Genomic DNA, 101,031 nt, shown 5'->3' on the forward strand with positions numbered 1-101,031 from the left:
TGGTTCTGCAACTGCATGGTTTATTTTTCACCTCAGATTTATTCAGCCTGACTTGGGTGGATAGTTCAGGACAAATTTGATCTCCAGAACAGCCACTGTGTTTTTCCAGTTTGAAAAATCGGAAACTGAAATCGAAAGCAATCGTTTGGTGCTAAATAACACAGCTCAGTGTCTTCAAGTGGTATTTCACAGATTTTACTCAAGGATCAGTTTACTTGTCATGAAGAATACAACGCAGTCACTGAAAAAAGTTGTTTTATGTCTTCTATAGCTTTGAAGGGAGCTGATATTGATATAATGAAATGAAACTGTCTCAATTTATTACTGATGCCTCTATAATGGCAGAATCACCCCTGCTTTTGTCCACAGGGGCTTCAAGATGAACAAAACATTAATCCTCCTTGTAGTGACTTTAAACAGAAATGTTCCTACACTGTTTTTTCCATCCTAATACAAATTCCAATACCTGAACTTTGCATGTCGGTTGATACAGAGTACTGAACCATGTATTAAAAAACATAAAATATAAATTATTATTTTTCAACAGCTGTGTACCACTAACCCTGTATGGATGTGATATGATCGCTATCATTGTTGTATGGCCCGGCTCAGTTAAAAAATGAGAAGTAGAAGTGTCCCGTTTCAGGGACAGTAAATTACATGACATCTGCATAGACTCACGTACTCCAGCATTTTAGGTTTTTGAAGACATTTCTGATACTGGTATCTGGGCAACCCTAATTTTAAATTCACAGTTGAGACAAATTGTGAGCATAAATGCTTTTCCAAGTAATTAACACTTAAATATTACACAAATTTTCTGTTTGCTTTTGACACTGAAGCTGTGACACCACTGTCCTTTGGCATTAACTTATAAGGTCTGTGAGCAGCTTCTACATTTGCTGTGTAATTGCCATATTCAACAATCAAACAGCTTTAGTATGCATCTGGTATTAATTTGTATGTGTGTGTACAACACCCTAAATGTAGTTCAAATAGTGTAATTACTGTAGAGTAACTGAAACACCTTTTATCCTTATATCCAACAACCCATTAATTAGCAAGCTCTCAGATCCTAACGAGCTTTTTAATCAGTGCTTGATTAAAGGCAGGTGCATTTGCAGAGTGGAAGATCCTCATCTATACATGTTTAAATACAGATTTCACACAGCATGGGTTTGTGCTACAGGTGTCTAATTACAATGAACAAGCAAATACTGTAAATCCAGTAAATCCAGATTATTTCCACTAAAATAAAAGTCACACACAATTAAATTCAGTTGCCTTACTTTTAATTGCTAATTTTATTTACAATGCTGCTTGAGATTAAACCAAAAGTGCTAAAATCTAGGGTGTTCGACATCTTTAAAAGGCAATGTGTAATATATTCTTCATGAAGGTGAAATAGAGCTCAAATCATAAATGATCTCATCCATGTTCTGCCTCAAGAGTTCCCAAAAATACTTACCTCGCAGTATAAAATCTGGTTAGGGCCAGCTGGTCAGTCAGTAGTCATACAGTACATTCAACAAGTCCTGTTGAAACTGATACTTCTGGCCACAGTTCTGATAGCAATAATAACTAATCAATACACAGTATTCAGGGAGAGAGGAACCAGAGGTTGAACCCTACTATTGTTACCGTAGGGCATCATGGGAGTTGAACAGCTACTGTGCATGGATTTGTACGTTGTCACCAGCCGGTGGGCTACAGTTTGCCTGGACTGTTGTCACAGAGAGAATCCACTGAGCATGAAGGCTGCGTGAAAAGGCTGATGCAATGTTAGTTGGACCAGAGGAGTCAGAGGAGATCCACAGAGGCAAGCACACCATGGGTTAGCCAAGAAGCAGGGGAGCACGCAAGATGTGAGCCGGGAGAGAAAACAAGGATGCAGTCGTTGTTTATCACAGCGAGGGATCGCGGCTAGCCACTGGGTCCCAGCTGCAGCCTCTCCTGCTTATGCTTATCCAGCCACTGTAAGATCTGCTGCTTGAGTTCCTCGTTTGGCCTGATCTGGTCCATGGTTAGAGGACTGCGGTTAAAAGGGTCTGTCTGGTCACTGCAAGGAGGACACACCAGAGACAAGAAAAGTCAGAAGGATCTCATGCGGGCTGGGTAGAATCTCTCTTTTTATATGATGGTATTTGTTTTAAAAGCCCTCTGCAATGGAAGTAGTGTCCCCTCAAGAGTTGCTGTAATGCAGGAGCTACTGGCAAAGTTAAGTTGGTGACATAAGCTGTTGCTGCATTATGTCCGATTTATTATTTTGTTATTAAATCTGCCCAGTTAGATGAACCCAAGATGTTTCTGTGAGCTGCTGTGTGCACTTCTTTCAATTATATAAAACATTTTGATATTTTTTATACTTATTTTCTTAGCCTAACTTCCTCAGCGAAGCTTTCCAGTACTACAAGTTTAGAGAACTTTTTTGTGCATGATAACAAGAATTCTGCTGTATTTTGTGCATACAAATAGTGTAGCAACAGTCCACAGACAGCATTGTGGGTACAACTGATTTACTGAGACACAACCGCTAATAAACAGGTTTCATGACCACTGATTGTGGAGCAGCCATATTTGATTTTGAGGTCAGGGTTGGTGAGGTTCCACTTTCTGAGATGAAATCCGACTCCAGGGGGTATTTCTAGATGAAATTTCCAACTGCGAACTCGGAAATTCTGACTTCCCAGTTTCAGAAGCTTGCCCAGCAGCGATGTGAGAATTCATCTGCCTCCACTCTACACTGGTGATGTGAACCTGACTTTTCTCAGCTGACTGAGACTGCCGTCAGAGGGACAGTGGAAAGTGGTGGTTAGCTACAGTGGTAAGCCAGTGAAGACATTGTCACATACCAATTCGGACCTCTGGTGGCTCGTGCTGTGCACTACAATGCATCACTTTTATACACCATGTCCATATCAGTTTAATAGAAAGAGGAGAGTCTTTTTTTGGGCAGTATAGAAAATCATATCTTCGTGATTTCTAAGTACCCTGGTGTGGCCATAATATGTTGATACTGCTCAAGCCTAATCTCAAGAGAATTTCAGTGCTTCATAGGAAGTAACCAACCTGAGGAGATGTCTTGCTATAGTCGAGCGGTCAACTGTGACATTGGAGGAGGGGAGAAGAACAGGATCCAGCATCAGCGTGGACATGATGGGATCCAAGAACTCATCTGGCGCATCTGAATACGTCTCCTCTTCCTGCTGCTGTCTGTCTGCATGAGACTAAAACACAGACACAATAACATCAAACATTTAGAATATTTCTACCTTTATTCACCAAAGTAAACAATGCAGTGATTCATAATACAAACATGTATTACAATGTTCTCTCTGGCAAACAGTTTTAAAGTCAAATCATACCTTTATTTTGTCAGCAAGGAGTCCAAAAGCCACAATCATGTCCCCAGGTTTGTTTATCTTCTTTAGTACCCTAACTGTTTGGGAGAAAAGGGTAGGAGAGTACGATCGTCCATCCTTTGGGACTGTAGCACAGAAATTCTCCTCATCACTGCCAAAGACAAAGACAAACTTTTTAAAAACTGGAAACCACAAAAGTAATCACACTCAGCATCCTCTCCAGAGGATATAGCACCAATAAAAGACTGCAAGTAAAATTATACAAGTGAAAAAATGTATATTTAAAAAAACAACTGTTAAATCTATTTTTTAACATTTATCTTCTCAACTGTTAAGAATTCCATTGAGAGGAGTGTTCAAACATACCCCAGATTCAGGTAGATGGTACAGATGTCAGAGACAAGCTGCTGGGGCTTGAAGTCAAACTCACTGAAGTCTTTGACTTTGAGGGCACCCATCTTAGGACCCACCAGATGCTGCAGGAAGTAGTTCAACATGGAGATGATCCTCTCGGCCAGGAAGGGGTGCACAAAGATCCCCTTAATCTCTGGAAATGAGGAAAATGAAAAAATAAAAACCATGTATCAATCAATATGATCATGGATTAATCAATATGAAGAGTGAAATCTTTTCTGGCTGACCTGAGGTGAGGAAGGCCAGTGTGCCGATGGTCTCATTGGACATGATATTGTGGAAGCGTCCCAGCTGTCCAAACAGCTGCAGGCTCGACTCCTTCTCTCTTCGGGCATCGGGGGCCAGGCCTTCCCACTCCCCTCGATCCCGCTCCAGCTGCAGAACCTTAATTTTACTCAAGTACTACAACACAAGAAGAGAGGGTATCCATCTTATTCTTTTGTTAAGTTAATGATATAACAGTCTCACCAGAATAAAAACAGCTAAAATAACAAAAGGAATACAGGTTTTAGTTATGAGTATTTAAATTAATTAAAGTGGTCGTATTATACTAGAAAAGGGTTACATACTTTCAAGTTCAAAAAACATTATTTTTCTCATACTGGCCATAGCACATCTATTCACCCTCTGTCTGAAACAATCAGTTTTAGCTCCTGCCTCTTTACGGCCAGAGATGTACTTGCTTTTTACCACACGTTCACACTTGTTTAGTGTTAATTTCTGAGGATGTACACAACCATTGCTCCAAATTGACAGAGAGAAAGCAAGACTGCTTATGTGAATGCATAGTTAAAAGCAAGTATATCTCTGGGCTACGGTTCCATGCCCACTTTATATTCCATCCCAAACTAGCTGTGCATAATGCACATGTTACATGGTGATATTACCAAGTAACAGAACAAAGGCTAGATTACAAATGAGGTGTTTCATACAATTCAGGGGCAGTGTTTTCTGTAGGAATGAGTAACTCCCTTTGACGTGGACCTTGGTCTTTGTGACTTTGCAGACCTTTTACATGCACATAAAGCTTTATAACATGTTGAAGTAGAGGGGAAACCCCAAATGCATAATATAGTTCCTTTAACATTTTTGGCAAAATGAACACCAGGCAAACAGATGTGAAAACATGAGGGTAATTATCTATCTACATCTATCTAATGTATACTACAAACACTACTTGCAAAAATTTGTGTTGAAGTTTTGTCTTGTATTGATGATAACTCAGTCTTACCTGAATAGCCTCATCCAGTAAATAGATGGCATCGTTCATCAGTAAGTTGAGGAACCTGAGGAAGAGAGGGGGGTTCATGGCCTCCAGGTTCTCAGATGCATAGTGTGCCAAATGCTGAAACAAGAGATGTCAAATTAAATTAAGAGCACATTGAGATCAATCTGATTAATTAACTATGGTTTACCAATAAACACTCATGTGGTGGTACATGCATGCCCGTTTTTGTTTACATTCATTCCTTCTTTGCCTTTACACTATGACTATTATGGGTCACAATGGGTCAAAGTCTATTGTAGCATGCAACAATTTACTAGTCCATTGTAGGGCTATAATAGCCCACCTCAGGGTGTTTTCTTTCCCCATCTTTTTCTCCATCTTCCTCACTACTACTCCTTTCACACTAGAAAAAGGAGTTTATTTGCTGCTTGTCACCAAAAATCAATGTCTGCCATTAATGAATTTGCCCAATCATAAACTCCATAATACACCTCATAGCCGATTTGAAGAAGATTTTTATGTACACCCACCACAAAATATTAACACCACATTTATATTTTTCCTGTGCCAACATTCTTGCAATGTTAATACGACACTATCATTATTATACTGCAGTCAACAGTATGTGGTCAGGACACATTTTTATGGACTTATTATGCTTTCAATGGTGAGGGAATCTTTAGTTGAGAATGTTCTTCAAGAAATAGATTTTAAGTATTTGTTTGGGCTAGATTTTTGGAGGTGATCAAAAGCACCTAAAAGGTCTCACAACGGCCACAAGAACAAACTAAAGCCACACCAAAAATGATTAAAACTGTGAGCTTCTTTTTAATAGGCAAAACCATCAGGCTGTTATCTTGGTTTTGAAAAGGCAGTTTCCTTGGATGAGTAATCTCAAAGATACACATTTCTTATTACCTTGATACTCTCTCTATAGTTCTCTTTGCCCCACATATACTTGAGGATGGGATACATGGGTCTTCTGTAGTTGAACTTCTGTTCAAATTGATGAGGATCACCTGAAAAAAATCAAACATGCTTCATCATTGCTACCTTCTATTTCTAACTTATCTTCTATCTTGATCTGCAGAACACATACAGTTGTACACGCACAATCAAACCTCTTAACAGCTTCACCTGACTATAAAAAAAACCCAAATCATTCCTTATTGTGATACATGACGTTTTCACTCAAAAATGCATTGCAATCAGGTTCTTTTCAAATAAACATACTGGCGACAGCACCTTTTAAGCAGTCTATGGATGTAAATAAGAGTTTCTTCAGTACAGTTCATCAGTTCAATACTGTTTCTATCTACTACTAGCACTACAAAGTCAAAACATGTAGGAATATAGCTACTTCACCTGTGAATTCAATGTCTACGAACACAGTGATGAGGGCCTCGGCCAGCTGAGGTGCATGTCTATAGGAACAGAAGACTCTTTCTCGCTGGAACACGATTGGCTGGACAGCACCAGGAGCCACCGGCTCCATGTGGGGCATCACCGCCTCTAAGACCTCTGCAAGCTTTGCTCTTAAATGAGGGTTCTTCATCCTGTTGTGCAAACAGGATAGGAGGGACTGAATCAATATGATACTGAGCCACTATGTTAACAATTCCAAGATGGCATGCACCTTTAAAGCCCAAGAGTTAATTCACCACTCAGAAGGGATTGATGACACCCACTCTGCTGACTGGCTTTTGCTTTATGTTCCATGAATTAAGTCTGATCTTGGGAAAACTGCTTTTAATTGCAGTGTATCTGACTGCTGGAACAAAACACAGCACCTTCTTAAAATCAATACACTTATACCTGTTTATTTTAGAAATTTGTTTTTAAACTGTACAACCTCTACTTGTACTTGTTTTACCATATTTCATTTTAGACTTGAATTACTTAGCAAACCACCTACCTTAATTGAAAACTTTTTTTTTTTAACATAACTTTATTTTAATTTATACTTTATTTGTGTCAGATGAGACTATTTTCCCTAATTGGAAAGTTTTAATTGTCCTCTTATTACCTAACTGTGGTATTGCCTTTTCTCTGTTAATGTGTATCATTGCTGTTTTTTCTTTTCTGTTCTTTTAATAGACTTGCACTTCAATGATCTATCGAATATAAATTAAGGTTGAATGAATGAATAAATGAATGAATGAATGAATATACCTCTCTACGTTACCCATGAAGACAGTGATGAAATTAAGAATCTGCTCCAGACTCTCTGCAGAAGTCTCCAAAACATCGTCTGCAAATCGACGCAGGAAGATGAAAAAGTCTCCCAAGTTCTCTGCAAAAAACTCTGCCAAACAGAAGACACACTTAAGCAATGACTATCATATGAAGGAATGTTGAGCATGAATGAATAATTGTACTATGCGTGACTAACCACTTACATGCACAGCTTAACTGCATTAATTTTCAAAACTTTTTGTAGTCATCTGTGTATAGTTAGAGTTAAATATCAGGTTCAAATGTATTTAGACTGACATTTTTATTAACCTGAATGCTGCAGTACTTTATAAACTCAAACATTATTTAAAAAGTAAATTTTTACAATCAAATGGTCTAAAATATTATTAAATACTTGCTGGCAAGGCATTGTATCCTCAGCATTTGTTAATATGAAACACTGACTGTTTCACCTACTCCAATGTAGAAAGTAAAAAAGAGACAATCACAGCTAGTTGCGCTACTGTCTGGGTTTAAACAAAATCCAACAATTATGTAACCATTTTAAATTCTTTGCATTAACTTCCCATTAATTTTAGAATTCATTTTAAAGTTTTGGTGATCACTTATAGAACACTACATAGCCAGGCTCCACAGTATATTACAGACCTTCTGCATGCCCACACCAGCCAAGCTAATAGGTCCTCCACCCTGGGTACCCTCAAGCCCACTTTTACACTGGATAAAAAACCCCACTAACATCTGGCTTTTGTCTTAAATGGGAAAGGGTATAATCGGCATTCATTCATGGGTCAAATGACTCTGCAATAGTCAGAAGCATTTATCAGCTCCAGCTTGGATCAGCAATGATGGAAAGACAACACTCAGCTGCATTAACTTAAACAAGCGAACATAAAACAGTAAAATAAAACAGATACCTGAAAGTACAAACAGCAAGGCAGGAAAGAAACTAAACTTCAAACTAGGGCTGCACGATGTTGGAAAAAACTGACATTGCGATATTTTTTAACCCTGCGATATATATTGCGATATGAAAAAATACAGGAATTTTCACCAGATGACTTGAATAGCACTTTATGTTATGCTGCACTGCTGCCATCTTGTGGACAATTAACCTGCACTGATCTTGCAACTCCCTCCATATGCGGGGGTGTGGTCTGCTTTGGCAAACTGATTAAGAACGATTGCGATTAGTGGATCGCTGCGCGCAGTGTGTGTCAGGTACCCTTGAAATTAGATGAGAACACGTTTAGTTCATTTGCCTCCTACATCGCAGGACCTGCAATGTGACTATTGCGCACACATACATTGCGATGACGATGCTCAAACGATATATTGTGCAGCTCTACTTCAAACCACAGATATTCCATTAGAAGCTACAAAAAATACTGAACACGCAGAGACTTTAATTTATCTGGGACGCGTTTCAAGACTCGGGGAAGACAGCTTTCCAATTGGCAGCCCATAAGCTTGCGTTCGGACTCAGGTATTTAGGTAGCATGTGGTATTTTATGTCTTAGTCTTGTCTTCCCTGTGTATATTTTGTTTGGTGTTTTATTTTTGTTTTCTTTATTTGATATTATTTCTCTGACTGTGACGCACATCGTGACTGGTGTCTGTGAAAAGTGCTATATAAATAAAATTTGCTTGCTTGCTTTCTGTTCCACTGTATTTGTAGTGTGAAGGGGACTTGAACCTACCTGGTACATAACACAGCATAGTATTCTGTAGGGAGGGCAGAGGGAAACTGAGTGCTACATGTTCAGGCCCCTGGTTCCCCATACCAAGCTGCACCAGCAGAGCACCAGTGGAGGCTTGGAGGTTAAGGCAACATTGCAGCATGGCGGGCTGCGTGGTGGCAGCTTTGGTTGACAGATAAACAATCATCAGACGCTCAAACTGCTCCAGGAGCTGTTCCGACATTGGGTTGCCTGTTCGCTGGGCCTCCTGCCACGTCACCTGGAGCCGGTGGAGAGACTGGTTCATCTTCACCATCTGCTCATGGAGTCTGCACATGCAGCACATTATGCATGCACACAGGTGTGTGGACACAAACAGAACAAGACAACACAGGTTAACATATGCTGCTAACATGAGGAACTTACAGTACACTGCATTCTCTCTTTCATTTCTTTATGGAAGTTATTTTGGTGTTTGTTTGAAGGTATGTACCTGTGGAAGCCTAGATGCAGGGTGAGTTGTGTGAGGATGAGGTTTTCAGTTAGCAGGCTGTAAGACTGTGCAGACTCCACCGGCTGTTGAGGGGGCACAGGGATCAGACAGGTTTCCTTGTCAAGTCCTGGTAGAGGAGATGGGGGATCATTTAGTCATGAAATGTAATGTATACGCTGGGAAAATCCTACCGCTATTAAAAAACGGCTGTCAAACCGCTATAAACCCTCTTTCCACCACAGCTGCTGCACTAATACTGATAGACAGATATTATGAAATAGTGTATTAAAAGGGATAGCTTGGACTGTTAGATAGGTGTTGTAGGAGGTACTTATCAATAGTCAGTGTATTAACAACAGTAGATGGTACTTGACACAATACCAGTTAGGAGAAGCAGCGAGAGTACCAGCACAGAAGCTCAGGAATTAACTGTTGTGGATGGGAAAAGTGACAAAAGGTATTATAGCCATCCAAAAACAGTCCGCTTAGAAGAAAAATGAGTTTAAGTGTATTTTATTTTTAGAATATTTTCATTGTTTTACTTCAGACAGACAGCCTTTTCTGACAGTGTTGTTATAATAAGATAAGAACACACACACACACACACACACACACACACACACACACACACACACACACACACACGCACACACACGCACACACATGCACACACACACACACACACATAACATTAATTGGTCCTATTTTAAGTAGTTGATATACCATTTGTTGCTGACTCCATATACAGCTGTACATTGCTTAGCTTCCTTGCCAGTTGTATTGACCACCATCTACTGTAGTTAATACAGCGACTATCAATAAGTACCTCATACAGTCCCACTTTAAATAATCTTAACTATCCTTTCAAAATGGTAAAAGGGAAGGGTTACTGACACTTGTTTTCACATGTATTAACCTGTTGCATGCACATTGCGATTGCGCCTCTCTTCTTCGCTCAGCTCCTTGAGGGCGCAGTAGGTAGGGTTAAAGGTGAGCAGTTTAGGTGAACGTGGCCTGCAGAAAGGCTGGCACAGCTTCAGCAGTGCTGCACCCAAGTTTAAGAAGAATGCATCTGAGGCATACATCTGGAAGAAAATCTCTGGCATCTGATTGGCCCAAATCTTGGCCCGACCGGCATTAGCCTGCAGACAGCTGCCCAACCAAGAGAGCAGCAAGTGGCGTGTCTCACCAGATCGCTGGAGCAGGTTTTTCAAGATCTGGTGCAGCTTGTCATGAAACTGACCCATAAACTGCAACACAAGGCAAGTAAAGATCATTAGCACTGATACAAGTGTAGTTTGACAATCAGTGTATGGCATTATCTTTAAAGTAAGTCTGAGCCAATCTCCACCCATTGCATGATTTTGAAAAATGCTGAAAGAAATGGGCAAGGGGCTGAGGAGGAGGTTGAGGTAGGACAACGCCCATAAGGGGGTTGACCTTGTGGCTACTTAGTGTGTGATGCGGAAGGTAAGGAAATATCGATAGTCAAAGACTGAGCACTGCTCAGTAACAGGTAGTAGTCAAAGCAAACCAACCATGGGCAGCTGCTTACAGACTCTCCATGTCTGTGGAGAAACACTGAAAATACAAAGAAATGCTGGGGACACAAGAGAGTTTGCTGGGGCTTTGATAGTCACTAGAAATACATTTTGTGGCCCTGTTTGAAAAAGTTTGTGTTCGAGCTACCCAACCTAATGCTAGCAGTTCAGAGAGGCTGTCTAAAGGGCACTGTCAGTACATAGCCATAGCCCTGTTTTTTTAATGGGATCCTAGTCAAGGGAAAGAATGCAGTCCAGTAGTGCTTCTACAGTCATCAAAAGCACCAAAATTAATAAAATACCAAGTGGTGCATTGGCAAAAAATAATGTAAACTCCTGAGGATGCTGTTTTTTGACCAGCATATATTTGAAAATGAGCACCGCTCAACAGACATCCACTCAGGGGCTGGGGGAGATGGGCAGCATGAGCCCAAAGATCACCTCTGTCAGCATTGGGCTTGCAAAGTTCAGGGTGATTTAAAACACTTGGTTGAGCCATTTTAAACCCATGTCCAATGGATGAAATACAGATTTTTATAAAATTATAAAGAAATGTCAATATTAAGAACCTTGATGCATTTCATCCCAGTACATTAATATAAATTTGTTTAAAGCTGAAAAAAAATTTAAAATGTGCACTACGTCAATCAAACAGAAACATCAAACTAAAAAGAATCTGTTTACCTCATGAATGCTGGCCTCCTCAACTTTTGTCTCCTGGCCACTGGAGCGAGAGGGGTTCAGGAAATAGCCATGTCCCTCCACCACACCTGGGGTTTTTAACAAGCAGGAAATACTCAAAACTGTTCCCAGTAAGCTCTTCTGGTACTGTAAACCATTAGCTGGGTCTTTGGGCTGAATGTGTTCCACCAATACCTAGCAAAACCAGAAGAAAAAGCACCATCTGATTATGATTCTGTAATAACTTGATTATTAGTGAGCACTGAAATGTTGTAAGAAGGCAGTTTTATGATAACGTTTGCAAACATCCCTGTGTGTCTCCTGACCTTGGCAATATCTTTATGGTGGCTGAAATAGAGCAGAACATCTAGGTAGGAGTAGAGGAGAGGCTGGCACAGGTCCAAGTCTTTGATGCGTCCCTGGAAGATATCAAACACTGGTACTATCACCTCCTCAAAAGTGCGCACCTCCTGGTCAGAGAGTATACCAGCAATGACCTCCTCCACAAACTCAACCACCTCCTCTGGCTCTGAAACACAGAGACTTTGTAAGAAACTGAAAAATGAAACTTGAAACAAAGCTTTACCACAGACATCAAGAGAGATAACAAGATCAAAAAGTGAGAGGCAGGGGAAGTACAAATACACAAGCACAGAAGGCCTAAATAAGCCCAATCCTGAACCTACGTGCTCCACGGAAACCTTCCAACAGCAGGTCCAGAAGCTGTTCATAGACATTCTGGCTGATGTAGATCTCTGGGGTGAGCAGGACTGTCCGTGCGTTAGAAACTGTGAGGTTCTTGCAGCGAACAGCAAATGACAGTAACTTCTCTGGTACCTTTGTCACCTGGTGCACAGATAATCAAGTCACCGAATTATGGAGGAGCATAGGTTATTTTTATGTTCCAATTACCAGATATCATCTTTTAACAGCCAGAACCCTCTGGAAATAGCTGTATTAAAGTACTACAATTACAGTCCTGTAGGAAAAAGTCGCACCTCTTCTTTGGCCCTCTGGTAACAAGCAAAAAGGTAAGGGATGGCACTTTTCTCTCCAGCATCACGGTCAGCAGACAAGTTAACAGCACTGCATGACGTCATGTAAATGAGGTGGTTTCCTGGCTCTAGCAGCAGCAGACGATTAAACAGAGCCTGGAGGACAGAGTGGAAGATCACAGACACAAATCAATCCATGTGAAATATCTGCTTACTCATCCATACACCTTTAAGCACAGAGAATAATATATACACACACACACACACACACACACACACACATACACCTATATATATTACTTACATTTCTCTTTCTTTCTTTTTTTTAACATAATCCAACTTTATCTATTCTACATGTCTCATTGTCTTGCATTAGACCGAGGTTGCCATTTCTTTACCAACTGTGCCAAACATTTTGTGATTTATTGTGAAGAGAGAAACACCAGATGGGGAGAATAGATTGATGACTGCAAAACATGTTGCTGACAACTGACCTGTTCTATGTTGTCCATGTCTAGCCAGTCCTGTCCATCCAGATCTGCAGCCATCTCCTCCAAGTAAACACAGCGAGGAGGGATCCCATTACCTCCTCTAAGACTGGGGTCACCTGGGGGTGAGAATAAAACCAGATTCCATCAAATCAAGTCTGCTCAAATCATAAACCGCACAGCTTAAACCACTCAAAGTAAGAATACTGGATTAATTATAGTTGGGAAATAAATCAACAGCATTAACATCAACATCAGACAGATAAATAAGACACAGGAGGATTAAATGCACGGCATGTATTTACTCTGGTTTATTTCAGACTGAGGTAGCAGAGGAATTCATTAAAGACGCTCTATGTGAAAACAGGGGGCTTTTAGTCTGCATTTCCTGAGCACTATGACTCACCCTGAGGCAGTCTCAGTGACGAAGAGACCCAGCCGTCTCACAGCCAGACTTCACAGTGTGCGAGGTCTTTGTATTGTCTTACAGGCTGGTGAGTCATTTGTTGCAGGACTTACTGGAAACTTAAAATTTCACTTTTAAGATAGCTAGCAGTATCTGACATTACCATGAACAATAACAGAGGAGACTATGCTACTATTATGGTACAACACAGTTACATGACCTGTCTGTCTGTCTAGTGCACTGACTATAGATGTACAACACAGTTCCACTTCCTCCCACTACATAAAAATTAAATCAAAATATCCCAGATATGAGCACTGCCATTATGCATGACATCTTTTGGAGCCAGAGTCTGCAAAGTAGTGATGCGTGATTGTGAGGTCCCTCTCACCTGGGCTCAACTGTCAATCATCAAATAACTAATTAAAACTAAACTGATAAAAAAAAAAGAGTACTTCAACATACATCAGCATCATAACAGCTGGCAGAAACCATCTTTGGGGGAAAAAAAATTTATGTGTAATTTGACTTTTTTGAACTGGCCCATGTCCCCTCTGCTAACATAGACAGGCAGAATTTGTGACAGATAGTGGAGCTAGCCACCAGTGGGTGATGAATGTCCTTTCAAGATTTAGGAAAGGGAAAATGGTTTTGTGGTCATGTAAAGGGTCAACATGGATTATCTGATCTGACTCAGCAACCCTGTCTAACACCCAAGGTTTTACACTTGCCTGAAGACAGGTTACTACAGAAAATACTAGGGCTGTTTAACTGGCTTAACCATTTGTTTTAGCCAACTACATTTTCATGTTTTCATTTACCCCTTAGTTGGAGAAGAAAAAAAACATCTCAAATTCCATTTGGGAGCTGCTCCTTGTTGTTATAATCCCAGGGATTGCTGCAACAGAGACCCTTTTCTCTCACCAGTTCTCTGCTGCTAACTGTGCTGTAGCTGCCATTAATAAGTAAGGATGCAGCCTCTAAGACCATGGGAGGCCGCTTTGGCAACAGGGAATAGAGCACCTGAGGGGTGTTAACTTTGCAACAACTTTGACAGGACTGTGAATCCAGGGGTGATGAAGACACAGCAGAATCAGGCAGTGACAGAAGGTGTGAAGTGGTTAAGGAGTGAGTTTGTAACCTAACAACTTAATTTGTGAGTACAAGTTGTCCATAGTGTTGATATGTCTGCAAATATTTGTTTTTTGTTTTTGCCACTACCCTGTTTGCTGTTAGTATTTTAAGGGCAGCTCATTTTATGCACCAAAAATGTATCTTTAAATAATTAACTTAATATCATAAATGTGCAATGACTGCATAGATTAAAGCAAAAAAAATTTTTTTTTGACTGAAATATTTTCATGAGGTCACGTCATATTCCACACTGACAATTTGTAAAATAATTTACAGAGGACACCCCCAAATTTAGCCCTTAACTCCTGCTAAATAAATAGCATGACATGTAAAATTCTGAGATTTAGCACCATCCCACATATAATGATTGCTGCTGTTCTCTTATGCAGCCATCAAATTGTGAAAAGGTCTACACTATATTTAAATATTCAAGACCAACAGGGTTGAAGGGAACAAGATGCCTCTGAACAGCTTTTCTGTTACTAGTCTGTTTTAACATAATTTCAAAGTATGTAATTTCAGTATTGCGTGAAACCTCTATTAAACGAAAAGCTGTTAACATAATGTGCTATTGTGTCTTTAATTGGCAATAGGTTTATTCTTCACATCAATTAAATATTCACAATACCCACATTTTTGTACGAGCCTGAGTCTCACTAGTAAAAGACCTATTAATCTAGTGAGACATTAAATCAAAATTATCTCTCCCTCATTCAAATATAGATAGAATACACATCACACTGATATGTACTATAGACATAAAGAGTAATGGCTGATATGTGTGTAGATGTGAGGAGGCTGGGGATCATGAGAAAGTTTCACAGAGAGACAGAGCATCCACGTAACTATAGTGACTGAAACACTGCTGACCTGAGCAGCACTTCTGCATCACAGAGCTTCCCACTTTGCATTTGGCACACATATTAACCATGGATGTGCAGTTTAGAAACAACTCATAACATCCACACAGCTCACCTGAGCAGCACTGCTCTGGTGCGAGCGACTTCCTCTACAGATCAGCATCTCGCCGATTTTTTGGGGCAAGACGCACATAGGTCTCAGCAAAAATAGATAGTAAAAATGATCTGTTGGCAGTCATATCAGCATTATGTCAGCAACACGACACCTTTCACTTCAGTTTCTATGTTTCGATCTGTAGAATCTGTTCCAGACTCAAAAAATCAAGTGAAGGTCAGTAGCCAGGTCCTAAACAGCATCTGGACAAAGACACACCTCAAACAGGATAATGTGATTTATGTAATTCACTGTATCTCTCTGGTTTATTTAATAAGTGTTTGGAACTTCCAGCGCACACTGGAATCTCTGCAAACAGTGACAGCCAAACTTTAAGCTTTGATGGCTGTTTGTCTCATTTTAACAGATGAACACATATTCAATAGACCTGAGTCCTACAATAATGTGATGTATGACAGGGATAAGTTCCAAATCAATGTCCTGTTATTTTTGTCATGTTACTTACTGTTGTCCAGAGTGATGAGAAATATTCGCTGGATCATGTGATTGACATTGAGCTGTTCACACAGCTCCTGCCGGGACCTGAAGGAGCGGCTGATCTCTGCCACGGAGTCGTCATTGTCATCAACGCTGTCTGACACAGAGTTTTCTGACTCTGACTGGCTCTCTCCTGAGTCCTCCACTGTGATACAAGATACACTATGACCTATACATACGAGAAAAAACACTGATGCTTCTCTAATACTGACATTATGTTATATACGCATTTATGTACATGCATTTTCTTTTCAAACACACATTCACTTTAAGATGTCTACACTGATCCACAAAAGCACTAACTTCTTATTGGAGGACTGTCTGCAGTAGTTCTGATAACTTTACTCACATGGTGGTTCAGCAGACAGTTGTTGTGGTTTCTGGCCTGATGCAAACTGCTTGGCATCAGCCAGTGAGCTGAAGAGGGCAGCGAAGGGGTTGCAGGAGATGTTCTGGTTGTTGTTGCCCTGGTCAGTCATCTCACTGGGGCTCAACACTCACTCCATTCAAGATCCCAGCCTTAAGGAGCAAGGAGGCAACAACTAAGTAACAACAGAACAAGACCATGAGCCTGTGCAGTATATTTCCACATACACATAGAACCCTAGGGGTCACTTGTTACAGGTTTATCAATAATGCCAATGTCAAGACAAAAAAAAGTCATATAATATTGTTATTCCATGCACATTAGAATGGTATAAACATGATTATCTTAGCCAATAGCATGTTAATTAGGTGGATTTTTTTTTAAATCAACTAAAGAATAATAATAATAACAACAAGAACAACAACACACTGCTGTCTATGCTGTAGATCTCAGAATGCGACTGGTATTTAAGGGAGAACAGCGTACAGCATGTACAAAGTGACATCAACTACATTATTCTATACATTTCAACATAATACAGAGGTTCCCAAACTTTATCATGTCAAGGATGCACAATAGATCATGCACTCCCAATATGAGAGGGTTTTGTCTTAAGGATTGTTAGGTTTGAAGATAATGAAGTCTTTATAGTCAATCAATGATCACATTAAGATCACTGTAAACTAGGGTTGGACAATGTCTACAAAACTGGCATATGACAATGTCCACAGTGAAACACTGCGACGGATGGTGATATTGTTGCCGAGTCCAAAAGGGTCTTTGTCTTTACCACGTCAGTAAATTAGTTGTGTTAAAAAGAAAATAATAAACACAACATGAAGACATAGTGCAATTAACAGCAGCAACAAATTCTTTTTATTTCGTCTCTCACATGTTGAAATCAGAATTTAGGCAACATCTCTATGCAAACTCTGAGGGGACACACTACCTCAAATAACAATTTTATGATGGTAGAGAGCTCAATAGTTGATGACTGTCAGCCGTCACAATGGACAAAGGCATCATCTTTGCCACAACCCTACTATAAATTCCAATCAATCAAAACAGACAACCTTATTTCTTCCCTTGTTGTTATGAAGTCATCATCATTTTCCATTAGAGCTCAGCTGACCAATATCTGCAAATTGGGTTTTTTTCATGCTTTATAGACAGCATTTATGCATATTTGATCTGAAAACACTGATGACAGTTTACTGTTTCAGTGCATTGTAAAATATCCTGCCTCAATTACATACTTTTGACACAACTGTTTGATAACCACATTTGAGGGATCACTGCAAAAAATGTATGTATATATGTACGTATATATTCCACAGTCTGTATTTAATATTCTTTATAAATAACATTGGCTTGAAGTCAACATTATATGGACACTTAAGGGTCAGTACATCATCTTTCTTTTCAGGCATCCAGCATCTCTGTTGTTGCATCACTGCCTTCAGGATTTAAAGCCCTTCCTTGCTCAGTTAATACGGTCATTCTACAGTTATTGTTACTTTAATGTCTTAGCATTTATTAAACCATTCTACTGTATATAACTTTTGTAGTTAACATTTTTTGTGAGTGGCAAAAAGGGAACTACAATTTAGAGCTGCACAATATGAAATAAAGATGATTTACCATTAGAGGGAATTATTGTTTTTGCATCTGGAGAACAAGATTTAGGGCACCTCTGCAGCACTATAGTACCTCCATATACCATATACCTTACTATAATGCTGTTTTGGTTCTGTGATTTGGATACAGACCTAGGACAACTTAAGGTCATTATACAACACTATCCAAATAATAAATAAATCTACCATGTTCTTAGTCAGTCCATTTGTCCTAAAAATGTCTAAATATGTGTCTTCTGCCCTCTCCACTACCTCCACAGTTTAACCTGGTGCACTCTTTACATCAGTCTCCAATCATCTCTTCTGAACAATTCCACAAACATTTCTTGTCTCTGTCGCTCATATTTTCTGCAAGTTATAAGAACATGCTCTACTATTATCTTACTTATTTACTTAATTAACTACTCTTACTGTTACTTTATCTCTTGACATTGATCACAATAAACTTTCGGATGTTTTCAAGTCCTCTTTACAGTTTCTTTCCATTTACTATATGAACTATACCACATGTAAATAACCTTATATTCTTGCCTGATCATACGTTTTTCACTCTTGATTGATTTTATCCACACTGTGCTTTTTCCCTCTGACGACGTAAGAAATTTCTGGCATGACATTCAAGAAAATATAAATCGATAACACACTTACTCCTGCTGACAGTTTGTCGGGGAGCAGCGAACATATGGACTGGCTGTCATTAACGGCCACCAGGACTGTTTGCTTGTTCAGTGCTCAGTCGCTATAATGTGTTGTTGTCACGGTTACCCTTCAGTTTAGTTCAGCACATAACTGTCATAACTTGTATTACTTTATGGAGCTAGCTTCTCATATATGCATTTTTACACGATTTCAAAACTGTCATGTCACCTATTAAGCAATTTAGTACCAGCTTTAGCTACTTGACGCTAGTTAGCTGACTAGCTATTCGGGTTAGCTAGTAGCAGTGACCGTCCTGCCTGCATCAGGGCTAGTTAGCTAACGCTAGTTAGCTAGCTTGTGGAATAGCAAGCTAAGCTGTCATGGGGTCAACACGACTCTATTTCAGCATTGATTTTTATAAACGATAACATGATTTTCCTACATCATCAGTCTAAATAATGTATATAGACGATGAAGAGCGCTGTCGTACCTGTTTGACGGGAGGAAGTGTGTGTTTTTGATATAAAAAATTGCTTCTACGAAACCAGTGGCAGTTCCTCAGTAAACTGAAATTGTAAACGTCATCAAAATGAGACAGAGGGTCTGCTTCTTTGCTGAGTAACTTTTTACGAAACATGAAAACATCTGGCAGGTTAATAAAACAACCCCTCTGCGTAACAGTATAATAGTTATTTAATTTATGCGACTTGAAATAAGGCTAATAAAGATTATTCTAATATTTCCAACGTTCAAACTAGATTCACGATGAATATTTGTGGGAATAATTCTTGACAGTAATGTAAAAATGAGGAAAAGCTACAGTAATTAGTTAAAGATAATATTTCCATGTTAAATGGAACGCATGAGAAAAGTGCATGTCATTTCTGAAGAATATTTGAATAATATTTTGGAAAATACAGACTTGACTTAGTTTGTTTTAAAAATGCATCATGCTATGGAAACCCAATTTAGTCAATATTAAATAAATAAATAAATAAATACATAAGGCTATGAAGTAAATAGATGAATAAATAAACACTTTAATTTATTTTAGGGACTTTCATTTTATAATACCACATTTACTTACTTCCCTGCTCTTTTTATTTCTAATTCTTGTATGCAAATGAAGGGGTATGGTACGCCACAGATTCAGACCAAAGCAACAGCAACCAGAACTATTTCATTACACTTGAGATGATGCACCTTGTCTGGTGGGTAGAGTAGACCAGGTGGCAGCAGGATGTGTAAACAAAAAGCTGTACTTAAGTCGGACAGTTTCTCTCAGGTTTATGAGAATATACAGGAAATGACACTAACATCCTGTTAGATCACCTGTAGGCTACCTGTAGTTCTTCTGTTCTTGATTGCTGATTGAAGTTGAAATAGAAGAGCTCGCCCTACTGTCATATACATTTCTGTTTTTTTGTCTGCCTTGTTAAGCACTTTGTAACTTTTTGTTTGACAAGTTATATCTAATCGTTATTATTATTATTATCAGCCACAAAATATATGCTTGTGAAAGATTAAAAATAAGTTGCACAACATAAGACTAATAAGTCTAGTTTTAAATATTACAACCACACAGGAAAATTAGGATTCTATACACCATATGGTGGTTGTTGTAAAATCAAGAGCCAGTTGGAGCCTGTCAGCTCATCAGTCAGGTGACAGCCAGGAGTTTGAATTCCGTGGAGAGCAACTGCAGCATTTACCATCTAAACCAGTGTTCCCCAAAGGATCAGGGTTGGGGAACACTGATCTAAGCTATGGATAATCTAAATGTTCTGGTTACTGTTTCTTTGGTCTGAACCTATTAGATAACCACGCCCCTTCATTTGCATATAAGAATTTATATAAATGTGAAATTTTGAAATAAACCCCCCTGACAGAAATTAAAGAAATAAATTTATTTATTTATTCATGATCATCTGTAATTTCTGTGCAAATCTTTTTTTTATTCTATTAAATTTAGTGGAAATTATTTTAAGAAAAATAATAACACTTTGACTTTCCAGGCCAGCGCTTGTATTCACAGCTTAACAAGTATTATTGGTTTAAATGTTATTTTCTTTGTTTGTTTGTTTATTTCTTTCTTTATTTCTGACTGTCTTTTTTCTTTCTTTCATATCTCTAATTTGTGAACTGGCTGTGTGAAGACTGAGGTTTTTCTCAGATGTTTGCTGACTGTCAGCAGAGGGCAGCAGCAGACTGCATCATCGACTGGGTCTGTTATGCAGATAGTTTGGGTTTGATTGTCTGCATTTGGACAGAGGCTTAACTGAAATTAAATAAATGACTGGAGACATGGACTATCTGAAAAAAGAAACAAATATATATATCACACCAAGTAAACAAATGGTTGAATTCAATTTGTAATAATGTTCTAGTAACTATAAAACTTAAATACACACTAAAAGACCTACTAACTAATCTGTGATCTTAGTTGGCTTACATTTCCTACTAGAACTGTCTTCTGTAATAGAAAAGACTTTTAACGCACAGTATGCTCCTTTTAATCATTTTGTCTGATTCTTATATCAAATCATGTGATGTTGTGAGTGTCTCCGATGCATTTATTTTGAAATATGGAGTACACTATCCTTGAAAATATGCTTTTTCTTTGCTGGCTTGTGCACTAAACACATACTGACACATTAAAAAAACTGCTACCTTTTCCACATTGCTACCAAACTCACTTTCCACATCTCCTTTACAGTAGTTAGGTGAGTATTCAGGACTCACAGAGTACCTGCACCTGCACTACCACAAATTTTTAAGTCACATTTTCATAAGAAATGAATTAGGGAGTTATAGTTATTAAAGGAGAAATCTAACAGAGACCCCTGTGAAAATGTCATATTTGAGCATTTGCAAGCAGGTAAAGCACAGGAGAGATGTGTCTGGCCTGTGTGGGAAGCATCAATTCATTTGTGTCAAAGGAACATTCATTTAAGGCCTTTTTAAAATCTTAAAGCAGAGCATGTGAATATTGCTCAGCAGAAATGTCAGAAATCAATCATCAGTCAGTCAGCTGGAGATATGTTATACCCGTTTCATACAGTTAAAATTTAACTCCAACTCTGTAAATGAGATTTCTGCAGTTACTTTCAACAATTTAATCAATACCTCTAAAAACATATTTTAGCTTTGTGATTAATGAATGTGTAAATCAACTGTGTACATTGAGAACAATGGAAACAACACCACAAAATGTCTGAAATTTCTACAAGGTTGAACATTTCCTATAGGCTCTGTACATCGAGTATATTTCCAGAATTTGTACAAATAACTTTGGACAATTGTTTTCAATTTGCGTAATTTTTAAACACAAACAGCAAATGGGCTGCAGGCAGGAGTCAAACCGGCAGCCTCTGTAGAGGACTGACAGCCTCAGCACATGGGGTGCACGTTCTACCAACTGACCCTGAGCTACATTTTGATAAAGGAGGAGATTAGTTGTAACTCTCTGAAGACACTTTCACTTCTCTTTTCTACAGTGTTTCCCTGTTTGAATTCTCTTCATAATACAAAGTAGGACAAAAAGAAGAAAAGTAAAGACTGATACAGCAGCACTTTTCGAGAGATTGGCCATGTTGAATAAATTAACACAGACAGAGGTTTTATGAACTTATCCAGCAATCATTCCAGATGTGGTCAAAGAGACACAGTTTGTACTAAGCAGCTTTAATAATGAACACTGAGTCAGAGAACATACACATACATGACTGAAACAAAGAATACCAAGTCATCATTCAGAGAACAGATTTGTTTTTGTTTTTTCACAAAAAACAAACAAAAACAAAATTATAAAAAAATATCAGTTTTCTCAGCATACATGACAACTTACAGTGTTTCTAAAATCTGCATCTTTACATGTCTAGCCCTGACATGAGCAAAACTGACAGCAAAAATGTAATTTCTCACATCCAACTTGGTACACAAAGACAAAATTCAGTCCGATTAGAAATGAACTGTTTGATCATTTATTTCCTGACCATACGTCTCGTTCTCTTTGATCTGTGACGTTAAATAATCTGAACAAATACTCTCCACTGATCTACGTCTATCATTTACACCATATAAAGTCTCAGACATTCACAATATTATGAATATTACAAAATAAGGCACAATATTTACAGTCTCAAGCAAACCTTCTAATGTAATTCTGTGAAAATGTTATTAGTGTTCCAGGTCATCACAGTTTAGATTTGAGGAAAGCTCAGCTTCTCAGTGAAATGTGTTCAGGTAAGTGTCTTTGTTTCAAGTGGCTCTGTTGTTCATCACTGAATGAAAAGTGTCTTTATGGCTTCTTTTCACCATACATAATGTTTGGGAGGCTGCACTCCGACTTGTCCTCCTGGAAGGTGCAGCTCCTGTCCATTATTTGCCGTACTGTGCCCCTTTCCCCCGTCTTAACCAGTCCCTCCAAGGCGATTGGCTCTTGTCCTGATTAGCGTCCAAATTCCAGGTGGAGGTGGTGGAGGAGGAGGAGTTCTGACGTGTCCAGGTGGAGGCCGTCCTGCTTGGCCTGCGGAAGAAGGACATGCCGTTGGAGGTGGACTTCTTCTGAGGAATCTCCGACTGCTGCTGGGTCCTGAGCTGCTGGTTAATGATGATCTGGATGTCGTCCTGAGGAAAGGTGGGGAGGAAGAGGAAATGAGTCTGGGCAGGAAGTCTGAGGAGCACAGACTCTGTCTGGTGTTTCATGTTGGACAAGATACAGCACGCCAACACTACCCTCGCATCATTATAACTCACTATATGATGATCAGATTTAAACACTACTTGATTGTTAGCAATGTGTGGTTAGTGTTGCAGTGGCTTTTTTTATCATTGCTCATTGGTGTTGCATGCATTTCTTTTTACATTATCAAGTCTAAATCAATGTTTTTTAAATGTTTTCAAAGGATAAATCTGCTAATAATCTGTAATTTCTTTTCTTATTATCCACAAATCCCATAAAAAGACCAGAAACAACAATGAATTGGTCCTTCCAAGTACCGCAGTGTAGGGAGTGTGCGGGGTGTTTATTTGTGCTTAAAACATAACCACTGTGAAACAATCAGGAAATAGCATTTTATTTCTCTGATTCACCAGCTTTCTCACTACCAGCACTCCCTCACCTCATTCTGTCTATATCTTGCATGACCACATCTGAGAGCTCTCTCGCTCTTTCTACTTCTCTCTCTCAAACAAATGGACAGAAACCACAGGAAGCTTCTTGATGTCACTATTTTGCAGCATAAATTGCAGCCAGACCCAGATGTTGAAGCTGGGTACACACAATAAACCAAGCTAGGACACAATGGGGAGAGTATCACCGGTTCATCCATGACCTCCACCTGGATCACACCAAGTTTTAGAGAAAATACAGGCTGACCGTGGAGCAGACTGATCACCAGCTTGTAACTGGCCACCGCAGCATGACATCAGATTGTGTTTCTCCAAAAGTCGACACTGTATTGTCTCAGTATTATGAAGTATTGTGTAGTTACTTTGCCCAAAGACCATTAAGAACAGATCAGTGGGAGACATCAGTAGATCGCCAAATGTGCAAAAATCATTCATTAAAGACAATCCCCTACAAAGAGACTATTAACTCCTGTTTGAGTAACATTTGCTTAAAACTACAGAGCCTAGCTATTTTAGGAAATGACTGAGAATGCTTTAGAAATTAAACTATATATTTGTGTTTTTAAAGATTGAATTCTTCAGTAGGAACCACTGGGGACAGCTGAGATCCACAGACAGGCTGTAAGAGTCCTTAAGAAGATAAACACATTGTTGGCTTGTTTTTTCATGAGACTTGTTAACAATACGAAAAATGTAGAATATCAACACTTTTATCCTTTAGGAGCTCAGGAGGCTGTTTTCAACTCTGTGTTTATCTCTTAGAGTGTCTCTTAAAGTGAACTGTATTTTTATAGGACCTTCAAAAAACAGATGTACAATATAAATGTGGTGCAGCTTCAGCTTTGATACTGGAGGCTGTTGGAGCTAAGACAATGTAACAGCCTGATTGCACTGCATACATGAGTTACTCTGAACTGTTTCTCTGTTCCTGTGAATTATGCTGCTCAGTGTGTCTGATTTGCACATGGCTTGTAAACGACAGATCACTGCATGTATTCTTCTTCCATCAGTAAATTAAGAATTACATTTCTAGACTGCCTTTGATACCAGTCTCTATGTTTGTATTTGAAAAACAGAGTCATTTATGATTTACACTTTGTATTAGAAATCCAAAGGAACATTGTAACAGATTTTTTAAAATAATTATTGAGGAAAATGGATTGTTCTAATGAATATTTCAAAGTTTTTAGTGAATGATTTTAGTCATACTAACAAACATGATTTTTCCAGAACATTCAGCAGCCTTTTGGTTCAAATATTATCTTCACTATATTCATCAAAACAGGAGAGATCAGACCCGCCGGCAGATGGCTTGGCTTGGCATCGTGAGTCAGCAGCAGAAGGACTCGTAGATGGAAACACCTGCCATTCATATCCCTCCAAACTGACAAGGCTAAGAGAGAAATAGCTGCGTCTGTCCGTGACCTCCCACTGAGGACACCAAACTGAGATACATCCACCTCCTGCCTCGTCAAATTATCACTAAAACTGGAGACAGTATGTCTCGAAAAGGGATTTTGCATCAGTTATAAGGCAGATCTTAAAGGTATAAACCAAATGTATTGATTAAGGATTTGAGATAGAGAAGGATATAGGATACATTAGACTAGATGATATGGACAAAAAGCTCTACAGAGAAAAAAAAGGACCCCACCTGCCAGGCCTCCAGCTCCTGTGACAGCTCCAGTTTACGTTGGATGGCTTCTAATAACTGGTTGTTCAGGGACATCATGTCGTTTTTACTTCTCACCAACTCAGCCTCCATCAGGTTTTTCCTACCAAGAAATGATGGAACCTTTTCAGTCACATCACGGTCATATTACATCTCCATTTCTAACTCATTACTGTGGCTGCAAGAGGAGCTTTCTATGAGAAAACAATGGATTACGCCTCTCACATAGATGTGTGATTCATTGAGCTTTTCTGAATTTTCACCCCAAAATCTGCTGAATTGTTCTAGACAAAAGTAAAGAACAGCTATTCTTGTAAAATAAACCTGTAAATGAAAAATGCTATCAAAGTACAGAAGAGTAATGGGGCCAGGTTTAAGGGGGGAAAAAAGGAGAGGAGGGAGATTTTTTAAAATTTGGGATTTTGAGAATGAAGCTGAAATGTTGAAAATATAATTACAATGTTGAGAATAAAGTCGAATGGTTAGTATTAGTCTAGGAATTTTATTTTTGGGATTTTGTAAATAAAGTCAAGATGGTATTTCAACTGTATTCTCAACAGTGACTCTACTCTTGAAATGTAAAAGTCTCATGTTTCTCCTCTTAATGTGGCCCCATTACTCCATCATAGACAAACCCATCTGAGCATATGGGATATTCTAATTTACACTGAGAATATTGAGGAAAAAAAAAACAGTTTCATACTTGGCTATGGCTTCATCTCGGTCTCTGATGGCCTGTTGAGTGACCTCCGCCTGCTCCTGTATGCTTTGCAGCTGGAGCCTCAACTCAGCGTTTTCCTGCTGCAGCTGGACGTTCTGGAGGAGGAAATGAACTGTGTTTAGACCTCTGTGGAAAACATACTGTATAAATCTATCTGTTTATCTCTTTAACACAATGAAGATGCTTTTGCACTAAAATGGTTTCTGGCTTCCAACGTTTCACAATAATTATAAATGTTCCCTTTAAAATGTCTGTTAAAATGTTTGTTGCTTCTAATCTTTAGATTGGTCTGTACCATTACAAAAAGACAGTTTGGGTTTGAAATGTTGAAATAAATAAAAACGAAGAGAGCTTTAAACATTGTTGTCAGTACTTAAGAGTTTAATTTAATACAAAACAAAAAAAAAAGTCAAATGATCAAATAAAAACTAAACATACTTTGATGTAATTTGTCAAAAGCTCATTCATATTATTTAATGTATGCCAACTAAAGCTGTTACAAAAAGTCATTTGAGGCAAAAAATAATCAAACTCGCAAAGGTCACTGACTCTGTCTGTGCCACTGAGATGGATTACAGTGACAGCAGTACTGACACAGCTTCAAGTCTAATATAACGGGTCTCTCTGGGTGCTGCTCCTCCCTGACAGACGTGTCCGTTCATCGCTGGGTTACCTGATCCTGCAGCTCCTGTGCTGTGCTCGGATTCCCACACTGATCACCCGTCCTGACAACAAAAGCTTGATTCTGCTCCTGGGACAGAGACGTTAACACAGAGATCAGGTGTCATGTCGTGCGTTTCACAGAGAAATACACCAAAAAAGAGCTTCTGTGGCTTTGGCCTATTTGCATGGCGCTCCGAGGAGAGGAAGGGGCTGGGCGGGAATATTTAGTTACAGTGATAAATGCCCATTACTGGTCTGAATGGGATAAAAAACGCCACGAGACACAACTGGACAATTGTACAATCTCGCTTGTGGCAAATAGAGGCTTAACAAAGCATGTAAGATATTAACCACAACAATTCACTGACATCCAGTGCAGAAATAAGGACACAGTTCTTCAGCGTGGTTCAGTGTGTCAACAGTAAAGTGCCTCTAACAGCCACTAGGGGGTAGATGAGCTAACTGTGAATAGATTAATAAATGTTATTAAAAAGTTATCATAGCTAATAACTAAAGCTAAACACTAAAACTAAAAACTACAACAAAAAAGAAAGAAAAACTGAAATGATAGTGTGTCCTTTAAAGACTAAAACTGAAATAAAATAAAACATATAGAGGAAATGTATTTGGTTTTAGTCTTTTTCAATTTTGTCAAATCTGTCACACAATAAGCATGAAGAGGCAATGGTGCATATATTTATTGAGGGTGTGATGTTTACTTGATTGTAGGTGAATTACCTTCACAAAATGTTGTGTTTGTATTATGAAGTCTACTCTGAACAACTTAAATCTGCCCCTGACAACATTTTACATTTTTAAATGATAAAAACTAAACTGAAACGAGCAAACCCACTCTAACTGAAACTAAACTGAATTTAAAGCAAAAACTAAAAATGAAATGAAAGTAAAAACTAATTAAATATATAAAACTATAATAACTCTGGAATGTGGTATGTGAGTAGGCTACTTCCTGAATACATGAATACAGGATTTGACTTGTAATGACACAAAAAACAAATTGGGGAAGTTATTCCAGTTTCAGTACAGCTGAAAAAAAAAGAAAAGAAAAGCGACCACTTTTTAAAGAGCGTACAGCTAAATGTTTCCTTTATGTTTCTGGCAGACTCATTATTAAGAGATACAGACTTTAGAGGTTTGTGTGTTTATCAGGTATATGATATATGATTAAAAACCACAATCCTTGATCCTGCCTCTTCCTTTGATTTCAAACGAGGTCAGCCGTTTGTTGCACACTTCCTCTCCTGCCCCACTTGCTTGTTTTGCTCACCTGAGGGCTGGACGCCTGTGCCAGGGTTTGGGCCACGCCCTTCAGCTGGAGCAGCATTGCCTGCAGGTCCTCCTGCTGATCCACGACCTCCGACCTCCCCGAGCTGTCCAGCTCGTGAGTCAGCGGGAGCAGTAAGTGGAGGATGGAGCCCATTTCTTGCTTTATCTAAGTAGAACAGGAGGGAAGACATTTTGTGTATTATTTGTTGTATTATTATTCAGCTTAACCATGAAGTGTTAAGTTACTCTCATAACACAATTGGTATAGCTCGGGGGCTGACACCGTATATCTGGCCTACATTAAAAGAGCTAATGTTTCTGATGTTTTAATGAAAAGTAACCCATCATCGACCAACAAACTAGGTCAAAAATAAGGTATTTATTTTCATCTTTTCCTTTCAGCATAAAACATGTTCTCTTTAAGTGACATCAAGTATTTATTTACACACTGAGAGGCACAAGCATGACCTCATCTCCTTATTTAACTTCCTTGAGTCAAATATGTCACATGACAAAAATGATATCATGATAACTCAACAAAGATATCTTAAGGTTAATTTTCATATGGTGGGTGTGTTAATCATATCTTGTGATAAGTTCAGGTGTTAACGTACTGAAAGCTGTAAAACAAGGAAACTCTCCTACAATGTGGCTATGACAAACAGGAAATGTAGTGAATGACTCATGAGTGCAGTTTTACATCACATTTTCCTGCTGGAACAAAACAATAACACCCAGCGAGTGAGAATTAGAAGAATTGTCTTCACTGTCAGTCAGTTTTCCTCTTCCCTCCCAGACATAATTCAAACATGTGCACCAAGCCTTATCTAATATTTCTTTGTGGTGTCCTCGCTTTGAAAATCAGAACCTTCGCACCTTCTCCTCGCAGAGTGTCACACGGTCATGGAGAACTTGCACAAAATGTTCTGTCAGCATGGTCCTCTCACAATGATAACATTTATATACGTTTTCTAAAATTAAACTTAAAAGATAATGTTTCTGTTGTGCCGTTACTGTGTTATCTCACTGTACATGTCTTTGAAGAAAGACTTCTTGTTTCCTGTCATCAGAGGAAAACAATTTCCCCTCAAAACACGCGTGAATCATTGTGGGCAGGACTACAACAGGACAAACAGAACAAACCCAGCAACGAACACTTGCCAACCACAGTATGGAGATAAAGTCAGTGCAGCTTGTCCCAAACAGAACTGTTCTGCTGTTTCTGTCACACTACTGATTTAAATTTACAGCCTCTCTGCCTCATAGTCAAGACTGCTCACGTTTGTTGTATTGTTCAGTGTTTCCTACTTCTGTGTGGAGACATAGTTTCAGTTTGCATATTACTGTGCAGCATTCATGGTAACTGCATTATAAGACGTATTTTAAACTCTTTTCAGTTACTGCTCAATGTTTTACACGGATAACATCCTCTATCACTGCATATATTATATGATATTGATATATATTATAATATATGAAGTACATTTTCTCAAAAAAAAAAAAAAAATTAAGAAAAAGTGTATGGAGATCATAACAAGACAGGAATATGTTTTATTTTTCATATCTTCTGTTGCATATTGTCATATCACCTACACATAACTACTGCTATAATAATAAAGATGGTTCTTAATTAAATTCCTTTAATGTTGATGGACTAACGATAGACAGTTTAAAAAAAAAAAAAATCTGAATTGTTGCAGACACCCAATCCAGCATTTTTGGTTCATATCAGAACAACGCTGGTCAAAACCTGGACCCTACAGTATCCACCGTGAGGTGAGGAGCGGGCTGCAGGGTTTTGGTACGCTCACTTCTTCTGACGCCACACCCAAGATCCGTTTCAATTTCAAACTTGTACTCTTCAGACCCAAGCGACACTGACTCAAGTGACATCACTCGAGACAGTTTATCAGAGGCAGGCTGAGTCTGAACATGTTTTGCATTGTTTTGTTATGGTTTCAGGGTTGATCGGCATGTTTCCCCGAAACAGTGCGCAACAAGCTTTGAGATACCTTTTTCTCTCATTTGGTGGGTGTGACTCAGTCAGCCGTAACTTGTACGTAAACACAGACGCATGGCAGTTCAGTGTGTTTGTGTGCACAACAGGGTGTTAAATAATCCACTGTTTGTATTCAAATAAATGTTTTGCTACATTTTGCCAGCCTGGATTTCCCACAGCATTTTGGAGCCACAAAATGCTTTAAACTTTTTTTTTTTAACATATGCAGTAAAACACCTGTAAACAGACTTGTGTAAAATCAGTGGTGTTTACTGTTCTTTGTCTTAATTCCCTTTGCTTGATTGAATGAACTATTATTCTTTTCCTCCTGTCTTAACTCAGATCACAATCCTATCACAAATAACTTTCTGATAAAGGACTGGGCTCAATACTTACTGAGCTTATTCATGACTTATTGCCATGAAGACACGTCACCCAATACATCAATATGGCTCTGATGTGTTTTTAAAGAGAGATCTGCTCGAGTCCTGCTGCTGTCATACCTCTTCTTTGCTGACTCCCAGCTCTGCCGTTTCCAGGCTGCTCTCCAGCTCGGACAATAAGGAGGTGTCTCCGTGGCTCCTGGCTTCTTGCAGGGACACCTCCTCCTGAAGGTCCTCCACCTGGGCCTGCAGCTGCTGTGAGCGACCCCGCGCCAGCTCCACCTCCTGCCACGCCTCGGAGAGCTGAAAACACACGAAGGTGCACAAACATGCATGAAGCTGAAGACATAACCCGCAGGCAACAAACGTATGATAGAGATTAAGATAGAGAAACATTATAAAGCTTCAGATTATAACGATGATGAATAAGAGGTGAATATGATAGCTTAAAAGTGATTCAACTCAAGGCCATGGGTGCTTTTTAAAAAAATGTCATGTAAATATTTCCACTAAGGTTCAGGGAGAAAGAAATCCTGACGTGCCAGATTCCAGCCTCCAGCTCAACACGAAACTGAACGAACACGAGTGGAATCCAGAATTGCGGGTGAACGTTACAATGACGGGGATGAGGTGATTGTTTTGCAGTGCTTTCCACAATCCTGCCGAAACCCAGGCCGCCAGGCAGGGAGCAGAAAACCCCTTTGTTATTGAGGCGCTTTCATTCATACATCAGACCACACTGGACTGTGCTGTGTGCGTGTGTGTTTGTCATGTACTTGTTTGTGTACCTGCTGGCTGTGTTGCTGGTTGAGTTGGTCATGCAGAGCCAGGCGTGTGTGTAAAGAGGCCAAACTCGCCCTCAGCTCAGTGTTTTCTTGACATACACTCTCCAGTCGCTCCTCCAACACCTGCTCCTTCTGGGTGAGACGCAGCACCTGAAAAACACACAAACACACATCTTAAGCGAGACAAAAAAAAAGTCACGTTTCTCTCAGACTTTTTCTCTTTTTCTTCTACATAAACCAGACAACAAATCCCTGTTTATACTTCTTTTACTTCTTGTGTATTTTGATGTAAAGGTCTGCTCTGCAGTTTACATGTGCATATCACAGATATCCACCCTTCTCCCTCTGGAGAAACTGACTTATAATCTCAATAATAAATCAGACAAATTTTGGCAACTTTGGAAACCTCTGCATTCTTTCCTACAGAAACCCTGACTTGCTTATTCCTGTTTGTGCTATTTATTTAAGAACTGTCATATTCCTGTACAATTTATGTCTATATATAATTTATTATACTGCAGTGCTTGTTATCCGTTACGTTACCTGTTCCAATGTCTTCCTTTACAATTTTGTCTTGTGTTGCATTATGTCCTTTATGAATTGAAAAAGTTAGTCAGAAAAATCTGAATCACAAAAAAACCCACAGTTTCCTCTGCAAATAAAATGGAGCAGTGAATGCAACACAGTGAGGCGAGATAAAGTGGTCGCTGGCAACACTTCTGACAGGTATGACACATACAGACACTCTGATGCAGTGTGTTCTGGTCATTCTGTCCACTACATTTAGGATTAGCTTTGGTTTCAGCATTTGGAGATATGCACGTGTGTGTGTGTGTGTGTGTGTGTGTGTGTGTGTGTGTGTGTGTGTGTGTGTGTGTGTGTGTGTGTGTGTGTTTGTGCATGGCAGTACCTGCTCCCTCATGGCACTGATCAGCTCCTCATCCTGTGGCCTGTTGTGGCTTCCTTTCTGTTGGAGCTCCTGTTTCAGAGCCTGCAGCTCACTGGACATGGCTCTCTCCACCTCCATTGCCTACACACAAAAATACACAGCAGAGAGAAAACACACACATGAGATTCACAAACATAGTACAAAAACAAAACAAAAAAAGCCCTGTTTGTGCTTTTTGATAATCTTAGACATGAAGAGGGGTTTACAGATTGATTTAAGCACAAAAGTTCACTCACAACGCCTGAGGCCTGAGCTTTAAGAGAACTGAGACCACAATCTTGAATCTAAAAATAATAACCGAATATGTAGCAGGAGGTTTCTCTAAGATAAAATCCTGTAATCTTGACCCAGAGGAGAAGAAGCATAATACCTGCCTGAAAGGTGGGGATTAGGTGACTAAAATTAAACATGTGTTCAGTATGCTGCAGGCCATACAGCACAAGGAAAATGAGAGATGGTTTTCTGTACTGCCTTCAGCAGAACTGCTAATAATTACAACATGTTCCCAAGCTCCAGTGGGGTCTAAAGATCAAGGGGTCACAACATGATTAAAAGGGTATGAAAAACAAAGCTATTTTTTTTTAGAACTTTTCTCTAATTTTTGATTTAAATATAGATATTTTCATCTCTCCTGGCCTCTAAAAATCCTCCAAATAAACTATTTGAGAACATCAAATAATGTCCACACATAACCTTTGATGAGGAGTCAAATTTTAAAAGGTGCTATATGGAGTTTTTGATGACAAGGAGCACTATAGAGCCATGTTTTCGCAAGTGGGTCCTTCTTTTCTTTGTAGTACATGCACATGCAAGAGTTGTTGTCATGTTATGTAGGTTGATGTACAATGTTTGTACTGCACGGTACAACGTGGCACAATTTCAGGGCATTTAAGTACCATTTGATCATTGAAGAACGATTAACGGCTTCAAATGACACTTAATACACGCAGCATTTTTTCAGACGAGGTGTACCATTACCAGTTGATAAATTGTGCTCAGTTTTACTTGCTTTCTGAGTGTTTTGTTACTGTTAGACTAGTCGACTTGTCTAAATTAAAATCTGCATTTAATCAACAGAGAAATTCGTCATTAGGAACATCCCTAGTTTCAGTACCCAACCCTATAGCTGGGTAGGGGTCTAAATGCACCCTATTGACCAATATTTCTGCTTAACTATTTTATAATCTTCAAGGTGTCTAGTGAAAAAAATATTCATGTTCCCACCTCCAAGTATGGTCTCAAAGGTCCGTTTGCCCACCGTCTTTGCGGCCATCTTAGATTTCCAGCGAAAATGAAAAATCAACATCACTTTTGAACTAGACATCATACAGAGACAAACAGCCCAATTTTGGCAGGAGGAATTGAGGGCTATTGTCATTATTACCCTTTTGTTGATGGCATTAACAGGCCAAGATACATGGCAATGTGCCACCTAGCAAGCTAGCAAACATGGATGTAAACAGTGTAAGATTTTTACAAACTGGTTTTGCAGATGTTTCATGAGGAAGGAAATGCATTGAATATGTTTGTCAAGCCTCAAGGAGAAACACAATGTCTTTTGGTGAGAAACACTGGATGTAAACATTACTTTGTTTACAAGAAAATTCCACAGGTCACCTTTAACAGAATAAAAAGGGCTGGAAATCACCTCCATAACTGAACAAGAAGCAATAAGTCTCCTATGATCACTCCCCCATCAAACACACAGAAACAATTAGCAAATAACTGACAGACCAGTGTTAAAATAATGATTTTTAATTTATATTTTCATTGCTCTACTTTCTCTAAAATTCAGCTACTTTCTCAAAGCTTATCTCTTTATCACAGGATTTGTAAACTTTTAAAAACTAAAACTCAGGGATCTTTGGAGTGCTGCTGTGCCAGTTTGAAACCAACCCATCGCTCTCCCAATCCCTCCACCTCCCTGGCCTGGTCTGGGTCCCTCAGTTCCCCTTACTCAGCAGTTCGGTGGGCCCCTGTCAGGTCCCATCAGGACCACATAATACAAGATGAAAGGCCGGCCTCTGCAGCAGATGGAGCAGAGGGCATCTTGGTCATGTCTGTGACATCACCATGCCACATTAGACATCAGTGTGGTGGAGGGTAAACTTGGACATCATGAGGGTGAAGCGGAGGGGACAGCTTATGTGTATGTGTTTGCAGGAGTGTGCAGGGGAAGTGAGGCAGGAGTGAGGAGGGCTAAAATTAGTGAGAAGTGTGCGTGACAAGAGTAAAGCAGGCACTGATGGACAAAAACAAAACATAGCATGCAGACACACTATGATGAGGAGAAGGTGGGGCATTAAAGATGATCATTTGCCTCAGCGAGTCGTCATTACAGCTGAATCGTCCCGTCAACATGGGCCCCCTCCACAATAGAGGCAGCGACCCACTGAGAATCACCAACACAGGAGTGGAAGGAGGAGGACGCTCCATTTGGTAGGGACACAAAGATGATATCCCCTCACATGGCCTCACCACGCCTCAGGCCTTCACCAGCCCAAACACTGAGGCATCCAACAGCTGACGACCCAAGCTACAGCCGAGCCCCTCAGGGAGCGCGCAGAAAAGACGGCTTTCCCCTGGGATGATGGGATGTTGGGGTATAAGGGGCAGCATCAAAGGAGCAAATGAAAGATTTATATCTCTACTCGATGTATATTGTCTTTGCCTTTTTGTCTGAGAGCGGCATGATGCTAGTAGAGGGAGCAGAGGTCATGGGGGCTCACCGCAATTCACACATCTCCTCTTACAATAACAGAAATCTACAGTGAGGGATTTGTCACAGTCGTCTCATAACACACTGTGATCCACGGAAAGGGAGGGAGATCAGGTGACACTGGGTGGACAGCAGGAGGTGAAGAGGTGACAGAAGACAAGACTAAGCCACCAAATATTTCAGTTATACCCAGTCAACTCTTACTGATAAAAATGGGGTTGACCAAATCCATTTAGGCTATGAAATAAAAATATAGCAAAGCAATAATAATTAGTCAATTAACCAATTAGCTGATTGACAGAAAATTGGTCAGCAAAAAATTGGTCAGCTAATATTTGATGTTTTTTGGCTGATTTTGGACGATAAACTCATCATCTTTGGGATTTTTTCAAAATACTTGAAGACATCACTGTGGTATACTGATAAATAAAGAAGGACTTTCACAACTTTCTGACATTTTATTGACAAAACGATTAAAGGGCAACTCCATCCATGTTCTTTTTCAGGTTTTTCAAATGGAAACTCACACATACGTCAAACATACGTACTTCAATGTGAATTTTATTGTTCTGATTTTAATACACTAGGAATGCTGCAGGGAAGCTACAGAATGACATAATGATGGACCTGCCCGTTAATCAAGAAACTAGTTGCTTGGTCTGTAAAATATCTGAAAATTGTGACAAATTTTGATCATTGTTTCCCAAAGTCCACAACATCTTCCAAAGTCTTGTTTTACCCACAAAATATTCACATTTAAGAAGCTGAAATCAGAGAATTGTATATCTTTTCCTTAAAAAATTACTCAAAACTGAGCAATCGGTTATTGAAGTAGTTGGTGATTAATTTAACAGTAGACAACTAATCAATTAATAGATTAATCATGTGTCTGTTGACCAGCAAATCAATTACCAGAGCGCTATAAAGTATGAAAAACACCATCAGTAACAACACGATACAATACAACACTACACACCATAGCTTTGAAAATTACCATTAAGTTAAATCAACACTTCTCTAAAACAGTTTCAACAAACACTGAATATTATAACTGTTATGAATGTCTGCTTTATTTTGATCTTTCAGCTAGGCGTACCTCATAAACTGGCAGTTGAGTGTTTGTTATTTTGACTCTCATATCACACATTTTTCATTTTGGCAAGTCTAGCTATATAGTCTTTTATTAAACAACTGTGATAAGATTCAGTATTGACTGTGGCATATTAAATCAGATACATAAATTATGATAACCGAAAGAGGGAATGACCAATGGTTAAACTTAATTTAACTTGACGCAGGTCCAAACCACTGTTCTGAACTTACCTTTCGGGAAATGTTAGTGCTTTCTTCCCAAGAAAGTAACTGGATATTATCAACATTTCCAGCAATAATGATACTCCCTTTCCAGTCTGGCATTTCTTATCCAGTAGATGTGTTTACATGCCAGCGATGTGGAAAGTTTTCTTACACAAGAGTCAAACTAAAGTAGCAAAATGTCCTCATCTCATTTTCCTTTCTTTCGGTGTAAAAAAGCTGCTGAGTCAGATTTGATATATTTTTTCGTTGAACATTCACTGAGTCGAGTAATAAATTAACAAGGAGATGCATCAGACACAAGACAAAGTCATTAAAGTGTTCTCGTGTTGTGTTTCAGTCGCAGGAATCACAACATTTGTAATGTAATCAGAGTAAAAACACACTGACATCACACTTCAATACTCCCTGATATGTTAACACCTTTCCTGCAACTGTTTAAACAGTCAGTGTGGAAAACCATGTGACCATCTGGCACACGTCAACATTGTTTTTATGCAGACGCTTCCTCATATGCACCAGGACTGATAGTCACACAGCAAATCTTTCCTCTGCCACTGGAGCTTTGCTTGCCATAGCTGGTAAACATGATAGTTTCTCTCTCTCAGGTTTCTGTGGTGCGATGCAGACGCCCTCCTCCAGATTCCTGACATGCTCTGGTTACACTCTCACAATCAGGATATAGAGTTACAAGCACACTGAAACCTGCTAGAGCTTCATATGTAGACTATCAATCCAGAAGAGACAGAAATGACCCAAAGTTAACTTTGTGTGATGATGTATTTCTGCTTGCTTGCATTTAAGAAGCAGGAGCTGTATTAACAGAAACTTGCTATCATAAGTCTTATGTAACGATGGAGGGGTCTAAGATAGGATTCCCAATTTGTTATTACAGAGGAAAATCTTATCTAACGTTAGGAATCCTATCTTATCTCAGGTTAGAAAATCCTATATACTCAATCCAACATCGCTTATCAACTGTTACCTGGCAACCAACATTACTTTTTTCATCTCGGTAAGTTTAACAAGTTTGTAACCATGTTTTTTTTTAATCATACTGAAACATACAAAACAACGCAACCAAACAACGTGCACATGACTTGATTAGAAAATGACTTAGAGGTTTTGGCATCAGTAGAGAAATCCAAAGATTTTAGAAATTGTATAAATAACAACACTATCTCAGGAGATAAAACACTACCGTTAGCTAGTGTTAGCTAACACTAATGTCATCTACTGCTAGCTATCACTCTTAGCTGCTGTTAACAAACATTACCATCAGCTGCTGTTAGCTAACACTATTGTTAGCTAGTTAGCATGGAAAATGTCACAGTTAGGGCAGCTTAAACCAATGTTATGAAAATTTATTTTTGGTAAATTCAGATGCTAATGTAACACAGATTTCCTATCTTAAGTTAAGATAGGAACATTAACTTAGGAACTGTTCACCTGTATTGGCTTTTTTTTTTTCCTAAATCAGATCCTAATCCTAATTACCATGGTTACCAAACCATTAAGGTAGGATCTGCAAATTAGGAAGTTTCTGCAATACGGCAACCAAGAACCAGCAAATATTTGACATTTTTTTCTGAAAAAAATGACTAAAACAATTTATCAGTTATCAAAATAGTCAGCAATTGATTTTCTGTTGATTAATTAATCGATAATTGCTCCAAAAACTCTACTGAAGAGCTGAAACAATTAATCGAATGATCAATTAACATTTTGTTTATCAATTGTTTGAGTAAAGCAATAATGTTAAATATCTACTGGATCTAATATTGTCCTGTGGTCCCAAATGTGAATATTTGCCGATTTTCTTAGTTTTTAATGATGGTAAACTGAAAATCTTTGATTTTGTTTGTAAGTCTGACAAATCAAGAAATTTGAAACGTCATCTTGGGCTCGAGGTATTTTTCCGCTGTTGGCCTATTGAAGCCTGATCAAGACACACACAATAAAATCCTGTTCTAGTCATAATTGCGGGAGCGCCTGTACAAACACAAAATCACAGACAATGAGACACAACTCACCAGAGCAGGCAAAGGTACAACAGAAGCGACAGCACACTTCACCACGTCAGACACGGAGTTTCTTCACACTCTTTCTTTCTTTCTCCAACACATTTACTCTCTGCTCCGGCTTTTACAACCTCACAGAGTCCAGAGTTACCCATGTGCCCATGTCTGATACCAGGCAGCAGCCAAATAAAACATTTTTCTCCACTTCCTCCTCCTTGAACAGCCCAAACACAGATAGCACCTTTTATCTAAATTGACGTTTTCCTGAACTTCTAGGGAGTCTTTTTCCTCAGCGAGTCCTTCAGTCTGGCCACAGTTATTATTCTGTGGACCTTGACTCATGGGAGGGTACATGGCTTCATTTTTAACTTTGCCAGCTCAGTTTTGCTTTTTTATTTTTAAAGAACACAAAGGAGCTGAACTGAGAAATCAGTCGTGTGTAACGACTGTCATGTTTAGTAAAAAATTTCCTACTGTCTCAGACTGGAAAAATACTCAAGTTTCTCGGTCTGTGTGATCCAGTCACCTCCCCCATGTTAACTGATAAAAGGCTGTAAATTATGTCACCAGTTTGATTTTCCTCCCAGTGTACACTGGACTCTAAGGATTGAACAATGACAATCATAAATATGTGACTTGAACAGTCAATGATTTGAGTCAGCTGTTTGTTGTCAGTTATGTTTCCCATTATGTCATACAAGTGTGTAAGCACTTTGTTAAAAGTTAAACTGGATGTGGTTAAAGAGGTTAAAATGATCTCATATCTCATTAGAGCAGCAATGATTTAACAATTAATCATTTAGTTGTAAACTATTGAATCAATTGGCAACTATTTTGATAATAAATTAATCGTTTGAGCCATTTTTTTTTTTTTATAAAAAAATCTAAATTCTCTGTTTTCAGCTTCTCAAATGTGAATATTTTCTGGTTTCGTTATTTATGACAGTAAACTGAATGTTTTTGAGTTGTGCACAAAACAAGACATTCGAGGACGTCACCTAGGGCTTTGAAAAACACTGATCAAGATTTTTAAGCGTTTTCTGACATTCTACGCACCAAACAAATAGGGGTGTGAGAAAACATCAGCATGCATGAATATTTTGATATTATGCTTTGTGATACTGTATTGTTTCTCAAAAACACTCTATGGAAATATTGTCATTTATCAAAGATTCATGGCAGTGGTTAAGTTTGTGATGTATTAAACCCCCAACTGCTAGATAGCAGCATTGTTTTTTATCTTCTGATAGCACTATATGTTGCAATATATTGAATCATAACCCCTGTTTCATGAAAGGTATCATATCACCAGATTCTTGTCAATACACAGCCCTACTAACAACTGATTGATTAATCAAAAAAATGTGGCAGCCAATCTCATATTTCATTAATTGGCCCATTTTGTTTTCCTCAATTAACAGATTAATGGTTATAAAATGTCAGAAAAAAGTAAATAACGCTGGTTACAATTTACTAAAGCCCAAAGTGAAGGATTCGGATATCTTGTTTTGTTCAACCAACAGCCCAAAGCTCAAAGATATTGAGGTCACAGTGATGCAAAACAGTGGAATCCTCACATTCGAGGAGCTGGAATCAGATAATATTATGCCTTTTTATCCAAAAACCAACTTAAACGAACCTAAATGACTATTAAAAAATAGCTACAGATTAATTTCATTGTTTCAGCTCGATTTTCATGAGTTAAATTCTCTTTCATCAAATCAAAAAGCAAGTCCGTCTGCATTCTCTTCCATAATGGAGTGACGTAGGTTAGAGTGCTGATGCCCTCCCCTCTCTCAGCCTATGAGGTTTGTATGTCACAGCGACATCATGCTGAAACATATGTCAGGTAACAGCTTGGGAAAACAGCGTTTTCAGGCAGTAGTCTGAGGTGACAGAGCGCAACATGCAAGACTCTGACAGGAGGGGAGAGGAGGCGGAGTCTGTGTTTTTACATCGATGATGTTTTCTGCTGAAACAGTTAAAGTTCATAGATAAAGTTTCCCAGATTTAGAAAAAGAAACTAAAATACTGGACCCACCCTTTAATAAACATCCTCCAGCATTTCTCTACACTTCCCTCCCTCTGTCCGGGATCTTAAATCAAATCATGGCACTAACTTTCACTCCCTCTCTTGTTTACATATCATTTCCATTCTGCTCCACACTGGCACGGATCATTTGCCTGAAGCCAACAACTCAGACTTCGTTTCATAGTTACTGACTGACAGAGAAACTCCAGCTATCTGCATCTCCTGCTCAGATGAAAAACTCTCTTTTTAAATCAAAACTTGTGTAAGCATTTTGTCATGGCCTTGAGTCTATAAACAGCTTGAGAGTTCAGACACAGACACCTGAGTGCTTTGCTAAGAACATGGAGTTTCGGCGTGTGGATTGGGTGACAGACCGTCTCAAACATTTTGATTCCACAGCTCAGGTGTTTGTTTCACAGGGGCTCAGTTACCTGTCACAGCCGAGGGGATTTCTTAGCCCCCGGCTCCGTAGTTCCCCTTCAGTTCATGTGATGCGGACATTAAAATTCACACACTCATCTTACTCACCGTGTTGAGCTGTTCCCTGAGCCGCTGTGTGTGCTCGCTGTGCTCCAGCTGGGCTCGACTCTTGTCTCGCTCGGCCTCAGCCAGGGCCTGGGTGAGCCGCTCCACCTGGGCGCTCAGCTCCCTCACATCCCTCTCCAGGTCCCCCACCTGGCTCTCCCACTGGGACTGGCAGCCCTCCAGCTTCAACCGCAGCTCATGCCTGCCCTGCTCCAGCTCCTGGAAAAATTCAAATCAGTCCATAATCAATTTAATTTGACATTTGACACTAAAATTATAATGCTTGTAAATGATCATTATCAGCAAGGTGTTACAATGACATCATTTTATTTTGAAAATGAATTTGAGTGAAAAAAAAGGGCAGCAAGCCTCAGGTTAAGCTGCAAAGGATCGTGGGAAATGTAGGACAGCTGGAATCTGAAAGAAAGTGGAGGTTGCACTAATAATTTAGAGTATTTATGTCCTAATATACTAAAATATGCCCCAAATCTGTTTTCATATATTCCATTAGAGCTGAAATCATTGATGAACACAACAGTTATAATTCCCCAGTGTCATCCTCACAATTGTAAGGATTTTCTTTTTCATTCGTCTTATTTGATAATAGTAGTTATCCCCCAAAAAATGCAATTTTAAGATGTCACCTTGAGCTTTAGAAAATTGGGGCATTTATTGCCATTTTCTGACATTTTAGACTAATGATTATTAATTTAAATATCTGTTAGTCGCAGCCTTATATTCCATTTGTCAATGAATGAATCAGGTTTAGTCAGGCAGGTTTTTGGCCACATCTTTATTACATTCTGTGAAGTGAAACCCCATGTCTTTGGTTTGCTCTGACTCTGTGATTTGAGCCGTCGTCGCAGCTGATCAGATTAAAGATTGAACATCTGAAGGAGATCAGCATCCACCCTGAGAAAAGCCACTATTTAGTCTGTCTAAACTGTTCAGGTGTGCAGGAGGCCACAACTTCACAACAAAGACAAACACATGAAAGCCTGCGGACAGCCTCATTTCACCTGCTGTTTCTTGCTTCATCGCTATAAGGTTTGGTTTATTGGTTGTTTTGTAGACATTTAACAAATTTAGAGGATCATCTCTAAGTCACACACAGATACCGACAATGCAGTGCTCTGCTGATGTCTCATAAAGAGTTAGAGAACAAGTTCGATTTACAGCAGCAGGTTGCCAGGTTCTTGTGTGAGAAACATTTCATTATAGGCTAGAAGTACTTTTGTATTTACTGGACCAAGACAAAAGAAAGAAAGAGACCAGAGTGCAATGAGAGCACAGAGGCAGGAACCTGATCACACTGAGGAAAGTTTAGTTTGACACCACAATATCCTTCACAAGTAATGAAAGCTGATTTAGTGTATCCTCTATACATTTACAGAAGATTTCCTATAATGACTGTTATTAAATATATTAAATTATGTACAGTCTGATACTCTTTATACAGTATGTTTACTGTTGTTCTCATTGCTTCTCCAGTTTGATTTTTATCAAACTGCAAGTCATATATACTACTTTCTATTTAAAAAAATCATTTGGACATTTAAAAATAAACTACCAACTAACAATTAACATTTGTGAAATACTATTTTTATGTATTCAAGTTAATTAAACTTGAATTTTCTGGTATTTATTTTCAGAACACTTCAGAACTTATAAACTGGAGTTCTTCTAACGACTTGAAACGGTGGAGGTGAATGCAGAGTACAGAGTTCAATCAACTCATTAAATTAAGTTTCTAAAGAAACAGATCAGCATATTAACATGAACTTTTATAGAGTTAAAACTCTCCTGGGAAACTTTTTTATAGTTCCTGATGATAACTTGCTGTGTGTCTCTAATACACTTTAAGTTACGTCATGGTGTTTGTTTTCACAATAATGAAAACTGCGAATAATGAAGGATACTGAAGAATTTGTTTGTCAATGTGATCGAAGACTTGTTCAAATAAATATCTTAAGCTTATCGAACCTGTTTTCTCAAGCACATCTGAATTAGTATCAATTATATTTTAGACTAGCAAAGCTTGTTTGTTTTGAATTATTACGAAATTACGTCTTTTCAATTTTAATTCAGCTTAGACAAATTAGAACAAACAGTTTACATTTACAGTGTTATTTCCTTAAGAAAAATGGTGTGCAAGATATTTTCTATACTGGATTCATTTTGTTCCAATAGTTGTTCTACAGTCTCGTGTTAATTTATATTTTAACGTGTTATTATTGAGCTTACATGCCTGTGGTTGAATAAAAGGAAACTTCATGTCATTTTCATCCGCCCGCTTCAAACATTAGCAGAAACCTCGTCCTTAAACTTTTCCGAACCACATATTTCCCCTAAAAGCGTCATTATACACCTTATATTTGCTCTCGGTAGTAAAATGTTACTGAAGTCTTTCTTACCTCCAGCTTGTCTGCGTATTGTTCATGAAGTTTGTCGCTCTGATCTTTCAGCTGACGGTTTTCCAGGAGCAATGCGTTTCCCAGCTGGGCTGCCAAAATAACCTCTTCCTCCTTTTGTTTCAAAGCAGCCAAAAGTTCATTGGGGTCTTGATAATCTGTTATTTCCTCCGCTCCGTAGTCGAAGTAGAAATCCTCCTCCAGGTCCATGTTCTTGGACTTGAAGCTCCATTCATCCAGTCGATCCATGATAACAGAGTCACTCAAACCTCCTCCTCACTAATAAATAAATAGAGTTTTACAATAAAGACACAAAGACACGCGTGTGAATAATAAGTTGTCCGCCCATAACTGAGAGCTGCTGCTCTGTCAGGTTTGAGCTGCACGGTGAAAGTAAACTGCTGCTCCGTCTGTCAGCAGCAGATGACTGTCTCTGTGTGTGTGTGTGTGTGTGTGTGTGTGTGTGTGTGTGTGTGTCTGTGTCTCCAGGGGGAGTTTCCTTCAGTCACCTGAGCAACTGTTGCCATCCCACTATCAATAACCACACCGACACCTGTCCTCTTTCAAGGATCAGTCACAGTATGACTGTTTGATAACGGACCACAAAGCACAGAAACACCGCTATGATGTGATTAAAGCTATTAAAAGCCTTACCCAATTATCAGGCAATCAATCAATCAATCAATCACTCAGTCAGGCAGTCAGGCAGTCAGGCAGACTTAGTCCCTGCTGTTTATCCCCCACACCCATTAAAAAGAAAAAAAATCAATAAAAACAGGAACTATTTGTAATCAAAGGGTTAGAAATAGATAAAAAACACAAAATAGCAAAATAAAGTAAATAAATAAATTAAAATAAAATAAATTAAAACACCAAATAATAGATAAAAGGTAAAATAAGATAAAATACAGTAAAATAAAAGGCAAATAGTACCAGATGAAATGATAAAATACGTTGTTTATTGTGTTTACCAAATTCTACACAACTACTGCCAAATGACCAAGTAAGTAAAAAGTAGGCTATATATTAATATATAAAAGGGTTCCCAGTAGAAACTCTAGATGAAACCCTTGGAATATAAAAAGGTTCTCTGTAGAACCCCCTGGGCAGGTTCTTGTTTGCACCCTTAGAAGATGGAAAGGTACAACCCCCAGAGAGGGTTCTGGGTGGAACCATTACACCATAGAAGGGGTCTTTGTAGACCTTCTCCGACAGGGTTCCAAGTTAAGGTCAGAGTGCAACTGAAATCTCAAATTAAAAAGATTTTTGCACAGATAATTATTTTTAAGACTCCAAATATATATTTGCTTAAATATTATTTTTTCCATAATACATTTTGAACCCTGCACTGTTTGCATGATCTGAACTGCACAAATAACTAACAAATGTTTTTCATCTCCAACATACTGTATATATTTTGAAGTATGGCAGTAAATATGACTGTGGCCACTGTTTCAGTCATCTGTCCACTCAACAAGTGCTCAACAAGTCCACCGTGCAGGATCAAGACCACTGAGCAGAGGGGAGTGTCTGCCTGCTTTGTCTGGCCGCTTGCCACAGGTCAAAGTTCAGCCCCCCACAGGGTTTCATGGAGCAGGGGGCAGTGTCAGGGGAATAAAAGATGAAGCATCGTGACGCATGGCGAGGCTTTTGTTGCCACAGCTTCTGTACATATGGCAGCAGGGACCGACCAAACGCAGAAGTCTTGATGTCCACTGCCACTGTCCTCATTGTCCCTGCTTAGTTTACAGGCTGCTGGTGGAGGAGCCTGTGCTGTGAGTGTGACGAACGTACCGCCTGTTGTGAAGTAACAAGAACACATGTGCACGCACAGTCAGCCACAACAACATATTGAGACAAAGCTAATGAAGCAGATGTGTTTGTCTGCCTGAGCGTGTGCACTGCGTACAGTCGTATGTCAGAGGAAGGGACAGTCCTGCTTGAAGAAGAAAAGAAGAAATATGTGAACATACAATTAATTAACCAACAAAAAACATAAAACATTATAGTTGGTCAAATAATTCCTCCATATTTGGCACTGTGGCAATCCAAAAGTTAATACGTTAATATTTGATACTTAACTAGTTTACTGACCACATATTAATTAAAGTGACCCTCTCAACTCTGGTCTTATTAGACTTAAGCAAGATTCAAGACAAATATCAGCTGCTCTCACTATTTATTACAATAAAACTGATGCCTGCTGCTCGTGAGTCAGACCACAGGACACTTTCCCACTGTGTTCTCAGACTGGTGGCACCACTTAAGTTCAAGATCTTCTGCTGTTAAAGCCTCTGCAGGACGTGTGAAGAAACTGACTCAAAGCTACACCCGAGCCAACTGGCAACCACAAAAGCCTTGTTGATGTTTGAAATCAAAGAATCAAGTGCTGACAACGATAATATACTGTATATATAACACTCTGTGTGCACCAGCAGCTCCGCTGAAGTAAACTTTAGCTGCATCAGCAGGACCTGTGATGGTGTTGAGAGTGCTGACTGTGTCGAATTATGCTCAGAGTATAAAGGACCCATAAATATTAAAGATACTGATCATAATGAAGATGAGGTGAATATTATAGCAGAGCCAATACATGCTGAGTGACACCATATATCATGATTTTCTTAGTCAGGAAAAATCACCTTCAGTAAGTTACATCCACCCCTGAGCAGAGGATGTGAGCTGCTGTATATGCATCCTCAGAGAGTTTGTGTTTGGCTACAACTACTAAATTCAGTTTGAGAGCTGTTTTATGGATGCATTCAAAGTGAGCAGTGATACAATTTTATTTAAATAAAATTAACAGTAAAATATATTTACATGTTTCCTAACTAAAAGACTCCAATATGTAGAGTTGCTCCTGAAAATTATAAATGACATTCTTTTGTAGTATTATTATCATCTTCATCTTATTTTACCTATTTTTATCAGTCTTACTTTATATTACTTATGGAGTTATATCACAGTTTTTATGTTCATCCTGTATCTTTCTTAGGTGAACCACTTGGTGCATGTAATTTCCTCACTGTAAAGCACTTTGAGCTGGATTCTTGTATGACAGATGCTATACAAAAAGTTTGTTGTCACATTATTATTCTTGAGGTGGCACTTATTTTAACAAATTTTTTTTACAGACCTTCATATCTAATGAGTCGGTCATTTTATGTGTGTAAAACCTTCAAAGTAACAAGTAACTAAAGCTCTCAGATAAATGTAGTTTTCCCTTTTGAAATGCAGTGACTCAGCAGTATTAAGCATAAAGTGGAAATTGGCAAGTGGTACAAGCATCTGAAATCAAACTGCACTTAAATATATTTGGTTTTACTTTTTGCATAGTAACAAATATCAACAGTCCATCCCAGACCTCTAGTGGCTCCTAGTGGAGAAAAATGTAAAACACATCACTTCATTTCTGTCAGGAATAATTTGTTCCTCTTAAGGAGAGATGTGACAGTAAAGTAAAGTAAAATAAAGTTTAAAAAATGATTATTATTACTACTATGACAGCTACTACTTCTACTACTACTTTGGTGACAATCAAACCTAAAAAACTGAAATGGCTTTAGATTGTGTAAACAGGTGCTAAATTATATTACATAATTATTTAAATTTTTATAATTGCTATATATACATTTTCCTATTTAGGTTATTTATGTAAAGTCTTTTATAATTATACTTCATGTTTTGTTTAAATTATTTCTTTAACTTTTTTAAACAGGTGGAAATGTAGAGTATATTGTATAAACCACATTTTCTTTTCATTTAGATATTTCTGAAATTTTAAAAAACTTTTTGTCTCGTATTTATTTTATAGCTCAGTGTTATTTGAATTATTTCCTGTTACTATCACAAACTACACACTAAATTCAGCTTCTGAAAGCATGTGAAACTTTTCTCTATATTATATCATTGTTAGGTGCTTTATTTCATATTTATCTATGCATGATTTTAGTTGTTTGATTTTATTTGCATAACTGCAGTCCTGAAATATCTTAATCCCGGTTCAACCATGTAAAGCACTTTAACTTTGTTTTGAAACTGCTGTTTAAATGAATTAAATACACTTACAACATATTTTTACATTATTATTATTATTTTCTTTTTTGTATTTAATTAATGGCTCACTGTTATTTGAAACATTTTTGTGTAGTACCAAGGAAACTAAAAAAAACTTGTTTTCCTCTTCCTCTTTTTTGTTCGTGGTTATAAAGAAGTAATGTCTGTACACACTCCGGCCAGCAGGTGGCGGTGTGTCACCGACCATTACACACCGTGAGAAGAGGAAGCACCCTCTGAACACACGGTTGAACTTCATCAGTTGAGTGGAGCTGACTTACTGTAACACATATAGTTTTATATAGTTGTAGTTTAGCAGTGTAGTGACAATGGAGAGGAGTGCAGGGACAGTTTCAGCGATTAAAGCTTTAGGGTAAGTAACATTTGACTGACGTAACGTTGTTGTTTACTGCGTTTAGTCACCTACTTTTATTTGTTGTTATAAGCTAATGTTAGTCATAAAATGCTAGTTTGGATTCATAAGCTCTTCAGTGACTCAGCATATAGCTAAATATGTCATGTTTTCATGTCAGTATTCTGGTTTGTCCTGTATGTCAGGACAGTTGCTGCATTATATGCTTGTGGTTGCTAAGCTGTTGCAGGTGTGATTTCACCTGTCCTGTTCACTTCCTGCTCAGGTACCCTGCAGGTGGCTCCTGTCTGTCAGGGTGTAAATGTGATGAACTGCCCTGTCCACTGCTCACCTGGCTGACTGCACAGCTCAGGACTGTCTGTCCAGACCTACAAGGTGTCTGTTATGAACATCTGTCTGTCTGTTATAAAGTGTTTCTCTGTAGTGTTTGATGCAGTAAACTAGAGTCCAGTCTGCTCGTACATACAGTAGAATAATATGCAGATCTGTTCATTACTGTGTTTTTAGTAGTGTACAGTATAATTTATATCTATGATGTGTTTTTGTTGTTCTCCTCTTTGGGAGCATAGTGGCTGTGTATTGTTTTTGTTTGTTTGTTTTTCTTAAATTGTTGACAAATTAAGATAGAAATGTATTAATTACTAAGGAGATATTTATGCCAAAGATACAGTATACAGAATACAGTATATAAATAGTGAAATTAGAGCTGGGTGATATGGATGAAATCAAATATTTACAATATTTTTGCTCAAATACCTTGATATTATATTGCAACAATATTGTAGGGATGATATTTGTACTTTCATTAAATATTAATACAATGAGATTTTTGATAAATAAGCATCATATCTATGTCAAAATATCGAAACATCAATATAAACAATATAATATAATATAATATATATCAATATATACAGTAAGGTTGGCCAATATCTACTGAATTGGCATATGCCGATGTCCATAAGGAAAACATTGTGATCGACAATGATATTGTTTTTATATACTTTCTTTTATGCCTTTGAAAAAATCAAAAATCTTAAGCCCAACAATTTAAGGATTTTTAAGGTCAGTGACTCTTATAGTCTGTTTTTTGTTGTTGACTTTAACCTTGGCTTTATTGTCCCCAAGGAGAAATTCCTTTCCACAACACTGTACACATGAGATAACAAACAACACACAGTAACAGAATATAATGGATAACAGAACACCTTCAGACAGGTTCAGGCCTGTTATTGAAGACTGCTGTGGCTGCAGAGATCAGGCTTCTCCCAAAGAGAGTCCTTTTGCACATCTGTGCTCTATACCTGCACCCAGAGGACAGAGGGGTGAGATGATGAATGAGTGTCCCATGCTGTTATTATTGTTTGACAGATAAGGATCCCCAAACTGTGCCCTCAATATATACAAATGCAGTATATACAGTATATATAGAGCTGACAAATGCACTTGCGTTCATTTGGACAAAGTATGTCATGGTGATGCTGTTTTGAAATGTGTATTTCATTTCTGTACCACAGTTTCTTATTACTCATTGGGCAACATGTCCTGCACATGGATACCAATATATCTGCTAATATCAGCTGACACATCAATCTACCTGTAACAGAAAATAGAAAAAAATATATGCATGTCCTGCTAAAGGAGATTCCAATTATAAATGGGGCTATTACACTGTACGAATGAAAGTGCAAGTTGTCCTGTGCTATATTATAAAATAAGATAAACTTTCTTGATCCCTTACTTGGGAAATTCACTCGTTTCAACAGCTCAAGGATCAAAAGTACAGGTGGAAAAAGAGTGAGCAATAAATAGAAATACAAATAAAATGAAAATAGAATAAAATATATATATAAAAAATCAAACTATAATATATAAACCTGTCATTTATACAGATATATGATATATAATGATAAAGGATGACTGCACACGTTGTAAATTACACCGTTTTTGGCATTATACTAAGATTATTTTTTTTAATTAAGTAATATATTATTGCCCTATAAAATGGATAATTGGACAGAGATTTGGTTGCACGCATTATAAGAAATGTTAAAAAACTTTGCAGAGTTGTTGTATTTTCTTTATGGTATTTTTTTACTGTACTTGTTACTGCATGAATTTTAATATAAATCACATTAGGAAATATTCTCTAGATAAAATTGTCCTCTCTTTCTCTTGTTTTTTTTCAGACTCAAACAGGACAGGTGACGTGTTGCTGGTGGGAGAGCTGAGAGATTTACTGTCAGACATGTTCTGCCCCCTCACTGTGCTGACCTCAGAGGTGATGGGACCGTCCATCCTCAACAAAGTTACTGGTGAGAAAAAGTCCACTGGGTTCTGTTGTAGAGTTGTGTTTAAGGTAATGGAACCCATGGCTTTCTACATTTACTGGCAGTTTTTTGAACAATGGTTATATATAAAAGTCTTGTTCGATCCTTTAGAGTTCCTCGTATCAGAATTACAAGCAGCTCGGATAACCAAGCATAAAGAACTGCATCCTGAGGAAAAGACAACAGAGGAGAAGTCTGAAAAAGAAAAAGAGCAGCGAGTTGAAGATCACAGCCATGAACTCACTGTGGAAGATGAAGATGGTGATGTTTCTGAGCAAAGGGAGGCGGAGATGCAGGCAGAATGGATATTACTGCTGCGTGCTCTGGACATGGACGCCTCCTCTCAGTTTACAGATGTGTTGAGTGAGGTGAGTCTATTATTTGAGAGACTGAACTGCGTATAAATCTTGACTCCAAACTGATTGGAATTTTAAAATGTAATTTTAATGCAGGTGGAGTCGAGGCTCGCTCGCCTACCCTGTGGAGACATGACAAACCCACTTCTTAATGCCAGCCTCAGCACAGAGCAGTGGGTATGTTGTCAGGCCTGTTACCAGTCCATTATACATCATACGCAACTCTGTAAGATGAACATTTCAACCTTTTGTCATTTCTGTTTGTCAGACACAAGTTAAGAAGATCAATCAGGTTCTGTCAGAGGATTATCAGTGTCGAAGACAGATGATGATCAAACGCTTCCAGGTTACACTAGAATCATTTGCATGGGGAGAAAAACAAAAGGTAGGCATCTATTTGAGCTCACTCACTTTAACAACATTGAAAGACAAGTTGATCATCTAGTTGTTAGGTTTTATTCAGGGTCTTCTGCCCTCACTGTGTGTGTAAGGGCACAGTGTGGCTAAAAGTTTCATAAAGCATTCATCAATAATTGCTGCTGGCTACTTTTTTGTCAAGTGACTCCTTCGGTACTCGTTTCATTGTCTTAGGTCCTGTCAAAATATTCGTCTTGCTGCTGCAGGTGATCTGGGGACACAGCAGAGACATCACTGTGCATCATGCTAAAAACAAACATCTCGGTTCAATCCGTCTTTTATTTCCAGGAACGCAGTGAAGCGCTAGCCTCAGTGCCTCCTCTGTCATCCCTCACTGGCTCCTCCCGAGTTTCCCCGTCTCTTCTGATTGCAGCCAGAGAGGATCAGTCCTTCATCGAGCCAGTCAAGGCTGGAACAAGCACCCCCGTCTACAAGGTACAACTGATACAACAGTTATGGTATGGTTGTGGTTCTGAACGAAGATATCTGGTGGTTTCTAAATTTTCTTTGGTCTCACTAGACGCTGATGGGCAGTGTACCAGACAGAGGAGGACGACCAGGGGAAATCGAGCCACCTATGCCAGCGTGGGAAGACCGAAGATCGAAAGGACACAGATCAGGACGAGGAGGTGGACACCATCATCGACACAGATTTTCAGATAAAAAGAAAAAAGGGAAAAGAGAGTAACATGTCTTTCTCTTTGGCTTTACTGCTTAATTTGAAAAAAGAAAAGAAAAAAAAGCAATTAATTTTCTTTATTTAAATCCTTATAAATCTTTTGAAAATATGGCTACATATGATATAATTTTATGCTCATAAGTGTGTGTATATAATTCTTGGTTGTGCAGTCAGGTATGTTTATGCACTACTGTACATTTATAAAAAAGCTTGTCAGTGCTATAATATACTGGTAAATGACTGGATATTTTTGTTTGAAACAGAAGAGGAAAATAATTTTTGGCTTTGCACATTTATATATAGGTTTGTTTACTCAAGATTAAACCTATTAAACTCAGAAATGAATTGTTACTTTGTGTCATTTAATGTGCAGTGTTAGTCATGCTTTCATGCTTAACACAGCCTAGCAATGCCTGTTTGCTTGTTACCAAGCAGCCTCAAATATATGTTAAATAATAATCATATCATCAATATAAATAAAACAAAAAAGAGAGTTTCATGAAACTCACAAAAACATTTGGCATACTTATTCTGTATTGTTTAAATTTAATTTTTAAAAGAAACATTATGTACATTAACAGTATGTACACAAAAAACTGCCTATACCAGGAGTACATATTAAGTTACATGTATCTTCTGTCTATAAGAAATGTGTCTAACACCTGATTAGTTTTAATTGCCATCTTATTCTTAAGAGCCCTTGACATGAGTCCACATTGATGCAAAAGATGGGTATGGTTTAAAGACTGTCCATCTCTTCTTTTGATAACAGGACTTGCCCAGTAATTAAATTGACTGTACAAAAAGCACAATATGTTTATCCTTCTCCTTACCTTCAACACATAAAAATGTATTGATCTTGCAGATAAAATGCACAGTTTTCTTTCTTATATAATGCTGAAAATCCACCCAAAAATATTCTGTTATATACGGTATATATATAATGTAATGTCATATGACAGTTTTTCTTCAACTTCACTGAGGTAAACGTCATTCCGTCATACCGGAAGTTAGCCGGGAGACAAATGATGTAACACAGAGAAAGTTCCGGATTAGCCAAAGGTCGACACATAACTGAGCGAGTGTAACGTTACTCAGTATCGTCTCTGTCTTTTATCAGCCGTCAGACTCGCTTATATACTAATATTTTAAAGATGCCCCGAGGAAGCAGAAGCAGGACATCCAGGATGCCCCCGCCAGCCAGGTAACGTTTATATTTAATATTAAATGTTTTAGGTTAGTTTAAAGTTGTGAGGATGGTGTGGAGGCTAATGCCGCAGCTAGCAAAGCGTTACAGTTACGTAGCATGTGTTAGCCAGTGTTTGTCAGAGATATTATCTATAAGTGGACGCTATAATTAACTTATGATGAATTTATTTGTTTACCTGAATATCTTTCCTTTGTAGAAAACTGCGTTTGCTTGAATGTCATTGATTTTAATAAGTGAAGGTCATATTGTGTTATCTGTGTCATGGTCTTCATGGTTTAAGGCATCATATCGTCAAAAGTAAACCTTTTAAAACTGTGAGGTTACATCAAACCACAGGCAGCTCGGATCTGTTTCCCTTGAACTTGCAGATAAATTGAGTAGAACATTTTTGAAATAGTCTGTGTTCTGTCTTATTACATGGACAGTTAATACTTCTAACTGATTTGTCAACATATCTCCATTATTAAATAAGGACTTTTCTGATATGGGACCACGTTAGCAACATCTAATTTAGGTATTATTATTACACGAATGCTGCGGACTTTACTGGATACTAATAGTGCAACATATTGTAATATGTATCACTGGCTCTGATGCCAGACTGTCCAGAGGAAACCTCATATCCATGACCTGAAGTGGCCCCGTCTGTAAGGGCCACGTTCAGTTTTCACACTGAGCTGCTGGAGCACACTTATTTGCTACTGTTTTATCACCATTTCACATTTTATTAGCTTTTATTTGAAATTCAGAGGTTTTCTAACAGTGCTTGTCCCGATTAAGGTCTAAAGACAGAAAGTTTGATTATTGATTACTTGCATATGCCCTCTTTTCTCAAGACTTGATCATTGTGTTTTTTTGAAGCTTTGCATTGGCAGTTAACTGTCATACTTTAATATTGTGTAAGGAAGTTAGAATATAAGCTTTTTTTGAAAAAAAAAAATAAAAATTATACCAAAGCATGTTCACACTGCAGGCAAAAGTGTCCCAAATGTGACTCAGATCAGATTTTTTTTTCATGATGGTGTAAACATCACAAATGACATGGAATCTGATCTTTTCAAATCTGATTTTCTGTCGTCTGAAATCAGATGCAGGTCTGATTTTTTTGTTTGTTTGTTTTTTTCCCAGTGTGACCTCAGTGTCAACAATCATGTCAGAATTCATGTGGATTTTTTTGTTTTTGTTTTCCTTAAGCGTCTCTTCGTAAGATTCTTGTGGAGACGGGCTAACAGATGCAGCTGGATGAAATCTTCATCTGAAGCTATTTGCTGACTTCTACTGTGCATCAAATTTTAAATGAAACAGAAAAGTCTGACTTCAATGTCCTCCATATTTACATTCATGCAACAGTGTGCTGTATATGAAATATTTATTATTGTTCTTTTGCACATGCATGTCAGCTCAAGGCCATGACCAGTTAAAAAAAACTGATCTGAGCAATAAATCATAATCGAACACTGAGGCTTGAGTGCAGCCATAGTGTTCAGGGCTAGACAACAGACAAAAACAAATATCACTGTATTTTTATCAATACTCTATTAATATTACAGCAATATTGCAGAGATGACTAGAGTAGTGCTTTCACAAGATATTAAAACAATGAAATGTTTAATAAATAATCATCAGAAATGTGGATATAATGAATGAGTGGGTAAATGCAAATAATACAATAGCTAGAACAGTCTGATAAGTTCAGAAAATTTACTTTACTGTAATGCAGCCTTTAAAACCAAAAAAATACAACTTGTACCACATCACGGTACGATGATATCCAAAATCTAATATCATAACTAGTGTAATATCACAATATCGATATATCTGTATGTTGTCAGTCCTAAAAATGTCAGTTGTTGATTTTACTGAGATTGCACTTATAAAATGACTGTCTCTTTACAGCCGGGCACCACCCTCACCACCACCTATGGCCAGGGCTGCACCACCCCCCTCTTATGCCCCGGCTCCAATGCAGGCTCCTCCATCAGCCGTGGGCACTCCAGCTGCACCCCCCAGGCAGCCTGGTATGTTTGCCCAGATGGCGTCTACAGCTGCTGGAGTGGCAGTAGGCTCTGCAGTAGGACACACCATCGGCCACGCCATGACTGGAGGCTTTAGTGGAGGACACTCAGAGCCTGCCAGGCCTGACGTCACCTATCAGGTAAATAAATAAACTGAGGTTTAGCTGGTCATAGGACTGGAAGAGCATGAGGACAGATTAGTGTGTCTGACCTACAGTCGGTAGGACAGCAGTAACCAAAAAACAGGCCTGTGTGTTTACTGATGAAACATACATTACATTTGCTGTAATCCACAGACAAGTGGGTGTGATTATATGTATATAGTAAACAATAACCAGTTTAAGGCAATACCATAATTATTTTCAACTATAAATGTAAACACCTTGACTAGAATGTCTTCCTTTAACCAGATTCATTGATTGATCAGAGATTGCTTTTGCTCTGGGTTTGTTGGTGTTTTTATCATGTCAGTGTATTCATGCTCAGAAGCACACGAAAGCGACTGGTTGAAAGTAGGCATGTTTATAATAACAGAGACATGGCAAGACATGGAGGAAGAATAGATTTTCTTAAGATGGTGAAACAGGGTTTCTGTCATAACTAAACTAAAATGGCAAGCAGTTAACTTAGTGCAATGGAGTTATTTAATTTATTGACCTAAGAAGTACCAGTGAAGTTCCTCTCATAAAATATTAGCTCATAGGCAAACAACTAAATTTGGGTTGTGGGTAGAGCTTGACTGACATTTTTAATCAGGGCTGAGAACAATTATTAGTAGGCTAATCAAGGAAACCGATATTTGAAGCCAATATATATTTGCTGTAAATTGAAAATCTTGCCAACATTTAGAATGACAACCAACACAAAGCTTGGTTGAAATGCCTTTTAATTGTATGTTTAATTAAATAGAACACAAAAAGTACAGGGAGCTGCTAGCAGCATTTCTTGACATTTACAGAAAACCTCAATAAGTAAATGAGCTTTATAGTTTTAGTACAACATAAATTTGTACTGGAATGCTCACAGATTCCAGTGATTCCAGTTATCATGAAAATATCATATATGAAAAGTATCAGATGTCAGATCTTATTTGTCTGTATTTAATAATAATTTTAAAGAAATCATAATCACAAAGCTTAATCATATATCATAAATGACATGTGAGACATCTTGACTCTTGCATAAATGTACAAATGATTCATTTTTACACAGACAAAAATCAGATTTGGGGTACAACCTGCAGTTGTTCCTCTTCACTAACATGAACTTACTTTTAAAATACCACACGTACAGTAAAGCTGAGTGATCCCATCATCTTCTGTCTTGTGTCTTGTAGGAGCCGTACCAAGCCCAGCCCATGTATCAGCAGCCACAGTCCATGTACCAGCAGGAGGCCCCTCAGCAGCAGCAGGCCTGCTCCTACGAGCTCAAACAGTTCATCGAATGTGCCCAAAACCAGAGCGACCTCAAACTCTGTGAGGGCTTCAGTGAGGTGCTCAAACAGTGCAAGTTCGCTAACGGTGAGTGAAAAATGTAACACAAGAAATGTGTCTGGCCATTTGTGTGAAATAAGATTACATAAGGATCTATAGCTTGTTAAAAGGTTTGTCTGACAGGCCAGCAGTGCCATGTTGGACCACTAATGTATGTTTTTGTTTTTGAAAGACACAATGTAGTTTTATCCTTGCTCTCATTATATATCAAATCAGTCCATTCTCTCTGCAGTCTTGTTTTTGCCGTTCTTGTTACACTTGATTTAACACTGTAAAATAATGAGGCTTTGCATAAACACTTAGTCATCCAGACGTCATAACCAAATGACTTTGCACTGAGCACGTCATGGATCTGATGTAATGTGTTGCAGTACCCAGTATAACCTCAAGGTGGAGTAGTTTTAACATATTTCTGAATGTTATATATAACCATTTTTTTCTTTTTGCACTGTAGTTTTCAGATACTAATAAACTATTATTATTAATGATGGGAAGTATGAAGGTTGTCTAATGAAATTTTCTTTTCTCTACAGGTCTGTCATGAGACTGAGACAAAAACCTGGAGAGTGAGGAGCCACACAAACTGAAATAATCAACCATACTGAATACCAACAGTGTGTAGTTCAATAAACAGATCAATAAACATGCTTTTATTTCATTCTCAGGACAGTGCTGCAGAGTTTGTAATAATAGTCTTATAAATAATGTTTATATATTTTGGTGTTGCATGCTTTGAGTTGATTTCAGTTGTTTTTCATTAGTAATTTTAATTTAAAGTTCCTCCTAATGATTTTGAGCAGATGAACTGCATTTGTAGATCAGGGTAACTTGTAAAACCACCAGCTGCCACCGTCTGGATTATGGGTGTCTACAGTTTGTTTGAAACAAGTTGAGGTTTAAAAATAATAAAGCACTTGGATCATAACAACTGTGGGAGGAGTGATGATTTATGTTTGTGCCCGTTCAATCATACCACATATTATATTATTATGGAAGTCCATTTCTACCACTATGCGTTTAAAAAACAAGAGACCCTGTAAGACATTATAATCGTTCTCAAAATAATGACTTATCTCAAAATACTACCCCAATTCCAAAGGAAGCTGGGACATTGTGTCAGATGTAAATAAAAAGAGACTGCAATGAACTGTAATTACTTTTTGCCCTATATTCAGTTAAATCCAGTACAAAGATAAGGTGTTTAATGTTCAAAATGATTAGCTTTATTCTTAATTGTAAAGATGCACTCATTATGAATTTAATGCCTGTAACACATTCCAAAAAAGTTGGGACAAGGGCATGTTTACCACTGTGATACATCACCTTTTCTTTTAACAACACTCAGTAAGTGTTTGGGAACTGCAGACACTAAGAGTTGAAGTTTTGAAAGTGAAAGTCCTTCTAATTCTTGCTTGATCTACGACTCAAGTTGCTCAACAGTCCGGGGTCTCCGTTGTCGTATTTTGGGCTTCATAAGGCACCACCAGTTTTTAATGGGAGACACTTTCTTACTACGAAGCCACGATGTTGTAACACGTGCTGAATGTAGTGTGGCACTGTCTCGCTGAAATGTACAGGTGCATCCCTGAGGCCCAGTTCATCTTAGATGAGCTCAGGCCCAGATGAGTTGGTGGTGTTTCTTGATGTTGTTGATATACAGTTTTCACTTTCCATGGCAGAATCTTAACTTGCATTTGAAAATGCGGCTACAAACTGTGTATTCCAACAAGGGTTTACCAGTGTTTTCCCGAGCCCATGTGGTAATATCATTTTTACAATCATGTTGATTTTTAATGCAGTGCTGCCTGAGATCAAATGTCACTAGCAGTCAATGTTGGTTTTCAGTCTTGCCCATAATGTGCAGAGATTTGTCTGGATTCTCTGAATCTTTTAATGATATTATGAGTGTAGATGGTAAAATCCCTAAATGCTTTGATGGGAGACGTTGTACTTAAACTGTTGGACTATTTGCGAGGATGCCCCTTTATACCCAACCATGATATGTTCACCTGTTACCAGCTAACGTGTTTACATGTTCAATGTTCCAAACATGAGTGTATATTTACAAAAGCAGTTAAGTTTATCAGTCTGAACATTAATTATCTTGTCTTTGTACTGTATTCAGTTCAATATATAGTTTGCATTATTTTTTTATTTGCATTTTTAAACTGTTTCTCAACTTTTTTTTCCTTTAAGGTTGTAAAGAGAACATTTTTCAAAATAATGAATGAGTAATTTTTTGAGTTACTTGAGTTACATTGGCAGAAATTGGCTTCCATGAATTATACTCTTAAAGAAACATTTCTATTCTTGTGTTCAGCCTCTGTAATTAGAATTTAACAGCTACAGAGCAGAGATAGACAGCGGAGGGCTCCAGCACCTGTCCTGTCACTCCTGCAGTCTCGGTGTAAAAAACCCATGAGTTGAATGTTGCATGTGAAATAATGTTGGTCATGTAGAGCAGGAGTGTCTCTGTGAATGTCTCGGGCAGGGCGAGGACAGGAGCTGCAGGGTGTTATTTCATGGATCTGGTTTTTGTGCGGACACGCGTTCAGAGTCCTGCTGCTGCTGCTGTAGAAGCAACAACTTATTTTTGGCATCTGACATTAAAGCTCAACCTTTGCAATGGCAGCGGCCCCTCGACGCTGCACAGGCACCGGGGTTTGACTGGACCGCTTTGTTTCGTCCTCTGCTCAGTATTAATGATGGATACCCTTTAATACTGGCACTGAACGGTACGGGACACACGGTGAGCGACCCAGCGTTTGTTTTTCTTTAAAGTATTTCTTAAATGGAGCCTGCAAAAGGTCAGATAGTGACAGGATGAGAGGCAGATCCAGTTCTCTCACTGAGGCATGCAGCTGTATTAGTCTACACCCCGTGATATGTCGGCTATGACATTAAGTTCAGGACGAGAACTTTTACTTTGTTCTCTTATTAGATCCTGTTTCAAGCTGCATTCATGAGGCTAACATTGTATTGTTGTTGCTGTAGTTTTACACAAACCTTGTGAAAGTGGCGGTTCCCATAAAGGCGTCTGTCTACACTGGAAAACAGAATCAAACGCACTTAAACATTTCATTTTAAGGATGAGATAAATGTGCGTGAAATAAGTCACTTTAATTTAATTACAGATAGCAGGAGAGCTCCGCTGTTGCATACTTAGTACTATCTATCTTATCATACCTACGGTAGTGGAATATATGTAAGTATATTTACTCGAGTGCAAGTACTTTACTGAGACATTTGTACTGAAGTATTTCCATTTTAGGCTCCAATATACTTCTACACCAGTACATAGAATAGTCGCAATTAGTGATTATTTTCATTATCAATTAGTTTGCCATTTATATTCTCAATTACTATTAACAGTAAATAAATAATTTTAAAAAATGCACATAACAATATATCAGACTCCAAAATATTCCATTTTCAACAGTATAAACAGTCAAGCAGCAGGTCCTCACATGTCATTGTTTTGCTAATTGTCTGTTTTTGTCTGTGCTTATATTCTTTTGTACCATATGTTTTCTCTGTGTTTTTATATTATCTAATTGTTTCACTATTTGTGCTTATGTACTTTAGTATGTTTCTTTGATTTATTTTTTCTATGCCATCAACCTGCCAGGGACTGTAGATCAAAATTAGTCTGTATGGCTAAATCAAGTGTTCATGTTAGTTAATGGTGTTAATTAATGTGCGTTGTCCTTCTTAAATAAACACTTGAGAAGCTTCAACCAGCAAAATCCTGGAATTTGTGCATAAAATAACAAACACTGATTATAATATTCACTGACTAATTTTCTGTCTGTCTAACTGATCAATCAGTTTTTCATATTAAATCAGATTAACCATGACCTGTTACAACAAAATGCTGTTTTCACATAAATGCATCACCAGTGACCATAATTAATGTAACATACAACAATATAAACCGTGACAGGTAACCTGTTGTGAGCTGTAAGAGGAGAGCAGTTGTGTAGCGTTGGTGGTGAATCAGCATCGCAGTCATCATGACCAAAGAGGAGGAGATCCCTGACTGGGTGGGAGCCCAAGAGTTCTACGACAAGTATGAGTCCAAGGAGATTCTGGGAAGGTATGTTTATAAAGTCCTAAATTAGCCTGCAGCAGGGGTTCCCAACCTGAGGGCCGGGACCCCCACAAGGGGTCACGAGTTTAAACCCTCTAATGTTTGCTTTACTTCTTTGGTGCTCTAAAATTATTCAAATAAAGAGAAATTGCAGAAGGTCCAAACCAGATGACATTTGTAACCTTTGATGAGAAGAATACAAATATACTGACCCTTCTTAAGTCCCGCCCCTTTTCACTCTGTACTCCAGTGATAGTTGAGCAAGCATTGTACCTTTGTCAACTTTCTCACTTCCTGTTTTTTTGTACTTTAAAAATTATATATTATTATATTATAATTATATATACCCTATGCTTGTCTATGTTAAAAGGAAAACCTTCAAATCTTAAATTAGTTCATGTTAGCAAAATGCTAGCTAACTAGCTACCTAATCTTCAACAACTATTGGCAATCTAGTTAGTTGGGTTTTGCTAACATTAGTTAGCTAGCATTTTACTTAAATAAGGTAGGTAGTTAGCTAGTTTTTTGCTAACATTAGCTAACTTAAGACAAAGTTGAACGAGGCACTGATTTTGCTCAACTGTTATTGCACAGAGCGAACAGGGGTGGGACTTACGAAGGGTCAATCACGTTGCTTCATTTTAAAGGAATAGTTTGACATCTTGGGAGAATATAGTGATTCATTTTCTTGCTGACAGTTTGATGAGAAGATTGATATGACTCTCATGTATTTTCTTTAAATATGACGCTACAGTCAGGGAGTGGTCGTCTTACTTCAGCTTAAAGAATGGAAACAAGGGAAACTGCTAGCCTGGCTCTGTCCAAAGGTAAAAACATCCACCTACCACCAGCCACTGTGAAGCTCACTAAATAACACGTGAAAGTTTGCCAGGCATCCGGTGGAGACTCCAGGAAATAAAATTTTGCTACCCATATAGAGTTTTATAGTCTTTGTGCTAAGCTAAGCTAATCAGCTTGAGGCTGTAGCTTTATGTTTAGCTGACATGTAAGTGGTTATCAGTCTTTTTATCTAATGTAAGAAATTATTACCCAAAATGTCAAACTACAACAAAAATGGTCAAAAAAGGGAAACACTGGCCCATAATATACATTATCTTTGGTTAGCATCGTAAAGAAAACACACACACGTTCACAACTTTTACCAGTATCTTACTTTTAACAGCACAATTCAATATAACAGCTCAGCACTTTAGTAATGTTTATTTGATTGAGACTTCAGTTTGAACCACGACCACTGCTGCTGTGGACAGTACGCCTACACAGAGAAGCCTGATGGTTTCCTTTAAGTTTCCCAGAAGTCCCTGAGAAAAGCTTTCCCTCTCATTGTCATTCCCCACCATCTGTCAGATGGTGGTGCTGTTACGTAAGAACACAGTGTTCAAGGAGGCAGCATTCATTAACTTCAGCATGTTTTTGGACAAAGGTTCAGTGTTGAGGCCTGCCAGTGCCCGGGATTGGACGGCGCGCTCTTAAGATTACGTAATTTCACTCACATGCAGGTCGCGAGGTCACCCGATGTGGACAGTGTGTTCAGCTGCACTAGTATTCTTCACATGGCTCAGTCCACTACACAAGCTGAGGGCACAGAGTTCGTTTAGTGTCCTCTGAAATAAATGGATTTCATCTCACAGTCTTTGACTTTATGCCCAGGCCATGTTCCATGAAGTGGATGTTTGATAAACACCAAGTTTAAGCTGCACTGAGATTAGAGTAGTTTTCAGTGTCATATATAGGATGAACATGGAAAAAACATGAGAGATGAAAGAAATATTTTGCGTATGGAAACTTTCAGTGTGACACTGAAATTCCTGACTGAGGCACACAAACATGTTTTTATTGAATCCAGCTGCACAAACGCACAAACCTCTGAAGAAATAAGTAACCTGACAAGGCTGCTGATAACAGGGTTGCTGTGTTTTCTCTTCCTCAGGGGGGTGAGCAGTGTGGTGCGTCGCTGTGTTGACAAACAGACGTCTCAGGAGTACGCGGTGAAGATCATTGACATCACCCCCTCGGACAAGATGAGTCCTCAGGAGATCGAGGAGATCAGAGAGGCGACGATAAAGGAAATCGACATCCTCAAGAAAGTCTGTGGACAAGACAACATCAGTAAGCGCATTCATCTCCCCTGACAGAGTTTAATTTAAACTGTGGTCATCAGCAGCTTCTTACTAGGACTGGGTGATATGGACAAAATCAAATATCACGATACTTTTTACCAATACTTAGAGATCAAAATGTATTGGTATTGGTATTGCAACAATGTTGGAGGGATGCCTATTGGTGTTTTCACAAACTATTAACACAATTACATTTTTTTCATAAATAATTATCAGTTATGTAGATATAATCTATATAGTGATCAAAGACAAATAATAAACAGATAGATCAGTCATAGCTGTAGATTTCAGATGCAGGGGACACGTCTCCCTCAAGATTTAGAGTATATGCATTTGTCCCCACCAAAAAAAAAAAAAAGAAATTTGCAGGACTTTTATTTTGACAAACTGCTTGAAATCGACTTATAGATGCAACAGTGCTTCCAAAAAAGGAGGTGGTGGCAGATTACAACCTCAAAAGCTATAAATGGACAGATCTGTTGATCTACAGGGGAATAAATATCTGAAAGCGATACAGAATGTCTGCTTTACTGCACTATATTCCACTATATTTTGAACTGTCACCTGGCGCCTGAATTAGTGTTTTTCTTTATTTAAATAAAGACATTTCCTTCATAAATTGATAGTGCATGAAGATCCACCAGAATGCAGGAAATTGTTTGACATTCAGATTTTTCAGGGAGACTCCAGAGCTGAGGAAGAGAAAACACAGCAACGTTGTTATCTGCAGCTTTGTCAGGTTACTTATTTCTTCAGAGGTTTGTGTATTTTTGCAGCTGGATTCACACGTGACCCTCTCCATGTTAAAATGAAACCCTGAATCTAGTCTCTTATCACTGTGTCAATGTAATATTAATATATTGCTCTGCCCTACTTCTTAAACAAAGCAAACTGTTTGTTTGTCCCTTTGTCCCACTAACCTGCTCAAGAGGTCAGTTGTGAGACTGCTGTTGACCTTTGCCTTCGAGTGACCCACTTACTATCATGTCTTGATTGAAAACTGAATGTCCCCCAAATGTGTCTCTGCTCTCCAGTACAGCTCAAAGACTGCTACGAGTCCAACGCTTTCTTTTTCCTGGTTTTTGACCTGTAAGTGTTTTTAATAGAGTTTTAATTCAAACCTCATTCCTCAAGCAAGCAGCAGCTGTTCATAAGTTGTATTTTCTCTCCCCCAGGATGAAGAGGGGAGAACTTTTTGACTACCTCACAGAGAAAGTTACTCTGAGTGAGAAAGAAACCAGGTCAGTGAGTGTGCTGTTTTATTATTTGACTATTTGCTGAGACAAAAGTGATTATTTATTCTTATTTTAAGTGGGGCTTGGCGTGTATCTGTTTTAGGAACATCATGCGTGCTCTGCTGGAGGTGATTCAGTTTCTCCACAGCCAGAACATCGTCCACAGGGACCTGAAGCCTGAGAACATCCTATTAGACGATGAGATGAACATCAAACTGACTGACTTTGGCTTCGCTGTGCAAATCGGGTCAGGACAGGGGCTCAGAGGTCAGTGAAACCAGTATTATAGTATTTTTCAGAATAAATTTAACGTCATTTCATTTTTACATCTAGATGGTCTAAACATGGCCCAAAACACACAAAGTGCTGAAATATTCAAAGCAACTGGCAATATCATGGTTATTTTAACACGAAGACAGCAGAAATTCCTAACCCAGCATGTTCAGTTGAGGATTTATAAGCGTCCCGCTCTAATACAGTTACTATGTTTACAACCTCGAGGGCAGTTACAGCAGCTGGTGGCGGTCGGCGGGGAATCTGGGTTGCACAACATGCTCTCATCTCTCTTAGCTGCACTCACAAAGGTTAAGATGCAACAGGACACTCAGATCTGTTTGCTGTGGCCACAGACACTCAGAGTGCACTGACCTTTAAAGTGCATCAGATCACTAGCAGTGGGAACTGGCAAGTGACCATAATCTGAAAGTTGCCATCAAAATGAAAAGCATGCTGGGGTGAATAATTACAATGCATTTTCTCAAATCCCTATCAAATAAACAAGTAAATAAAGTAAAGATGTTATAGATTTTATGATGCTCTAGTTAGACAGAACCCACATGAGGCTTTGGAAGGCACTTATAAGAACTGAAGTTACTGTGTTTTTAGTGGGTTAAGTAGTTTATGTAAGTCATTATGTTATTTAATAATTTGCTGAACTACTTTTGCTTGAATAAAATTTACAGAATAGCCTACAGTCATGCTTTATAGCTCATAAATTTGCATCGCATTAGACCAGGAGCTCTCACAGTGCAGCCCACAGATTAATGGTAAGGCATTTGATGCATCCTCTGAACATGACATGAAATGAATGCATTATATTTTAATCATCAGCGGTCAGTTTCAATACTTCTCTTTTCTACATTGAATACAGTATTTGGTTACTGCATCAAACTGCACCCCGCTAGCAAGCGTTTGTCAAGTTAGGAATTACTTTTAGAAAGCTACCGGTTGCATAGCAACAAGGTACCTTTTTAAGTATTGCTGGAATTGCGTTCTATTAGTTGTAGTGTTTTATATTGGTTGACAACTCTGCATTTTAATGTGGAAGCGAGCAGGAAAAGTCACCGCTGAAAAATGTTAAACACCATTATGAAACCAAACATCCTACAAGAAGCTCATGGGTTGTTTTGGAGACGAACTGACTGCATGTGCTTTCCTCGCCAAGCACTTTTATATGACCTTTTGTAATTAACTGCTACTTGAAGTGAACTGCAAAAGAGCAACGAGTGTCGCTTCATTTGCCTTCAAAGATAATTCCACAATACTTCTTCTGGAGTAATGTCACACCTGATTAAGATATTCTAGTACTCTTTCCACCCATACCCACCAGATTAAAGTGCACTCTCAGGAATGCTGACCACAAATCCTTTTTCACATTTAAAATAAACAAACAAAAACTGTTATTCTGCTGGAGTGTTAAGTGGCAAAAGTTTTTTACACTTTGTAAGAGTTTAAAGGTTCATGAGTTTGACGTGTCTGTGATGCAGAGGTGTGTGGGACCCCTGGCTACCTCGCTCCTGAGATCATCGAGTGCTCCATGGACGCAGGACATGCAGGATATGGTACAGCTGTGGACATGTGAGTGTGTGGAAACAAAAATCACACAGCACAATAGAAAATTATCTGAATGTCAGATCTACAAACAAAAGTAATTCTGCAGTAATGTGAAAACTATATTCACAGTATGCAATCATGTACATTACGTACATTATCCTGTATATGGCTTTCCACATTTGTACACACTATTAAGACACTTTGTAAGCTTGATTTTCCTCTGGTTTGTGCCTGCAGATGGAGTTCAGGGGTGATCATGTACACACTGCTTGCAGGCTCTCCACCCTTCTGGCACAGGAAACAGATGCTGATGCTGCGCATGATCCTGGCCGGGAACTACGACTTTTCGTCTCCAGAATGGGAGGACCGCTCAGACACTGTGAAAGATTTGGTAGGCTGGTTTTAAGTATTGAAGTCACTATAGTGACATAATTATTGACAACAGAGGTTTTAATGACACAAGAATTAATCAAACTCTCCATGTGGTGCTGTCAGATCTCCAGGATGCTGGTGGTGGATCCAAAGCAGCGATTCACAGCCACCGATGTTCTCAACCACTCGTTCTTCTCACAGTATGTGGTGAATGAAGTACGACAGTTTAGTCCATACCGGCGCTTCAAGGTGAGATGTTTTTATGTGACTAAAGTCAATCAAATTCTTGATTATATTCACATACACACAGTAGCACGCCATAAATGTTTTGATTTCCTTCCTACCAATGTGAGAGAGATTCTACTGTTAAATCTTTTCAGGTAAATTTTCAAAAAAAATAATTTCATTGTACGCTTACATGAATATAAACAAAGGGTTGGCTGGAAAGTAGAACATGAAACCCCAAAACTCATGTCTCTGTGTTCTTGAGTTGGATGAAGCCAGCCAAAACTAATAGGAGGGTAAGAAAGATTGTCCATCAAACACAATTTTAGACACCCACACAGTCCTGAGAAGTCCGGGAAAACAAGTAAAAGCTCCTGTGTGGGTGGAACACAAATGTGTAGAAGGTCTTAAATGTGCCAAAAAACAATCATAGTTATGGCCATGACTTAGATTTAATTTCACTGTACACATTCCCTGTATCCACTTCTACTTTTACCCTCAATACACACACCATTGAATTTTTCCTAAACTGTCTCGTTCAGGTCATTTGCATGACTGTTCTCGCCACAATGAGAATCTACTGCAACTACCGCCGTGCCAAGCCCGTCACCAAGGAGGTGATCAAGAGTGACCCGTATGCTGTCAAGCCCATCCGCAAGCTCATCGATGCGTGTGCATTCAAGATCTACGGCCACTGGGTCAAAAAGGGCCAGGCTCAGAACAGAGCAGCACTTTTTGAGAACACTCCCAAAGCCATCCTGCTGTCGATCACCGCCGAGGCTGATGACCCGGTCCACCACATCTGGTAATAATGAGCACTTCAGGACAGATGTGCAGGAGCTTAATGGGGAGCCACTTCTACTGAGTCTGTCCTTTTCTACCTTTCTCCATTGTATAAAAGAAATGAACTGGTAAAACCTAAGCCCATACTACCAGACAACGTTAATTTAAGTTTGTCTTTAATGTGGAGAGCACGCTTTATTTGTGAATTTTGAAGTACAGCATTTGTTACTACAGTGGGATTGATTTACCTCAACAGCTGCCAAGTGTGCCACTGTTCAACGCTGTTTTCTGTGCTTAATGTAGTTTAAAGTGACTGAGAAAACAAGAGATTTACTGGTAAAATGCCATTTTAGAAACATTTAATTTCAAGTGAACCTCTGAAAATGTAGTTATTCTGTCTTTCATGCCCCTTCAAAGAGAACGGAGCAGGCAGCCACCATATTGTTATCAGAGATGGATTTTTTTTAAACATCATGCTACAATCTGTATCTAATATGTGGATGCAAGATTTCCTATGAAAACAAATGTTAATGTTTTGTTCTAGTTCAAAATCTAGTTTGAAATTTTAAATGATCACATTTCTAAAATCAGTTGAATAATTTCAGGTTATCTAAGCGATGCCCTGCAGCAATATGTTACATCTGTTTTATCAGAACTGTGAAGCCTTGGCTCAGCAGCCACAGAGTAACTTGTGGAAATAAAATATCATTTGGCTGACCAGAATATTAAACAGTCAACCTGTGTACTTGAAATGGCATGGACTTACCTTGGTGTACTGTGTGGCTATCTGATCGTTATTATGCAGGATGTACTGTACTGAACTACTTACTGGGAAGATGATAGCACTTTAACATGTATGCTATGGATTTATTTATTAAAATGTGCATTTTATTTGAAATCCAAGTCTTGTTATTGGTTGATTGGTATCAACTTTTTGTGATGCTTTTGAATTTTAAGATATATGAATGTTTTTCTCTTTGTCCAACAACTTTAAGCTTAATGTAGAAAACTAAACTCATCGTAGACCAAGTTACAAGTTTAATACAACATGATGAAAGGAAGATTCTTAAGTCACAGGCCAGAGAGGGTGGAAATCAAAGAGACACAAATGAATTCTTAGTTTGAGCTGATTTATTTACACATGTGGACAGAGCCACGGTGCACAGAAAAACATCATAGAAAAAGTATGGGGGGAGAAAACTCAAGTCTTTTAGGCAGGTAGGTAACTAGGATAAAGTACAAGGATACAGTAGTGTAGAGGTGCATGCATTCGTTTGCATTTGGCTGCTGTGATTGCAGACCATCCCTGCTCTTTACCCTATAAAGTATCATTTACTACCTCTGTATATTAACAAACGTAAATTAACACAAGGCAACATTCTTTGTCCTTATATGGACACACTGCACCGATGAAACCCTGTGAAGCCAGAGCCCAGCCACAGTCACATGAAATGAGTCAGTCTTGAGTCCAATTAAAATGGATATGAAAAGATCAAATGCAACATCTAAAAGTTGATGTTAATAAAAAATAGATTAAATGTGATTATTTCAGGTTCATTTCAAACGATTATCCATGGGCTCGTGGTGCAAATTTTAGCACAGGACACCGCTTTCTTTTGTGGAGCTGTGGGTAGAAAAAACACAATCAGCATTTAGAGCTTAACAGATCACAGAGTGTGATAATATTTATTTTGACTCTTCCTGTTCTTACCACAAGTGAGGATGTTCACACAGTATTTCTCTCGGGTTCCAGCTTCAGAAGTAGACACTGGTTGCCCTGCAGAATTTAGCAAACATGAAAAATCAATACAAAAACCAACAAGAGTGGTGGCAGAGCATCTTTACTTTCTAAGTGCATCATTGTACTCATTCCTGTACAGCTGCATGAGGCTGAAGGAAGCGCTCATCCAGTCATAAAGCAGAAATGAGACGAGGCTTTTGCATGGTGTCTGACTGTATCCACCACAGAGCAGCTGGAACAGAATTCGGCCATGCCTCAGTGGTAGGAATAATAATTATAATACACATCAGTGTGTACAAACATACCATCCTCAGGCCGTCCTTCAGTCTGGAGGTCAGTCAGAGAAGCCTGGTTTCATTGAGCTTGTGTGTGATGATGACCAGCTGCACGACTGCACTTCTCGATGAACACGTCATCACAAATGCTGGAACAAAAAAAAAAAAACACATCCAACAGATGTGATGTGATGTGATTAATCTGTCTGCTGACATAATGTATGTTACTTAGCTGGTGTATTCTCACTCAAACTAGAGACAAGTTTCAAAAGTAGGGAGAGGGTAGTAGTGGACAACAATGCTTTTGGTCATTTATCAAGTAAATATCACACACACTGTGTTAACAGGTTCAAAAATGCAAAGATTCTGTTTTCAGTTGTGGTGGTTTTTTGGTGGATATTTGTTGTTGTATAAATAATTAATTAGTTAATATATCTAAATATGATTGTATCACCAATCAATAGTTAATAGCTGCTGCCTTGTAAGATATGATTATGCAAAGATGCACGTTTCTGTATTCACTCTGACATAACAATGAGGCACATAATAAGCACTTATCTTGTTACTGAGTCAGTGTGTGAAAACAATAATTTAGCATGGTGTCTGACTGCATTTACTATTTCAAAAGTAATACAGAATTCAGCCATGCATTCACATACATGTTAATGTTATCAAGTTAAGTATGGCTTACCTCTCCATTTATGAATCAGACCTCCACATGGAGGTCGGTGCGTTTCAGGGTGGGAGCTCCTCCATGATGAGTAAACTCAGGTCAACACCTACAATACATCCTATGCAATGATAAAAAAAAAACAGGGTTTACATCAACCTGAACATAATTACACACACACATATATATATATATAACTCTGAAAACACTGGAGTTATCTTTGAGCCTACAGTCTGGTTTTAAAGTCATAGATACTATAACATTTAGATTTAGACAGAACTGAACGATACGTTTAAATTAACTGCAGGACTATACTGTATACTGTACTCAGCCAGTCAAAATACTATTTAACTAAACGACTATTTCCAACAGACTTCCAGGTGCGATACAGGACCATGTGCGCCACATGCTTTCCACGTCCAAAGACAATCAGCCTGAATTTAGCTCGCAAACATTACCTGTGCTGAGTTTCAGCCTCACGTTTTTGTTGTCTGAGTTGAACCCTGGTTCCGTCGTACAGCAAACTTGGACGCATGAGATCGTCATTTTTAAATATAAAAAACAACTAACTCCTTTTAACCCGCTTCAGTGTGGAGTGTTAGCATCGCTGAGTTAGCTCCACTCTTCTTCTCCGTTTCCGGAATCCTCTTCTTCTTCTAGCAGTATTTTGTGCTGCTTCAAAACACGTTCAGACGCACTACTGCCACCCTCTGGACTGGACTGAAACAGAAAAAATATTTCTGCGCTTATATTGGAAAGGTGGATACACTCTTTACTTTTAGGTTGGATTTCTTTACCTAACGTCGTAAACCATCAAAAATAAACATTCATATCAGAAACACATATAAAATCACTAAAGATAGAAAATCCAGATACTTTTCCAATTACTGAAAAGACCCAAGAGATTACACAGAGACTTGTCTCTGAAAGGTAGACTTCTGCTCACTAGAGTAAAAGGTATATTTCAACCCACCAGTTTGAAGGATCCCCGCTTTCCTGCTGGTGCTTTTAGAAACATTACCCTCTTTTTATTATGCCACTGAGTTATATGCATTTTAACCACATCATGTCAGTGGGCTGTTCCATGTAGCTCCAGATGCTGTTTTTTATATTCCGTCTAGTTGATTATATAACCAAAATAAACCTGATAACATTTCCACTTTTTGTGTGTTTCTGAAACTTCATAAATAAGGCCAAGCAAATGTACAGTACCACTTCCACAATGATACAACTAATTGAAATACTGCAATATATTAACTAATTTAGAAAAAATACATAATTTATCTTCTGCGTTTAAAGCATAGACTTAATAAAGGACCACAGGATGGCTAATGCCACTATCGTTTGTCTTTTGGATGGCTCTGTATTTGAACATGACTATTTTAGAATAAGATTAAACTTTAATATTAATCTTTGATAGATTGCTTAGTTAGTTAAATTAGTTGGGCAATGCTGTGCTGAAATAAACGTAGGAAATGTGTATTCTGCAGTTGAATATACACATAGGTGTAATGCTAATTATTGCATACATGCACGCTTAAATTGTGGCTCATTATAGGTCATGTAACCACTGTTCCTGTAGTGGCAAGTTTACATACATTAGTCAACTATAACTGACCACACGATTAAATTTTAGACTGACTTTATGAATAGTTTCAGCATGTTGAGAATATTACACAGCAGTCAGTCCACATGAGGGCTTGCTCTCTCTCTCTCTCTCTCTCTTTCTGCTGCAACAGCAAGTCTGCATCAAACTTTTTTCATCAATTAAATGTCAATACGATGACTTCATGACTATGACCACCATTTCATTAGTTTTTATTGGATTTCTTTTCTTATCCTAAATACAAGGCGACCAGGGTGCCCGAGCAGTATTCAAAATCCTTACTGCCCATAGAAAACAACTGCAAAAAGATGCCAAGAAAATTGTGCTTTGTCTGATCAGGCCACACGCTTAAGTGATGATATGATCTTAAAGTGCACAAAAAAAAAACATATAATACAAATTGTGATTATTCTATTTCCACACTTTGTGAAAAAAGTGGTGTTGTGTTGTTCCAGTACAGCACTACAGTTACGAATATACTTGTAAAATAAAATTATGTCAGAATTTTGTACAGACATAAGATACAATATAAATAAATTTAACAAAGTGTAGTCCTGGAAATTTTAAAAAATCTTTTAGATTTATTAGCCTACAGACTTTTGGGGCTCCATATCCTTGCACCTTCATACCCTTATGACTTTTTGTTTATTTGTTTGTTTGTTTGTTTACAATTCTTTGTTCCAAAATAAAAAAATTTACAAGCATAATAATTTCCAAGAAAAATACAATTCAATACTGAGCGAATACAATCCAAATGAAAGTCATCATAGAAAATGAGTAAAGCAGAAATAAAGTGCATAAAATAAACTAAAACAGAACATGGTGTTACATTAGTTTCAGAGTCTATCTGGGGTTCATTCAAATGAAACAATCGACAAATATTCACACAGTAGAAGGGCTTTCCTTACTCTCATCAGTTTCAGTGGGACACAACTCATCTGAAAAGGATGTTTTTTTTTAGAAACAACCTTTGCGTAGAAAATATTTGGCAAGTATTATCAAGTTATTATAGATTTCCTGTCCTCCTTTATGAAACAAACCTTGATACTGCTAAGTCAGTGCGTACACCCTTATGAGTAAGCCAGACTTGATATCCTATTTATTTTAAAAATTGTTCAAAGGATGTGCTTCTAAGTGTAAATGTTGTTTTAATGTGTGCATGTGTGAGAAATCAGCAAATAAGTTAAGAGTCTGCTCCAACTTCTTGGCTGGAAGCCCAGACTCAGGAATCAAAAAGCCTTTACAGAATCAACTGTAAGGGGAGGACAGCATTATCTGGAGCTGAAACTTCTGCTTCAATAACAGTAAACCTACTTCAGTACAGTTATTGTAATTTAATAATAGTCTAATAACAGTTATTGTCAGTATAACTCATGAAATAAAACCATCCTAACGCACAATTCACTGTAGTTAGCATAAATGAACTGTTAGCCGACCGTTGATACAGTTATGGAGTGGAGCCAGCGGGTAGTGGGCGGTCCCTCACCGGCTTCCTCCTGATTGGTCGAGCACTCAGCGCTTCCCTTCCTCATCGGTGAGCCCATTGAGCGATCGTCTGGCTGCTAATGTTGAAGCTGCTCTTAGTGCCTTACCAACGCTGCCCTCACCGGTGAGTACCGCAGGAGAACTTGTACGTTTTTGATTTATTTTTTTTCCCGAAGACATTAGCTTGGTGTTAGAGTTTGACTCGTTTCACATGCTCGACAGTCGACCGGAGCCCGTGTAAAGTGCACCGGACAGGTAACATCCTCTCGGAACCAACGGTTACTTGTAGGTTAACGTAAAAACTCACATTTTAGTGCCAGCAGGCAGCAGCGAGCTGCTAACAGACTAAACGAGCAAGAGCAGCTCATTTGACCAAGATTCCTCGTCTTCACGTTTGTTGTGGGTCTTGCTCGCCATCCTCGCCGGGTCCTCTGCAGTGTGCCTGCCTGGGGGTGACGCAATCCGTGCAGAGGATGTCTGTGAGGGCCTATCATCATATGGTTTGTTTAGGCTGACTTTATGTAACGCATTTTTGTCTCATACCCGGTCGACCGGGCCACGTGTTTATTTGAGATGAGCTCCATCGATGCAGAAACGTTTGCACATAGGTATTTCAGTCAATGGATGTATTTGCTGCTCCACTGGATTGAAGACATTCACTGCATGCAGGGCTTAGTAAAGTTCAACAATGAAATCAGGCTGCTGCTGAGCAAAATCACACACCTCAATCCTCAAATATGTGCCACCACAGCTGTTATTTTTGTATGTTTCATAATGGCTATTTTTATATTCCAGCACAATGGCATCGCTCTCACAGACCAAGGAGCTCTTCCGGAGAGCAGAAGCTGTGTGTTTTGATGTGGACAGCACAGTTATCAAAGAAGAAGGCATAGATGAACTTGCCAAATTCTGTGGCGTGGGAGATGCAGTCACTGAAATGTAGGTGTATGAACATGTTGTCAACTAGAGCTGCACAATTAATCGAATTTTTTTTTATCAAAATCGCTATTTGACTTGATACAATTTTTAAATCACAGGAGGTTCAATATTTGCTAAAGGCAAAATGGTTATTAAAAAAACATTTAAATTAATGAATGCCGTGAGGCAGAGATGTCCTGTCCTACAAATCAAACCCCTACATCTAACTCTACAGACTTAAAAAAAAATATCTTCATTTGGTACAGATATCTGCAACAAAAAAATCACACCATAGTCATTTTGTTTTTCACCCAAAATAAGAATAATGTTGTAAAAAATATAATTACGTCTAATATCAGAAATCATATCTCAATTGCAAATCAGTCAGAATAATTGCAATTAGATATTTTTTCAAAATCGTTCAGCCCTACGCTCAGCCATCATATGAACACACATTGAAAAGTAGAGCTGCAACAATTTGTTGATTGATTGATTAGTTAACTATTTTGACTATTAGCAACTATTTGTTATTTTCAAGCAAAAACATCAAACCTTTTCTGATTTCAGCTTCTTAATCTAAGGATTTGCTGCTTTTTTGGTCATTCATAATAGTAAATGAAAAGTCTTTACATTTCAGAATATTGGTTGAAAAAAAAGAAATATTTTAAAGATCACTTAAAGCTCGTTTTAGAAATTGTGATGAGCAATCTTCAATTGTTTGGGCATTTTATTAGGGTTTCAACAGTTATTTTCCTTGTTGATTTATTGGTCGATTGTTATCTCGATTAATCAATTTATTTTTAAAATGTCAGAAAATTGTGAAACTGTCAATCATTATCTCTAAAAAGTCTTGTTTCACTCACGACCCAAAGATAATTCAGTTAACTGTTGTATAGGAGTAAAGAAACCAACAAACATTCACATTTAAGAAGCTGAAATCAGACTTTTTTTGTCCTTAAAAAAATTCTAAATTAAACAGATTAATCAATAATCAAAAACTTGGTGATTAATTTAATAGATTAATAATCATTACATTGTGGCACTTCCATATTTTATAGCCTAAATGATTAATTGATAATAAAATTAATCATTAGTTGCAACCCTACTGAAAAGCACCAGGCTATTTTGATATTATCCCTGGATTAGTTTAAATATGATGCCGTCTTTTGCTTTCTTCACTTTTCAGGACTCGCAAAGCCATGGGTGGCTCCATGACATTTAAAACGGCGCTTACTGAGCGTCTTTCCATCATCAGATGTTCCAGAGAACAAGTGAACAAACTGATAACAGACCACCCACCTCAGCTGACTCCAGGTATCAGGTGAGTACTGTGACAGTTCCACATATCAGTCACTCGGCTGACCTGGTATTTCACGCAATACAGAAATATTGGCATGAGCAGGAGATTTAATGTTACAGATAATCAGCTAAAATGACCATTTATGGTAAACAATCATCTATTAATAGGGTTACAGTCTTGTTATTTGTTGTGGCAATTTAAATTTAAAGAGTTGATTGTGGAATCAAGATTTTCTAGAGCTTGAAAACAGAACCTTAAGGGGGAGCAAAAGTCTATTTTTCTCTCAGACCACTTAGTTATATTATGCTTAAAGATTATTATGGATCTTTTGCCCAATGATGCCACAAATAATTTTTTTTATAGCTCAATGATAGTTTGTGTCTTTACAATAATTTGTGGTTTATTTGTGGAAAAAACTGTTGATTTAGGCTCCAAAATGGCCATCCAGTATATGGATTTGTAAAAAAAAAACAAAACACAATTTTACTGTGAGCGTAAATGGTGAATTTTGCTAAATTCAAGTTATCTTAGTTTTTATACCAGGCAGACATGATGCATAGTGTTGCGCTTTGCCTCTCTGTGCCCTACCTCACAGTGAGCCAAGAGCACATTTCTTATCATGTGAAGGCAGCTTAAATGGACTGACATGGCAGCCAGTTTAGTAGAAGTCTCTTAACTTCTTGATTAGGCATGAGACGTTGTCTTCAATAGTTTGATTGAGACCCATTGTTTCAGACAAGAGTTTACTATTTCCCACTATACAAAAATGTGACTGAAAACTGCAGCCATTTAATTTGAGTGCCTGTAAATGTGGATTTATCTTTCTCCAGGGAGCTTGTGGACCGTCTGCACCAGCGCAACATTAAGGTGTTTCTCATCTCAGGTGGCTTCCGCTGCATTGTTGAACATGTGGCTAGTCAGCTAAACATTCCTCTGCATCATGTCTACGCCAACCGGCTCAAGTTCTACTTCAATGGTAAGAGCCAGAGACTGACTGAGTGCGACATTCCTCTGTTTTCACAAGAGTGGAGCATTGTGTGTCTGAATCAAATCTTTTCAGTCATCAGCACTCCTGTCAGTTTGTTGTAAGGCATCATTCTACATCTCTAAATTAAATTGTTTTTCAGGAGAGTATGCTGGTTTTGATGAGACTCAGCCCACAGCTGAGAGTGGTGGAAAAGGGAAGGTCATCAGCATGCTGAAGGAACAATATGGCTTCAAGACTGTGGTGATGATTGGAGATGGAGCCACTGACCTTGAGGCGTGCCCTCCTGCTGTAAGTGTTCACATTGTGTTGTATGCTGCTTAAAACTCAATCTACCTTTTTGTACGGGAGGCAGATTAGGGTGAAAACATTCAAATATGTGTCCATACACTATTTTTTTTTTGCACTACCTTCACACACAGCAGGATATAAGATACTTGTGTGTATGGGGTGTTTTAGTTGGCCAAATTCAGGTGATCACTGCATGTTTTAGATAAAGCAAAGTACTGTAGGTGTCAAGTTGACAAAGAAATTAAATATATGAAGGTGACAAGCAAAATTAATTGTGACATGCAATAAATACGGGATATTGAACTAATCGGCCTCCCATAGGTGTTGGGTATCATTTGAATTTAAAGATTCTGGTTCTGATTCTACTTATCCATTTCCATACTAAACAGTTGTTGATTCTGAAGTTTTGATTCTTCACAGCAGAATCGTATGAAACACTAATGGATAAATGCCCAAAACACTTATCTAAGCTTATGTTACCTAGATTGTTGCAAGAGGTACACAATTTGTGCTGCTCATCTGCTGGTCTAGCAACTTATGAGCGGCTGATTAGGTTAACTGAGAATAATGCCAGTCTGATCATACAGATGCATTAGCAGACTTGAAGACATGCATGCATTCAATTTGCACGCCTAGCCTGATTGATATAAGTTAGAGGTATAATAGTATAAGATTTAATTTGAAACTAGTGTGTGAATTTGTGTAGGAATCAAAAAGAATGTTGCATGTTTTATAGGTGGTTAAATGTGTATTCTTGAAAACACAGTTGTGCATATTGGAGGGACAGAATGATTACAGTATTGTTTCTTTTGCCCTCAGAGTGCTTTCATCGGATTTGGAGGGAACGTCATCAGGCAGCAGGTTAAGGAGCGGTCTTCGTGGTATGTGACAAGTTTTGGGGAGCTGCTAAAGGAACTGGAAAAGATTTAAAGATGCTAAAAGAGTACTGTCACTAATTCTAACATTTTATATTTGCACCTAAGGGTGTACCTCTTGATGGTTTTTATCCAGTGCACAATTTTCCTTCAACTCTGATAGATTTTTATAATGAATGAAAATGTTTACACTAGTGAGACCAATTTTACCTTCATGGAGATGTCACCCTGTTGATTTTTATACTAGAATATACTAAACGAATAACCAAACACTGTCTATGTGGAGGTTAAAGAAAATGATTTTAGGTGTTTTTGCACGTTGCAAATGAACTTTTACTGTAGGTAAGCTAATACTGTACAACTCCTGCATATTATGGCAAGTGCAATGAGCAGTAGAGGTGTTTTTAATTCTGTATGGACACTATGAGCTGTAACCAGACATGTCAATGAGTGTGGTGACTTCAGTCCTGTAGAGAACATCAGCATTAAACAGAAAAACATGCTGTCAACAGAAGTTGTTTGAACTGCTTTAATCCGTCTTGTCCTTCTCTCTACACTGTCCCCTTTGAACCGAGGAACAAAAAGACAGGATAAACATGCTTCCTCTCACAATAAAATCTGATATTACAATATTCAGCAGTATGACTGCCCAACTTAGCGCCAGATTCACCCAGACACTCCATCATACATGATATTTATGCCCCTTTAAAACATGTTGGATAAAAATTGTTTTTAAAACCAGGCATGCTGTCCTAACAAGAAAAAAGTAGAAGCCATAGTTACAAACACAGCACCATGAAACATCAACATTACCATGACACAGAACCAAGGAACATCCAGAAAAAGCAACTTAAAGGAGGAGTTGGCAAAAAAAAAATGGTTGATTTACAGTAATAATAAAAAAAATCTGAGGTTTACATTTTACACCATGTCATACTTTATCATTTTCATGAATATACAGAGGCTTTCTCTCATGACACTCAGCTATACCATGGCTTACATCAAAGTGCCACTTCTCTGCACACTTCAAACATATGTATTATATGTATTAAATAAATAAAGAGCTACTGCATTGTGCAGTGAGCTTCAGCAGTACTGTTTGTCCCACACACCACACAGCTGCTCATCTTTTCAAGTAACTTTGGTTGGTTCTAAACTGAGAGATGAGCTCTCTTCATGGACCAGTTTTAATGTGGCACAAGACGTTGACCATAAGGACCATCAGGAGGTTTAATTTGGCCAAATTTACTCATCGTGCTCCAGAGTCATACAAAAGGAGTGTGTCGACAGGGGCTTTAAGTGGCTTGGAGTGTTTTAATTTTAGATACGTGATTCAGTAGACAGTTACCTCCTTTGTCTCAGTAACATCTTGAAGTAATAAAGTAAAGACAAGAACAGAGAAGGGATGATATTTGGCAGCACTGACATGATAGTTGTAACAGTGATGCTCTGGGTGGATGTAACATTCAAAAGGGTGCCACACTTGATTTCAGCTTCCAGCTTGCGTCTCACTTCACTGCAGAGGGGAAGCCTTTGTCGGGATCATGATCCTGGAATCCATATGTTGAATGAGAGGAACTGGAGAAAAAGGTGAAATGAGAAAGATTAGTGGGTCCTCGCAGTTTAAAGTCCTTTTGATATTGATCAGGTTCAGCAAGCTCTAAAAAGTGACTACTGCTCAATATGCTGTTACTCAAGACAAGTTTTTACACACCTTTGAGTTTAGGCTTTGCTCAAACTGCAAGAAAATCAGATTTGTTTCTCAACTTAGATCTTTAAGACTGACTATCCACACTGTTATTTGCAGGTGATCAGATTGGATTTGTAACCTAACGAGACTATCTGCATGAGTTGCTGTGGCATCCAGATATATATCAATACGTTTGTATGCTGGTGACGTGGCTTTCCAAAGTGGAAGCATGAGAATTGTTGATCTTTAGTTTTGCCCTCCAAACAATCACGATGCAGAACTCCATACAGACATGCAGAGAAGCTCAGACACCGAGGAGGAGGAGGAGGAGGAGGAGGCTGGTTTACATTGATGCACTTCAGTCACTCTGGATTTGACATCTGTTGTGTGTCGTGTTGTCAGTGATGAAAGAGACACTTTGAAAATCAGATTTGAGTGGCCAGATGGTCTGCACTGAGACTCAGCTGTAGAAATCCGACTGGAATTGCATTTCAAACCACTTTCAAATATGGTTGCGTCCAATTTGCAAAAAAAATTGCATTTCCTATGTTTTCTAACTGTCCAGACTTTCTAAAATCAAAGTATATATACTAAAAAACAGTTATGGACTGGCAGTCTGAACAAGGCTTCTGTTCATCCCCACTGTGTATTCAGAAGAGGACTTTTTTTGTTTGTTTGTTTGTTTTTTTTGCTCACCTGTGTAATACACCACCTCATCCCAGCCATCCTGCTGCCAGGCACCGTTCCTCGTGTCTTCTCTGGACTGAAGGTCTTTGTAAGCTGCAGTCAACAAATCAAACACATTATTGCCGTGGTATTAATAAATTACAGTCACTGCACTAAAGCTGGTATTTGGTTTGCATGATTTAAGGCTGCAAATAGGCCTGTCATGATAACTACTGTTGTCCCGTTGTCCCAGAAAAATAAACACAGCTGCTTATTCTGTCATAAAGTTAAACTTAAACTTAAATAAAGTTGTTCCATTGAACATTATAGCAAACACAAGTAGACATGGAGCAACATGAGCAATCATTTGGAGTCATGTTTGTGACTTTCAGCTCTGTTTTGGTCTCCAGCAACTCCTTTGGGAAAAATCTCTCTCTTTACCTGCTAAATGCTCCACAATGTTCAACAGGTAGCTGCTAACTTTGTCCTTTGTCAGTTTGTCAGAGCTTTCTCATAACAGATAGAGATGCAGCTATTTTGACAATGATCATCAATCATTTCAGTAATTTTTCAAGCAAAAATGTCCAACATTTGCTGCTTTCAGCTCCTTAAATGTACCGATCTGTTGCTTTTCTTTGTCATTTGTGATAGTAAACAGAGTCTTTGGGATTTTAGAATTTTTAGTCGGACAAAAGAAGCAATTTGAAGACCTTTGGTCACTTAAGGCTCTAGGACATGGTGATGAGACTTTTTGGATGATTAATTGTTAAGAATAATCAGCAGATTAATTGATAATGAAAATAACTGTTAGTATAAGCCCTTGTAATAGCTGTCTGCTGCTGCTGGAAACACAAATGGGAGCAGTGAGACTGAACCAAAACAAAGTTATGAGCCAGAAAATCCTAACAATGAGCTGAAAGAGCTACAACGCTTCAAAGATGGGTGATAATTACACGTGAATTCTTCACTACAAGTGACCCAGTTCAAATTACACACAGTCATTTGGTCCATTGTTTGGTTAAGATATCAATTAGTGCAGCTTTAAGTTGATATAACTGCAGAAAACGAAGTGAAAAATGCCATCAAAATTTCCCAAAGCTCAAGGCAACAATTTCAAATAGCTTTTGTCCAAACAGCCGTCCAAAACTCAAGCATATTTACAACAATACAGGACAAAGAAAAGCAACAAAATGTTAGAATCAGGAAGCAGCTAATTCTTGGCATTTCTGCTTCATAACTGACTGAAACAATCGATTATCAACAATAGAACAACTAATGAGTTCAGCACTTGGCATGATTATCGACACTTGTTGACACAATATTTCGTATAAAGCTGGTATTTGACCGTACCCCAGAGGTGATGAACCATATAGAGGTTGCCGATCTGTGAGAAAAACCCTCCCACAGCTTCTCTGTTGTGCTGGCGGTATCTGATGGCCCTGGCCCTGCACACAAGAACAACTTCAGTCACAAAGCCAGCCAAAAAATACCAAGGCCTTCATCTGACATAACAAGAGCCGGCCTGCACACATACACATACACACGATATTTGACCAGTCTTCAAACGACGACTCCAACATCATCTTTGAATTTATCCTGGACTGTTTTTAATTTACACAATTGGATTTAGTCTTCCATAGCTGTGATTATCCATTGCAACATCACGTTCCAACCATAAGATGTGACGCCATTTCTTACTGTATACATGTTTATGAATCGTAACACAGGCCAAGTCCATGTGAGATGAGTGGACTGGTGTGAGGGGAATGTTTTAGATCCATCATGTTTTCCCCCAAAGCAAACATGCACTTACTCAAATCATAATCACTGTCTGGATAAAGAGCTTCAGTTCTTCATGTTGTTGTAACTTGAAGAGGATGTTTAAGCCCCAACTACACAAATTGTATTGAAATTGCCTTCAATTGCTTTGCTGGCGTAATCTGCATGACTATAGAGGTTTGTGCAAATAAAGGCTGGTTAAAGTAAGCATAGAAGAACACATTAGAAAAGAAATAGCTTTAGGGAAAAAATGACCTTGTCCTAGCATGATCTCTTCATCAAAAGTGATGTTTTGTTCCGTATGATTATTTAAATCATGTCTGCTTTATTGGGAAGAAAGGAAATGTGGAGCCTCAAAGCAGAAAAGCCTGGATGATATTCAAGTGTTTTAAGTTGTATTTACATATAAAATCACGCACATGACAGTTAGGAATGACCACAAATGCTTTAACTGGAAAAGGATACATAAGAGTCGACAGTCACTACGTTTACATGCACACTAATTTTCCACTATTATTCAGAATATGACAATATTCTGAATTTGATACAGGTCATGTAAACAGCATATTCCACTCAGATATTCTGGATTAGGCCATATTCCAAATGTAGCATTTTCTAACTAAGATGCGGGATAAACCTATATTATTTGGGTTTGATGGGCATTCTTCAGACATGTATCCAGCGCATTCAGAATTTGTGTTTTAATTGGGGTTTTTACCACAGTTTTTAATATTTCCTGTTTGTTTACAGTAAGCTTTGTGTGTTGTAAACTAACTGGCCAACATGTCTGTGAATATTCTCAGTCATTCAGGTCATGGTATTCATATCAAGGTTTGTAGTAGGCAACTGGACTTGATGGAGTTGTTGAAGACGTATCGCCTCTCATCCAAGAGGCTTCTTCAGTTCTGTCTGACTGGTTTGGGAGTGCAGGTATTAAACCTAATGGGGTCGTTAACACCTAGGAGAGCATGTGACCCGTGTGCCCGCCCTTCCATCGTGTGACCCCTGAGTTTCACCTGGAGGGAGGTGTGAATGGGAGTCGTTAAGGTCCCTGCTATCATGTGACTTGTTGGAGTCACAGGATTTCAGGTGGGTATCCAACTGCCTGTGAAGTGATCTTAAGACTGCATTGTAAGTGGCAGATACACAGTTCACACCTCAGGGGTGAAACTCAGGGGTCACACAATGGAGGGGCGGGCACACGAGTCACATTCTCTTCAAGAACTCTATCAAGTCCAGTTACCGACTACAAACCATGATATGAATAACTGGCCAACAGTTTGCAAGACTGGAGCAGAGATGCATGTGCAAAAGAAAAGTCCACATTTCTGGTGGGAAGGAGAAACACACCTACTTTTAAACATTATGAAAGCATTTAGTTTTTAGAAACGCTGTGGATACAGTATGTATAATAGTATGAGCTGTAAGACCTGACATAATTATTAGGGCTGCCCTGAAAAGCCCTTTTTGGGCTCGTAGCTCCGGCTAAGTTCTGCAGCCGTGGCACAAAAGACAATGGCAGCAGCAGAGGAAAACAAATCACAGTGCGTGTGCCTCCTCTCTGACCCAGTGGTTGTCTCGTTGTTGCTAATATTGCTGGTGTTTTGTCAGTTTGCATCCAGCTTGCCTTGGAGCTGCTGTCTCTCTCTCTGTAAAAGAGGAAGTAGTCCGAGAGACGAGAGAAAGAGAGACATGCGCACAGCATGGGAACCCACCAGAAGAAGCAGCAACTTCAGCACGAGCTTGACACAGACAGGCAAAACATCAGCAGCGAGAGCACAGCAGTGGCAGTGAATTTTGCTGTTCCAATACCATGGTAACAAACAAAACATTCAGTACAGCCCTTGTCATTAAATTAATTGACATATGCACGGTTGCATGTAAATGGGAATATTAGTGAAGTATTAATTTTCATTAGCCATGTAAACTTAGAAATATTGGGTCTCATACCTGAACTGTTTGCATAGACAGAGTTTATTTTTAATTGTGCATATAAGCAACGTTTATGGCAGCAGTTCTTTAGCATTTCCCATTTGTTCTTAGGTAAGATAAAAATTTACGAGTGCCCCAGACCACACGTAAGCCAGTGCACACAAAAGCCAACTCACGTTTTGTGATGTGAAATATTAATAATGATGAAGAAAAAGTAATTTATTTTATGAAGAAAAAAGTTACACAACAATCTATTCATTTAATAATATAAAATGTTTTTACTTAAAGATGATTTTAAGTTACTGAGACAGATTTATCAAAATCTATGTGCCGTTCAGGAGCCTCAGCAGCTGCAACCTTAAGAGAGAAACCTCTCCGATGATGCTCCACTCATCCATGTCTGTTTTTTTTTCTCATTTTCGTTTTATTGTTTTGCTGAAGAAGAAATAAAAGAGAAAAATAACAAAACATTCATGCATGAGGTCCATTGTCTTTTTTTTGGAGCAAAGGGGGAAAAACTGGAATATTTTCTGCATGTAAACATAGTCAACAGAACAACTACCACAGATATCTCAGTGGAGTATCACTGACAACGTTGCCAAACAAGTTGAGATGTAGATATATAACCCACAAAACCAGTCAGACAAATACAAAGAGAAACAGAAATCTACTATAAGCAGTCAAAGAAAAAAAGGCCATGGAAAACTAAGGTGTGGGCAGAAAGCTTAGGTCTTTGTTTAAATCAATCAACTGCATTGCAGATAGATGTTGACCTGTTGAATTGATCTTTGCAGGCTCATTATACTGAACTCTTATGTACACACATTTGTAGTGTACATTATATTCTTTTTTTAAATTGAATCTTGGCTTGAGAGCATGACAGTACCACTTCAGAATAGTGCGTCTCTGTGGAACAGCTCTTATTAATGACAGTGTGATGAGGAAGGTCTCATGTAGTGCAACCGCTCTGTAACTACAGTTCAGTGAATCAAATGAATCCAGGCTGCCTTACCAGTAATTACCCCACTCGATCATGGTTCCTGGCTGCAAAGAAAGAGAACACAGAATTCTTTATTAAAATAAAACATATATAAAGCAGAACTTTTAAAACTACAGAATGATAATCATACTTTCGTCTCCTGTCCAGACTAAACACATTAACACAAATAAATGGTCAAGACGTAACACAGGTATTTTGTCATTGTGAAGATAAGCTGGAATAACAGCTACACCCGAAGGCTTCTTCAATCATTCTGTGGAGCTTAAGACAACAAACGCCCCGCTGTTCCTACGATGTTATCTCAGTCTGTGATGAGGGATAATCGCTTGCATTCATCACGTGTCACAGGAAGCGCTGATCGAGAGACAATTTTTCCTGTCAGATTAGAAAAAAAACAACTTAATCTGCAAGAGCTGGAGTGATTGAGCATACCATTGATCCCGGCTAAAATCCTCTGCAGCCAGATTGCCAGTTTGATCTATGAGTCCATAAGTAGAAATGTGGGGGAAAATAGAACAAATGCTGATGGTTTAAGCACCGCCCCCCTCCTTAATACTGTAGACACGGGGTCACTGCATGTCTCACAGTAGTTTTGTGAAGACAGAGGTAATTTTGAGGTCACACAAGTGAAGCATGTGACTGGGAGATCATTACTTTAAATGGGAAAACGTGAGCTAGGAAAATTGAAAGAGTAACGCTGCCCCTTTTTGCAACAACTGCTGCAGACTTACAGCCCTGAAGCCTCAGCTGCTGCATGTGAAGCTGCTCACAAGGTAATAAAATATAATGCATGTAATTGTACTGGGTGTGTGCTCCTTGTGGTGTACAAAATGTTTGAAAACAACTTTATCTGGCCAGAACAATTACAAAACATGCAAGTTATTACTAGTTCTGTCATTTACATCATTGGAGTTGTGTGCCTTTGCCAACCAGCCAAGCTGCAGTTTATATCCATGTCTGTCCAGACTCATAAAGTAGAAGTAGTTAAGAAAGAATTTAATAAAGGCTATTAAGTGTATTTTTTGAAAAAAATTAAAATTATCACTGTATTGACATTTGTGATTCCAATGAATAATTTGCAGTGAGAAACATGCTGTCTTCATTAAGACACTATTTTTCATAGAGGAGGACAAAGGACTGATAGCAAACTGAACATCATGATGCCTGAGTGAAGCTGACCTTTGACCTATTGGATATAAAATGCCAACATGTCATCATTTTATCTTATTAGAGATTTGTGAGAAATCTTGTCATAATTAGTGTGTGAATTTTTGAGTTATGGCCAAAAGCATGTATTGTGAAGTCAGTGACTTTTCACCATCAAATTGTAATCAGTTCATCCTTGAGTTCATCCCAAGTGGACTTCTAAGTTAAGTTTGGACAAATTCTGTCAAGGCGTTTTTGAGATATTGCTTTCACAAGAACATGATGGACAAAAAGCTGTGGCTCAGTGGTGGAACGGGGTCGTCCAGAACGGAACCCCGGCTTCCTTGACTCTGCATGTCAGTATCCTTGGGCAAGATACTGAACCCCAAATTGGCCCCAACTCATTGCGTGAGTGTGTGTGGAGGGTTAGTTTCCAAGTAGCGGAGGCACTTTGCATGGCAGCCTTTAGTGTATGAATGTGTGCGAGAATGTGACAAGTGTTGCAAAGTGCTTGGAGTTTTCAGAAGACTAGAAAAGCGCTATATAAATGCAGTCCATTTACAACCTGAAAACATCATGCCATGGCTATCCTGGAGGTATAAAGAGTTGCTTGTACAAAAACAGACAAGTTATGGTCAAAGTTATTGTCAAAAGTTATCGATGACAACCGGTATTCTTTTTTTTTGGTGTCACCTTGGCCAATGTTTCAAGCGAGCTGAGCCAGTTCTGAACAGCAGAGTGAAAACACTGCACACCACTAATTGGTCAGAGAGAAATGTCACTGGAATTTTTTTATTCACTTGACCCAGACTTTGAAAAATGTCAGCCCCCTAAACCAGCCATGGTCAGTGGACTAAGTACAGACCTTCCTCTGTTTGGCTGCTGATGAAAGGACCTCAAAAGGATGTCCTGCATTGTTCCTGTGTGTGTGGTGCATTTAAGATGATGTCACATGGGGCGTCAGAATTAATCAAATTATCGAAATCCCAATATGACCCAGTACAATATCCAAATCACAGGAGCTGGCACTTTTTGATAAAAGAAAACTGTACAATAAACCAGTATTATAATGAAGAACTGTAGTGCTGCAGACATGCACTGGCCTACAAATCTTCTTCTACATATTGCAATCACAATACTGGTTAAAATACTCACAATATGATATATATATATTTTTTTTACCATACTGTCCAGCCCTAATCTAACACCGTTTTCACCCCGCATCGTTATATTACTCAGCTAAAGCACCCTGCCTATATTGAGGGGGTATTAAAGAGCTGAGTTGAGAGTTGAGTCGTAGCGAGCAGTGCAAGCACAGCAATATGTGCTTCTTTTCTCAAGACCACACAATATACAGATTTTTTGCTTAAAAAACACGACTGTTTTTTTCTGTCTACTCTGAATACCTACTGTATTGAATGTCTGTGTTTTGGGGCAGTTTGAGGGATGTTGTAAGATGCAGAAACTGTAAATCCCTTTTAGGCATTTTTCAATGATTTTGGGTTATTTAAACAAAACCCAACTGACTTGATTTAAAAAGAAAGAGCGATTAATTCAATATAAGCTGTTACACCCATTCGAGTGTAATAAATGTTTGGATTGTTGGTAACAGCGCTCATTATGTTTGGCTATGAGAAGAGGTATGGGCCACGTCAGAAATCATGGGCAGGGCTGGCTACTAATGACGAGATGAACTCTGCTCACCCTGAGCTGGTAGGACCTGAGCTCATAGATGTTGGGGCCCTCTCGGGGGACGGGCTCGTTCCAGAAGCTGAACTCCAGCAGGAGCTGGTTTCTGCGAGACATCAGCATCTTACCCCGCTCCTTCCTGTACGCCGTGAAATCCTGCCAACACAGACAGACATCAATCAATAAGCTTTATGTTGGCTGATGGCTGATACTCTGTTATTAGTGCACACCGCGGTGATACAAACAAGACTTACCTGGTTCTGCCTGAGCTTGTTCATCACCTCTGTTAGAGCTGGATATCCACCTCTGTAACGCCACAGATGAACTGGGAGAAAGGAGAAAAAATATATAATGGAGGCAAAAATCACATAAACTACAGACAGGTAAACTGATGCAAAGCGGGATTTTATGATTAAAAAAACATTTCTATAGAATTCTTCTCCCTTCATGAGAGGGTTGGATCTGAACTATACATGTCCTTGTGAAAATGCATTACTCAGGTCATCTGGGACAGGTTTACTCAGTGTTCCCAAGATCAAAACCAAGGTGAACCAGCTATTCGTTTCCATGTAACAAGAGTCCTGAATACCTGTGGCCTGCCAAAATTGTTTGCTCATTTAAATCAGAGCTTAAACCATTATAGTTTACTGTAGATACATTACTATCTTTAACTATTTATCTGCTTGCTTTTGCTTTCCATTGTCTTCAAACGTAATTTTAATATTTTCTTGATGTCACATATTTATTGTATTTCTATGTCCCTGTAAAGCACTTTGAATTTATCACAGTAAACTTTATTGTCCCTGAGGTGAAACTGGACTTCAGCACGGTGCCTTGTCTTCTTTTTTCCAATAGATTTTAAGAAATGGATATATTATAGGGCTGCACGATGTTGGAAAAAACTGACATTGCGATATTTTTTAACCCTGCGATATATATTGCGATATGAAAAAATACAGGAATTTTCACCAGATGACTTGAATAGCACTTTATGTTACTGCTGACATCTTGTGGACAATTAACCTGCACTGATCTTGCGACTCCCTCCATATGCAGGGGAGTGGTCTGCTTTTGCAAACTGATTAAGAACGATTGTGATTGGTGGATCGCTGCACGCAGTGTGTGTCAGGTTCCCTTAAACTAGATGATTTCGTTTGCCTCCTACATTGCAGGACCTGCGATGTGACTATTGCGCACACATACATTGCGATGACGATGTTCAAACGATATATTGTGCAGCTCTAATATATTATGTCCTGATAACTGAAGATCATTAGCTGGGAAGACAGCGCAACAACACAAGAACGGTGCATTATATTAGGGCAAATATTTAATGACACTAATCACTAAGCAAATAATAAAGTATTACACTGCGCTACTTGACAAATTAAGGTAACAGTTAATGCAGGATTATGCAGCTGTGGAGAATAAGACATACCAACCCTGGAAAACAGTGACTGTAGCACTATAGGTTCTCTAGGTTTTTAAAAAAAACTTAACAAGATACATGCATACCATTATGTCTGGCCAATATATTGATAAGATATTGTTACATCCTGATAAGTGTTTGTCTTTTCCTGGTTTTAAAGGCTGCATTACAGTAAAGGGACGATTTTCTGAACTCTTCTAACTGTTCCATTATTTGCCTTTACCATCTTAGTTATCATATGGACAGTACTGGTGATTATTATCACAAATCTCAATGCATTAATATTTTGTGAATTCACCAGTAGTCCAATAGTTAATACTGTCACAATATCAGTGTCTTTGGTCAAAAATATTGTGATATTTGATTTTGTCCATATTGTCCAGTCCTATCTGTTGGGTATTTTAATTTACAACAGTGCATCATAATTTCTAAGACCACCATATGTTTGTACTATCTGAGATTTTACAGTATGTTATTTTAGAAAAAATATGTAAATCAAGATTTATGTAAGATTTGAAGAGCAGATTCAAGATTTTAAAACAGTTTCCACATACAGTCAAATCCTGTTTATAACAGAAATCAAAACTAAAATCATGACACTAACAAAATAGGCTATTATCCATATATTTGATTTCTTGACCTTTTTGTATTTTGTTTGTTTCACCTTTCTGTTTGCGTGTTGTCAGGTTGTTATTCCTGTTCTTGATCACAACATGGACTGATTTTAACATTTTACACTGGTGATATAAAAGGTATACAGTATGCTGTCCTGAAGTGTGGACATGCAGTGAAACAAGCCTGCTGAGTTGCACACTGTGCAGACCATGGTGGTCAGATATGCTACACTGCAGATGTCTGTGTTGATATTAGTAATCCTACCAGCCTGGTCTTGTTCTCCATACCAGGTATTCCAGGTGCCCACCAGCTCACAGGGGTAGTACTTATCAGCATGGATGGAGGGCAAAACATCCTCACTGTGATGAATGAAATAAATAAACTCAAATACAGTATAATCACAGGTGCATTTGTTACATTCAAGTCTACTAAAGACAAAATTCTTATGACGCACCGATCAAACGGCCAATGACTGGAATCATCAGCAACATGACCAATGACTGTCTGGTCAGTGTCACATAAACTTGAGTCAGCGTTGGTTAAATTTACACGTATGCTATGTACAATAATTCACGTTATGCGCACAGCAATGCAGACAGTAGCGTCACAGTCATGTTCAATAGTGCTGGTCACAGCTATAAATGCACACCGTACAAAATCGTCAGGTTTAAGGGGAGCAATGAGCAAGAGAATGTAAGAGAAGACAGGAAGAGAGAAGAGGGGAGAAGAAAAGTTGGAAAAAGGAAAAGGAGGAGAGGGAGAGAAAAGAGGACAAGGTCTGGCAGTAACATGAAGCACTTTTGGAGAATATGTAAAAGTTATTTAATAGCAAAAGTTATTATAAAGATATAATTTAATTTTCAGTTATAGAAAAGTTACAAAATTGTTTGTGTATGCTGCCAATTATAGTTTTTAAAAAGAAAGAAAATCAGAACTGGCCAAGAAAACTGCAATCGGTACATCTTTACAAAATTCACTTTCAAATAAAAAAAGTACAAATGACAATCACATGTTTTCTTGTCACATGTCTTCTCTCTAACATTGCATGTACAAAATTAGTCCCTAACTACAAGAACGTGGCCTCCAGTCATCTTAGCTATGAGCAAAGTCTGTTTGTGAGGGTCTGAAGTCGTGCCAGGTCATCAATCACCTCACAGGAATAGACCACGCAGAATTATTCATGGCACTACAGTGAGCGAGGTGGTCCCAGCCTCATATTACTACTACTACAGTTATAACTTTCTTTACTCAGTTAATAACTGTGCAGATTAGACAATAACATGAAATAACACTCACCAGAGTTTGTTGTATGCATCCAGGCACTCTGGCTTGACATTATGGACTGGAAAGAGAGACAGAAACTTAAAAATAATGTCATCTTTACTTTAGGATAAATGGTTTATGGATTATGATTCTGAAGTCGACTTACACTGGATTTTGTACAGGTTACTCTCCTCATTTTTGGTCAGTAGGTTTGAGTGTGCATCTTTCCTGGGATCCACTTTCCTGACAAACAGTGACTTAAACCAGCTGTCCTCTCTGTTTCTGCTGCTTGACGTCGCAAACGCCCTGCAAACACACGAGTCACGATGAACAACAACAGGACGGAGGAGAAATTAGCATTATGTCATGACGAGGATATCTCTGGATAACACTGGCTTCCTAATCTCCTGTCTCGATACCTGATTAGATATGTACTCACATAATCTTCATATGAGCTGACATCGATAGAATATAGAATAATAGAATATATAATAAAATGCGACAATTACAATTGCTGTAAATTCAACTGTCGACTCTCTTCCTTGTTTATATTATATGTTGTTCCTATTCGTTACATATCCTCTTATTCATTTTGTTCCAATGTCTAATATTTCCTCTTAATTAAATGGAAACTATATTTTATATTTCCTTTATTATATTGCTATTGCTTATATTGCAGATGCTTCTTTGTTTTTTTTTTGTATCTCCTTTTGCTGCTGTAACACTGCAAATTTCCCTGTTGTGGGACTAATACAGGATTATTTTATTTAATCCTGTCATTCAATAAGTTGCTTGGTCCAAAAAAAAAAATGTCAGAAAATGTTAAAAATTGTTGATCTGTGTTTCCTAAAGCCCAAGGTGACGTCCTCAAATGTAATCCAAAGATATTCAGTTTAATGGCTAAGGAAACCAAAATATAAATAAGAATTTGGACAGTTAATAATAATAATGATTCATTGATTATTAAAATAGTTGGTAATTAATCTAATAGTTGACCAATCATTGCATAAGTAATAAAATAACACTTAATTTTACATTTGCAGCTGTTATTCTAAGGCAACATTGTACAAGGCAGGCTGCTCTTGACATGTAAGCCCTGCATATGGTACCCATTGTGATAATAATGTATGTGATGCATTACAATTCAGCAGGTCACAGTATCTAACAGTGCATGGCTTACTAATCAGAAATATGTTATCTGTAAGACATAAGCACATACAACCCATTTTACACTAAACCACCAAATTGACCTTGAACATTTTAGATGCTTAGTAACAAAAGATGACAGAAACTTGTGTTATTTCACCTTCATCAGCAGTTACACGCAGCTTTGATCTTAAATATCCCGGAATAAACATTTTAAAAGGTGTAGTTTTCATATAAGTTGAGGCTGAAGGCCACTGAGGACTGGCTAACAGTTGACGGGCTAGCTTGCCCAGGCTCATCGTAGCCACTACAGACACGTACTGAAATAACTTAACGCTACAAAACAGCCACCTGAAACACTGCACACATGACTACTGTACGTCCACACAGATGACTGTCCCACCTGGTCCACACGACGAGCTGTCCGGCGGACTGGGCCCTGCTTTTAGCCCGACCCAGGCCACCGCTGACTCTGTGAAGGACTCCAGTCGCCATCTTCCACTGAGCTCATGCGAACAGGGCGACTGCTGTTACCGCGCCTGACCAGCAGGTGGCAGCACTCACATCTGAAGAGGAGGTCGCAGTCACCTACGGACCACCGATTAAGAACATACAAGGGGAGGGGGGGCACGGAGGACACACAGGGCTGGTGAGACAATATTTACAACTTTATATGTACAAAACCAGGTCAACTGGACATGTTTTAAGTGACATTTTACTTAGAAAATAATTCAATGGACAGAAATACTCGCTTTATAATAAAACAGTTTATTTATTATATTATTTTTTTTTTTTGGCAAGAGAAAGCCACCTGAATTCTATTAACCTATGTTACAATACAAGCTGACAGAAAAAAGAAAGAAAGAAAAGGAACAAAGACCCGAACCTTTTTATCCCTTTTTATTATTTTTTCCCCCACATCCTTTGTATTATTTTGCTTTCACAGAATGTCAGTGCTTCATGAACAAACCGTGTACTGATTTTTTGTGATCTAATTTTTTATTCATTCAAAATAAGAAAAGACAATACACAATGATAAGTATAACAAGGCACAGCAATTAATAGAAAAAAAAACAATAGGGCAAAATGACGACAGGACAAAAAATGAAAAAAGAAGGGGGAGAAGAGAAAGAGAGAAAAGAGAGGGGGAAAACAAAGAAGAGAAACCCTCGCTCTCGTCCCCGAGCCCAGGACACCCGGGGACCAAATACTGTAAACCAGGTTAGATGGCTGGATCCGCTCCTTTAATTCCTTAAAATATTCACAGACCAATCTTGGACTCTTTGACTCCAATCACATGAGCAGTGGGCAAATCCAAGTTAATTATATCAAGAACTGTGAGAATTCAGTTGCTCACTGAGAGCTTATGAGCCATGTACTGTATATGCCATGTTTTTTTTTTAATCTCATAACTAGGGCTGCAGCTAACAATTATTTTTATTGTTGATTAGTCTGTTGATAACTTAATCAAGATTATCTTTATCAGAAAAAGGTGATGTTGATCATTGTTTCCCAAGGCCCAAGAAGGTGTCCTCAAATGCCTTGTTTTGTCCTCCACTCAAAAATAATGTACTGTCATAAAAGAGCAAAATATTCTCATTTAAGAGGCTGGAATCAAAGAATTTTGACCTTTTTTCTTGAAAAGAATCCTCAACCCAATTATCAAAATAGTTGTGAATCATTTGATATTTGATCAGTAACTGATTATTTGATTAACTGTTGTAGCTCTAGTCATAACTGAATTCCCTGGCACTTAATTTTGTTCTCTGGTTCCTTAATGGTTCCTTTTGTGTTACTGCTGCTGTAAATAAACTTTGAAAACAAAAAATCAAAAAACAAAACAGCGTTTTGATGAGATATTACCTAAATACTTTGCAAATAAAATAATAAGTGTAATATTTTGGATATGTGCAAGATACATAAAAAAAAATAACAAAGGTTGGTCACAGAGAGAGGAATGTAATTCTCACTTTTTCACAGCAGACATTTTGACTTGTTGAAGTCAGAGAAGCACAGGCGATGTTGTGCATCAATATCCTGGTTATGATTTGCACATCATCATCATGACCTGTTTTCAGAAATCTGGATAAGCCCTTATCCTGGTTTTGAGAAACCAGGATCTGCTACCTGGATTACTCCGGAACAAACAAGGATAGTGTTGCATGTAAACACCTTATCCTGGTTTATGAACCATCTGAGATGTTGAGAAATCAAGACACATCTGCAGGCAGACGATCAGAAACCTGGATACTCTTCTGATCACATACACCGGGATATGAATAATCAGGTTTTCATGTTCCATGTAAACACCATATCGAATATAATCAAAACCAGAGTAAGACTTAGAATACTAGTGCGTGTCACTCAGTGAGCCAGCATGCAATACCAGGTCCCTGAAACTGAAACAGCTGAATGGAATTAAGTCCTAATTAATTTCATTAGGCTTATTTACATCTGTGCTTCGCCTACTGTAACATATTAAAATATCCTCTGTGAAAAAGGCCGTCGCAGTCTGAAAGAAGAATGTCACCACATCCTAGAATCTCACATCATTTCCTGTATTTTGTTTCAGAGGTATAAGTGTCTGCATCATAACAAAAGGCTTTTGTTGTGGTGTCTAATCTTGTAAATCAAAACTTTTTTAAAAATTATATTAAGATTTAGAGTGAACAGAAGTGCGGGATTGCTTACAGCGCAGTTGAATAAAATACAGACATCCTCGTACTGAGTTTCTCTGATAAGAAGATTTCCAAATCATTAAGAATTCCTCCACATGTGGACAGTTAATCAACCTTGCAGTGACTACATTGTTGTCTGACATCAAGACAGTATTCAGAGTCCATTTAATTACAAGGCATCTGTGTTTAATAGTGAAAGAAACTTCTTTCATGTCATTGGTGAAGAAGAAGAAAAAAAGTTTTACCGCTGACTTCTTTTTCACAGATGTTTTAATGTGTCACAGTAGGGAAAACACAGGTGCAATTAATAAAATGATGGCTCTGTTTTATTTAAGTAATTCATAAAACCATGCCAGTGAGCCAGCACAGTACCAGCAGCAGCCCTGGAGCGAGAACACCTAACTGTTTGCAGCCTTTATTAAGCTTATTAATGACACCTGTGCTTTTTCCTGCTATGTCATGTCCGAATGTCTGTAGTGATAAAGACCCATTGTTACTCATTCCAGACACCGTTGCCTTCAGTGTATGCCTGAAGTGCATCATGTCCAACAGTAAAATTATCCTCAGACATCCCTAAAAAGATCCGGGTGTCTGGCAGATATGGTGGGCCTGAGGATGAAGACGAGAGTGAATCTCTCCCTTCTGTGGGCCTTAATACAAAATACAATGTAATATACTTAAATACAGGTTGTCCACCTCAGTGAAAATTTGTCTTTGAATACATCATTAAAAACCTGACCCATGCCAGGGAAACTAACAGATTTCTGTAGCTTGGTATATTTTGGAGCCAGTTAGATACAGTCACAGCCGTGTGGTGCAGACAGGTGTTATCTGCACAGGTTAGGGTGGTGGACATAAAGGCAAAATATTTTCTCCTGTATACTTTTGTTGTAACCTTTATTGAATTCATTTTGATTGTGTATTGTGTTTTATTTTTAATTATAGTTTTGTTTTGATAATTTGTTGTTTTTACCCTTTTGTAAATGTGCCTAATCACACAGTGTGTACAAAGTCTTTAAACTGCATGTAAGTTAACATGAGGGCAGAACCATGGGGATAAGTAGAACACGTAGAATGCCTTGTGTGAATTTACTTTATTTTTTATTTTCTCTCTCCTTTATTTTGGGAACATTATGCTTTAAAATATACATAGGTTTTGTTTCATTGTGTGTTACTATACACACATATTAGTCCCATATTATGACATTTTTTTCAAAACAATTACAAAAATATGGAAAATTAGACACATATAACATGTAACATATAACAAGACAATACCAACATAACCTAATTGTATGTACAGCCAAAGAGAAATCACTGAAGTTTGTAAACTTCAAGATCTTTTCAAGAAAAATAGTATGAATATCAGTCATGATAAAAGTGAGAACAAAAATAAAATGGTCCATAGGTATTTATAATTTAAGGTTGATGCAGCTTGGAGTGCACAGTGGTCAATACATCCCAAAACATACCCTGGTTGAACAGGTGGGGGCGCTACAATTCAATCCATAGTCTATCAACAGCTATTTTTCTGCTAAGACCACTGTCCAGTTAGAAAACCAGTATGGACACTGTCAATGAGCATGGTGTTGCACAAACATGACTATGACTCAACAATGGACTGAAAACAATGAAAATGTGTTTAGTGTGATAAGAAACAAACAACACTGTGCCTGACATGCTCATGTAGAACTTTGCATAGTTCTCTAGATCAGAAAAGATGAGCACGGATTTGCAAAACATTCCAGACACTGACATTTCACATTATGGCATATTATATTTCATACAAAGTACCAAACATTACTTCACTTTACAAACTTTCCTCCTGGAACACCAAAGTCTACCATATTGGGTTTGGCAGGTGTCAGCGGTGCAGTGGTGTCTGCTGCCTGGAGAAGTGGATATATTCTTAATTTATGACCCCAGTTTTTTAAAAGAATCCCATCCAGCAAAGAATAGATGCCATGTGTTCTAAACAGTGTCATGTAAGGCTAGTCTTCCATATAAATTTCACACAGAAATGGTCCAGTAGTATTTGCATATTCTCACTGAACTTGTGCTGCATGAATCGGGGAGTGAGGATCAGTATGAAAGTAACCTTAGCCACAGAGGAGGTGCAGATTTTGCTGGACCACAGGCTATAGGCAGGGCTGTTTGTAGTTTTTGGGGAGCCCTATGCAAAATGTTGCCTGGAGGTCCCTATTTTGTGCAAATATGGTAGGGGAATCCCAGATCCTCTGAGGTGGCCTGGGGCAAGCATTTAACATTTAAATGCATCAGTCTGGTGTGCTTTAAAAGGAAAAGAGAACAGAACTGTGATAAACTCTTTTAATGCTTTCCCTCCCTCAAATTCAAATCATTTCAAGTTAACCCCTTGCAATTTAACATACAGAAGATGATGATGAATAGGAAACACTGGGGCTCCCCTACATCAAGAAAGTCAACCATATTATGATAAATATTTTGAGACGTCCACTGATGTTTTGAAAGTAGCACAATCCATCCGTTACTGTTGAAACATTTACACAGTCAGAACCTCTTCTGTCTGAGGATGTTAGAAAACAAATCCATCCACAATTTACCAACTTAACTAATTCGGGTTACTTATCTTAGACCATAAAAAATAATGGCAACAGCTAGCTGCTAGTATTCTCACAGGGTGTGCTCGCATGAATGATGTGTGACAGAGCTTCCCCACTGATCTCTGGATGTACGTTGGACTGGTGGATTACTGCTGGTGGATTTAGGGGCCCTATGAAACTGCATAGTCTGCATATGGCAAGAAATGGCCCTGACTATAGGATGAGACAACTACATCATTTTTATTACAACTACACCTTATTGCTTAGTCCATCCATGCATGAAAAATGGATAATTTGTATTGTCTCTTGGAATAGCTGGTTTGCAACACATAGTGTAGGCCACCATTATAAAATTATTTGTCAAGGGCCAGTTGCAAATATTACTGGTCCAACACAGGCCTGATGAATGACTAAATGATTCATCAGGCAATATTTATTTACCTTAGTCATGACTTGCCTTGTTCTGCCTCTGATTGGTGCACCTTGATATTCTTAGTTAAAGCTATGCAATCATCACTCCTCATGTCTAAACCTAACCAACCCAAATCAAAGGCAAATAGTACTCACCATCCAAGAAAAAAATGGCAGCAACTACTGAACGATGCACATCAAATGGAATATAGAAATGGGTTTACCCAATGCCAACTAAAAAATAAGTGTGTATACTCCATATACCTGTGTACATCCTGCACTGCACCACTACACGGGTGTGATCTTTGCAATAACGGCATACAGCTCATACAAAGAGACAAAAAGATAAGGTGAGAGAAAAATTCTTGTGGGGAAATTTGGTCCTTATATTCTTAAATACTGATATGCCGTGAGTAATGGATGAGCTGAATTTTTGTGTGTTGTAAGAGCTTCAGGAAGAGCACGTCAGAACTGTAGGATTCAGTTGCTCATGGATGATGGAGAGGGTGATGAGGTTGCATCCATGGAGGAATTCAGAACCATTTGAGATTGATTTATCATATGATAGAGTGACTATGAAGCTAACAGGGACCATATTGTTAAAGCCTCCTTGGCTTTAGGAGAAAGACTACTTACCACCAGAGGAATTCAGAAACTATGGAGGGATTTGTTTTAAGTTCAAAGACATGAATCATAAGGGAGTGTTTTCTCGGTGAAACATTTTTGAATAACAAAGGGCGAAATGTGGATATGTCTGGGAATTCAAAGAATGATCGAATAGACTGAAATTTTGCTCTTTTTGTTAGGAAATTTATCAAGGTGGTTGATTTTGGGGGTGGAAACATTTATTTAATTTTTACCTCAGTACATGTTTTCACTAGTTTAACCAACATCCATCATTTGGATATGTTGGACTTATTTTATTTGATTGTGTATTTAATTAAAATGACGCCTCACCAGCAGCCATGAACACCAATATAAATGTAAGTGCTTGTCCCCTTTGGAACTCAGTACAGTACAGTGCCTATAATGTCAGTATTAATCTGAATGGCTTGATCTGTATTTTTAATGAATTTCTTTGGACGCAGAAAACATTCACAAAGGGCACATTTTATTAATGGAAGAAGTGAGATCAGCCTTTTTACAAAGAGCTCCATTTTCGCTGCTCCAGCTATACTGTACCTCATTACTGATAAAGTAACACTAAAATGTATTTTGTGGGGTCTTATAATGTTGAGTGAACCTTTGATACACTTTGTACCTGTTTTCTTAAATATCAGATGCAAGAAATCTCTCAGTTCTAATCCCTGCAGAAATTCGTGGTATTTGACTGAGTGAAACTGGTATTTTCAAGTGAGAGATGTAATGATTTATCTGGGTCAGATCCTCATTCAAAGGGAGTCTAATGTGTTATAATCTGCCATATTACAGGAGCATCACCTTCATAATTGGACGACCTGTGTGAGAGGCCGCAAGGCTCATTTCAAGAGCCCATTTGTTTTCTTGTTGTGTCCCTCAACTCCATTGTATATCACCTACCATTAACACCTAATAAAGTCCTTAATGCCTCACATTCCCATACAAGATGCACACCAACGTTTTATGAGATAAACGTAATCGCCCTGCAATAAATCCTACCTGAGATTATATAGCTAAAACAAAGCAAATCTTAAGTACATTTCCAATTCTTTAACAGAGCTTTAGTCAGTAGACGAAGTTCGTTTGTCATGGAGATAGATCTGTTGACATGCGTTCTCAGGGGCTCCTATAATTTCATAGAACTTTATGGACTTCTTGTCTGTTTTGGCTTAAAAGTGAAACATGACAGTATTTTTGAGATTGGATGTAGAATTACTTTGATAAAACAATCCCAACTCAAGGATCACTTACCAGCTCTTTATGGGACTGTCAATTCTATCACACACCATAGAACAAACCCGACTGTACGAGATGTTTAAAGGTCTGGGAAAAGGCAATGAGTGGACATCGGGACATTGACTTTTTTGTTGTTGTTGTTTTTGTTTAAAACATTTGTCTGTTTGTCAGCAGTTGTTTATGCTTTCTCTGTTTTGGGTCAAACTAAGGAGGATGAGTGAGGATAAATGTTTTGGCATCAAGCTCTTGGACCATGAAACACATTGTCTGTAAGTTAGGAAGTCAGATAGCAAATCTTGACATTTTAGGTTTTATAGGCTTTAGTTTTGGTATATAATGTTATTACACAGCTATCAACACTGTATTATTTCTTATTTTGCAATAATGTGTTTCTTGACTGTGTGGCTTATGCCATTTGCACAGCGCTTTGTAAAGTCTGCCATTGAATAGTTACTGTAAATATTTTTTTGATTATTCATTCCATGCTGGAACTGGTTTGGGGCTTCCCTGCAGCTATAAAATCTCTAACAATATACTCAGATTCTGCGTTTGGATACGATGTGTTTCTCTGAACAAAGCCTTCGAGAAGAACAGCTGTGAAAACAGCTGATATGAATCCTCCACTAATGCACCAGAAAACCATGGATGCCATTTATCAGGGAGTTTAGAAATATGAAAAAAATGGTCTTTGCTCAACTCTCTTGCACCACATGGCTAAATCTCCCACTGCAGCCTCTCATATTCTGTATGGCCTGGGTGGATCTTCAGTAAATTGAATATCTCCAAGCCAAATTATCTAACCGGCTGTCTTTACAGCTTCCCTCTCCCTCCCCTTATTATCTTTGGCTTTATTACGGACATGCTTGCTGCTAAACGCTCTCCAAGAAATGCTGTCGGACTTGTGAGAAAATACTTTGGACGTATTGTTTATAGTCTTCACTCCTTATCTTGACTGGGTACTGCACTGAGTGAATGCAGCACTTCTACACACAGTGGCACAAAGGATTTATAATATCTGATATGAGCTGAATGATATCCTGGAATAAGTCTGTGTTTTTATTTAAATACTCTAATACAGATAAGGAAATTACCAGTGCCAAGAATTACCAGGGTCTGCCATCAACCTGCCAGATGAAATGAGCCTGTGTGGGTAAATCTGGTACATTTAAATTAATGTACAGTGACTGATGACAAACCTCAATGACTCAGGCTTAAAATAAAATTAGACAGACAGAATGCGTCATCATTTTTAAATAAGAACACTAGCAGGACACTTCTAATAATGTACATTTCCATATTTAACTGGCTGTGCTACAGTATCAGTGGTAGAGAAAGTACTCAGATCCTTTACTTCAATAAAGAAAACTATAAAAATACTTAATTGCAATGTCCTACACTTATAATGTTTCTGAAGTAATTCGTATTATTAGAAAATTAATACACTCATGGCAGAAAATTAGCCCCAATCAGTGTTACGGAATTAAGTTCCAGATCACTGGATTTTTATTTCACCTGGCAGGGGGGATGTGATCGCGTGTTTGCATGATCAAAAATGCTGCAGCTTATCTGCAGGTAATCTTGAACACTACGGTAATGATCAGTCTTATTTTTGAGGCACACTTATGACTGTATGCTGAAGGACCTTTGTGATTCACTGTTTTTGTTTTGAAAAACCTTGAAAAACCTTTTTTTTTGCCTCCACTCCAGCGACAGCATTATGGTTTCGGGTTATCTCATCCTTGTGAGTGATGAGCCTTGAGGGAATTTCTTCAAACGTGGTACAAATGTTTTCTTGGACTCAGGTGAACGGATTAGATTTTTTTGGTGGTCAAAGGTCAGAGGTCACTGTGACCTTATGTTCATAGCACTGTTGTGAACGTGATCTCTCAGGAATGCTTGGAGGGAATTTCATTAAATTTGTTGCAAACATCTACTTGGATTCCTCTTTGGTGGTCAAAGGCCACTCTGATTGTAAAAACATGTTTTTGGC

The 101,031-nt window shown here is 38.3% G+C and overlaps 7 protein-coding genes, 1 long non-coding RNA gene and 2 other non-coding genes across 12 annotated transcripts; 4 read left to right on the forward strand and 6 right to left on the reverse strand.

Moving 5' to 3' along the window:
- Window positions 1-1,275: 1,275 nt before the first annotated feature.
- Window positions 1,276-19,358, reverse strand: ube4a (ubiquitination factor E4A (UFD2 homolog, yeast)). The gene is made up of 20 exons (XM_084716976.1): window positions 19,263-19,358; window positions 16,479-16,648; window positions 16,098-16,274; window positions 13,084-13,196; window positions 12,593-12,745; window positions 12,281-12,440; window positions 11,921-12,123; window positions 11,598-11,789; window positions 10,289-10,622; window positions 9,373-9,499; window positions 8,901-9,208; window positions 7,177-7,309; window positions 6,370-6,560; window positions 5,923-6,023; window positions 5,008-5,121; window positions 4,004-4,178; window positions 3,729-3,909; window positions 3,366-3,513; window positions 3,070-3,227; window positions 1,276-2,059 (listed from the first exon to the last, which is right to left on the reverse strand). The coding sequence occupies exons 2-20, from the start codon at window positions 16,606-16,608 to the stop codon at window positions 1,924-1,926; spliced, it is 3,234 nt and encodes a 1,077-aa protein (XP_084573102.1). The 5' UTR covers window positions 16,609-16,648; window positions 19,263-19,358; the 3' UTR covers window positions 1,276-1,923.
- A 3,082-nt stretch (window positions 19,359-22,440) lies between these two features.
- On the reverse strand, window positions 22,441-43,835 carry LOC146328121 (uncharacterized). The gene is made up of 10 exons (XM_084716977.1): window positions 43,390-43,835; window positions 40,979-41,194; window positions 32,326-32,445; window positions 31,419-31,565; window positions 30,751-30,933; window positions 28,250-28,414; window positions 26,972-27,049; window positions 26,281-26,393; window positions 25,560-25,680; window positions 22,441-23,401 (listed from the first exon to the last, which is right to left on the reverse strand). Exons 1-10 carry the CDS (start codon window positions 43,633-43,635, stop codon window positions 23,153-23,155), a joined length of 1,638 nt encoding a protein of 545 aa, XP_084573103.1. The 5' UTR covers window positions 43,636-43,835; the 3' UTR covers window positions 22,441-23,152.
- Window positions 43,836-47,653: 3,818 nt separating this feature from the next.
- Window positions 47,654-51,948, forward strand: LOC146328122 (uncharacterized). The gene is made up of 7 exons (XM_084716351.1): window positions 47,654-47,815; window positions 48,081-48,190; window positions 50,005-50,513; window positions 50,598-50,678; window positions 50,770-50,886; window positions 51,207-51,353; window positions 51,439-51,948. The coding sequence occupies exons 1-7, from the start codon at window positions 47,772-47,774 to the stop codon at window positions 51,604-51,606; spliced, it is 1,176 nt and encodes a 391-aa protein (XP_084572477.1). The 5' UTR covers window positions 47,654-47,771; the 3' UTR covers window positions 51,607-51,948.
- Window positions 51,949-52,636: 688 nt separating this feature from the next.
- Window positions 52,637-57,243, forward strand: chchd2 (coiled-coil-helix-coiled-coil-helix domain containing 2). Its single transcript, XM_084716978.1, has 4 exons — window positions 52,637-52,801; window positions 54,704-54,962; window positions 56,159-56,342; window positions 56,849-57,243. The coding sequence occupies exons 1-4, from the start codon at window positions 52,752-52,754 to the stop codon at window positions 56,857-56,859; spliced, it is 504 nt and encodes a 167-aa protein (XP_084573104.1). The 5' UTR covers window positions 52,637-52,751; the 3' UTR covers window positions 56,860-57,243.
- A 1,617-nt stretch (window positions 57,244-58,860) lies between these two features.
- Window positions 58,861-67,367, forward strand: phkg1a (phosphorylase kinase, gamma 1a (muscle)). Of its 2 annotated transcripts, none has more exons than XM_084716980.1 (10): window positions 58,861-59,050; window positions 60,259-60,411; window positions 62,357-62,535; window positions 63,581-63,635; window positions 63,722-63,787; window positions 63,885-64,048; window positions 65,548-65,638; window positions 65,852-66,005; window positions 66,110-66,235; window positions 66,754-67,367. In XM_084716980.1, the coding sequence occupies exons 2-10, from the start codon at window positions 60,329-60,331 to the stop codon at window positions 67,018-67,020; spliced, it is 1,185 nt and encodes a 394-aa protein (XP_084573106.1). In that variant the 5' UTR covers window positions 58,861-59,050; window positions 60,259-60,328; the 3' UTR covers window positions 67,021-67,367. The 2 variants fall into 2 exon arrangements, with proteins under 2 accessions (XP_084573106.1, XP_084573105.1); XM_084716979.1 differs by having other exon boundaries at window positions 58,862-59,064.
- Window positions 67,368-68,107: 740 nt separating this feature from the next.
- Window positions 68,108-72,885, reverse strand: LOC146328125 (uncharacterized). The gene is made up of 6 exons (XR_014769969.1): window positions 72,773-72,885; window positions 70,139-70,400; window positions 69,702-69,801; window positions 69,041-69,159; window positions 68,706-68,771; window positions 68,108-68,618 (listed from the first exon to the last, which is right to left on the reverse strand). It is a non-coding gene; the product is annotated as an uncharacterized LOC146328125 (long non-coding RNA).
- Window positions 68,853-68,989, reverse strand: LOC146328126 (small nucleolar RNA SNORA15). The gene has a single exon (XR_014770072.1). It is a non-coding gene; the product is annotated as a small nucleolar RNA SNORA15 (small nucleolar RNA).
- LOC146328127 (small nucleolar RNA SNORA15) lies at window positions 69,521-69,659 on the reverse strand. Its single transcript, XR_014770071.1, has one exon. It is a non-coding gene; the product is annotated as a small nucleolar RNA SNORA15 (small nucleolar RNA).
- psph (phosphoserine phosphatase) lies at window positions 72,773-77,654 on the forward strand. Of its 2 annotated transcripts, none has more exons than XM_084716982.1 (6): window positions 72,773-72,895; window positions 73,567-73,710; window positions 74,876-75,010; window positions 75,820-75,965; window positions 76,117-76,265; window positions 77,085-77,654. In XM_084716982.1, exons 1-6 carry the CDS (start codon window positions 72,852-72,854, stop codon window positions 77,193-77,195), a joined length of 729 nt encoding a protein of 242 aa, XP_084573108.1. In that variant the 5' UTR covers window positions 72,773-72,851; the 3' UTR covers window positions 77,196-77,654. The 2 variants fall into 2 exon arrangements, with proteins under 2 accessions (XP_084573108.1, XP_084573109.1); XM_084716983.1 differs by having other exon boundaries at window positions 72,888-73,026.
- Window positions 77,655-92,048, reverse strand: LOC146328129 (protein NipSnap homolog 2-like). Its single transcript, XM_084716981.1, has 10 exons — window positions 91,899-92,048; window positions 90,516-90,655; window positions 90,383-90,428; window positions 89,351-89,445; window positions 87,297-87,367; window positions 87,058-87,198; window positions 84,220-84,251; window positions 80,847-80,941; window positions 79,527-79,610; window positions 77,655-78,718 (listed from the first exon to the last, which is right to left on the reverse strand). Exons 1-10 carry the CDS (start codon window positions 91,988-91,990, stop codon window positions 78,654-78,656), a joined length of 861 nt encoding a protein of 286 aa, XP_084573107.1. The 5' UTR covers window positions 91,991-92,048; the 3' UTR covers window positions 77,655-78,653.
- Between the last annotated feature and the right edge of the window lie 8,983 nt (window positions 92,049-101,031).

Source organism: Lutjanus erythropterus, chromosome 4 (assembly GCF_056507025.1).
Source record: "Lutjanus erythropterus isolate fLutEry1 chromosome 4, fLutEry1.hap2, whole genome shotgun sequence".
In the NCBI taxonomy this organism is placed as follows: domain Eukaryota; kingdom Metazoa; phylum Chordata; class Actinopteri; order Lutjaniformes; family Lutjanidae; genus Lutjanus; species Lutjanus erythropterus.

Coding starts and splice junctions, on each gene's coding strand:
- phkg1a (XM_084716980.1), top strand. CDS start 60,329: ATGACCAAAGAGGAGGAGATCCCTGACTGGGTGGGAGCCCAAGAGTTC. Junction 63,788..63,884: donor CTGAGTGAGAAAGAAACCAG/GTCAGTGAGTGT, acceptor TATCTGTTTTAG/GAACATCATGCGTGCTCTGC. Junction 66,236..66,753: donor GTCCATACCGGCGCTTCAAG/GTGAGATGTTTT, acceptor TGTCTCGTTCAG/GTCATTTGCATGACTGTTCT.
- LOC146328121 (XM_084716977.1), bottom strand. CDS start 43,635: ATGGATCGACTGGATGAATGGAGCTTCAAGTCCAAGAACATGGACCTG. Junction 30,934..31,418: donor ACCAGCAACACAGCCAGCAG/GTACACAAACAA, acceptor GTGTGTTTTCAG/CTCTCCGAGGCGTGGCAGGA. Junction 28,415..30,750: donor TGGGAGTCAGCAAAGAAGAG/GTATGACAGCAG, acceptor TGTTCTACTTAG/ATAAAGCAAGAAATGGGCTC.
- LOC146328129 (XM_084716981.1), bottom strand. CDS start 91,990: ATGGCGACTGGAGTCCTTCACAGAGTCAGCGGTGGCCTGGGTCGGGCT. Junction 89,446..90,382: donor GATGCATACAACAAACTCTG/GTGAGTGTTATT, acceptor CATTCATCACAG/TGAGGATGTTTTGCCCTCCA. Junction 80,942..84,219: donor ATCGAGTGGGGTAATTACTG/GTAAGGCAGCCT, acceptor TCTTGTGTGCAG/GGCCAGGGCCATCAGATACC.
- chchd2 (XM_084716978.1), top strand. CDS start 52,752: ATGCCCCGAGGAAGCAGAAGCAGGACATCCAGGATGCCCCCGCCAGCC. Junction 52,802..54,703: donor AGGATGCCCCCGCCAGCCAG/GTAACGTTTATA, acceptor GTCTCTTTACAG/CCGGGCACCACCCTCACCAC. Junction 54,963..56,158: donor GGCCTGACGTCACCTATCAG/GTAAATAAATAA, acceptor TGTGTCTTGTAG/GAGCCGTACCAAGCCCAGCC.
- psph (XM_084716982.1), top strand. CDS start 72,852: ATGTTGAAGCTGCTCTTAGTGCCTTACCAACGCTGCCCTCACCG. Junction 75,011..75,819: donor CAGCTGACTCCAGGTATCAG/GTGAGTACTGTG, acceptor ATCTTTCTCCAG/GGAGCTTGTGGACCGTCTGC. Junction 75,966..76,116: donor GCTCAAGTTCTACTTCAATG/GTAAGAGCCAGA, acceptor ATTGTTTTTCAG/GAGAGTATGCTGGTTTTGAT.
- LOC146328122 (XM_084716351.1), top strand. CDS start 47,772: ATGGAGAGGAGTGCAGGGACAGTTTCAGCGATTAAAGCTTTAGG. Junction 48,191..50,004: donor TGTCTGTCCAGACCTACAAG/GTGTCTGTTATG, acceptor GTTTTTTTTCAG/ACTCAAACAGGACAGGTGAC. Junction 50,887..51,206: donor CATGGGGAGAAAAACAAAAG/GTAGGCATCTAT, acceptor TTTTATTTCCAG/GAACGCAGTGAAGCGCTAGC.
- ube4a (XM_084716976.1), bottom strand. CDS start 16,608: ATGACTGACCAGGGCAACAACAACCAGAACATCTCCTGCAACCCCTTC. Junction 12,746..13,083: donor ACATGGACAACATAGAACAG/GTCAGTTGTCAG, acceptor TCTGTCCTCCAG/GCTCTGTTTAATCGTCTGCT. Junction 4,179..5,007: donor TACTGGATGAGGCTATTCAG/GTAAGACTGAGT, acceptor CTTGTGTTGTAG/TACTTGAGTAAAATTAAGGT.